Source organism: Lynx canadensis, chromosome B4, assembly GCF_007474595.2.
Source record: "Lynx canadensis isolate LIC74 chromosome B4, mLynCan4.pri.v2, whole genome shotgun sequence".
Classification (NCBI taxonomy): Eukaryota; Metazoa; Chordata; class Mammalia; order Carnivora; family Felidae; genus Lynx; species Lynx canadensis.
Genome location: NC_044309.1, coordinates 16,557,232 through 16,690,265, shown reverse-complemented (window position 1 = coordinate 16,690,265; position 133,034 = coordinate 16,557,232). Strand labels below are relative to the sequence as shown.

At 41.1% G+C, this 133,034-nt stretch overlaps 1 protein-coding gene across 1 annotated transcript; it reads right to left on the bottom strand.

The window, feature by feature from the left end:
• Positions 1–28,212: 28,212 nt before the first annotated feature.
• On the bottom strand, positions 28,213–126,596 carry MRC1 (mannose receptor C-type 1). The gene is made up of 30 exons (XM_030322004.1): positions 126,413–126,596; positions 112,406–112,807; positions 108,747–108,920; positions 104,524–104,688; positions 97,065–97,178; positions 94,495–94,641; positions 90,051–90,236; positions 81,042–81,199; positions 79,122–79,232; positions 71,412–71,527; positions 69,184–69,332; positions 66,846–67,045; positions 64,414–64,541; positions 63,810–63,897; positions 61,368–61,512; positions 59,507–59,548; positions 58,222–58,385; positions 56,496–56,563; positions 54,478–54,578; positions 53,412–53,554; positions 52,917–53,031; positions 48,856–49,022; positions 45,647–45,749; positions 41,623–41,855; positions 38,851–39,016; positions 37,728–37,877; positions 32,473–32,586; positions 31,627–31,791; positions 30,328–30,369; positions 28,213–29,185 (listed from the first exon to the last, which is right to left on the bottom strand). The coding sequence occupies exons 1-30, from the start codon at positions 126,471–126,473 to the stop codon at positions 28,935–28,937; spliced, it is 4,368 nt and encodes a 1,455-aa protein (XP_030177864.1). The 5' UTR covers positions 126,474–126,596; the 3' UTR covers positions 28,213–28,934.
• Positions 126,597–133,034: the final 6,438 nt, after the last annotated feature.

Below are 133,034 nucleotides of genomic sequence, written 5' to 3'. Positions count from 1 at the left end.
GTGCAGAGGTTTAAAAGGTTGAAGGCATTCGAAAATCTGTAAAAAGCTGTCTTTAAACAGGAGGAAAAGTCTTTACTGGAGGCATAAAGTTCTTACCCTGGAAGTAAGTGGATGGGAGTGGGGAACTTTAATTAGGGTGTATATTCTGACCCCAGAGTCTGTGATACAAGCGCCCTGTGAAACAGGCTCTCAGCAAATTCTTACGAAGGAGTGACTGAGAGAACAAAGTGGCAAATTGTATAGGAGGTAAGAAGTTACAACCCACGATTTCAAAATGCACAGAGTGCATGTAAATAGTACATGAAAAACAAAGAGAAGCTGAAGGATGAAGGGAAGGGACGGAGTTCCGAGTTCGGGCCCTGGGGTAGGAGTGGGGAGGGGAGGGGGCTTCTGGAAGGAGGCGGAGGAAATGAACAGAGAAAGCAGTTGGGAGGATTAGCTCCTCCGTCACTAACTGGGTATGAAAACTGGCAGCAGCAGGGTGAGGCCATCCTAAGAGAACGCTGCTAATACTCACAGAAACGTGGAAGGCAAATGCTCCCAGAAATGCCCGGCGTCTCTTTAATTGCACATCACGGAGCCCTTGGATTTGCCTAAACTGCCAAGGGCAGAGACCTGGCCTGTTTCTCCTGAGCTCTCTGGTGAGATGAGCTGCAGTTAGTGTCCAGAACCATCAGGCCAGCAGAGGCGAGAGGAGCTGGTCAGGACCGCCCCCAGTTGTGGCCCCAGTCGGGGCGGAGAAGGGCCTGGGCTCAGGACAGAGGGACGTGGCCAGAGCCCCCTCCATCTCCACAGGGGAGACCATCTCAGCCCCGGGGGTCTCGGGGGTCGTCTGGGAGGTGACTAGAGCAAAGTAGTCCAAAACCTACTGAGCACAGTATCACCTCCTCCCATCACGTGCTTTCAGTCCCTCAGCTTGACCTTGTTTCCGGAATTAAGCCCTGGCTTCCCGGCCCCGCCCCAAACCAGCAGGTGCCGCATCTGTCTTCCCTGCCCAGGTCTCACTGCATAAACTGCCGGGTTACAGCGGAACCGGATCCTGATTCGCTCTAACCGCTGGTGCCAGGACAGTGCCCCCCTTCTCAGACTTGGGGAGCTTTTTCCCGATTCCCCTATGCCGGTGTCCACCCCAGAAGTCCTATTTCCCAGCCTCGGCTTCCCTGTGGCTAAGGGATTCGCTCCCGATAGGACCCCAGCACGTGACCTCCTGCAGGAATTCTCCGCTGCTCCCACGGCCTGCAGCCACCGCACCCACAGCCGCTCGACACCCCACGAGGTCGACTGCCTCCCCCTGTCACGTGCCCGAGCCTGCGCTGTTTGCCCCCAAGGCTGGCTGCGCCCCCACAGTCAGCCACCGACCACGTCCCTGTCCCTGTCCCCGTTGAGATGACGTTCAGGTGGGTCGGGGGGAAGCCCTGGATGTGGCCCCAAGTCCAGCCAAACCGCGGAGGGCCGGCAGGCGGATCGGAAGAAAGTGGGAATAATAAAGGGTAAGGAGACACTTGGCGGAACACGGCTGGTGTCACCTTCTCCTGACTCTGGGTCGCAGCCGTCTGCTTCCCCCACAAGCCTGAAACCAACCTTTCTCAAACATGGTTGTATCTGCAATCGAAGCCAACGTCGAGGGGTAGTACGTTTCAGATGTTAGCTAAACAAATGCATAAAGAAGGAGCTAATTTCCTCCTGACTGGTAGTTGCAAGGCATTTAGCCCCCTTGGGACCACTCACGTCTGCTGCAGTATGTCTTGATGTACAGATACTTTGTGCCATCACAGGAAGATGCAGGGGACCGGAAGTGGGAGGGAAGACAGGGACTCACCAGTCCTTCCTTCAGCGTGGATTCTGTGCCTTTTGGTATATCCTACCTTTCAACTTCTTCGGGTCTTATAACGTATTGACATGGGTTCCCTGCCTTGACCTAGAAAGAATTTAAAGGGGCCCACCAGGAAACGTAAAATACAACACATCAGCAATTTAAGAGACTGAAACGAGGAGAAAGCCATCTTGTGGGTATAGTTCTGGCATGCCCAGTACAGTTTTGCAGGTTGTGCACTGTACAACTTTAGGGATCATCATTCACTTCCATAGTCATCTCAGATTTATATATCCATTTCAACAATTTCCCAGCAAATTTCCTCAGGAAAGGAGGCTTTGAGCTGGTGACAGGGTTTCGTGCGTGCCTCTTCAGCATTCAGCCTTGGGGGGGGGGGGGGCGCGTTTCTCGGGCAGTAATAGGAGGTCCTACAACTCTGAGCTACCTCTGGGCCCAGTTTCTCCCCAGGTGCTCCTTTACGTGGTCTTCTTCCCTCTTTTTCCAAGACACTAACCTCTCTAAATAAAAATGTTTATTATCACTTTTTGAGTGTCTTTTATGCCTAGGCATGGTGCTAAGCAACTTCATGTGTATTTTCTCATGTGATATCGATGGAACCTAATGAACTCATTGTACATCTCAGAAATACTCAGTGTCACACAGATGGTAGGTGCCGCAAGAAATCCAGGCCCATCGGCATTGAAACTGGTGTTTACGCCATGGAGCAACCTTGGGTTGTGACGAGGTCCCTTGATTCTACTTATAAGTGCAAGCTTCTCTTACAGCACAGCATGGGTGGGGGGCGGGGGGGGATACACAGAGGAATCAGAGGAGAGCCCATCATCAAGGAAATGATCTGCTACATTCTGATTTTCGAATTCTTCCCCAAACCTTTCAGCCCAGAAGTTCTCAGAGGAAAAAAAAAAGTAAGCAAAAAATAGAACTTTGAAACCAACAGAATCTCAGGTTCTACTTTTCAATACTACCTAACAGGGCAACCTAGCAGGCGTGTGAGACAAATGCTACCTGTTCACGAAACGATGTCTCAGAGGAAAAGCAGGATATTCTACTGAGAAGACAGCCCCTACAGGGTAGGGACTACCTTACACAACTTCTGAGTCTGCGACACGGAAGTAACAATTAGAAAATGTCAATTTGTTTTGACTGTAGACCTTTCGGCCATCTTCGATTTGGAAGCCGACAGTAAAAATGATTCTTAAAAGAAACACACATTTCATGTGCAGCTTTCAAGCAACATTCTTCTTCTCCTTACGAAAGCCATATATACTCACTAATTAAAAAACCATAGGGGCGCCTGGGTGGCTCAGTTAAGCGTCTGACTTCGGCTCAGGTCATGATCTCACCGATCACGAGTTCCAGCCCCGCATCGGGCTCTGTGCTGACAGCTCAGAGCCTGGATCCTGCTTCGGATTCTTTGTCTCCCCCTGCCGTCTCTCTCTGCCCCTCTCCCACTTGGGCTCTGTCTCTGTCCCTCAAAAAATGAATGAACGTTAAAATTTTTTTTTTTAGTTTTTTAAAATAAAAAATAAAAGAAACTATAGAAAACACCTAAGAGTATAAAAAAAAGCGGCCTCTGTATTATGTGTATCTTTTTTAGTTTATGTCTTTTAGTTTATCTCTACTGATTATTTTAACAAAATTTGAATTATGTTCTATGCATGATTTTGAAGCTCATCGTTGTTATTCATCTCAGGTCAGTCTTGCCGTAAATGGATCCATTTTATAAGTCATTTCAAAAATTCACCTTCCCACTGGGCTTTGATGAATCCTCATTTATAGCTTGCTTTCCATGTCATTGGTGTCTTTCCATGATTCTCTCTGTGGGAACAAAGCTTTGAGGGGCAGACTTTGCTGGGCTCCCACCCTCTATCCATCCGCCTCCCTTTTCCAGGCTCCCGAGAAGTGAGGCACGTGACATAGCTGAAGTCCGCTGGGGACAGCAAAGGGAGTGTCCGGAAGGCAGAAACGACACTGCATGTGGCCCCAGGGACTTAAGGAGCCGGAGGCCAAGGGCTGGAGCCAGAAGACCGAAGAAGGAGCCTAAACAGGAAAGTGATCAGCCGAGTCACGAGTCACGGTGGGAGCCCCCGGTGCCCTGTCCCTGCAGTTTGGATTGAGTGAAACCGCTAAGCCCCTACATCTGGATGTCTGTGAGGTCCCTTTTGCCAAGTCTTCCGTTCGTCTGTGCCAGATGCAAACACGGGTGCCCCTGGAGACAACAATGATCCGCGTTGTCATCTTTTTCTGCTTCGTGAAGTGACTTTTTCAGACATGGAAAAAGCTAACAGAAGCGGAGAGCGGGTTTGAGGAGGTCCAGTGACCACTTCATTTCACAACTCCTTTTCTGACTCACTCTGGGTGAATCACTGTGTCAGTAGGTGTATTAGTCATCTACTTCTGCATAACAGATTGACACAGATTTAGACCATAAACAGGACACATTCGTTACCTCACCATTTCTGTGGGGCAGGAGCCCCGACATGGCTGACGTGCGGTCTCTGTTTTCAAGCCTCGTCAGGCCGCGACGCAGGCGTCGGGCAGGGCTGGGGTTTCTCTTGAAGACTTGCCCGGGAAGGATGGCCTGTCAAACGCGTGTGACTGTTGGCAATCTTACGAATTCTAATCGCAGAGGGACATTTCCTATTTCACTGGTCAGAAGGGAATCACATATCCCACCCACAGGGGGGCAGGGGAGACGGGTACCGTAAGGAGGTGAACACCGAGAAGTGGGGGTCATGGTGGGGCATGAGTTGTCGAAGGGAAGGGCACAGGCAGCTATGTAAGTAATTATGGCCACTTAACATTCCGAAAGGCTGTATTTTTCATCCATGTTCTTTGCTGGGGAAGTGGAGACACTGGAACTTCTTACAACATCTTTCTCGATCTTCTGGCCACACCCCAACTTTACTTGTTTCCAAGCCCTCCCGGGGTTAGCCACAAATATTACGCAGGATATATTCAACATTTAACATTTACTCAGCGTCTTGAGCGCCAGTCTAAAACACGGAATTTTTTCCTTTTTAATTTCTTATTTGCTTGTTCCTAAAACGAAGCTCTAATCCTTTGTAATTTGAGACGAAAGGGTATTAAGGTACACAACCGTCAAATATATTTTTTACTCCACAAACCCAAACCGTTGCGGTTTCTAGAATATTTTTAGAAAAATAGCAGAATCCTTATTTAACATTTTATCCTGCTTTTTTTTAAGGTTTTTTTTTGTTTGTTTGTTTTGTTTTTTAGTTTATTTACTTGAGAGAAAGCATAAGAGAGAGCAGGGGAGGGGCAGAGACAGAATCCCAAGCGTAGAGCCTGACATGGGGCTCAGTCTCACAAACTGTGAGATCATGACCTGAGTGGAGATCAAGAGTCATCTGGGGGCGCCTGGGTGGCTCAGTCGGTTAAGCGTCCGACTTCGGCTCAGGTCATGATCTCGCGGTCCGTGAGTTCGAGCCCCGCCTCGGGCTCTGTGCTGACAGCTCAGAGCCTGGAGCCTGCTTCGGATTCTGTGTCTCCCTCTCTCTCTGCCCCACCCACTCGCATTCTGTCTCCACCTCTCTCAAAAATAAACAAACATTAAAAAATTAAAAAGAGTCATCTGACTGAGCCACCCAGGGGCCCCTTTATCTTGCTCTCAAGATTAAGATGTTGGTGTTAAAGGATAGATATCAGAATTATGTGATGTGCTGAAATTTCTGTCTGTTGAATACCCTTTAAGTTAAAGACAAGTTTAAAAAGTTTTGAACTCAGGGGCGCCTGGGTGGCTCAGTCGGTTAAGCGGCCGACTTCGGCTCAGGTCATGATCTCGTGGTCCGTGAGTTCGAGCCCCGCGTCGGGCTCTGTGCTGACAGCTCGGAGCCTGGAGCCTGTTTCAGATTCTGTGTCTCCCTCTCTCTGACCCTCCCCCGTTCATACTCTGTCTCTCTCTCTGTCTCAAAAAAAAAAAAAAAAAAAAAAAAAAAATCTTAAAAAGTTTTGAACTCAAATATTGCCAGAAAGGATGGTTCGACACTTATGTTGATTTAACTAATGGCATTCACAAGAATTCTACAAAATAAATTGTTCAGTACTTCTTACTTGGTGGATTTCCTTCTCGGTATGGAAAGAGAGCTTTCCAATATTTATCCCATCACTAGGCACATTGTATAACAAGAAAAGCTAGTTTTAAACATTTGTGTATAATGTTACATAGATCATAACTGTGTCATATGTCTATGGTAAGAATATTACTATAAATTAAGTATTAACAGTTCCCCACTGGTGGTAGGAATATATAGGTGATTTTGCCTTCTTTTTTCTAGATTTTCCACATTTTTATAGTAAATATGTGTAATTTTGCACAGGAGGGAAAAAATAGTCATTCCTAAAAGAGGATTGGAATAAATCAATAATTTTCCTTTTCTAAATCATGCATTTGTTTCAGCGTCAAAGCTCTCTTGTAAAAAATTTGGGGGGGGGGGGGCGCCCGGGTGGCTCAATCAGTTGAATGTCTGACTCTCGATTCCGGGTCAGGTCATGATCTCACGTTCGTGAGATCGAGCCCCACGTCAAGCTCTGCAGTGACAGCACAGAGCCTGCTTGGGATTCTCTCCCTCCCTCTCTTTCTGCTGCCCCCCTCCCAAAATAAATCAATAAACTTTTAAAACTTTTCATTTAAAGGAGGGCATCCTAATACATAAATGCAAGAAGAGTAATGATTGTGTTTTGGTAGGATAGTATTTTTTAAATTATTATTATTAAGTAAAACTCTGCTCCTCTAACATGGGGCTGAAACTCGCAACCCCAAGGTCAAGAGTCTCACGCTCTACTGACTGAGCCAGCCAGGCACCCCCTTGTTTGGGAAAGTACTTTTTATTGTTTGTGGAACTCCACAACAGCTGAGGGCTCTTTGCAATACTTTGAAAACTGCAAGCCAGGATGATTTCTAGAGTTAAAGCAGGCTGTGATGGTAACAGGAATCAGAGAGACATGGGGGGGGGGGGAGAATATTGGCCCCAGGTAGGATATTTTATGGATGCTTTGAGCCTTCTCCTAATTTTTTAAGATGGGGGTATCACCTGCTTTTATCGCATTTTGGTACCGGGCACAGCTAGGAGCTCAGTAAATGGACTGTCATCAGTCTGTAATTATTATGCAAGCTCTACAGTACAATTCCGTGAAAAGTTCCCCTCCAGTCCCTCTGTCTTCGGATCCTTTTCCAGGACACTTTCCTTCACTTCTCTTGCCCTGAGCTTCTCTAGGTTCTAGTATTCAAGCTATTTTCTCAGGGCCGTCAGCGCCCTTTCTCCCCTCTACTGCCAAATCTATAATTTGTTTGGTTTGATTTTCCCTAAGACCCAGCTCAGATAACACGTTCTTTTACATTTTTTTTAATGTTTATTTATTTTGGGGAGAGAGAGAGAGAGAGAGAGACAGAGCGTGAGTGGGGGAGGGGCAGAGAGAGAGGGAGACGCAGAATGCGAAGCAGGCCCCAGGCGCTGAGCTGTCAGCACAGAGCCCGATGTGGGGCTCGAACTCAAAAACCGTGAGGTCGGGACCTAAGCGGAAGCTGGACGCTTAACCGACTGAGCCACCCAGGCGCCCCAACTAACACGTTCTTTTAAATAAAGGCCCCACAATTCCCATGCGGTAGTAGTTTTGGCATCCTCTTTGCATTGTGAGACTTTGTTTTTATCCTACTGGTCCCAGGATGTGGTGATATATATGTCTGTCTTATCTCACCCATTACTGGGCCCGGGTCTTCATCATTTTTGTAGCCCTAGCATCAAGAACTGCATGCAATATGTAGCAAGCACCCGGGAATGGAAAATGGCCACCATCAGTGAGCTCTGACGTAGCCAGCAGCCACTTACCTGTGTTGGTTAGACAGAAGACAGCTACCATTTGAAAACAAGGAGGAGGGGAATCAGCTCTGTGAACGGAAGATATCGGGAAGATATGCCAATATCGGGAAGATACCAACTTCAAAAAAAACCTTTTTTTTTTTTAACGTTCATCTATTTTTTGAGAGACAGACCCACAGAGCACAAGTGGGGGAGGGGCAGAGAGCGAGGGAGTCACAGATTCCGAAGCAGGCTCCAGGCTCTGAGCTGTCAGCCCAGGCCCGACACGGGGCTCAAACTCACCAACCGTGAGATCATGACCCGAACCAAAGTCGGATGCCCAAGCGACTGGGCCCCCCCCCCCCAGGCGCCCCAATACCAGCTTTTAAAGTGTTCATGAGTTCTGACGATGGGCACAAGGCACTTCAAACCCATCCAGAAATTTTTCCCACAGGATGTTAAAATGTAAACCATTGAAGAAAGAGAACTTCGTTTCCAGTGTATTTGTTAAACCTGTGTATCCAAGATTGAGGACAAGCATCACTTTTCCAAATGGTTTAAATCCATCCATCAATAATTACCCACAAAGCTGCTGACAGCTGGACAGAGGAGCACGCGTGTGCGTGAGACATACGGCTTCTCTTCATTTTCTCATGTCAACCTCGGTCTGACTCTGAGCCTCCAAGCATGCTGGCTGGAGGGAAATTCCATCCTCAGGTGGGGGAAAGGTCCCAGGTCAAACATCAGGGAACCCTTCCAGTCCTTGGGGTTCTCTGGTCATCGCTAAGAGTCTCCTTATCCCCACTCCCGTGGTCTGCTTCTATTTACTGCCTCTCTTGCTTCCACTCTGCATCCTTGCTGAGACTGGAAACCCCTCTGTCACTTCTAGGTGCTCCCCTGAAGTCGTGTCACCCAGAGCACCACAGCAGGGCAGTGAGCCAGGATCCGGTTCTTGCCGGACCCGATGCACGAGTAGGCGACATTTCCCTTCTTTTTCTCCCTTCTCTCAAGAATGCTTTCTTCTCTTCCCTTATCCTCAGGGAACCCTGGCATACTCTTTTTTTCTTTTTTTCTTTTTAATGTTTATTTATTTCTGAGACAGAGAGAGACAGAGCATGAATGGGGGAGGGCCAGAGAGAGAGGGAGACGCAGAATCCGAAGCAGGCCAGGCTGTGAGCTGTCAGCACAGAGCCCGACTCGGGGCTCGAACTCACAGACCGCGAGATCACGACCTGAGCCGAAGTCGGACGCTCAACCAACTGAGCCACCCAGGTGCCCCCTGGCATACTCTTTTGGATGAAAGTTAGCTCTTATGAAAGATAAGAGGACCCTTTGATATCAAACAGGTCTGCCTTCTCCGTGCAAAACCCCTGAGGCCGAGAAGCACTAAGATCCCAACCTCTGGTTCAGAATAGGGCAGGACACATAAAGGGTTGATGGAGGAAATAATCCCAGAATAGTCAATGTGAGAAAGCAGAAGTTGTCCTTGCCATTTGTTGGAAAAAAAAAAAAAAAAAGGATTCCCTTCCGAGTAAATGTTCCAGAAATAATTTCCAGAAAACCTTTACATCAACACATAATAATGCAGTTCAGCGAGCACCCGTTCAGAACCTGCTCTGTGAGAGTTACTGTTACAGCTTACGCGCAACACGAAGACCTATACCTTCGGATCTTCCAGGCGCTAGTCCTGGTGGGAGACCTCGGCCCACCCCCAAACGTCGATAATCCAAAGTGGTTCGGGATACGTCCTGTGTTGTGTGTGTGGGTGGAGGAAAGTACTTCATTCTTAGTGGACCACCTCCGGTGAGAAAAATAGCCCCATCCAGGGATTTCCTTTTTTTTTTTTTTTTAAGTTTATTTATTTATTTGGAGAGAGAGAGAGAAAGAGAGAGATTGCACACACGAGTGGGAAGGGGCAGAGAGAGGGAGTCAGAATCCCAAGCAGACTCTGCACCATCAGTGTGGAGCCCGATGCGGGGCTCAAACTCACAAACCAGAAGATCAGGCCTGAGCCAAAATCAAGAGCCCGACGCTTAACCGACTGAGCCACCGAGGTGCCCCTAGGGAATTCCTTTTTAATTAAATTTTGGAGAATTGAAAGGAAAATAAAAGAGATCGTCTCAACTAGGGGTTTGTAAAGACTGGGAGCTAAGAAACGGCGCAGGCTCACCCTAAGCAGTGGGCTCCCACCTTGCTTTTTTGCCTCCCTAACTGCTCCCCACACACTCTTTCCCGACCACCCAACCCTCCAATTGGCGATTTCTCTGAGCTTTGACTCATTCCATCCTTTTCAACTTTCTCAAGTCCCCTCTGACCTCAATACGTACCTTCACGTCTTCCTGTAAGTTTCTTCCATCGTGCTTCCTTCAATAACAATTAAAAGTTCTGTGTGAAATCATTTGTCTACTGATTTCTTTTCCTGGGTGCCTGGATGGCCTGCCTGGGATTCTCCCTTTCTCTCTGACCCTCCCCCAGCTTGTGCGCGCGCACACACACACACATTCACACACGCCTTCTCTCTCTCAAAATAAATAAACTTCAAGAAAAAATTCGGTCTTTCCTACAGGCCTCCAAGGTCCACAGGAGGAAGGACTGTGTCTTCCTGTCACTTCTGTATCCCCGTTTCCACACGGTGCCTTGCATATAGTGGATGCTGAATAAATACCTGATGAACGAATAAATGAATACTTGAATGACTGGCCCAGAGGAGGAGAGGTTGATTAGAACTGTGTGATCCCTGTGTGGATAAAAGAGAATGGGTGCGATCAGGACACACTTGCTGCTGGGAAAAAGGGAGGACAGCTTAATAGAAAGTAGCTCAACCACTGAAAAAGAAATAGTCACAGTCAAGATGATAAGGTGCTAAACGGAGAAAATGATATCATGGGGAGCCAGGCTCTGATCTCTTATGCTACTTAGCATCCTCCTCTTCTAAAGATGAAAAGATTAAAAAAAAACCCCAAAACAAAAAACCTCCAGCTAATACACGGGCCTCACTTGCCAAACTGAGCACCTTTGTGCAAATAGTTGCTACGTTCCAGGATTCCTACTCTGAAAGGTACATTGCAAACACCTAGATCGGACCTTCCTTGAACTGGAGGGCATTTCTATATTACAAGGAGAACCCTTGTTGGGTCCCATAACTGCTGGTAAGAGCCCTGGATTCAGGAAAGTTGAAGCCTCAGCTTGACCTGGTATCATTCACATAGTCCATGATGTGAATGGTGCCCCCCAGGGGTGTGCAGTGCAGTGGCCCTATTCGCTACATTTTGGAACTGCCGATTTAATTAATTTCCCAGAGAAACAGAACCAATAGGAGATATATAGATAAAGTTTAGATAGATAGATGATAGATAGATAGACACATACGTAATAGAAAGATAGGCAGACATTGACTGATTGATTCACTGGTTATGAGGACTTGGATCATATGATTATGGAAGTTGAGAAGTCCCAATACATCTAGTCCAAAGGCCTTAGAACCAGGGGACCTGGTGGTATAAGTTCCAGTGCAAGTCCAAAGGCAGGAGAAGACTGATGTCCCAGCTGAGAGATTCTCAAGTAGAGAGAGTGAATTCCTCCTTCACTTTTTTCTATTCAGACCCTCAGCTGACTAGACGAGGCCCACCCACATTTAGAAGGGCCATCTGTTTTACTCTGCCCACTGATTCAAATGCCAATTTCATCCAGAAACACCCCTCACCGACACTTTCAAAAACAATGTGGAACCAATTACCTGGGCAACCCATGGCCCTGTCAAGTTGACACATAATATAAACTATCCTGTCAATATAATATTATTGAAACCCAATTTCCTGTCAAAGTAGAACTTCTGGAAACTCGGCTTCTCTCTGAAACTATATAGCATGTTCCATCTGAATTTCTTTAGATTTTAGAGTTGAAGAGAGTGTGAAAAGATTAAGGCTAAGCTAGGGGAATACCGGAGGTGAGGGTGCTTTGGGATTACGTCAGAAATCACAGATGGGGTGCCTTCATGTAGACCTAAAACTGGCTCTCATCACCCAGTTTCTAAGATAATACTGTTCTTATTTTTCAAATGTCATTTGAAAAGAACAACGGACTCTGGCAAACTTCGCTGAGAATATCTTGTCCTCATTGATATACATGCATTACCCAAACTGAAGTTCGATCCAATCTCCTCATGGTGGTCAGGAATGAGTCAGAAGAGAATATAATGAGTAGCCCTGGGAGTTAAGAAAAAGGTTTCAGGCAGGTGTACATTTAAATTCCAGGCTCGGTCATTCATAAGATTCGTGAGCTTGGTCAGTTTACTGGATATCTCTGAACTCCGAAGTCCTAATCTCTGAAATGCAGACGATGATATAGTACCTATTTTGTGAGGATTAAATGAGAGAGAAAGCACATGTAAAGCACAGCACCTGGCACTGAAAATGTCAGGTGAATATTACTGTTATTATTATAAAAGCCCGGATTTTGTTAGAATCCTTCCTTCTCACTCAACCTCCCATAGATCGTCCGTGACTGCCCAATCCTGGATTGATTTCCAGCTGCTCTCCATCAATACCTTTTGTCAGGCTATCAATATATAACAAGACTTCTGGTTAAACATCGTGTATGTTCATCTCTGAGCTGTCCTCCAATGTAACTGTGATAATGTAATGCAATTATATTGACCGTCGTAATGACAATAGAGGATTTTTTAATAAAAGAAGCACAACCCTTCAAATAAGGAGAACAGAGAAGGGATGAAAGTGTAAAAAAAAAGAAAAGAAAAGAAAAGAAAAACTTTGGAAAGATGAAAATGGATGAATGGATATTCGTGTGTGTGTGTGTATACACAAAAAGTTTTTTGTGTATACACAAAAGTTTCTTGTATATTCTTCCAGAGAAATGCTGTGCGTATATGTGTGTGTATGCGTATGTATACACATTTGTGCGTGTATTTATAGCTTATCTCTAGAAGAATATACAAGAAACGTCCAACAGTACTTGCCAGCGGCTGAGGGATGGGGGTTGGAGCATGGGGGGTGTGGGCGTTCCCCATCCTCTTGAATCTTTTAATTTGTGCACCCTATATATGCATTATCTATTCATTCATGATGGTGACGATAAATGTAACAAATACAGTGAAATACCTCATTTGTTGTTCTCAGTGCTGATATTTGCAATTCAGCTTGAAATCCTGAAGATCACACCCCACCCCAATGCCCCAGGGAATAGTCATCCTGGAGAAGGAGGAGTGGGTAGTGCTGGGAAACAAGCTGTTCTTGCGCCCCACCCCCGCACTATGATCCCCTGCTCTGGGTCGCTGTCTCTGGAAATACTTCATGCTTTGCTGCTGGTGACTCGGAGTCATATTGACTCTCCCTTTGGTTTGAACCAGAATGCTACCTCATGGCCAGTTCCATTCCACCCTGATCTAGTCCACTTTTCATGACCTCTGCTCCCTCTTGCCCAGGGAGGGAGTTCAGACAGATAAAAGTCCTTGTTGTCCCTACTTCCTTTCCTTTTTCATTTCTTTCAAAGTCAGCTTACGGACTCAAGAGCCAGACTGCCCAAGCTTCATTTTCACCTCAGCCACTTGCTAGCTGTGCGACCTTCCACGACTTTCCTAAACTTTCTTTTTTTGTTTGTTTTTAATATAATTTATTGTCAAATTGGCTAACATACAGAGTGTACCCTGTGCTCTTGGTTTGGGGGTAGTTTTGGTGGTTCATCGCTTCCATACAACACCCAGTGCTCATCCCAACAGGTGTCCTCCTCAATGCCCATCACCCATTTTACCCTCTCACCCACCCCCCCACCAACCCTCAATTTGTTCTCTGTATTTAAGAGTCTCTTACGGTTTGCCTCCCTCCCTCTCTGTTTGTAACTATTTTTTCCCCTTTCCTTCCCTCATCGTCTTCTGTTAAGTTTCTCAAGTTCCGCGCGTGAGTGAAAACATAAGATATCTGTCTTTTTCCTAAACTTTCTATCAGTTTTCTGTGATGAGAGGACAAAAATAGAAAACTTGCCTTCATAGAGCTGTTGTGAGAATTTACCCGAATTAAATTAAATAACAATACAATCAATGACTTGTCCATGTCATATTGGAAGTCTCAATGAGCGTTAGGCGTTACATGTATATTTACATAGTATCATACTCAGATATATATTGAGCATGCCTACATCACTATATGCTGCTTATATAGTGGTGAATGGAGCATGATCACTACCCACCATCACAGCTTGTCAGAGAAAAGCAAGCAGTCCAACAGAATGCAGCAGGAACGTCTATGAGAAAGGTGTATACATTGTCTTCTATGGGAATCCCTTACCCCATGGTAGGCCATGAAAGGCAAGTTGACTTGAGCACTATAGTAAAACAGAGAAGTCCGTGTGAAATCAAGTGAAGCAGGGAGGTTAGAAATATCCTTGAACAAAATGATTATCACTGAGCACAAATTGCCATCCAGCTTCCGCTCCCAAGGATGCCTCTGGTGACATACAAATAAGACCTTCAAGGTGATGCCATAAGGAGTCACGGCTTATTCTGGCTCGTTAGCAGCAGACAGAAGCCTTCAAGCACTTCCTTAGTCTAAGGGGGTGGAAAGTTGCTTAATAGGTTAGAGTTTTAGTTTTGCAACATGAACGAGTTTTGGTTATACAACAATGTGAATATACTTACTACTGAACTATACCCATAAAAATGGTTACAATAGTACATTTTATGGTATGTGTTCTCTACCAAATTCTTAAAAATGAATGGAAGCATGGATTTAAAGCAATTCAACTGGATAGAGGTGAAGGTACCCACTAATGTCTTCATATCTTCCTGCTGGCATCTATCCACTGCCCTAACTCAATGTTTGCCCAGCAAGGAAACTCCTCCCACCCGCAAAGTGCTCTTTTGATACACAAAAGAAAGAGAGGGGAAAACATTGAAGAGACTGCACACTGGAGGAACCTGGATGCTTTATAAATATACTTTATCTATCTAGGCCCCATCCCTAGAGATCTGATTGAATTGGATTAGGGAAGGGGCAGGACATTGATGCTTTTAAAAGCACCCTTCCCTCCCCCCCCAAGTGATTTTCACAGTGACTCTAGAAAACTCTTTTTCTTTCACTTGGGCTTTGGGTTCCATAGAAGTGGATCCCAGGGAGGCTGTATTTGGTTGAGTATAGGTGACTCCCTGCTGACTCTTACACTTTCGTTCTCTCCTAGGTCCGTTCATGTACTCAACTGTACTGAAATCTTTCCCTCCGGTAACTTGTGCCTGATCTCTCTTCTCCTTCACCAGTCTTCTTGAAACTGCTCTTACCAAGGTCACAAATGACTCTTAAAGCTAAATCCAGCAGACAGCTTTCCACCCTTGTCTCGGTTGACAAGTGGCAGCATTTGGTAGAGCCTACCCCTCACCCCCCTTCCTTCTTGAAGTGTGTCCTTTGATTGGCTTTCAGAATATTCTAGCAGAGTCCTCCCTCTCCTACTGCTTCTTTTGAGTTTCCTTGTAGGTTTGCATCCTGCTCCCCAATGTTGATATTAACACGCCCCTGGATTCTGCCTGATGCCCTCTTTTATTATTTTAGTATTTAAATTCTTCCATTGATTCAATGGTGTTAACAAACGTTATTGGGCACCATCCTGAGGCAAGGACTACCGAAGATCCCAGAAATTCATCAATGAATCAAACTAGATATTGGTTCCTGCTTTCATCACACTGGGGTAGAAATAAAAGGGAAATATTAAAGAATTAGGAGTGTTTTGGAAACAAGCAGGAGGCTGGGTTGAAGAACAACAGGATGGGAGCCTAGCTTAATGAAAATGACTTGAAGGATCTAATGGGTCTAGCTCTTGAAGCTGGGAAGAAAGCACATTCCAAGTGGAGGGATTAGCAAAGTCCCTGAGGGAAGAGAGTGCTACTTTCTGACATGCTGAGAAAGGATTAGTAGGCTAGTGTGTGGGTGGTGAGCCTGTGGCAAGCCAGCGACAGATCATATGGGTCCTATCGGTCATGGTAAGAAGGTTGAGTAGTCTTCTAAATGAAATTAAAAGCTATTGAAAGGTATTGAGTTGTGGAGTGACATATGACCCACATTTTAATAAAGTCACTTGCTGCACACTGGAGGACAAATGGAGGACAACAGAAGCAGAAATATGGAGATCAGGTAGCAGGCTACTTTTGTATTTCAGGCAAGGGATAATGGTGGTTGGACTGGGGAGCAGCCATAGAAAGAGGGAGACATGGACGAGTCCAAGAGCTTATCTGGGGAGAATTGAATAGACATGGTGACAGATATAGAGCGTGAGTGAAAGAGACGAAGTAAGAATGGCTCCAAGTTGTCTAGACTGAACGACTGGATAGCTCATGTTGCCATTCACAAAATGGAGCACAGAGTGGTAACAGCATGGGGGGAAAGGCTGTGTTCTATTTGGTTAAATCCGAGGTATGTGTGAAATATTCAAGTAGACCAGTCAAGTAGACATGTTAAAAGTCCCAAGCGCAAGTTAAGGCTAAAGATACAAATTTGAGATTTATTAGCATGAACATGGTATTTATTCATTCTCATGCTTACTTCTTTTTCCAGGATCTTATTTTTCTTTTCATTAAATGACTATTTACAAAAACAAAATCAATTACTCACCATACATTTCACAGAAGTCCTAACTAGAATGGGTTATAAATACAACACTATATCAAAAGTCAAGATCCACAAGAATTCTCTCTTTAGAGCTGATCAAGTTGAACAATGACCTAATAAATTAAGTCCATGATCAACTTGGGATCACTTACACCTATGTTGACAGAGTTACTACCTTTTCCTGGCCTATAACATGATGTTTTTTTTATTTCAAAAAGACGAGGAAGTTTTTTTTATTATTAAATTTTTTTAATGTTCATTTATTTTTGAGAGAGAGACAGAGTGTGAGCAGGGCAAGGGCAGAGAGAGGGAGACACAGAATCTGAAGCAGACTCCAGGCTGGGAGCTGTCAGCACAGAGCCTGACGCGGGGCTCGAACTCACAGACCGCGAGATCATGACCTGAACCGAAGTCAGACGCTTAACGGACAGAGCCACCCAGGCACCCCAAAGAGGAATAAGTTTTTAGTAATAAATTAATTTCAAAACAAATGTACTAAGCATCTGGCATTTCTCTCAAATTGCATCAAAATAACGTACAAAATAATACCTTATTTGGACTTAACAGAACAATGAAGAAGGAGAAATGTCCCCCAGATTTCCAATCACACTTAATACAGAAGTAGTTCTTTGTGTAAATGTCCTTCCAATAATGCCTTCTTAATCTGTCTAAAGTCCATTAATTAAGTACTTTGCTGGGTGTAGTGCTACTTGTAGCCTTTAAAGGTAAATATGGTAAGAGAAGTTAAAAGGGTCACAAAGGGTAGGATCTGCTTACCATTTGGAAGCTTTGTGACAACAAGCAAATATTGCCCAGTGGATCTGGGCTATCTTGAGTTTGTTGTTGGTATCTTCCGTATTTTTACCATCTGTCAAGACAGTACTGACTGTGGCCTCAACTCTAGATTTTTCTGTCATCAGTCATCAGTATAATATCTCAACCTCCTTCCTTCAAAATTGTAAGCTCATAACGTGCATGCGATTTGGGGTGTGGCCTTCAGCTGCATGGTCAGCATGGATGGTGCCTTCATTTCTGACTCAGCTCTTCATGCCCTGATGCGATCACTGATGCCAGAGACATGAATCCTTAGGGGTGATGGTGTTGATCATCCCTGTGGCGGTTGTTTTGGCCTCAAAACATAGCTTTGGCTCTTGAGTTCATAGTTTACACAGTTGTCACTTTTCTCTTTGGCTTTTTACAGCATTTTACTACTGGACGCATTACTATCAGATACAATGGAAACTGAAATACCATTAAGTGAAGAGAACAAAGTGAGAGCTAAAAAAAAACACCCCAACAAACCCCCAGCACGATCACGGATGTTGAAGGCTACCCAGGTATCCCTAGCGGTCCTTGAAGCACTACGTTGCCTTAGTCTTTTTGAGTGCCTTAGGGTCGGTGGTGGCCACTAAAGCAGCTTAGGTTGGCCAATCGCGAGAACTCTTGGAGGAAGAGTGACTGTGTTCTTTCCACCAAGAACATAGTCTCATTCTCCTTAGGCATTTTTTAAAACATCTGTTCCTTTTTTGTGTGTGTCTAGGTCCATGTGATATGTATTGGCAGAACTATCCTCTTAGCTAAATCGTTTCTTACGAGAGAGAGAGAGAGAGAGAGAGAGAGAGAGAGTATTTTGTAAGCGTTTCTTTCATATCCTGAGGCTTGGCAACTGTGGAATATGTTCGGTTGAAGACAGTCCAAAAGGACACAGCGGCTTGGATACTCGAAAGGTCAACTTCAGGAGGGGTTACCTGATGCCACCCTGGCCTCCCCAGACCTGTTCTCCTGCCTCCTCTCGGCCCTCATAGAAACCCATGAGTGCTGAGATGTTGCTGTGTGTCGGGAAGGCGTTCTGACTTTTAAACAAAAACAGGGAGGAAGCGAAACAAGCACGATGACTGCACACATCTTGAGGGGGAGCTCAGAGGAAAGCTGTGGCTTCCGAAGTTCCAGTTGGCTGAGGCTCTTCGGAGATGATGCCAGATTCTCTGTTGCTCGGCAGGGGAGTCTCTGTCAGCTGCTCAGGCAGAGCCCCCAACTGGATCTGCTTCCTTCGTTATGCCCTGCAAGCTTGGCCTAGGGGGTCCTCCCGGGGTGAGGAGTGGCCCCGTGGATGGTGGAGGCGGGAGTCCCGCCACCTCTGTGGGACACACGCCGCACGTGCTGGAGCCAGACGGTTGTTTCTGGCAGGGCTGCGGTCCAGCTGGGGAGGCGGCCCACAGCAGAGTCACGGCCCCCGTGGGGTCCACAGGGTATGGAAACTTGACTCTTCTGACGAAAGCAATTCTTGCACAACCCGTGTCTAGTCACAGCCTATTGATACGCGGGAGCAAAGGCCCAGAGAGAAGTCTGGACGCTCCAAGGAAAAAAATCAAGACTTCTTATGGAGACCCAAGATCAACAACACGGAACGCAGAGGGACTGTAGAGATTTTGCTCATCTCTTAATCTAGTATTTCCCGAAAGGAGTCAAATCTTGCCTGATGAGCAAACTGCCATTTTCAGAGAAGTGGATGCCTGGAGACTATCAACCCCACATCCTTCCTTCTTCTCTGTTAGAAACTCCAAGTCTCCTCCTCTCTCCCCATAGCTCAAGAGCCAGGACCTCTGGGTTTTGGAATTAACCCCTAGGGTGGCACATAGCAATCGGCCGAACACACTTCAGGACTATCTGGAATTCATCCGATTACATGCCATTGTGTCCAGCATGACAGGAACTTAACCGGTTTCCCTATCACCTTCTTAGCCAAGAGTTTCTCTGATTTCCAGAAAATTGAGGGGAAAGAAGAGACAGAACCCTCTTTGAAATATTTCTTGCAATTTTTATCAAAGAAACTGATGAGGTTTCTTTTCCCTTTTAGTTCTCAAGGAGCTAAAGGTGAATTACAGAGCTATGATGGTCATAGCATCTGAAGATTTTCATTTACTTCCTTTTCTAACGTGAGCAAGCCCTGACCCACGACAACTGACCTTTCCATGAGCTGGGAGTCTCTATAGGGATAATTTTCAGTTATCACCCATAGCAAAGGTAAATGGTTCTTTTCACAAAGATCTAGGGTTCCGTCTAGGACCCCACAGTAGTTTTTCCCTTCCTTGAGCTTAGACCATAAGACTGGATAAGAGAGACAAATCGTCAACTCATACATATTCATTAAGGGTGATTGTGAAGGGGGTGTAGGAATTGTAAAAGGGGATGCACTGGGGGCATGTCTCAGACCATTCGGGCTGCTCTAAGTTCTGGAGGCTGGGAAGTCCAAGATCAAGTTGCCAGAAGAGTGAGTGTTTGGTGAGAACCTGTTTCCTGGTTCACGGACAGTCGTCTGCTTTCTGTGTCCTCCCATGATGGAAGGGCCAGGGAGCTCTCTGGGGTCTCTCTTATAAGGGCGCTAATTCCATTCACAAGAGCTCCACCTTCATCACCTAATCACCTCCCCGAGGCCCCCCCTCACAATACCATCATATTGGGAATTTGGTCTCAACATCCGAATTTGGGGAGATGGGACGCAGACATTCAGCAGAGAGCAGAGAGTATGAGGGAGCTTATGAAAGGCAGTGCAGAGACGTTTTAGCATGTAGAGTTCCCGGTTAATTAGCAGAGAGAATAGAAAAAAATAGAGAGCTTCGGTGACCTCTCATGCTGTCGGGCTAGCCTGCTTCTGCCTCCCGGATTATGTGAGATTTCTAACAGCTTTGAGGAAATGCCATGTCAATGCAGAATGATTCTGAAATAGAATGCTCCTCAAAATTGTAGCACGAGGGCATCAGAGTCCCTTGGGATTCTTGCTGAAATGCAGATGCCAGGACTCGGATCGAGCTCTATTTAATCAGAATCATAAGCATGGGCCCAAAGGAATCCGTATTTTGAATCAACCCTCTAGGGGGGTTCTTAGGCCCATCAACGTTTGAGAACCCCCTGCCAAAACCCCACATCGGGAGCCAGCCCAGAGAGTCTTGAACTTTCTTGCCCTTAAAGAAGAAAAAGTTAAGTCTCCAGAAAAGGGAGCGTGAGAGCTTTGTGGCATTCTCTAAAACTCCTAGAGAATTGCCTGTATATGCGCTGTAATCAGACCCATGAGGAGAAAGCTGTGATAGGAAAGGTGTTTTCACTCAACCCACAGAGCGAGTTGAATGAGATCAATAATCGTTGCCAAAATCTAATCGTGCGGAGCCGCCATGAATAACGTTAATGTTTAAAAGCCCCCACAGCACAGCCAGGATCTCCGGCCAACTCAGGGGGCCTTTCCAATGTCAATGCCACCTTTTGATTAAAGCAACTGCCTGTCAGGGGGCCTTTCCAAATCCGAAACGTTATTTATAGAATGCTAAAGAAGTTCCAATACCAAAATATGTGTTGCACCAGTTTGCACAAAATCACCAGTGGAAGGAATCTCCTAAAACATTTTTATGATAATGTCTATTCAGGCTTGACCAAAAACAATGTTTTAAGGAAATTTTCTTATTTGACACTTGGACACAACATAAATCCTCTAAGAAAAACCAGAAGTATGAAAGGGCAAATGACAATATTACTATTTTTGGTGATATCTTCTTTTTGGTTAAAAAAAAATTATATTAAGGGCAGCCATTCTCCATCAGGAAATTCACCCACCGCCCTCTGCTAATTTTGAGAAATATGTGTTCATGCTCTCAAGAATTTTGACCTACTAGGGAATCCTGAAGAATAACGAACAGCTTCAGGGGCGCCTGGGTGGCTCTGTTAAGCGGCCGACGTCGGCTCAGGTCATGATCTCACAGTTTGTGAGTTCGAGCCCTGCATCGGGCTCTGTGCTGACAGCTTAGAGCCTGGAGCCTGCTTCGGATTCTGGGTCTCCCTCTCTCTCTGCTCCTCCCCCATTCATGCTCTGTTTCTCTCTCCTTCAAAAATAAATAAAAACATTAAAAAAATTAAAGAATAACGAACAGCTTCAAACGTGAACTATTTAACACGATTGCTTCATTTATCCAGTTCCTGAAGTCAGCTGGGGAGTTTTTGTTTGCCAAGGTCTTGTCAAGCTGCCAAAGCCTGAACACCACGCCCAGATGCTCATCTCATGGGTCTGAGACGAGGCCCAGCTGATTACAATGTGCAGCCAGGGTCGAGACGTCCATTTACAGCCAGCGCAGTAGGTTTTCCCTAAGACACCAGCGGAAAATAAATGCTCGCTAATATAGGTGACTTACATTCCTCACAATTCAAGCGTTTCTAAACTAAGGCAGGATTTTCCACCTCCAGTCTTGTTATGGAAACAAGCCAACTGTTCCAGGCCTCCCCGAGTTATCTGATCTAAGTCTCCACGAGTCTGTAAGCCTAATTCTTCCCGAGTCTACGACAGTAACTCTGAGTAAGAGGGAGTGTCATTTCTGAGGACCTCCTTAAGTTAGGCCACGTTACCTACGCAGCTTTGATTATGTGTGTTTAGGCAATGAAAGAGTAAGACGTGTTGTCCCCCTTGGTTAGGTCACCTGGGCCGAGCCTGACACATCAAGGTGCTGTGAACGCACATGAAGTAAGGTGAGGACCAGCCAGAAGACTGCCTGCTGTGAGTATCTGAGGGCGTGATCCCTAAATTCTAGTTCCTTCTCACATTCATCCCGCTTTACTCCATATCTGCAACCAGTGGTTTCTCATCTCAGTGGTTTTGCTCAAGTTTTCCTCTGTCTGCCATCTGTTCCGACCTTCCCCCTTCCCCGCTGAGATACTTTTTTCTCATCTTTTTGGTTTTTTTTTGAGAGAGAGAGGGAGAGGGCATCCGCATGTGCTTACCCAGGGGAGGGGCGAAGGGAGAGAGAGAGAGTCTTAAGTAGGCTCCACACCCAGCGTGCACCCCAACCCAGGGCTCCATCTGACGACCCCGAGATCATGACTTGAGCTGAAATCAAGAGCTGGATGCTTAACCAAACTGAGCCACCCATGCGTCCCTGCTCTTTTTTCTCGTCTTACCAGATTGCGTTCAGGTCTCCAGTCCAGTGACACCTCTCTCAGAAACTACTCCTGACATTCAGAATGGGTTCTCTAGTGAGGTTTTCAAATGAAGCCTAAGTTTGGGGGCCCTCACTTGCATGGTTCCCTGCCACGCCAGTGGACCAGGCCCTAGCAGCATTTTCACACTGAGGTTGTGTTTCTAAAATAAGATGGGTAGAAGTAAGATATTCTAACCCTAATTATTTCAGACTCTCCACTTCAACTACCCTTCCAATGACCTCTTCTCTTGTGTCCAGTAGCGTGGGAGTGACCATGGGCATTTGGGGGAATCAGGGTAAAGGGACCTTGAGTTTGGGACACATTTGGTTGGTTTAATGGAATAATATATTTATGTGGTTGTCAGTATAGAAATGGTATATCAGTTAGGGTTCAGCCAAAGAAAGACAGCCAGTAGGAAACGTTAAGATGAGAGATAATGGACAGACGGATGGATGGATGGATAGATAGTAGATAGGGAAACATCTACAGAGACAGAAGAATTGGCTCATGTAACTGCAGCAGACTGGATAAGCAAGTGTGAAGGCCACAGGGCAGGCCATCAGTAAGGGAAGGACAGGAGCAAGCTGGAACCCCATGGGCCAAAGCTGTCTTCTAAAAGCAGGAGTTTGCGCCCACCTCGTACCCCGGGGAAAGCCTAAGTCCAATTTTGAGACCATTTAACTGATTAAGTCAGGCCCGCACAACTGCAAGTCACCCGATCAGGGACTTTAACGACTTCTGCAAAATCCCTTCACAGAGCAGCTAGATCCATGTTTGATTAACTGAGTACTGTAACCAGTGAGGCCGCCGCGTCAAACAGCCGCCTCACAGACGGCTTCTAGGAACGTACCTACCATCCACTGTGCCCAGTCACCCTGCCTTGCCTGGAAGGTTGGAAACCAGAACTCATTCAGCAGCGTGAGCATAGCCTGGTGTACCCAGGACCCAATTAAGTGGATTTAGAGAAGAAACAATGTTTGAAATATTTGAAACCAGAAACCAGTCTGCAGAAATTCCTACGATTATCACAGGGCAAAAAATTGAAGTAGAATTTCGTTTCTCATCAAAGCCAGATCAAAACGGAACACTAAAGGGGCGCCTGGGTGGCTCAGTTGGTTAAGCGGCCGACTTCGGCTCAGGTCACGATCTCACACTCCGTGAGTTCGAGCCCCGCGTCGGGCTCTGTGCTGACCGCTCAGAGCCTGGAGCCTGTTTCAGATTCTGTGTCTCCCTCTCTCTCTGACCCTCCCCCGTTATTGCTCTGTCTCTCTCTGTCTCTCTCTGTCTCAAAAATAAATAAACGTTAAAAAAAAAAAAAAACGGAACACTAAAATAATGCAGCATGTACAATATGAAAGAAAGCACTACGCGGCTTTCCTTTTTTCTCCTCTTTTGCCGGGAATGTGGAGCACAGCTCTATCCAGTATACTATGTTACCTGTAACTTGGAAACACACTTTTGGAATATTCTCAAAGCAATTGAGAAATTCTTCCATAGGTACTGGCACATTTGCATGTATAGAAAATATACCTTATCTTGTCGTTTTAAAATTTGTTAAAGGATTAGAATAGAATGAAAGTCAAACGAATGGAAATGTGAAACAAAGCAAAGAATCAACCAATAGAAAATTGAAATCGAGAAGTTTGAAAATTTCAAAATAAAACCAGTAGAAATTATTCTGACTTCAGGATGGAAATACGAGCAAGAACATTTTCTGATTATTCCCAAAGCAATAATTTATTAACCGGAAGAGACTAATGTCAGGTTGAAGTAGTGAAGAGACTCTTAGGTTATATGGTAATTTAGTTAATGAAGAGAATGAAGAGAACTGAATCATATGAGCATATTAGAAAAAGATTTAAATTTTTAGCTGATTTGACACAAAATACCAACCTCCCCAAACCTTCATAATATGCCATTATAAAAAATGTCAACAAACTGATTAGTGATTATCATCAGATTCAAAGGTATTTACGACTACTTGTTGTGCACACACACACACACACACACACACACACAATAAATGCCCTGAAGTATTAGTGCTTGAATATAAATGAAATTCCAGAGGTTTTCCCATATTCGACTATAACCCTGAAGTTTATACTATATTATCAACAAGTTATATAAAGAAACCTCTTAAAACTATCAAAGAATTGTTTTAAATTCTGATCTATCATGCTGAAGACTTATCTTCTATTATCTTTCTATTCCTTACATAAAAAATATCACAAAACCATTGCCATATAAAGGGGTGTGATGGTTAATTTCATGTGTCCATTTGGCTGGGCCATGGTGCCCTGCTCAAGCATTACTCTGGATGTTCCTATGAAGGAGTTTTGAATGACATTAACATTGAAATCAGTGGACTTTAAGTAAAGCAGATTACCCTCCCTAGTGTGGGTGAGGCTTGTCTTATCAGTTGAAGGCCTTAATAGAACAAAGACTGACCTTCCTTGAATGAGAGGAATTCTGCCAGCAGACTGCCTTTGGACTCACACTGCAACTCTTCCCTGGGTCTTCAGCCTGCTGGCCTATCCAGTACATTTTGGACTTATCAGGCCTCCACAATTGCATGAGCCATTTCCTTAAACTTTCTCCATTTAGATAGATGATAGTTAAGTAGATAGATAGGTGATAGATGGATAGACAGATAGATAGACAGACAGGAATATCCTATTGGCTCTGTTTCTCTGGAAAACCCTGAAAAATACAATGGACAATAAAAAAAATGTTATAGGCTAAAATAAGTCCCCACTACCCCCACCAAATTCAAATGTTGAAGGCTTAACCCCTTAGACCTCAAAATATGACTGTATTTGGAGATAGGATCTTTAAGGAGGGTATGAAGTTAAAAATAAGGTCTTTATTGGGGCGCCTGGGTGGCCCAGTCAGTTAAGCATCCAGCTTCAGCTCAGGTCTAGATCCTGTGGTTGGTGGGTTCAAGCCCGGCTTCGGGCTCTGCTGAACAACTCAGAATCTGGAGCCTGCTTTGGATTCTGTGTCTCCCTCTCCCTCTGACCCTCCCTCGCTCACACTCTGTCTCTCTCTCTCTCAAGTAAACATTAAAAACAATTTTTTTTTAAATAAGGTATTTAAGGTGTGACCTAGTCCAATCTAGCTGGTATCTTTATAAGAAGAGGTAGGACACACATAGAAACAGCAGGGACTCCTGCACGTAGAGGGCCAGCCATCTGCAAGCCAGAGAGAGAGGCATCAGAGAAAACCACCCCACCAGGACTGTGAACTTGGACTTCCTGCATCCAGAACTGTAAGCTGTAGGAACTCTGAAAGAAAACAAACTACCAATCTGTAGTACTTTCTCGGGGTAGATCCTAGAAAACAAACACAAAGTAGATCAGCAGTTAATTATTAAAACTAAAGTACAATTATCCTGAATTTATGATGTTCGTTGTACATGCCGACTTTTAAAAATTTGTAATTTCTCATGACTTCTTTTCTCCTTTTGAATGATTTTTCCCTGTTGTACTACTTTTTTGTATTATTTTTCTTCAAAAGTGCCCCTCCCCACCCAAGGTAACTCCTCAGGCCCACGAAACCTGGCTGTCACACTGCTGAAACCACGTCTGCGTCCGTCACTGTTCCATTAATATCTTCCGTGTATTTCAAATTGTCATTATGTGAGGGGTTGGATGTGCTACCTAACCTTGAAGTCATCATTTTACAATATGTACATATATCAAGTTATTATGGTGTACATCTTAAACTTACACAATGTTATATGTCAACTATACCTCAATAAAGCTGAAAAAGTATCTTAGGCGTATTTCTACTAGCGCATTCCCACATCGCTGTAAAATGATCTGTGTCTACACCTCCGTTTGTGAACAGGCACTGGTCCTGACCCAGATCTGAATCCCCAGGAGTTAGCTCAATGCCTAGCACATGTAATAGATGCTCCAGAAATATCTGCCAAATGAACGGGCAGATACTCAGACAGATGCACTAGCGAATACGGAAAAGTGAATTAAAAGTCTCCTGGTGTCTACAAATCTCAGCTTTAGTTTTAGAGTTCAAGTTACAGACTATTCACATGGTATGAGCTCAACTGGGGAAAAACAATATCCTTAAGGATCTTCCACCTGCTGGATGCTGATGCAAACCTGAAGCAAGTGCAAAGCCATCGAGGAGAACACTTAACCATTTACCGCCAGATAGAATTTCTGGTTAAGACGCACAGCTCAACTATAATAATCAAAACCAAAACTCCATACAACTACTCTTCTCCCCCCTATATTTCTCTCCCCCACCCCCAAAATACCCTTGATAGTTTAGTATTGTGTTTGGATACATGCGTAGATACAAATGACCTAACAATTTATGTTTGAGGGGATAATGTGAGTGGGACGTATAAGGCTCAGCACTCTGCCAACTATGGAATGTTTCTTGCAAAGGTAAGACATTTAAGTCTGAGATACATGTTTGAAGCCCAAAATGTTTTCTGTGAAGATGCAGCTCTCAGTTATAATGAAAAGGACTTGTGTCAACAATGTTTAAATCATGCTCACTTAGGTACTCCTCCTTATTCAACATTTCTAATGCTCTCTTGTATCTTGAGAGATACAAATATGTGTATTAGGAAAGGGATATTATAAAGAGAGAATATGTAGTATATATATTAGGAATATATTAGTATATATATTAGAAATATATATAGCATTTCTATATATAACATTATATATAGAGAATATATATTATATGTTAGGGGAATATATATAGCATTCCTAATATATATACTAATATACACACACACTAACATATATAGCTTATATATGTACTATATATATATATATATATATATATATTAGGAAAGGCATTTCTGTAGTACAGTTCACTACACACAGGTGTGACACTACAGCCATCATCTCCATTAGAACTTCTTCAAACTGAATATGGTTCATTCTCACAAGAAAGGAAAAGCAATTTGTTTTCTCGTGTTTCAGGGATGAAAGGGAATTGTTTGTGCTCAGTAACCTTTTCCACAATTGCCTCCCTCTCACTTCCTATTTCTTTCCACCTGTTACTCATCTGAGTTGGGGTATTAGAAAGTCCATCCTGTCCCTACCCAGTGTTCTGCTTCTTAATCTTTTTTGAACTACAGACTTACCTGAAAATCTATTTTCTTCCCAGAAAAAAAAAAAAAAGGCACAAACACAAATTGGTACAATGTTTTGCATGCAATTTTTTGGACATTCATAGACCCCTTAATGGCATCCAAGGAGTCCCATCCAGAGACCCCAGGTAAGGAGCTCCCGCCTGTTGAGCAGTCCCTTGAGAAAGGGAAGGATGGGCTGATAGTGTAGTCCCTACGTGAGATGCAAAACATCCAGGTATTACACCATGTATGTGAAGCTTTATTTAGGGAAAATTTTTCTTTTTTCTTTTCTCTTTTCTTTTCTTTTCTTTTTTCTTTTTTTAGAAAGAGAGAGAGAGACAGAGTGTGTGTGTGTGTGTGTGTGTGTGAGCCAGGAAGGGGCAGATGGGGTGGGGAGGGAGAGAGAGAGATTGAGAATCCCAAGGAGGCTCCATACTCAGCATAGAGCCTGACATGGGGCTCGATCCAATGACCCTGGGATCATGACAGGAGCTGCAATCAAGAGTTGGATGCTCAACCAGCTGAGCCACCCAGGTGACCCTAAGGTAAAATTTTTAAAAGCAAAAAGGAATTATTAAAGTGACAAAAAGATATTTAGAGATCCAATTCTCAGTAACAGTGCCTTTGGTTGTGGACTTCTGAGTGGCATCAATGTTATAGATGAAGATCTGGGGAAATTATGTAAGTCACCATGAGAAAAAATTCATTTTGTACATAATGCTTTAGCAACACGTCTTTTCCAAACAGATGGAGGGTCTAGTTTAAAGAATTTATCTAGTAATAAATTGTTTATTTTCAGAGGAAAGACCAGTATAAAGAAAATAGATAAATAAGTCACACTTAAAAGAAAATTTACATTTACCAAGATCACCAAAACACAAATATATTATAAATAGACCTTGTCTTTGATGTTTATTTCACATTATCTAAGTACACCCAGTTATGCAAATTTACATTTTTATTTCACATCTTTGCATTCCTGATATACATATAACAGGACAAAGAACACATTTGCAATATTCAGCCTTGAAAACCCTGCTAGGGGAAAACAGGTTCTCAGCTGCCTCATTCTTTCTGCACATGTACAAATGCAATTCTAAGTAACTGATGTAAAAGTCAGGATTGGTAAGAGGAAAATGTGACTAAATTTTTATGCTACCTGAAACAACAGAGAACAAGTTACGTGTACTTGATTTTCAAAATGTTTTTCTAATTACCGAATTATTATTCAATAGGTAACATTTCTTTGGGAGCACCTAAAACTATTTTAGGAAGCTTAGGTGTTTGGGGTTCTTCTAATCACTCTGTCACAGGCAGTCGACACTACCGACACACAAGTGAGGCTTAAATGTGTTGGCATTATGGTGTTGTGTGTTCACCTAACATATTTTTAGAAGTGGTCATCAATATCATTACCTCTCTTTCACGAAGATACCTTGCCAGACTAGAAAATGAGCGATTATTTCTTCAATTAGGCAAAGGAAAAGGACAGGCCAGTGCAATACAGTACTAATTGTAAAGGAGACAATCACATTGAATTAAAGAACCTTAACATTTTAGTATAATGTTATGAAATTCAAATATATCGAAATCACATTATGAGACTAGATGCCTGCATGTTCATTCTGTTCGATGTTGCCCACGAGATCTTTTGTATCGCTAGTTCCTGGACTCAACCTACTGTTAAAATAGAGAGTGTTTTCAAAAGTGTTCTCTTGAGGTAAGTGCACACGTCTCTTCTTGTAAAAGAAATATGCAGCGAGGCCAGCACCTGTTACGATCAGGAGGACCACAATGACCACGACTCCTGCCATGTTGGAAGCTGGTTTGGAAGGGTCCATCCTCCTGGGGTCAGCTGGAAATAAACAAACTCATCAGGATAAAGATGGAGGGAGGCCAAAGGTAGAATGCTATGAAGAACAATACAATTTTCTTTTTGGAAAAACTAAACGAAGAATATATATTCTTTCATTTCAAATGTTCTTTGACATTTGTCAGAGAGAAATGCAGGACATGAACACAGGAGTCCAGGTAACATGAAGGATTATTTTAAACGTTAATATTAGTATTCGGTTGCAAGGATATTTCATTTCTTAGTTAATCAATGTTTTAAAATATTTATCGCTGTTTGAAAATAACTGAAGGCTGATGACAAATACATCATACAAAGATACATAGACTAGCAATAATAATGATGATTTTTAAAAAGCAAGAAAAGGGGCACCTGGGTGGCTCAGTCGGTTGAGCATCCGACTTCGGCTCAGGTCATGATCTCACGGTTTGTGAGTTCGAGCCCCGCATCAGGCTCTGTGCTGACTGCTCAGAGCCTGGAGCCTGCTTCGGATTCTGTGTCTCCCTCTCTCTCTGCCCCTCCCCTGCTCATACTCTGTCTGTTTGTCTCTCTCAAAAATAAATAAACATTAAAAAAAATTAATAAACATTTAAAAAGAAAAAATAGGGAAAAGAGAAAATCAGAATAGTGGAAATTTGAAATCATGAGTATAATTAAACAAATAGCACCCGTAAGGCTAATAAGGAGGTGGCAGGCAAACCCTAAATCTCACTTTGAGTTTTTTTTAGCTGCTAACACAATAAGCGAAATAAATCAGTTGTCTATAAAATTGTAAAGAACCTTAACGTTCAGGTTGTCTATAAACTTAAAATTTAAAAGGTTGCTTTAAAAAAAAAATGAAAAAAAAACCCCACAAAGATTCGAGAGAAATTTCCCCCATGGGTTCCAAAAGGTAGCTCTGCAACACAGCAATGTCTTCAATAATATCTATGGTAAAAACCCCGACCTGACTCCAAGGCCTGCTTTTCTAGAGCATCATTCGAGGAAGGCTGATGACATAATGACAAAGGTTAATGTACCCCCAAGCAATTCTACTGCGAGTACAGGGGGGGTGTGGGAAGGGATTATCATGGTTGTTAAAACAAGCAAACTGTATTGATACATTACTAATACAGATCTTAAAATTTCATAATGAATGGTCTTACCTTTTGTGGTAATTAATGCATGAGTAGGTTCAGCATCAACAACTGTTTGTGAAATAAGAAATCAATTAAATACTTATAAAAACCCATAATAATTACATGTAGATAATGAGTATTATTTGGCTCGCAGATACATGGAGTCCTCCATATTTTGTTCATGGTGATATGATATGATGCGATATGATAGGATACGATATAGATGTATCGCATAGATACATGTATGTATAGATAGGATACAATATATATACGATATACGATATAGGATAGATGATAGAGGCTACAAGACTTATACGATATAGGATAGATGATAGAGGCTACAAGACTTATACGATATAGGATAGATGATAGAGGCTACAAGACTTATGCGTATGAATGTATGTAGGTATGTATGTATGTATGTATGTATCTATCTATCTATATATATACATACTATATCAGCATCCTACAGTTGTAGGGAGAGTTTGAATACAATGGAAATCCTGAAAATAAGATCCAGTGAGTTGCATTTGAGCCACTGATACTGACGCTCAAAATCTATCCAATCTATCCAATAATCATGTATTCTTGGCTAGATCTTTTGAAATTGGCCCACTGAAGCCTAAGGTACCACAGCGTGTTGGAATGAAAAGTAAACTAAGATTTCAACACTGCACCAAAGAGTGTGGTGTCTCAGAACAGAGTTTTAACAGACTGAGGAACTACCTAATTCCAAAATAACAAGATGTATTAGGGAGAGAGTGTTAATTTACCTAATTCATTTATTTAAATAGATTCCCTAATTAATTTTATCTCTTCGGAAGGATGTTATATAAAGTGGACTGGCGTGAAAATATTAAAGTTTAGGTAGTACCGTGTCGTGGGCATATCACACTATTAATTCCCCCAAACTGTGTCTTCACAGGGTCTGCCACTTAATCTCAGAAGGAGATTTCATTGGTCTTCCACGATTTATTCTATAACAAATTCTGAGAACTCTCTGGAACTTTGACCCCATCCCCTTGGTGGGGATGACTTTGTCAACTGGCTCTCCAAACCGCTTACAACTTGACAGTCCCTATGTGTGGGTATCCCATTAGAAATGCACTGATATACCAATATCATTATGTCAGCTGAGCAGGCAACTCTCTGCTCACTCAGAGCTGCAGATAGCTGAGCACCAGGGCAGAGTGGGTTTTTCACTTACACTGGGGTAGGGCTTGCAAGGGACGTAAAATCACATTATAATCCCACACATGACGTCTTGATATTTAAAAGAAATGATGGCCTGTGAACATATGGGCCACAAGGAACATTCTTACTTACTTTTTGGTCTTTTACAAATATACCCCTTGTAGGAAGAACAGTGAATATTATTCCAAAATCCAGAAGCTGCGGATAAAGCTACACAATCATTTCGTTCACCAGAAGGATCTCCTGTGTTCCAGTTGACAAAGGAAACTGGATTGTTGTTTATCCACATCCACATTCCTGGTTGTCAAATTAAGTCAATAAAAACAGAAGTTAAAAATCACCTTTGGGTTTTTTTGTTGTTTTTTTTTTCGAATAGGCTTCAATGCAGGGAGTGCAACCCCGGGCTTGAACTCACAACCCTGAGATCAAGACCTGAGCTGAGATCAAAAGTCAGATGCTTAACCAACTGGGTCACTTATGCAGCCCTCCAAATCACCCATCTTAAAATAAATTCTACCTATTCGTGCAAAATTTCTATACATATTAAACTATAATCAATAGTTGTTTACAACCAGACTTTTAGTTTGCAAGATTATAATGACCAATTATTATAGGGAAAAAAAACCTGAAAAGAATATGTCTCTTATACAGCTTTCGTTGAACATTTATTCCTAATTAGTACAAATACGTATACTTATCCTCCCCTAATTCTTTTCTGAAGATAGAAAACACTTTTTAAAGTTTCTTAAATTAACTTAGCTACAGAAAACACTCTTTAAATTGGCAGCTTCCAAGATAGCATACATAATACATGAGTCATTTAAAATTTCAGTTCTTATCGTAAGTGAAAATATGAGTTTGAATTTTCAAATTCTTCACCAATTAATCATTATTTAAGGCAAGACTTTCTGGAGCTGAAAACTTGTTTTGCAAACACCACTGTGAAATATCTGTGATTATCATGCCGCAAAAAATTACCTTCGACATTTCTGAACAATCCTATCCAAAAATTGGTTTTGCTTTGAAGTGGCTCAACTCGGTATGACAGAAAACTTGACTCAGCAGCACTTTCAATGGAAACCAAAGAAGAGCCTGCAATGTAGAAACACACACACACACACACAATGATGGAACTATAGTTAAGCAGCTAAAAATATTTTTGTAATGACAGTATTGATCTTAGAACTAATAAAAATCACCCCGACTTCTCCACTTAAGGGACAGAATTTCAAAGAACAGACACATTTGACTTCTAAGAATTTCAGTTTCCATTCTGCAAATATGATGGTTTAAGCATCATGTGCGTTACAAACACCAAATGAGTTGCTGAAGGACATGAGAAGATGAGTAAGACAATGCGTCTTTTCTCTTTTTTTGAAAACTCTGCTTTAATGTTTCAGGGGCACATCAAGCTCAACATGTGCAAAACAAAACTCATAAAATCCTTTCCTAGAAATCTTATTCCTCCTTAACTGTTTCCATGTTGGTACGTAGCGTCATCATCTTCCCATTTGCTCGAGCCTGAACCTGAGAATCACTCTTGGCTTCCACCCTTTCTAACACCAATGCCTAATCTTATTGATTTTACTCTTTGTCAGTCACGTCTGTCTGCTGTTAGTCCATAACTGGAGGCCTGTATCTCTCTCTCTCTCTCTCTCTCTCTCTCTCTCCTTCGCCCATTTTGCCCAACCTTCTACCTCCCTCCCCTCTGGCAGCCATCAGTTTGTTCTCTGTATTTATAATTCTGATTCTGCTATTTATTCTTTTTTTTTTTTTGATCCCATTTCTGCATAGGATAATATGGTATTTATCTTTCTTTAAATTATTTCACTTGGCAAAATGCCCTCTAGGTCCATCCATGTTGTCTCAAAAAAAGCACAATCTCATCCTTCTTATGGCTGTGAAATATTCCACTGTGTGTGTGTGTATGTGTGTGTGTGTGTGTACCACATTCTCCTTATCCACTCATCTACTGGACACTTCCACATCTTGATTATTATAAATAATGCTGCAAACAACATAAGGGTACATATATCTTTTTGAGGTAGTGTTTTTGTTTTCCCTGGGTAAATACCCAATAGTGGAATTATTGGCTGATATGGCACTTCTATTTTTAATTTTTTAAGGAATTTCCATACTGTTTTCCATAGTGGCTGTAGCTATTTGCATTCCCACCAACAGCACGTGTGGGTTCCTTTTCCTCTACATCTTTGCCAACACTTGTTATTTCTTTTCTTTTTGATTTTGGTCATTCTGACAGGTTTTGGCCATTTGCCATGTCATTATGGTTTTGATTTTTATTTCCACAATGATGAGTGATGTTGAGCATCTTTTCATGTGTTGCTGGCCATCTGCATGTCTTCTTTGGAAAAAATGTCTATTCAGGTTTTCATAGAGTTTGTCTCAACAAGGTTATGGTTCAGGAGACATTATAGACAGATAGACGGATGCATTAGAAGAGAAAATAAGTACGATATGTAACTGACATGTCAAACCGAAGATTTGTTTTAGGTGAAACAACTAAAGGGGAACATGGAAAAATAGAATTCAAGCTGTAAGAACCATAGGATTTCAAGTAGAAAGAATAGAAAACCATTCCAAGAAGAGAAGGAATAAGAGAAAAGACAGAGAGGGAAGCATAGTGCTTACTCAGGAACATGGCGCACAGATACATGGACTCTCCCATGTTTGGTTTGTGGTGAGAGGAGTTAGACAAAGGATAGATGGATAGATAGATTTATCTACTGGGAGGAGCCTAGAGTGCTAATAGATGGCTCCGTCTGGCCTGACTAATCTGACCAACAGGTGAAAAAAGACTTGGGTTGGGCCTCACTGCAGATGGCAAGAGATTGGTATTTAGGGTGGTGATAAAGAACACTTGGGTTTTTTTTCAGGCAGCAGAATGATGCAGTGCCCTAGAGGAGTATTGATCCTCTAGGTATGGGATTATAGAAAGTAAAATGAGATAGGAAACTGACAGACTGGTTAGATTACTATGGCACCAACACCTTACACTACATTAGGGTTGATTCAGCGTCAGCATTAGAGTTTATAGTAAAATACTATAGCTTTCTAATAATAACCACTAATATATTTTAAGTACTCCATGCCAGACATTTGCCTTGTGCTTTACCAGTATGATCTCCCTAAACTTTTACAACAACCGTATCAAATGAGCACTACCCCCTCTTTATAGATAAGGAACCAAAAGTACAGAAGGTAAGTAATTTGTCAAGATCCTGAAGATAGGAGAGGGTAGGGTCATGGCATGATCCAGGCCTTCTGGATCTCAAAAACCTACACTTAGCCGTGTGCCTCCATCCCAGGTTACTGGGTCCTGGATTATCCCCTTGATTAGTGTTTTTATTTCACAGTCACATATTCCATGGTTTAATATATTTCAGGGATGATAACCATTTCGAAATATTTATGACATATTTTGGTAAGTGAAAGTCATTCATTTTCTTTACAGGAAAACGCAGTCCTCTAAAATTGGAAACAAAGTTTCTCCATCTTCATTGCAATTTTAAAATTTCATTATTTATGTATTTATATATGTATGTATTTATTTTTAAATACTTACTTATTTTTGAGAGTGAGAGAGAGAGAGAGAGAGAGAGAGTAAGTATCCACGGCAATCCTCTACAAAAGCAGTAAGAACACCGACAAATTTTGGAACCCTAAAGATTAATAAGCAGCGTGTAACAATCCAGCGATACTTATCTTAAAAAATTCAGTTTTTGTGTTAAGAGTGAGCTTCATGATGTTTTAACTTGCTCTAATTTCACTGCATTACCCTCAGCTCTCTGTTTACCTTAAAAACGAACAGCTCCCAAATCACAGTGAAAACTAGCAGCCTAGAAACCACTAGAATAATCAGAATGGCGGTGGAGCTCTTGCAAAGTCCCACTTCAAAGAATTTCCATTATTTTATCTCTCTGACAGTTCCCTGGAAAGTCTGACTTGCAAAGCTTTGGCTTTATTTGCCCCAATTCAGAGCTCTTCCAAATGTAAAGGGTCTTGTCTCTGAAGGTGTTCATGCAATTATCTAACATCACAGGTGCCTGAGGCAGGGATAACAGTTGAAGAAAAAAGAATAACAAAACAGCAGCAACAACAACAACAACAAAAGCTTAAAAGGAAAAATGGGAATAAGATGTCCCTAGTGAGCTCCAAAAAGCTTTGATCCATTCTTGAGAATCTAGAAGGCCACAGACATGCACTGGGGCGTGTACATGTGCATATTTACAAAAAATCTGAGAGATTTCTAAGCTCTCACTCTGGCTAACCTTGAGGATCTGCAAGAAGGAAGTGAGCACTAAGGCAGAGTTGTTGGGGGTTTTTGTTTATTTCAGAGACAGAGTGTGCTGAGTTGGGGAGAGGGGCGGAGGGAGAGAAAATCCTTAGCAGGTTTCATGCTGAGTGACACAGGAGTCCATCCCACAACCCTGGGATCATGACTCAAGCCAAAATCAAGAGTCGGATGCTCAACCAAATAAGCCACCCAGGCGCCCCACTAAGGCAGAGTTGTCAACTATTGTATGAGTGTGGAAGCTGTCATTAGCTGACCCCCTGAACTAACTAAGCAGTAACTACCATGATGACACATGAAAAAGAATATAAACTTTACAAAAATAGTTAAGGAAAATCACTGAACAAGAAAAAAAAACAGCAAAAACAACACACTCTGTGGAATGGAAAGAATCTTATTTCCAGAGTTGTGCATCATATTATTTAAAATGTCTAATTTTCAACAAAAAACACCACAGGAAATGCAAAAAACAAAACAAAACAAAAAAAACCCCAGGAAAGTATGGCCCATACGCAAGACAAGGAGTAAATACCAACTGTTCCTGAGAAAGTCACACCTTCGACTTACCAAAGACCAAATCATCTATGTTAAAGAACTAAAGGAAAACATGGCTAAAGTATGAGAAAAGAGTATGAGATATGTCTCACTAAATAGAGGATATCGAGAGAGAGATACAAATTATTTCTTAAAATTCTGGAGTTGAAAATGATAATGATTGAAAGGAAAAATTCACTAGAGTAGCTTAACAGCAGATTTGATTAAGCAAAAGAAGTAACCACAAAAACATGAAAATAGGTAAGTTGAAATTATCGCATCTGAATAATGGAGGAAAAATAAGAAAAATTTACAGAGCCTCAGAGATTTGTGGGACGTCACCAATTAGATCAAAATATACATAATGGATGTCCAAGAAGGAAAAGAAAGAGAAATGGGCAAAAAGAATACTTGAAGGAATAATGGCCCCCAAAATCCTGAAATTTGATGAAAAACATTAATGTATGCATCTAGCAAGCTCCACATCTATCCGAGCTCCAAGTAAGATAACCGCAAGGAAATCTACATCCCCGAGAAACTGTCAAAAGATAGAGATTCTTAAAATCAGCAAGAGAGAAGTGACTCATCATGTACAAGAGATCCTCCCGAGAATCGACAGTGATTTCTCAACAGAAACCATGGAGGTCAGAAGGCAATGTATGACACTCTAGATAACTCAGAATGACAATCCTAACAATTCAGAATATTAGAGCAGGACGCCTGGGTAGCTCGGTCAGTTAAGTGTCTGATGCTTGATTTCAGCTCAGGTCACCATCTCCTGGTTGTGGGATCAAGCCCCACATTGGCCTCCATGCTAAGCTGTCTGCCCCTCCCCTCTCTTTCTCAAAATAAATAAATATACATTTAAAAAAACCTACAGAACAAAAGAATACTAGGGCAGAAAGTGAGAAAGACTTATTCGGCAAATGATTATTTTTCTACTGTAATTCTTTAAAATTTTGAGGCTGTAATGTTATAAATTACATTGGGGAGGCATGATGTGGACCATCCTGTCACAATAGAAATTAACAAGAAGATGGGGCGCCTGGGTGGCGCAGTCGGTTAAGCGTCCGACTTCAGCCAGGTCACGATCTCGCGGTCCGTGAGTTCGAGCCCTGCGTCGGGCTCTGGGCTGATGGCTCGGAGCCTGGAGCCTGTTTCCGATTCTGTGTCTCCCTCTCTCTCTGCCCCTCCCCCGTTCAAGCTCTCTCTGTGTCCCAAAAATAAATAAACGTTGAAAAAAAAATTTTTTTTTAAAAGAAATTAACAAGAAGAATAAGCTGGTGTGTTTACATTCCACAGGATTTTAATGTACAGTGTTTTTAAGTACCATGGTAATCGGACTAGGTGATTATGAGATTTTTCTTACAGTAAACGTGGCACCTACCCATTCGGAGACATTCCAGAGAAGCCTGGCCCCAGTTTCTTGTGTATGAAGATTCGATATAGTAGCAGTGACCATGGAAGGGAATCCATGCTGTGTGCTCAGACTCTGGGCACCTGCCAGGCAGTTGTGGAGGTTCGGTGGCAGGGATTTCTGTTAATAAAAAGACATTTAAAACAAAGCGAAGCATGAAGTTTCTCTACTATGTAGAATAAAAGATTAGCAGCTCAGGAAAATTTCATCACCCATCACCATTTTTTAAAAAAGTTCTAACGGTAATCATTTGGATCTACCATTTTTGTTATTGGGTGTTCTTTTTAGTGATCTTTTTCTTTTCTTCATTTTAAATGTATTTCAGTAGACGCTACTCTGGTAGAATAGAAATCAATTGCCATCATAATGAAGAATGCAGATCTATAAATATTTACGAAGGTGTTAAGTTCCTAAAAAAAGTTACCAAAAAATAATTTGCAAAGGGAGTCCCCCTTCACTGTATTCTAGGAAAATTATCACCTTCATATCACTGACTCTCATTAATCGATATGTAGTCTGATAAAATTATATTGATACAGATGTGCTGTCAACATAAAAACCAGTCATAATTGCCTGACAAATCTGACATCACATAATCTCAAAAATAAAAATTCAAAAGTTTATAAAGTGCAAATAAACTCTAGCCATGAAGAAAATTTTCTGTCCCCATTATTTGGATCTATGTATATTTGCTTATTATCAAGTTAGTCTTCTGTTATGTGAAGGAAGATGTTTTATTATCTTGTTCTTTAAAGCTATTTTTTTAAGGTTTATTTCTTTACTTTGAGAGAGTCAGACACAGCGAGAGTCAGGGAGGGGCACAAAGAGAGAGAGAGAGAGGGAGAGAGAATCCCAAGCAGGCTCCACACGGCCAGCACAGAGCCCGATGCGGGGCTTGAACCCATGAAGCCTTGGGATCATGACCTGAGCCACATCCAAGAGCCAATGCTTAGCCAACTGAGCCAGCCAGGTGCTCCTTATTATTTTATTAAGTTAACCAGGAGAAGTTACTGTTTAATAATGTCAAAAGTCATGTGTATTCACTTATTGAGGAAATTTCAAATCCCTCGATTGTTTTTGTGTATTCAATTACCATCCGATCTTTTGCAGAGAAAATAAAAACTTTCATTGCAATATGCTGTCTTCCAGGAGCCATCAAGATCCATGTAAACACATGCTGATTTCAGTCTGGGCTCATCAGCAGCCCAGTTAGTGTACCTCATCCTCCATTTATCAGTCCAAGCGTACTCATTATTGGTCTGCAAAGACGAAAACAACAATTAACGTGCAGTCTTGCTTCATTTAGAAAACACCGAAAGAACCAAGTGAGAAGTAAAAATATATTTTAGACTGTGATTTGACAAACAATCTTCAACATTTGGGAATAAATCGTTCCTACCAACTGAAATTCAGTAGAGAGAGCCCTTTCTTTTAGAGAGACTCTTGGAGTTCCCCATAAATACATCCTTGAAAGCTAATTTGAAAAACACTGACTTAAAAACCTATGTCTTAATTCTATGAAACGTTTTATTTGCAGGTTTTCAGGGTGAAATACAAATTTTGTCTTCAGGACCAATAAAATATTTATTATATCAACACTAAAATGACAATAAAATTAAGTAATTTTCATTGAATTTGTAGACCTTGGAGAGAAACACTAATCTCTTCTAATCGCCTCATTGTTCAGCTGTTGAAAAAGCACACGTGACAAATGACTTAGGCAAGATCGGACAGATAACAGAGGAGCCTAGGTGCCACGCTTTCCAGGAAGATGGTCTTTCAACTATAACAAATACTTCTAGGTATTTTTTAAAAAGCACATTGGGGGTGCCTGGGTGGCACAGTCGGTTAAGCGTCCGACTTCAGCCAGGTCACGATCTCGCGGTCCGTGAGTTCGAGCCCCGCGTCAGGCTCTGGGCTGATGGCTCAGATCCTGGAGCCTGTTTCCGATTCTGTGTCTCTCTCTCTCTCTGCCCCTCCCCGGTTCATGCTCTGTCTCTCTCTGTCCCAAAAATAAATAAACGTTGAAAAAAAAAATTTAAAAAGCAGATTGTTCTTTTCAACTTGCACACTTAACTTCTTACTGAATTTAGTGGAACAAAATTTATGATCGCATGTAAATTAATTAACCACATCAAAAACAGTACTTATCAATAATATCCTTTGACCAGTCTAAAAGATTTGACAGGCAATGTCTAACAACAGATGATATATAATATTAATGAAATAAATGCATTCTGAAACTGAACCATGGGTCCCATTTGAACTGCATTATTTAATTTCCCAAGCCAATTACCAAAGATTTAACGACAAAATCAAAACCATGTATTACCTCAAGTTGGAATTTTGTAGTATTCTACCACATTTAATCAAATAATGCTTACGTTGTCCTTAATTCTATAGATGTAAGGAAGATAATAGTACTGTTTTCGTTATAAATGTCGGTATAGTGGAAAAGCTACTTAATCTTTCTAAAAATAATAAAACCTTATGTTAAACTCATGAAAGAATTGTGACCCTGTGCGTAAGAAGGGAATGAGTGAACTAACAAGCAAATTAATTACTAAAAAATAGAGTCAACACAGACATAAAAATGTCTTGCCTAAGTTTACTCACAGAAATCAGCATGGAACTACTTACTTTTAAGTATTCACTTCCTTACTTAGGAAATACTCTTCGCATGAAGTGTGTATTTTGATCTCTGTAGCACAGCATCAGGAAATCTACAAAATCTGACGCCAACCTACTTTCCAGTTTTATCTCTTTCCGTCCATTTCTCTCTTCCTGGTACTCCCTTCCTTATGTTCCACCGTCCCAGGCCACATCAATAAAGTCCACTTTCTCAGAAAAACCTGCTTGGCCCTCTCCCCTGACTCGACTGATCCCTTTTCTCTCTTGCAGCACTCTTAGATACCTCTCTTTAACATTTCTGGCTTTGTCTCCTAGTAACGTGTTGACATTTCTATTTCTTCTACTAGGAAGTTTGCTGGTTGACTAGCTAAATGGATGAAGACAGACGGATCACAGGGGCGCCTGGGTGGCTCAGTCGGGTGAGCGTCCGACTTTGGCTCAGGTCATGATCTCATAGTTCGTGGGTTCGAGCTCCGCATCGGGCTCTGTGCTGATGGCTCAGAGCCTGGAGCCTGCTTCGGATTCTATGTCTCCCTCTCTCTCTGCCCCTCCCCCACTTGTGCTCCGTATCTCTCTCTCTCTCTCTCAAAAATAAACATTAAAAAAAAAAAGACAGATGCATCACAGGGCATCAGGGAAGACTCATTTTAGGAATATTTTAGCAACTCCATCACCACTCTTAGTTCTGTGTCCCCCACCCCAATTCTCTGCCACTGGCAACCTGCCTTTTTCTATTATGGAATAAAAGAAACGACTGCAGTGACGTTCTTCGCACAGGGACAGAAGCTTCACAACTTCAGGACTCACAATTCTAGAATGACTGGCCACAAAAAATAAAATAAAATAAAAAGTATCCTCATTACCCAGGAACCATGCCCCTGATCAGCTTTCTTGATTCCCATAGTATAGCTGTAAGCGTGACACTCTAGAGAGAAATAAGTTAATTCATGAGAGTGTTGAGCTTCAGAATCTAATTTTAATATTCAAAAGCAGTGTGAAAGTTAATCTAAGTTACGTAAATTTAATTTGATCTCTGACATATATCACTAGCTTGCTAGATCCTTGAAGGCACTGGATCCTTGAAAGATGAGGTCTAGTTTATGTTAGTATCGTTCACATTGCCCAGCACAGTGTCTTCCATTTAATGAGTGCTCAGCAGAATGAACAGAAAGAGAATCCTGTTTCATCACAATTTATAAATCGTGTCGAGTTGCGCACGTTTCCAGCATCTTACCAAGTTACTGTTCAGGGCGATCCACACGGGTTCATTAACTTTTTGTGTTTGCATAAATGCAAATGCATTACTATAGGGGTCCAGAATGCTAGCAATAAGGGAAGTGTGGAGCTTGCAATAATTTTCCGCCTCTTGCCACTGTAACTTTAATTTCATGAGTGAATAGTTACTTTCACCATATTTAATAAAGCCATCTGTTGGAATTGTTGTTGGAGAACCAGGCAAGGAAGAGTCTGGAAGGAAAATATTATCTTTCATTAGCATTATCAATAAGCATTACTTAGAGTGTCAATGATACACTATATCTATTACCATATCTCATTCCATTATAAAAACAATCAGAATAGCATAAATCCAAACCATCAGGTGTTAAAAATATTTCCTAAGCCATTTCACACCAAAAACCAAAGCTCTGATTTTTAATCAGTATGCCTGGTTAACTTAAATAATTTCCAAACAGCAACCAGATCATTAATATAGATATGTAATCAAGTTTCTAAATTAAAAAAAAAAAAGGCTCGTAAATTCAACGGTATGTAGAATCTGAGCAGAAGAAATGACACAGTTTACTCCCATAAATTAAAGAGTATACATCGTCCTGTCATTACGAATTTTTACTTTACCAGCTTGGTCAAATTTCAAGGTCACCAACAATCTTCCTTCCCCTCCTCCATCTGTCCCACCCTATCCGTGAATTTGCATCTATTTGTGTCTATTTGGCTCCACCCGTTAGTAAGGCACCTTCAAGAGACCGATTTAAGTTCTGGCACGAAGCCAGATACTAGTCCCCGGTTCATTTAACCCCCTATCACACCATCATGCTTTATCCCCACTGATGATTGCCTACGCCCTTCACCCAGGCACCCCCACGCCTTGACCAAACTGACTCAGTGGCCGGAGTTCTTCTAAGCCACAGTCACTCTGGCTTTCTGAAGCTTTTTCCTCAGTCTTCCAGCATGGATTTCTAAATGTTGTTGTTGTTTTTAATGTTTATTTATTTTTGAGAGAGAAGGAGAGAGCAGGAGAGAGGCAGAGAGAGGGAGACAGAGAATCTCAAGCAGGCTCTGAGCTGTAAGCACAGAGCCGGACAGAGGGCTCAACCCTATGAACCATGAGATAACGACCTGAGCCAAAATCAAGAGTCAGACGCTTAACTGACTGAGCCACCCAGGGGCCCTTCCCAGCATGGATTTCTAATCGCTGTTTTAGGCCAACCTAGCCTTTGTGCCACTTACTGTATAGACCCCCCCCCCAAGAGCTTCTTTCTGTGTCCCTTAACAGATGCCCTAGAGTTAGAGGTTAGCAAATGTCAGCCTGTTGTCTGTTTCTGTAGCCCATGAGCTAAGAATGGTTTTTAAATGGTTGACAAATTAAAAAAAAAAAAAAATCAAAGAATAATATTTTGTGACATGTAAACATTATATGAAATTCAGATTTGTATCCACAAATAAAGTTTTATTGGAACACAGTTATGTTCATTTGTTTACATGTTGTCTATGATCGCCCAATATCACGGCAGAATGCTAGCAACAGAGAATGGATGTTTACAGCCTAAAATATTTACAATCTGTCTCTTTACAGAAAGCAAAAATTTGTCAACCCCTGGCTAGGGTTCTAGATGTCCTTGCCTACCAATTTTGTCTTGGCTAAATCTCAGATGTGTTCCACCGTATACCAACCTAATCCACCATCTGTCTTGTCCCGTCGCTATACAAATGCCGAACGTTCTTTTGATTACGCCTGGTATGGTGACAACTTTGTATCAGCAAGGGCAGTTTTCCCTTTCTTCTGCTGTTGCTGCCACCTTGTGTTGGTAAAAGAATATCCTTAAACCAAGCGACCCAGGCCAGCACCCTCCAATGGTACAGCCAGTAGGGACTGAACAATCTTACTGTTTCCCAACTTGGGGAGGTCTGGGTTTGTCTTTACAGCACCAGAAAATCGTAGGACCACTAAAAGTGGCAAATGAGGCTCGAGGGCAAGCTGAAAAAAACAGTTTCGTGGCGGAATGTATGCAGCTAGGAAACAGCTCATCTGTCCAACTTGCTTGTTTATGAAAACATTCATGAAACAATTATAAGGGAAAACTAAAATATTGAGAGGTTATTTTTAGGTGGTTGGATTGTGGGGAATTTTTTTCCCTTCTTTACGCCTTTCTGCATTTTCTAAATGTCAACAAAGAACAGGTGTTATGTGTTTTTTAAAACAGTGGGTTTTTGTTCATATATATGAATATACATATGCATAAAAACATGAATGTATATGTGAATAGGATTATAAATATTTTCTATTTTTTTAATAAGTTTTTATCGGGGGCAAATAGTCTATCACTTATGCTTATAAGAAGAAGAAAAAGATTGTTAAAAAGCTTGTAAACCGTCATTCACTCCCGGAAGGACAGTCCCTCCTTTCCTCGACACACAGACACAGATGGCATGTTTGGCATTTCTCGTGGCCCAAGATTCTGGTGCCATAAGGACACAGCGGAGAGAGAAAAGCTCCTGAATTAGTGAACGCTTAGGATTCCCGCGGTACTTTCCAGTCATCTGAAAATATCTTAAGTGATTTTCACTCATTGCCATGAGCTGGTCGGAGGTCCCTGATCCCCCAGAAAGTGTGGAAAAACCCATCTGATGTAGGAGAACAAACACCTTCTGATTCAAACTCTAAGAATTGTTCTTAGGATGATAGCAGCCCACGCTATCCCCTCCCTCATCTCTAAACCACCTTTCATCGTTGGTCCTCTTTCTGTGGAGCTAGATAATTGTATTCTTGTTTCACTGGAAACAGCCATAAAGTGCATACAACCATCATCCTGATTCTCAGTACATATGTACATTTTCTGTTTTGTTTTCACTAAATGATAGCAGGGCTTCCTAGGATAAACAATGACACGCAAAGCAGATATCTACATTTTTAGGGGCTCCTGGATGGCTCAGTTCGTAATGAATTCACTCTTGATCTTGGGGGTGTGAGTTTGAGCCCCACGTTCGGTGTAGAGATTCCTTAAAAATTACAGCTTTAAAAAGAGAGAGATCTGTTTCTTTTAAAGTTTCTTTTATTTGAGAATGAGAGAGAGCGCGCGCGAGAGAGTGAGCAAGCATGAGCAGCGGGGGGACGGAAAGAAAAAGAGAGAGAGAATCCCAAGCAGACTGTGTGCTTTCAGTGCAGAGCCTGACATGGGGCTTGATCTCATGAACCATGAAATCATGATCTGAGCCAAGCCAAGAGTCAGACACTTAACCAAGTAAGCCACCCAGGCACCTCGAGATCTACATTTAAAAAAAAATTTTTTTTAACGTTTATTTATTTTTGAGATAGAGAGAGACAGAGCATGAACGGGGGAGGGTCAGAGAGAGAGGGAGACACAGAATCTGAAACAGGCTCCAGGCTCTGAGCCGTCAGCACAGAGCCTGACGCGGGGCTCGAACTCACGGACCGCGAGATCATGACCTGAGCCGAAGACAGACGCTTAACCGACTGAGCCACCCAGGCGCCCCGAGATCTACATTTTTAAAGGCAGAGAATATAGAACCAAGGAGGCATATATGATATTCTATGTCAATGCTTCTCAAATTATGCAAGCACGACTGAGGTATTCTTACCGTGACATTTTTAAAAAGGTACAGGGAGGCAAATACCCTAAAGTTCTAACCAAGTTTAAAAAAGTTCCAGCTCCAAGTGTAATCTGCATAAAACTTTTCGGATGGATGAAGGGGCACGCTCATGAATAGTTTATAGAAAATGCCACCCTTTTCATCTGTCATGGGCATCCATGGATTGAGGTGAGAAACAAACCTGTCAAGGTGCCATTCTTTAAATAAATTTTAAATAAATTTATTTATTTATTTATTATAAATGTATTTATTCTTTAAATAAAATTTTATGTTTTTAGAGCAGTCTAGTGTTCACTGTAAAATTGAGAAGAAGGTTCTCAATTTTAATATTTTCAGGGTTTAATATTTTATAAGAAATATTAAATAACCCCAGCTCTCGTGGGCAGGCGAGGTTTGGTAGAACTTACCAGGAAGTGTTTGGCATATGTAGCCCCGCCTACTGTCACACGTGTCATCCATCCATTTTCCTGCATCCCTTGATTTCCCACCAATAATAACAACACAGTCAGCCTGTACATTTATGGAGAAAGGGGGGGGAAAAGGAGTGTGAAGCAGTAATTGTTAAATCAATTCATTAATGAGCCAGAAAAATCCATCATTCCTAACCTCCAAATTTAATCATCCTATTTTTTTATATATTTTTTGATGTTTCATTATTTATTTGGGGGGGGGAGGGGCAGAGAGAGGGGAGACACAGAATCCGAAGCAGCTCCAGGCTCTGAGCCATCAGCACAGAGCCCGATGCAGGGTTCGAACCCACAAGCCGTGAGATCATGACCTGAGCTGAAGTCAGACGCTTAACCAACTGAGCCACCCAGGCGCCCCTTCATCACCCTATTTCATTTACAGTATGTTCAATTGCTCCTTACTTTCCATGCACCTGCTCGCACTTTCCATGTGGATCTCTCACAGTGAACTCTTGCTATTTTTAATTAACAACCTGGTAGATTTGGGTAAGTTTAGAGACAGGTCTGAGAAATTTTGCTATCAGAAATTCTATTAATCTCTATCAAAATTTAGCAACCAAATGTTAGGAGAATACAATATCTTCTCCACATAAATTCCCCTGATTCAACCCCCAGAATAGGTGTCCTGCTGTTAAAGGGAAATAAGTATAATCTATATTTTTCATTGCTAATTTAATTTATAAAAGCATCATTATGGATTCAGAACAAATTGCCGGGGTAGAGCTAGAAAGTTCCACATCTTATTTGCGATCTTACAGGGAAGTACGCCAGGCTGGAAAGAGTTCTCTATTCTGTGTTGTGGATATGTTTGCACTATCTAGCTTCCATAGGATGGTCTATGAGCCAAAGCAAGTCATAAAGTCATGAAATCTGCACCTGCCAAAGTTTTCATCCCATGTCAGATGAAGATTTTGACTTATCACATGTTGGGCTTCTTGAATCTGTCAGTTCGAATAATGAGCTTCAACTCCCAGGAACTCCCCGTCTGACACGTAGATGGGCCATCATTATCATCCCCATCTTCCTCCTTAGCTCTTCTCATCTTTGTTACCCTGGCTTACAGCCTGTGCTCTGCTCCAGAAAGCCTGGACACAGCAAGCATGTTTCCGCCACAAAATGCGCACGAAGAGTTCTCTCCCACCCTCTCGATCACACTGTATTTAATCCTCTCAAGTTCCTGAAATTGTAACAACACAGTCTGTGTGTTTTGATTCCATTTCCGTGCAATCGACTTTATATTTTGCGCTCAGAAAACGTCTAGAAACAAATTCGACGAAAGATGAACAGTGTTTTTTCCTGGGTGGTGAGATTACAAATTTTGTTTTTGTTGTTTCTGCTTGTCTTTAGGTTCCCAAGACAAAAAAAGAAACTTGGGCCGTAATGATTTGTGTGTGTGTGTGTGCTTTACACAAAATGCACCTCTCATCCAGAAATTGTTCCCCGCAAATCCCCTATCACTCCATTCTGCTTCATCTTCTTCAGTAAGTTTTTAGCCCTCATGTATGTAAATGAAGATTCAAGGAATTTCTCCACAGAAAATCACTAGGTACCCTACGCAGAGCTACCAAATTAATAATCACAAACACACCATTTTGATCAGATCATTTTTCTCCTCTAACCTTTTCTTGCTGCCTGTCTGACAAAGCCAAACTCACTCCTGGGGCATTTAAATTTCTCTAAATTCTGCTTTCAACATTTCAAAGTTTTCTCCTACTTTTTTTTCTGTATAAAAGCCCTGCTCTACCAGAGCTATTTACTCCTGCCCAAACCCACGTGGTGCCTTTTTCTTGAAGAGTTAACTTGCTTCACTCACTTAGCATGGCCTTCCCCAACCCTCACCTAACTTCTGGATCATTGTCTCAAACCTCTTAAGGAAAAGAGCCCTCATTGATTCTTTCTCATGCTCCTTCTCTGCATCAAATGAAAGTCTCCCTATGGAAGTGTTTACTGATTAGATCACTCCATCCCATAGTAAGTTCTTTCCTGCTAACTACACAGGCTTTATAAGGGATCCTGACATTATACACTTGCATTCCTTACTATCTTCTTTCCCATATAAGACTTGTGGTCTAGGGGCGCCTGGGTGGCGCAGTCGGTTAAGCGTCCGACTTCAACCAGGTCACGATCTCGCGGGCCGTGAGCTCGAGCCCCGCATCGGGCTCTGGGCTGATGGCTCAGAACCTGGAGCCTGTTTCCGATTCTGTGTCTCCCTCTCTCTCTGCCCCTCCCCCGTTCATGCTCTGTCTCTCTCTGTCCCAAAAATAAATAAACGTTGAAAAAAAAAATTAAAAAAAAAAAGACTTGTGGTCTAAGGGGCACCTGGGTGGCTCAGTCGGTTAAGCATCTGACTTCGGCTCAGGTCATGATCTCACGGTTCGTGGGTTGGAGCCCCGCGTCCGGCTCTGTGCTGACAGCTCAGAGCCTGGAGCCTGCTTCGGATTCTGTGTCTCCCGCGCTTTCTGCCCCTCCCCCACTCGCGATCTGTCTCTGTCCCTCAAAAATGAAATGTTAAAAAAAATTAAAAAAAAAAAAGACTTGAGGTCTAACATAAGTGTAAGCTTCTTTAAGGTAAGAACACAGTCTTTTGCTCATGTTTTTCTCAATGCCTAGTGTGCTGTTTAATATTGACCAGTTGACTATTCAGTGATACAAGATTAAAAGCACTAAAATAAAGAAACAATCATCTGTCTCTTAGGTTAACGTACAAGAGGGCCTAGGGCACTGTTTGGCACATAGCAAGCAGTCTACAAATGGCAGCTCAGTCATGATAATGATGAGGATGGGATCTTTAGTCGTAGTAGGTACTGGGCATAAACCCTCAACACTACAAGCATCAAGAATTTACAAGCAGCTGGTACAAATAAAGTTGATAACTCTGGGCTCAAGTGCACATCATGACTACAACAGAGACCCAGAGTGGAGCCGGCCTGGCCATCCCTTGGGGTCCCCACCAGCTGCCCCACGAGCTGAAGAGTTCTGAATTGAATTTATACTCCTTCTCTCAAGGCTGGCTCAGTCTGAAACACTTAAAAACTGCAAGAATGAACCAGATCAGGGAGAACTCTGGTAGACTGTCAAAGAAGACTCATCACTAATATGATGAAGCAGGCTGACAGTATACGGAGAGGTGACCTGAAACGGATATTTACATCTTCGTAGGACAGACTGCTCCTTCTCCCACCAGGGTAGCCTTTCCCCCAGTTTGTATAATGAACTCCTCGACCATCCGTCCACAGGAACGTGTGCTCTGAATTCACATCATTCAGCCCAGTCCAGGCATTAAACTTGGAGTCCTTCATGTGATAGGTGAGAAATGCTGAAAGAAAAGTTGCACAAGATACTTTTAAAGAAAAGTTGCACAAGATACTTTTAAAACCTGGGGGGAAAATACTCAACATATGGAAAGTATTCAAAATACAGAATTTTAAAATACTGAATCCATGATTAACATCTTTATTATTTAAAAGTACTTACCATGAAAACAAACACAGTCTAACCTTAAAATCACTTTATCATTTCAGTTTTGTACTTTGGCAAGTTTTGCGTCATACGGGTCTAGGTTCTTCTCCGGGCCAGGGCAGATAGCTGTCCGGGCTGTGTCCTGCCCAATGGCAGTGAGGAAAGTGTGGCTCAAGCCCATCCCATGCACGGCTCTCCGTTCCATACACCCCGATCTGGGGGTGACTGCCTGCCTTCTGCAGGAAGAGGTATTGTTTCTAATTCATACACAGTCATCTTATGAGTTGTCGGGTGTCATGATTTTTTTAAATAAGATGATCTAATTATAATAACTAGGGGGCAAAGAGAGCTCTTAATCCAAAAATTTCTGAAAATGAAAACTACTTGTCAAAACGAGAAGCGTGAGGCTGTCAAATTCTCGCTACTTTGAGTTTCCGAGCCCAAAGAACTACCCGATTGAAACTCCTTCTGGGCAGCAACTGCTAGGGGTCAAGGGCCATCCGCTAAGTGTGCTTGGACCCAGGGGGGTAACTGGATGCTAAGCCCTCACGTCATTAGGAGAGAAGATCTAGAACAATTCAGAGAATGAAGAACAAATGTGGCCTTTTGCTTCTTTGCCAATTCTGTGGCAGTGAGAGAGGATGGGGGCAAATATTCAGAAGCTGGGAAAGGCTGAAAGGCACAGGTGCCCCAACCCCTGTCCACTTGCCCTTCCTCACGCCTCCCACACCGCGCGGCCACCTTCCACAGCTAGCAACCTCCCAGCCAGGAGTCATGGTTGCCCAGGTGGATGAACACCGACTCTCCAGAACAATTTCCACACCCTTACGCTTGAACACGACTGCTGAATGCAAAGAGGATACTGACTGACTGTGCACTGGGGTTTTACTAAAAAATGCAAAATAGAGAGAAGCCCAAAGAGACACAACGATCTGTTTATTCATGAACAAGTAATTCCATGGAAGGGCTACTATTCCATGGTTATTCTGCCGAGTAGCAGAGGCAGTGAGTACTCAGCTCAGAGATTTTTGCTTATTTCTCAACTAAAGGTAAAAAAAAAAATTTTTTTTTTCTTCCAACATTTTTCAGAGAGAGAAGAGAGCATGGCAAGGTATTTACTTTGGTTTTATTTTATTTCCTAAACAAGATCATAACCTTTCCCAACCCCAACTTGAAATAATGTGGAAAAGAACTAACTACCTGCCAGTGTTTTAGCCCTGACTTCTTTTTCTGCCAACAACCACAAATAAGAATTCAACAACGTGTGCTTGCTTTGCCAGGAATAATGTTATTTTATCTGAAAATTGTTTCCTTCTGCACGTCTCTATTACCCAGGTTCTAATTCTGTTATGCCAGGAATCAGCACTTTGTGGTTAAGAGAAGAAGTCAATTATTGTGTTTCTCCGCCGGGTAGCTAAGCCCAAAATGTGGTAGGCCAGTTAGAGAAATATGAATATTATATTCTTAAAATGTTTTTATTGTGTGCTATGGTTTGACCCTTTTCTTTCCGTGTCTGGAAAGTTGCTGCACTTGACAAAGGTTCTCAGCGAAACCCTGGTTGATTTATCATATAATATGATAATATGTTCCAAGAGAGCACACGGCAGCCTTTATGGAATAAAGTAAACATTTGAGAGAGTGCCATTTGGGTTCCTGTGTCTTTCTTCTTTCTTATATTTTCTGAGATGTACCATGATTTTGGAAGTCAAAGGATTTCAGAACCAAGAGGGAACTTAGAAATTATCTAGTGCCTCATCTCCCCTTTAACAACCCACATAAATTCATTCATACAAACATTTATTAAACACCTTTCATGCTATGTACCAATCAATATGTAGACTATATGCTAGAGTCTATAGCATCCAAATAAGAACTTTCCAATGTAAGCATTTTCACAGTCTTTTAGAGAATTCGCAAAGCAGCCCATTTAATTAGTTCCTTTTTTTTTTTAATGTTCATTTATTTTTGAGAGACAGAGCGATCAGGGGAGGGACAGAGGATCCGAAGCAGTGTGCCCAATGTGGGGCTCGAACCCACGAACCTTGAGATCATGACCCAAGCCAAAGTCTGACACTCAACCAACTAAGCCACCCAGACGCCCCTAATCCGTTCTAATTCTTAGAACGGCCTCCCAATTTTGAACCTAGGCCTATTTCTTTATAATTGCCGTTCATTGGTGTTAAATCTTCCTTCCAGAACCACACGGGTCCATATCCTGCCTTTTTCAGGCTGTGAAAGATGAAGGTCTTTCAAACATGCCTCACTTGCTGCCTGCGGTGCCTTCCAAATCCTCCAGCAATTTGGTTTCTTCATCTGGCTGGCCTGTCAGTGGCCAGCATCCTCCTTAAAGTGGTGGCTCACTTATTTAACTTAGTATCTATTTCAGGTAAGGTGGCCATAAAGAGACCATGAGAAAGCAGTCAAGCGTCTTTCTCTTGCCAACAGTATAAGTTTTAACAATCCGCTCCAAGGATATGACGCGTTTTTCCCTTCATTGTTCTTCAAAGCAGTTGTTCACCCTTATGTTTTATTAAAAATTTTTTCTCAATTTGTTCAAAGTTCATATCTAAAAATTAGTTTTAGTGCATTTTAAAATGTTTTTTATTGATGTTTATTTACCTATTTATTTGTTAAAAAAATGTTTTTAAGGTTTATTCATTTTTCAGAGACAGAGAGAGCGTGAGCAGGGGAGGAGCAGAGAGAGAGAGACAGAATCCGAATTCAGACAGGCCTGGAGCCTGCTTCAGACTCTGTGTCTCCCTCTCTCTGCCCCTCCCCTGCCCGCACTCTGTCTCTCTCTGTCTCAAAAATAAATAAACGTCGGGGCGCCTGGGTGGCTCAGTCGGTTAGGCGTCCTACTTCAGCTCAGGTCATGATCTCACTGTCTGTGGGTTCAGGCCCCACATCGGGCTCTGTGCTGACAGCTCAGAGCCTGGAGCCTGTTTTGGATTCTGTCTCCCTCTCTCTCTGCTCCTCCTGTGCTCACGCTCTCTCTGTCCCTGAAAAATGAATAAACCTTAAAAAAAATTTTTTAAATAAATAAGTAAGTAAATAAACATCAATAAAAAAACATTATAATTTCCATTTACTGCTCTAGGGGTAGTTCTAGGAGTGAAAGTAGAGAGTAGTTCTAGGAGTGAACTCTCTAGGAGTTAATTTTAACAATTTTCCATTTCACTCCTAGAACTACTCTCTACTTTGGCTCTTTGGGGAACAAACTGGCTTGGTGGAAAAAGAATAGCGTCTAAGTGGGAATAGCCAGTTTGACTCCCAACCCTCCTGCTTACCAGCAGACTGCCTGAACACAAATCACAAACGGGCTGATGATAACCTACTTCACAGAGTTGCCATTAACACTGAAAAGGGACTTTTTTTGTTTTTAATTTGAGAGAGAGAGAGAGCATGCATGAGAGCAGGGGAGAGGGGCAGAGGAAGAGAGAAGGAAAGGGGATCTTAAGCAGGCTCCATGGTTAGTGTGCAGCCTGACCCGGGTCTCAACCCCACAACCCTGGGATCACGACCTGAGCTAAAATCGAGAGTCAGAGGCTCAACCGACTGAGCCACCCAGGTGCCCCAAAAGGGACTTTCTATGTTAAATGCCCAGCAGGCTCCCTACAGCTGAAAAATAGTTCTCCATATGTGTTTGGGTTTTCTCCCCTGCCTCGTCAAAAACCAAAATATCATTTACTATCATCAGCGGGAAAATGTTACATATTGAAGCGCATCACTGATTGTACAATGGTCTGCATACCTTGTTCTTTGTCATTGCGGATCGATACCAAATTTCCCCCAAATCCTATGCAAGCTTTTCGTGCCTCTTGCCAATTTTTTCTTTCTTCTTCAACAAATCCAAAGATTTTGAAACACTTGGAGGGAAGAAAAAAATAGGGACTAAGTCAAGATAATAGTGTTTGCCCTAAAGAAATTTAAATTATTCATGCAGATCGACGCTAAATATACATTTTCTCATCACCCAACAGAGATCCAGAAGGTTAAGTTAGTTTCATCACCCACAGACTTCCTTTGCAAAGTGTGTTTTCTTCCTTGTAACAAAGGGCACATCTATCTGGATCCTTCAAGTATACTCTCAATTTCCACAGGGAATTTGACACAGGAACCTTCATCTATTCTTGCCTAAAATTTTCTCAAGGGACTAGGTAAGCGGAAGTTAACTTTCAGCTGAAAAGTTTGCACTGTCACTCTCCACATCGATGGATGCCAAGACTACCGCTAATTGTGTTCGTACCTTGTTACTGTAAAAATTCCAGCCTTCCTTACAACCTCCTGGGACTGCAGGCACGGTAGGAATGACCGTGGCATTGATGCTGCTATTGTGCCGCTGGCAAATGAAGGCATTTGGATAACCACAATTAATGTCATTCCAAAACCCTGGCAGAGGACAAAATAGCTAAATTAGATTTGCATATTTGCATTTAAAAACACTCTTTTTTAAATAAAATGCCTTATGTTTTGTAAGGATTCTCAGAAATGGCTGAGATTACAACACCATTTTTACACAAGTAACTAGAAAGATCTATGCCGTACCCTTTTGTTCTTTCACTTAAACTAACAATAGTTCAGCTTTATTTTATTTTATTTTGTTGTTTTATTTTAGAGAGAGAGAGCACAAGCGGGAGGGAGGGGCCGAGGGAGAAAGAGAGACAAAGAATCTTAAGCAGGCTACCCGCTCAGCACGGAGCCTGATGTGGGGGCTTGATCCCACAACCCTGGGATCATGACCTGTGCCAAAATCAAGAGTCACACACTTAAATGACTGAGCCACTCAGGCGTCCCGATAATAGTTCAACTTTATGGAGAGCTTCCTACGAGCCCAGAATAAACTTGATGTTGCAGATATATTACCTAAACAGCCATTAACAGCTAAAGATAATAATCTAATCGTATCTAAACTTATAGATACCAAGCATTCGTTTAGTGGTTTAGAAATAGCATATCTTTAATTATCTCAACAACACACAAGTTCTGGTCACTATTCTCATTTTACAGACAAAGATGTGGACAGAGATAATGGAGACAGATAAACCCTCTGGATATTCTGCTCAAATCAAAACATAAAAAAAAAATGTTTCCTAAAATAAGTGACAAGATAGTGTTCTTTATTAGAACACATGTGAAGCACACATTCTCCTCGCCAACTAAGCCAACTAACAGTTACGTCGCCGAGACTTAAAGTATTTCTTCTGCTTTTCTTGCCCGATGTAAGGGCACAACTTGCTACTCTTAGGCTAGGGATGTAGCAAAAGACACATCGCACCATGAGGCAGATTCAAGACGATGGTTATGTTGTCTACCTGAATTTGAATACATGGTCACACAATTTTCATCGTCGTTTGCAAAATTCGGTTCACCTGTGGCCCAAGACACATAATCCACTTTGCTTCCGTCCATCCAACTGAAAGAGAAAATTCAGGCCCTTAGCAATAATAATCCAAACATCGGGATAATTGGGTACAGCCTAGCGTGAGGGAACACCTGAGTCAGTGAAGATGCACAGAGCACAGGATTGGAAGCAAACAGAAGAGAGGATTCTAGAAAGACTAGCAGGAAAACTCTGAGGAGCCGGTGATTCCCAAGCCATTGTGCTCCTCTGCGGCAACCCAGGGCTTTGGACAGTCTGTCTTCTTTTCCCTCCCTGGAAGAAGCTACCTTTAGTCTTGAAGCGAGAGAGGAAATGGAGGTCCCAGTTGCTCTGGAAGTAGCCAGAAGCAAACATATCTCGCAGTGCTGATTAGACGGGATTCCCACAAAAGAAAACCACCCATAGAGAGAGACGGAGCATTGAGACTTTCTCGTTAAGGCCCATTCTGTGATTTTCGTGTTTATTCTAGGTTTCTCCCAGGGTATGCAGGCCAATGCTTATTTTATACAAATCACAGAAATTCAGATACTGTTAGCTGGGAAGAGAGCAAGAGATCATCGAATCCGACCCTCTCATTTTAGAGATGATTAAAATGGATGCTTGTCCAGGGGCACCTGGGTGGCTCAGTCGGTTAAGCGTCCGACCTCAGCTCAGGTCATGATCTCACGGTTTGTGAGTTCGAGCCCTGCATCGGGCTCTGTGCTGACAGCCTGGAGCCTGCTTCGGATTCTGTGTCTCCTTCTCTCTCTGCCCCTCTCCCACTTGTGCTCTATGTCTCTCAAAATATAAATAAATGTAAAAAAAATAAATAAAACAAAAACGGGGGCTTGTCCAAAGAAGCATCAAACATTTCAGATCTTTAAAATTAAGGAGTGAGGGGCGCCTGGGTGGCGCAGTCGGTTAAGCGTCCGACTTCAGCCAGGTCACGATCTCGCGGTCCGTGAGTTCGAGCCCCGCGTCGGGCTCTGGGCTGATGGCTCAGAGCCTGGAGCCTGTTTCCGATTCTGTGTCTCCCTCTCTCTCTGCCCCTCCCCCGTTCATGCTCTGTCTCTCTCTGTCCCAAAAATAAATAAACGTTGAAAAAAAAATTTTTTTAAAAAAATAAAATTAAGGAGTGTGAGTTTGGGTCTCTGTTTACTCAAAAATGGCAATAAGGGTCAAGCGGAACATATGTGGCTAACACGTCTGCACACGAGCCAGGAAGACATATCTGTTCTTCAAACTTAGAACATGTGTATTCATGAACAAGGAAAGAAACCCCAAAAATGTGCTAATTTCCTCCCTCTCGTAGCTTTTCCTGGCCCCTGTATCTAATGGAAAACAGTACAGTCATTCCTTTGAAAGGAAAGCATTTCATGCAGTTGAAAGGGTATTTCAAAGTAGGGCTGTTAAAGCAGTGAGTGGGGCGACATAGAAGGGCGGTTTAATTCTGTGCACCAAGGATGGTCCAAGTGGGAATCGTAATTTTAACGGTAAAGTCGGTATTCATATACGCAGCACGTATCTCCTTAGCAGGTGACTTACTAACATGTGATGACATCCTAAAACAAAAATAGGCGGAGTTTTGCACGATTAAATCAGACTTTGAATTGTTTACTTGAGAATTATGATGTTCAAAATATTTAACTGGATTTTAAGAAATTCTTTGCTTTCTTTTTAAGACGCTTTTTAGATTGAGAGCTCAGCAGGATTTTTTATATATATATATATATATATATATATATATATACATCTTTATTTTTTATTTTTTTTAATATATGAAATTTATTGTCAACTTGGTTTCCATACAACACCCGGTGCTCATCCCAAAATAAGCCCTCTTCAATGCCCATCACCTACTCAGCAGGATTTTTAAAAATGCGTTCAGCAAAGCCGAAGTCTCAAAATAACTGTGAGATATTTATCAGATCCTCCTCTGAAGCAAAGTTGCCTTTATTTTGATGTACTTACATAAACTTTTTATCCAAGCTGATCAATAAGCCAATAAAATATGCTGGTTGTGCATCATTCCTGTTTACCTAAAAGATGGAAGTTGACATATAGTTCAATCCATACTTATGTAGTAAGAAAATTCTTAAACAAAACATACTTAGTAATGAGGCAACCCATTTGGGTTGTTTTCTAAGGAGGGATTCATGCAGAAATTTTGTGGTATATTCAAAGTTACGTTTTTCATAGAAATAGAAAGAAAAATATTGGGGCACTTGGCTGCCTCAGTCAGAAGAGCATGTGACTGACTCTTGATCTTGGGGTCCTGAGGTTGCACCCCAAACTGGGGGTAAAGATTACTTAAATAAACTTTTCTAGTTTTTTTTTTTACTTAAAATTTTTTTAATGTTTATTTCTTTTTAAGAGACAGAGAGACAGAGCATGAGCAGGGGAGGGAGGGGCAGAGAAAGAGGGAGACACAGAATCCAAAGCAGGCTCCAGGCTCTGAGCTGTCAGCACAGAGCCCAGCATGGGGCTCGAACCCATGAACTGTGAGATCATGACACTAGTCAAAGTTGGACACCGAATGAGCCACCCAGGCGTTCCTTAAATTAACTTTTTTTAAAAAAAAGAAAAAAGAAAGGGGCGCCTGGGTGGCTCAGTCAGTTGAGCGTCCAACTTTGGCTCAGGTCATGATCTCGCAGTTCATGGGTTTGAGCCCCACATCGGGCTCTGTGCTGACAGCTCAGAGCCTAGAGCCTGCTTCAGATTCTGTGTCCCCCACCCCTCTCTGCCCCACCCCTGCTTGTGCTCTGTGTCTCTCTGTCATTCAAACATGAATAAACATTAAAAATTTTTCTAAAAAAGAAAAAGAAAAATATGCATACTATATATGAACCTGAATTTATAAAGCAAATACCTTCAGTCATTTTCTGCAATAGCAAATGCCTATAGTATTAGGTTGTTGGAGATATTCTTTAAAACAAAGTAACCATTTGGTATTTTGCATCTAAGGAAAGACTTTGTCCACATATATATTTGTGCAATATTAGGAAATATCCTAAAAAGTTCAAACCAAAATATATCCACAAAGATAAAGATAGGTCAGGCTACACTGGAATACCTTTGTAAGCAAATGATTTTTTATTCTTTCATTATATTCAACTTATTTTTTTCTGCTTTCCCTCTTACCTCCTTTCTGGCAAGCAACAAGGATGCCATGATGATTTGTAAAGAGAAATATTAAGCCAATACCTTTGGAAAACAATAAGCTATAGCTTCACTGTTATGTGATAATTTTGGAAGAACCAAGATTTTTATATGAATAATCAAGCTTTACGTTTAACAACAATTTGGTCCAACTAAGATAGATTTGCAAATTAGCTATCAACCTAAACTAAATCAGAGGGTCCAGAATTGATACATAACAACTAGTTAAGAATTCTAATCTCTGAAAATCCAGTTGGTGAACTCAAAGTCATCACATATGGGTCCTTACCAAGCCGAGACTAAAAACTGCTTCTGGATGCTATGATTCTGCATTGAATATCTAAGCAATGAGGTCATTCATTTCTGTTAAGGCCACCACCCACCTCTCCTCTGGCATTCATGTCTTCCCCTGACCTTAGAAACTTGAAATTTAGCCCCTCATTTGAAATTGCACCACAGGGTACAATCCACAGGTAGTGGATATTATCTTTGCTTATCACGTGTCACTGTTTCATTCTTAAATTAATCATATTCTTACATATTTCCATAGAAACTTCTTTTTACTTTCATTCTGAATAGAAACAAGATCACCAAAGTTCCTCCTGCAAAATGCTCGGGCGTTGTCCATGGTCTCCTTTTCTTTGCTAAAGTAATATTGGTAGTCTTTGTAGATAACCCACCCATCTTCGGTGACTGGCGGATCTGAAAAATGAATGGAAAAGGGTGATGAATTTTCCTGCGATAAATTCAAGAATCTGGTACGTGTGATGCACCAAAGTAAAAAGGGCAGAGTAGCTTTGTCAGAGGTATCAGCAAGTCTGAGAGCCCAGAATAAGCAGGATATTTATGCCCAACACAGACTGAATTACCTAAGGGCAGAGATCCACTCTGCACCAGATCTGGAACTCTATCTTCTCCATTAAGTCCTATGTATCATCATTGGGTAAAAGAACTCCCAGTGCTACTTTCATCAAAGGGATCACATAGCAAACACAACTTACATACCTGGACCTATGACGTTCGGAGTTCAAGAAGTGAAAGCTGTGAGAAATCAGTTGCATTCTTATACACCAATAATGAAGCAACAGAAAGAGAAATCAAGGAATCGATCCCATTTACAGTTGCACCAAAACCCATAAAATACCTAGAAACAAATCTACCCAAAGAAGTGAAACATCTTGATTAAAATCGTGGTTGATCATGATTAAATTCAGGGTCTTGAGATGGAGCCATTATCCTAGATTATCTGGGTGGGCCCTAATGTAATCGCAAGTATCCTTAAAGAGGGAGATCTGACTGCAGAAGAAGAAAGCCACGTGACAAAAGAAGCAAGATTGTTACATTGCTGGTTTTTCAGGGGGCAGGAGGGGGGGACACAAGCTAACTTTAAGGGATGCAGTTCTAGAAGGTGGTAAAGAAAAGGAATCAGATTCTCCCCTAGAACCACGGGAGGAAGCATGGCCTTGCCAATTTTGGCCCAGTGAAACTGAGCTCCTGTTTCTGACCTCCAGACCTGTAAGGGGGAATAAGTGTGCTTTGCTTGAAGCCACCAACTTTGTGGTAATTTGTTACAGCAGCCATGGGGAACTAATAGAGTACTAAAGAGAAAACCTGGGCCCTTGGGTTTGATTCAAGAGCCCTTGACACAGTGTATTAAAATGCTTTGCTTTTGTGCCTATGAGCATTTGTCTGGAGGAAAGGATCCATACTCCCACAAGGTTCTCAGAGATATTAAGAACTCTGTTCTTCCTGGGTGAAGGAAAGGAAAGGAAAGAGCAAAAAAGGCTATCAGCGTGGAGATCACGAAATAAGGAAACACCTACTGTCTTGAGGAGCTGGTGTTGGCTCAGGTTTTGGTGTTTGTCCTGGAAAACAAAAGAAAACCAGATTATAAAGTGTGCATGAACTTCCGCAATCATATCTCCTTCTAATTTTCCTATTTTCGTGGGTCAAAACAGCTTAAAATGTAGCTCTTCCTTCTCTCCCTCTCTTCTACTCCTCAATTGCCCTAGCATGTTGTAGAGGAGAAGAATGAAGGCTAAGAGAATTAGTACAGTAATAGCCACTAGAAATTGGAAGACACTTTTTTTTAAAAAAATATTTTTTTTCAACGTTTTTTATTTATTTTTGGGACAGAGAGAGACAGAGCATGAACGGGGGAGGGGCAGAGAGAGAGGGAGACACAGAATCGGAAACAGGCTCCAGGCTCTGAGCCATCAGCCCAGAGCCTGACGCGGGGCTCAAACTCACGGACCGTGAGATCGTGACCTGGCTGAAGTCGGACGCTTAACCGACTGCGCCACCCAGGCGCCCCTGGAAGACACTTTTCAGACCCAACAAATAGTGTCATCAAAAGGGAAGAAAGGAACATGAGTTTTAGAATCAGAAAGCCTAGTTTCAAATCAAACTGGGGTTTAAATTGCCTACCTTCAACTCTGTCAACTGCTAAAAGGAGTTAGTAGTATGTGTAAAGAGGTAGGATAAATTATGTGCATTATTGGTATGTAGAAGATATTTAATAAATGTCAGGGTGACAATTACACATCTTATAATGAGCTGTGGACTTACTTAAAATTTCATTATTTGAAACCATTAAAGATACACTATTTACTTATAAAATGTTTTTTTTTTTCCAAAGAATATTATGTTTATTAAATGTATCTTATCCTAAAAGTTAAATGAAATATTTTTCTTTCCAAGGAGTTAATGATATATCTGGACTTCATTGGAATCTGATAAAAGGAATCAGGTTACCCAGCTTTTGGCTTAATGTAGTTAACATCTGGAAGAACAGAGTTACTAATAACATGTAAGGAAACTTACGTAGTCATTGGTAGCTAGGAGACTTCTAAAGAAAAACTGGCCACTCTTTATTCCTCTACTCTGAAAACTTTGAAAGCACTCATCTATGCAGGAGTGAGGAAAACAAGCAGACAGCACGAGAGCAACCCAGGGTCTCTAGCAGTGGAGTTGGGACAGTAGCCAAGGTTCTCCAACAGCAGAGGGCAATGTGGTTCCACAAACTGTTTTAAAATGAGGAAGATTATGTATATTGTGGTTCAAGGGAAGGTCTGTTTGTTCCTTTATCTTAACAGAAGAACCTGGATCCTCTGACCTCAATGCCTCACTTGGATATGTGGAACTTTCTGAGTCCCAGATCATGAGTTAAAGTATACACTGATACTTTTTGACAATCATAAACATAGTGGCTATAATAGCATCAGGGCCCCAAAACGGTGTTTGTTCTTTGTGTTGAGTATTTATTTAAGAAATCAACATTTAGAATATTTGGATGTTGGGAAACTTTTACCTACTGGATGGCTAACATAGGTCAGAGGGTGAATATACCAAAGAAGAAACAGCATGCGTATTACTCTACTTACAGAGTAGAACACCCACCAACTCCCACCCCTGTAGAACCTGAGCCAGAATCACAGCTTGTGGGAACTATTTTAGAGGACGTGACTGTCATCCAGGATTCCCGGGTGGCCTTTTGATCTTCTGTTCCTTTGGAACATTTATCTGTGCTCAGTGACTTCATTCTTATCCTGTGAAATGATGGCCCCTGCCAGTTCCCTTATTTGGTTACTTTGTCTGTTTGGTTCTGCTAATAAAAGGAAAACACTGGGATATCAGGAGGTTAGTTCTCCAATGTGAGATAGAATAGAGGACAGGTTACCATACCTTTTTGTATCTGGCAAATCCAGTTGTTAAGATGTTCACAGTTAATATCATTCCAGGACATACCAGAGTCACCTTTCAACTCGCCACAGTATTCAACATTTTGATAATTATTAGGTTCTCCATAAGCCCAATTTTCATATGAAACCTATGTCAGAAATATTACATTGCAATCATTAATTACGTACGTCATTTAAATCGGGCCATTGACAATCATTTATCTAAACAAAAGAAAGAAAGGGAAGGTATATTAACATTTTTTAATCCATCCACTTTTTTTGCAATAGCTTTGTTTTGAAAGCAAGGTTTATGAAAATGGATTGGAAAGAAATAGCTTTCACTACACGGAAACTTTCAAAGATGAATAGAATATGCTATTATTATAACATTTTCTTTGGTCTTATTGATAGAATGGATCCAGGGCCTTGAAAGTGGGATTTCTATATAGGAAAAACCCAGGAAAAAAGCTCCACTTGTCAGTATTGGGTGTTCCTAAATCTCTAACCCATTCTTAAGTGGTAATATTTCAGTGTGACGTTGGAAACTTTCTCTTTATAGGTAGGATAGGGAAATATAATTAGTTTTTATAATAAAAGAAAAAGACTTACGAAATGCCATTAACAAAGCTACATAACTCCGCCTAAAAGAACAGTGGAAATAAATGGAGGGCTGGGTGTAGAACCCCTTGCAGGTTTCAGTGTAGAATCATACCCAACAGAGTTTTAGGCTAAGCATTTTCCAGAAATATCAATATGAAATCCAAGCGTCAGTGGAGCTATCAAAGAAATCACCTTACTCAAGTGCCTTGAAAAGTTGCTGATGGGTTATAAGAGGAGGTAGAACTGAAATTACACAAAATCACTTCCTTGGATGACCAGACCACTAAATACTGCCAACACGTGTCACAGCCTCACACTTCCCCATTCTTAGGAATGGGGAAGGCTGACAAGGCCCAATGGTTATTAATGGATTCTCAAAAATTGTTTCCAGATCTCTTGCTCTATAAGAAGCTATAAAACACTCAACTTTTTATATTAAGTTTTAAATTTTAATTCCAGTATAGTTAACATACAGTGTTATATTTGTTTCGGGTATACAATATAGTGACTCAACAGTTCTATACATCATTCAGTGCTCATCATGGTAAGTGTACTCTTAATCCCCTTCACCTATCTCACCCACCTCCCTCCCCTCTAGAAACCATCAGTTTGTTCTCTATAGTTAAGAGTCCATTTCTTGATTTGCCTCTCTCTTTTTTCCTTTGCTCATTTGTTTTGTTTCTTGAATTCCACATATGAGTGAAATCATAAGATATTTGTCTTTCTCTGACTTATTTCAGCCAGAATTATATTCTCTAGCTCCATTCATGTTGTTACAGATGGCAAGATTTCATTCGTTTTTATGGCTGAATAATATTCTGGAATTTTATGGCTGAATAAACATAAATGTTGATGGGCACTTGGGCTGCTTCCATAGTTTAGCTATTGTAAATAATGCTGCAAAAAACACAGGGGTACAGGCACACTTATGAATTAGTGTTTTTGTGTTTTGGGGTTAAATACCCAGTAGTGCAATTACTGAATTATATGGTAGTTCTATTTTTAAGTTTCTTAAAAAGTATTTATTTTTTGGGAGAGCACAAGCCATGGTGGGGCAGAGAGAGGGGGACAGAGAATCCAAAGCAGGCTCTGTGCTGACGGGAGGGAACCTGATGTGGGGCTCAAACTCAAAAAAATGCAAGATCATGACCTGAGCCAAAGTCTGACACTCAACTGACTGAGCCACCCAGGTACCCCTATGTTTAGCTTTTTGAGGATCGTCCATACTGTTTTCCACAGTGGCTGTATCAGTTTGCATTCCTACCAACAGTGCACAAGGGTTCCTTTTTCTCTGCATCCTCACCAACACTTGTTTAAAACTCAATTTCTCGGGCACTTGGGTGGCTCAGTTGGTTGAGTGTCTGACTTTTGACTCTGGCTCAGGTCATAATCCCAGGGTCGTGAGATCAGACCCCATATCAGGCTCCATGCTCAGCTTGTTAAGATTCTCTTTCTTTCTCCCCCTGCCCCTCTCCCCCACCCACGCTCTCACTAAGAAATAAAAATAAAATAAAAATTTTTAAATACCAAACTTTTAAGAAGTTTAACTACTTGCACACCAATTTTGCATGATAGAATGAAAGCATTATTTTATTCAAGCTACCTAAATGAGTTTTCTAAAATTTTTTTTAAATCCAGCCAGTTATGCTTATACCTTGGGCGAACAGAACTAAATTAGGGCAGGGGCAGAATAATGATCCTAGAATTGGATTTATTTTTGCATAGAAAAATGTTACTAGCTATCATAAAAACACGTTTCACCAAAGACTTGGATTAAGCCAAAGGGTAACATCGAAATAAATACATGATAAAGTGAGAAAACAATGTATTAAATCATATTACTCACAGGAGAACCATCACTCCAAACAAAGCCCTCTGAAGGACTTCCATACGTAAGTCCCAACCAAAACAGTTCATGGTACGTCCCGGTAGCCCTGCAATTTACAAGACATAAAGAGAGCTCATACTATTGGATGAAACAAGTCTGGTTACTTAACGAGATTTCTATGGTTACCTAATGAGACAAATAGGAGAGCTAATCAAATTTGAAAGTTGTCTTTGAAACCTAAATTAGTACACAGGTAAAAAGACTCAATGACTATAAGCAGTATGCAACTGTGTGTTTTGGTACAGCCCATGAATATCCTCAAAAGGAGCCACCACTTGAGAATATATCATTATAAAGCACTGCAAGAAAGTAATTCATTTATTCACTTAATAACATGTATTGAGTGTCTTGTACTTTCATAGAGTAATTCATCACAGGATTTATATCGATAAAATTAAAGCATTTGTAAGTGAAACTAGATTAAAAAAGGTCCTATGGATTTGGGATGTAATACAGCCACTCAAGGTCACATTATGAGTCAACAATTTCAGAAATGTAAGACTTTTCTCAACATCAGAGCATCAAATAGGTAAAAGGAATATTATATACAAAAGACACTTACGCTATTAATCGCCATATTGCTTGCTGTTCCTCTTTATTATTGATACTAGCTAGATCACCACCCAGAGCTTTACAAAAATCTCGAGATTCAAACCATGTTTTCTTCTCGTGTTTTCCTTTTGCAAACAGCTAAAGATGATATAGTTTCAGAAGTTATTTTATACTTCATAGCTTATCAAATCAAGAGAAATAACTATTTACTTTTGATGAGATTTCATTTTATAGAAAGACACTGCTATGGTGTAAAACAATGTAATTCTCTTGGTTGAAAATCAATGTAGGAGTACGTATTTGGGTAACAAAACATGTGGGGTGGTTTGGTTGAGAAAACCTTAGAAAATAAAAATACTTCATAGCACAGAAGAAATTAGATTAAAGTCTTAGAAGTTTGATGCATTTGGCAGAATTAATTTGGTTAGATGGGAAAAGTAGCATTGAAATGAGAAAGAAAAAAACACTTTTGATACAGGAAAAGTAAGGAAGGAAAACTTCAAAAAACAAAAATTGTGGCATAGTTTGTTATCCTGCCTAGCTTGAACAAACACCTGACAGTCTCAATATTTCATTGCTGGTGTCTTTTACGATGGCCTTGTCTTTTTTTCCTTACAGCTGCATTAAATTTTAATAGATTATATAAGTTAGGGAATATCTTGTATTATCCAGAGGGCTACAGTGAAATGGAATTTCAGACTAAGAAATACCTATCAGTATGCAAATACTATAGGAGTCCGTTGTATCCATCAACTTTTATAATTTTCATTCACTATTTCTCATGAGTCATGCTCCCCACCATTACAGGCTTGTGGGAAATGGGGTTGGCTTCCAATGGACTAGGGCTGCCCAGCCATCACCAAGCAACCCAAGGCAATCTTCACCTTGACCCTAACTTGAGCTATCTGGACAAAAGTGCCTTGAGCAAGCTTCCACATCATTAACTTCCAAGACTGTGGGCACTGCAACCTGCTAGACTATGATATAAGACTTCGTTTTCTTAAATAAATTTACTGTCACCTGAATTTTATTAATAGCTCCCACATCTTAATATGTACAAAGACGGTCTATATATTTCCGAACAAACCTACGTAAGCACCTCTAAAACTATATAATTTTCTAATGAAGCACATATTTCAATGTGTTGAATATCCACCAGGATAGCATCTCTACCAGAACCCTCATTCACTTCCCAGCTCTGGAGAATTCTGCCACTTCTCGCAAAATCCTGCTACAAATCTCCATAGCCTACCGCCCCCAGGTGAATGGCTGTGTATAGGACGAGCCTGGCCTTTGTGTAGTAAACCAAAAGTTTCCAGATGCAACAATGAACACCTGATTTGCTTTGTATTAGTCCTCAATTAACCCATTTCCAAAATCCTCTCTTGTCTTGGCCCAATGCATCCCCTTCTAGGTAAATTATGCATTTAGCCCTGACCTGCTAATCAGGATTGAACAAGTATTTAGCAATCTCCACTGCCAGTAGTGGGAATGACTAACCCAACTACCCACACCCCTTGAGTTACAGAAGACTAAACAGCCTCATTCTGATACACATTAGTAACTCAAGTTTTCCGTCAGCCTTACCTAACTGTCTTACAAGGCACACCATGGCCACATGCGACCAAAGGGTCTGAATAAAAGAGGTCCTGGGAGTGGGACGCTAAAGAACAATATCATTAAGGGGTAGAAAAGCACATTTCTGTATGTGACCAAATCTAACTTTCTCAAGAAAGGATATGACTTACAAGAGTGAAAAAAAAAAAAAAAAAAAAGACCCAAATGCATAATTCACTGAGGTTTTTGTCTGTTTGTTTTGGTCAACTTGAGCGCATAACGAGAAAATGGACGGTGTGAACTTGGAAGGTATAAAATGAGAGCAGGATATCAACTCGTCATTTAAAGGACACGGAACAGCCACGTGCCCCTACTTAGTAACGCTCTCATCGCCCATCGGGCATAACAACCTGGGGGGGGAGGCGCTACATCACAACGATGGAGCATCACCTCCTAGATGACCATTTGGCATTAATGTAGACTCATTTATCAGTGCAATTACCTAAAAGCTTGGGCTCTGAGACCAGGGCAAAATGGGACGTGATGGGATAGCATGAGGGGAAACAGACATTTTCATGAAAAGTGCAAGCTCAGAGGAGGGCAAGGCAGCCTGGGGGGGACAGTGGGAGGGTGACGAAGCAGAGCACGTGAAGAAAGCTGCTGTGAGTCGTGTTTGCAGCTCTAAATGCAACCGGTCATTAGCATGTACCCGAGGAGAGCTTTTGAAAACACAGAAGCCCAGCTCCCCTTCCAGATTCAGAGAATTAGACTTTCTACAGGTAGAGCCTGAGCACTGCGGTTTGGGGTTCCGTTTTAATTCCTCGCGTGACTTTTGAGGCTGAAACACAGTCCACGTTCTTTCTTAGCTTAGCAGATGACAGTCACCTTGAAACACAAGCTCGTTTTACTGCTGGCGCCCCATTCTTCCGGACATTTGGGTTCGGGAGTTGTTGTGGGCTCTGGTGGGCGAGTTACTCCCTCGGCCCAGTGTTTGCACACAAATTTTGCTTTCTCTTCGCATCTCAAAACATCCCACAAGCCCCCTGCAACTCCAGTTCTCATGGCGACACATCCTGCTTTTCGCCCTGTATTCAATACATAAAGGAAAATTCACTTAGCAGGAGCTACTGACGGCCGGCCCCGCTCGCAGGTAAAACCCAAGGGTCACCCAGGGCCACACACTCCTCAGGTGAAGAGAAAATATAGAGGAGAAATTACGGCCGCATTTGGCAACTCCTTTCTACTATTTTGAACTGTTGGTGACCTTTCATTTGTGTGGTCAAAATCCCTAACAGAATTATGAGCTCAGACATCAGGGTTTTGATAGTATTTCGTGTTTCTAACATCGGGCAGGGTGCCCCCCACGTAGATACTTAATGATACAATAATTTTAGTAGAACAAAATTTACCATAATGGCAAAAACAGGGGGTTCGTGGGTTTTTTTTTTCTTTTTTTAAGAAAACGTTTCTAAGAGTCCCCTCCTCCGCCCCACAGGCCTTGGAGGTCTCTCGGGACAGAAATTCATCACACACTTCAAAGGGAGACACAAGTGAGCTAGAGATTTTCGTTATTCGTTGAATACTCAACTACCCTTGAACTTGCTTCCTTATCTCACAAGGCAAATATCACCACCTACTTTACAGAGTAGTGATGAGTGCCAGCTTTCAAGGATAAAAAAAAGCATAGACAATGGGGACTATAATCAGCTTAATACTTTATAAATCTGTTTTACAGGTGTGATTATTTCCAAATAGTAATTCATTCAGAAAGAACTTTGAACATAGTAGGAGTCTTTGCTGGAGTGAGATGTTCTCTTACTGTTCTTTTAACGGACATTAAGCGTCTAGAGAGAAATCTCAAAGTTCTGGGGAGGCGCATCTTTTTCAAAACATTTTCTCTAAGATCTCTGATTCCCTATGGCTCTGATTTCATCCATTTTTATTCCCTAGGGACATTCCAGGATTAAGCTTTCAGAGTCCCACTGCTGAAGGAGCAACATGAGGAAAATTAAAGAGTAGGGCCTAGAAGTAAAAATTACCATTACCACTCCGACCGATACTTAACAACAACAACAACAACAACAACAAAAGTGTATAGTCAGCTCTTATTCTCCTGCCCAGTTAATTTAAAAATAAACTGAAATCGTTGGGGCTCCTGGGTAGCTCAGTCAGTTAAGCATCTGAGTTCAGCTCAGGTCATGATCTCCCATTCGTGAGCTTGAGCCCCGTATCAGGCTTTGTGCTGACAGCTCGGAGCCTGGAGCCTGCTTCGGATTCTGTGTCTCCCTCTCTCCGCTCCTTCCCCCACTTGCACTCTCTCTCTCAAAAATAAATGAAGATTACAAAAAAAAAAAAATTTTTTTTAATAAAAATAAACTGAAATCGTATTGTTTTCAGAACATTCAAGAACTCACCAAGAATCACACTATCCAAATTACTGTCCTATTTTCCTTATTTGTCAATAATTTGAGAATACAAATTAAAAGAACTTCTGGAAATCAGGACTTATGAAGCCACGTAGTAAATCCAGGCGCTTGAGCGAACAGTCTTGCTTTAGCATTTAGCCCAGACACAACAAAACATTTGCTCTGGAGGATGTGGCATTTCTGCGCAGTGTCATGCCCCTGAAACATACTAATATTTCCACTCATCTCTGCAAGGCCAAATTTTAAATCTCTTTAATATAGTTTTAAGTTTACAAACATAAGTTAACTGTCTGGAACATCTGTGGTTATTTAGGATTTCATAAATATTTTTCAAACAGACCAATACCAGACAACTACTAGTTTTACTTCCCTGTTTTCTTAGACGACTGTGAACTAATTAGAAAATTTTAGGGGCGCCTGGGTGGCTCGGTCAGTTAAGCGTCTGACTTCAGCTCAGGTCATGATCTCACCACGGTCAGTGAGTTCGAGCCCTGTGTCAGGCTCTGCGCCGACAACTCAGAGCCTGGAGCCTGTTTCAGATTCTGTGTCTCCCTCTCTCTCTGGTCCTCCCCAGTTCATGCTGTCTCTCTTGGTCTCAAAAATAAATAAACGTTAAAAAAAATTTTTTTTAAGAAAATTTTAAGAAAGAAAGAAAAAGCAAAGAGAATGAAATACAAAATGCCGCAAGCACAACTAATCTACGTAGTATATTTGGAAAACTACATGGAGGGCTAAGAGGCTTTGCCCAATGGACTTGTAGGGTGAATGAAAACCTCACCTCCAAGCAATGCTCATACCTGGCATATCTGAATTCCAGTGGGTGAACTGAACCTTTTCCTCAATGGTCCATTGAAAGGTGCCTTTGTTTTGTACATCTGAAAGTCCTGTCCAAAAATATCTTTCAGGCCTCAATCCAACCAAACTAGTCAGAAACGCTTGTTCATATCTTAAAAGAAAAAAATTAACTAAAATTTAGAAATGTGAATTTTTCCAAACAGCAACACGAAAAGCATGTCAATTACATGTGTGAGCTATGATTTAGTTGGTACTTCAAACATATTGTGTTTTAAGTTATATGCCATTTAAATTATGCAAATTTCTACTAAGGAAATGAGGGGGGACTATCACGGAGCTGAGTGAATAAAATCAAATATACTCAAATCATTTCTGTCCACTCCTCACCAGCCCCTCGGCCCCTCCTCAAAATTTAAGAGAATTCTGCAAAGGCAAAGGAGAAAACTATAGCATTCTCAGATACACTGTTTAAAAAACTAGTCCACTTTCCAACTATTTCAAACGCCCGACACAGTTTCTTGGGTAAGTAAATCTCGAGGTCGTAACGTTATCAAAGATGATACAGACAGAAAAATCGTGTGGATTACCCCTCAAATTTTATTCTCTTCCCTCAGGTCTGAAACAGAAGAGAAAATTATTGAGGAATACGGAGAAGCAGAGATTCGATCTGTAGAAAGAAGTAGGAGAAGAATCACAATTTCCAAATGTTTTCTTTGGATCTCATCTCTTTGGCATCATCTAATGACCCAATTTGGTTCGTAAAGCAACCAAAGTTGATCTTAACAGATAAAACATTAAATAATGAGGCAGCAATGTAGGCAAAAATTTTTCTTCGGAGCAAAAGAGAAGTGAAAAAAGTGGTGTTCACAGTTTCCAGGATAACGGAATGTTTACTTCTCACAATTGAATAATTTCATTCTCACAACTGTACAAAGAAAAGATGTTTAAAGTCCTCAACCCAATTTCTCCCAAAAGTCTAGACACAAAATTTAAGCACAGAGTTACTGAGCTCCCGAATAGAAATGTAGACAATACAAAGGAAAACAAACCTAAAATATAGGAAAATTTCTGCTCCAATAAACCAAAAGATCAATAAACCAACTCATCAATTGATCAGTCAGGATCAATGTGCACTCAGTGAAGATCAGAACAGTAGCATTCTTTCAACTTTTTTTTTTTTTTTTTTTTTTTTTGGGACAGAGAGAGACAGAGCATGAACGGGGGAGGGGCAGAGAGAGAGAACAGTAGCATTCTTTACCTTTTATCAGGTGTGCCTTAAGAAGCAATGAATAAAACTTACTGTATTAAAACTATGTCTTGACCTTTTTATAACAAATCAAATGCACATTTTTAAATTTCGTGGGGCGCCTGAGTGGCTCAGTCGGTTGAGCGTCCCACTTCGGCTCAGGTCATGACCTTACAGTTTGTGAGTTCGAGCCCCGCGTCGGGCTCTGTGCTGACAGCTCGGAGCCTGGAGCCTGCTTTGGATTCTGTGTCTCCCCCTCTCTCTACCCCTCCTCCTCTCATGCTCTGTTTCTCTCTCTTTCCCTCTCAAAAATAAGTAAACATTAAAAGAAAATTCTTTAAGTTTCTTCTGTGTCTAATCCAGTGCTTTGTGAAGATTAAGGGAAAAAATAAATAAAAACTAAAACCTCAAAGATGTTTGGTACTCTAGAGGTCAAAAGTTATATAAAATCCTCTACATTCATGTGATTTTTCTGGACCTATCGGTCTAGCAAAACTAGCAAAGAAAAGAAAAGAAAATGAACAGAAAAATGTAAAGGAATAATAAAATATTCAGTAAATCTCTCTACCCTTTTTTTGGTGGAGACAGTGGTAAAGATAGAAAGTGGCATTTTTGAACCAATAAATTTTACTTTTTCTGCTTTAAAAAGTTTGGTATATACTAGATCAGAAAAAATGTTAGGCCCATAAACTATGTTCGCTAGAACATTACTTTTCTGAAATGAAATTATATGATTCATATAATAACATAATGAACGTTTGTTACTGAATATTGCTTTCAAGTTCTAAAAGGAGCAAAATATTTTATAGCACTTACAATGAAGAATCCAAATTAGGACATGATTTTCAATGCTACTCCTTCTGCAAATCATACCTCAAGATCATATGTAATTTACAGAAATTTAGAGCATGGTGATACTTAGGCTTCTGTGAAACCATTTCATTATTTGACATGCATTAAAATAGAATTAAAATAGTTGCATACCTGTCTTCAACAGTTGTTAAGTAAGCCTTCTCATTTACGCAGGTTTGGTTTGCTTCTGCAAATGTTGAAAGTGTGTGTCCAATCAAATAGCAGTAGAAGCCGTGTCTTTTCCAGCCCTATTAATGTTATCAAGCAGATTATCGTGGATATTTATTCAATAATATTATTTTAATAATTCCTCTATCATGAAATGTAAATTGCTAAATAACAGAGGTATCTGAAGAACACAAATCTGAAAAGTTTGAAATGCAAGGACAATTACTCATGTGAATAAGAAAACAGTAGAATGTTGTTCGTCATACGACAAATCAGGACACAAAACTGGGGACAGGGCAGTTTTGTCCCCAAAACTCTCCGTTTCTGATACCTCTTCTAACAACAGCGATGTGTGAAGTGCTCACTGGGGAAACGGAACAGAATGCGTAAGATCTCAGTATTAGAATGAGTAACCACAGGAAATAATTGGCAGAGTAGCAAGCTCATTTGCCCACTGACGTCAAAAGTATATGATGACCATGAAACTGTATCATCTGGTCCTGGGAGAATACTTATCAAACTTCTGGCAGCACCATTTGGCATGGTTCCTCTCCCATCCTTAAAACACCCAGAAATGCTACATAAAAGCATTACAATAGGGGCACCCGGGTGGCTCAGCAGGTTAAGCGTCCCAACTCTTGATTTGGGCTCAGGTCGCAATCTCACGGTTTGTGAGACTGAGCCCCGCTTCCAGCTCTGTGCTGACAGCACGGAGCCTGCGTGGGATTCTCTCTCTCTCTCTCTCTCTCTCTCTCGCTCTCTCCCCCACCCTGTGCCTCTCTCAAAAATAAATAAATAAACTTAAAAGATAACAATAAAGAAAAAAATTCCATACTTGAGCTCAAGAGAAAGAAGAGGTTGTCTCCAGTTACCGAAAATACATCGAAAACTAAAACCTAGAATGGGAAATACTCAAGCTGAGACTGTAGTTGCCCCATGGTGCACGAACCTCAGATTATGGTACTAGGGCAGGGGTACTAATCTCCATACAAATGAGCATATCAGCTCACTTGAGGCAGGGGAATGGAACTGAAGTCCTTACACGAAGATGGTACCCACTAATGGGAGCCCCTCCGAAAAAGGAGAGCGAAAAACTCTACTCACAGAACCGAGAAGTGACAGTTTCTTATCATCTGCCTGGGGTTCTAGGTGCAGGGAGAAAAGTTCTTCCGTTAAAAATAAATACGAATTCTGTGCCAGGGATGGGTGCTGGTCCCGACTTGATGCCATTCGCATTGTATTAGCACCCGCAGCCAAAAACATAAAATAAATCTCAGTCTACGAAAGGAGAGACTCTTAGATACTCAGAGAAGTCAAATGCAGAAACACACAATAGAAATATTTCTACAACACAGGTAATGTGAGACTAAGACATTTGAGGCTTAGGTTGGGGATGGGACGGGGACTGGTTGAATCAAAAATTGCAAACCACGTGAGGCTCACATTCAAGGAAAGTCAGTAATCGCCTTTCTGGGAAAAAAACATAAAAATAAGCATGCTTCAGATGATTTAACAAAACAAGACAAAAGAAGACAAAGGAAGAAGCAGAATCAATAATTAAAGAACAAAATGTTATCAACAAAGAACAAGAGGATGTGAACACACAACAGAATTTGTAGAAAAGAAAACCATGAAGTTAAAAACTCAATGGCCAAATAAAATATACAAATGCAGTTTTGGAAAGATTAGTCAACTGAATGAATGTAGCAGAGTAAGGAGCACATGAAAAGACATTTAAAGAACACGGACAGAAAACACAAAATAGAATGAGAAGGTTGAAAATCAAAGTAAGAAATGTTTCAGAATCACCAAATAAAATTAATGACTGAGAATCTTCAAGATTTTAATTTTTTTTAATGTTTTTACTTATTTGTGAAGGAGAGACAGAGACAGAGCATGAGCGGGGGAGGAGCAGAGCGAGAGGGAGACACAGAATCTGAAACAGGCTCCAGGCTCTAAGCTTACAGCACAGAGCCCAATGCAGGGCTCCAACCCACAAACCGCGAGATCATGACCGGAGCCAAAGTCGGACGCTCAACCGACTGAGCCACCCAGGTGCCCCAATAATTTTCAAGATTTAAAAAGAAAGATACATTCTGAAAATGAAGAAGCACACTGAGTACCAAAGAGAAGAAAATTAATCCAAAGCTCAACATATTGTACTAAAAGCCTGCAGAATGGCAAAGACAATGAATAGATCTTAAACTCAATCAGAGAGAAAATACAAGTAGCCACTTTTTAAAAAGAAGAGTTAGGGACGTGTGGGTGGCTGAGTCGGTTAAGCATCCCAGCTCTTGGGGCGCATGGATAGCTCAGTTGGTTAAGTGTCTGACTTTCAGTTTCCGCTCAGGTCATAATCTCACTGTTCTGTGAGTTCAATCCCCAATCAGGCTCCTCACTGACAGTGCAGAGCCTGCTTGAGATTCTCTGTCTCTCTCCCTCTCTCTCTGCCCCACCTCCTTCACTCTGTCTCTCTCTAAAATAAATAAGTAAACTTTTTTTTAAAGTACGGGTGCCTGGGTGGCTCAGTCGGTTAAGGGTCCGACTTCAGTTCAGGTCATGATCTTGCAGTTCGTGGGTTCGAACCCCTCACTGGGCTTTGTGCTGACAGATGGGATCCTGGAGCCTGCTTCAAATTCTATGTCTCCCTCTCTCTCTGCTCCTCCCCCACTTGTGTTCTGTCTGTCTGTCTCTCTCAAAACTGAATAAACATTAACAATTTTTTTTAAAAGAAGGATAAAAAGAAGAATTAGTCTAATAACAGGGGAATTCCAATGGCAAAAATAAAGGCCAGGAGAAAACGAAACAATATGTACACAGCACTGAGGCGCCTGAGCGGTTCAGTCAGTTAAGCATCTGACTCTTGATCTCAGTTCAGGTCACGAGTTCCAACCCTATGTTGGGCTCCATGCCAGGTGTGAAGCCTACTTTAAAATATATCATATCACACACACACACACACACACACACACACACACACACGCACATATATACAGACAGCATTTTAAAACAACCTACCTAAATTATTAGGCAAGGTAAGGGTGGATCAAGACATTTTCAGATAAAGACAGAGTTTTCCACTCCGAAATCACCAGTGAAGGAATCACTAAAAGTTTTACTTTGTCAAGGAAGAATTTTAAATCAGGAGGAATAAGAGAGCTGAAAGTCTACAGTGAGCAAAGGAACCAATAAATGTGTGTGTGAATCCAAGTCTAAATGCCGGTGCAAACAGCAAAGATAACTAATTGCAGGTGGGAAGTTAAAGAATGGGAAATTAACGAGATGTGTGGTTTAAGCAAAATAAGTCAGTGGAAGAAAGATCAGTATCCTATGACTTCACTCATATGTGGAACTTAAGAAACAAAACAGATGAACATAGGGCAAAGGAAGGGAAAATAAGATCAAAACGGGGAGGGAGGCAAACCATAAGAGACTCTTAAATACAGAGAACAAACTGAGGCTTGCTGGAGGGGAGGTGGGGGGAGGGGCTACATGGATGATGGGCATTAAGGAATGCACTTGTTGGGATGAGCACTGGGTGTTATATGTAGGGGATGAATCACTAAATTCTACTCCTGAAACCATTATTGCACTGTATGTTAACTGACTTGGATTGAAATAAAATTTTTTAAAAAATACTCTAAAAAAATAATCATAAAATAAAATTAGAGATAGACTTTAAAAATAGAGGTTTATCAGTATTACATATTTAATTCTTACAAGAATCCTGTGAGATAAATAAACCTTAATGTCCCTATTTGAAACAAAACAAAACAAAAAAATGGAAGATGTGCAGTTTAGTTAATATATTGTATCCATGTAATTACCTAGCTGTGATACTATAGGCCTCGCATGAGAAGTTCTCACCAAAGGTGGGGGAGTGGATGGCACAGGGGAATTCTCTGTACTCTCTTTCTCAATTTTTTGACAGTCTAACATGATTTCCAAGTTAAAAAAAAATGTTTTAATGTTTAGGTGGAATAATAAACTTCATTTTGTTCAGGAAGCAGAGAGATGTTGATTAACTTCAAGTCAGACATGCATGTTAAAAACATAAGGTTAACTACTGAAAAAAAAAAAAAAAAAAGAAATAGAATCATTCCCAAACCTGTAGAGGAGGAAAATGGGATAAAAATATTCCAGAGAACTAGTGGAATGCAGGAAAAGACAAACAAGATAGAAAGAAAACAGAACAGTAAATGAAATAAAGCTCAAAATGGTAAAACAAATACAAATATATAAATGTGCAAAAAAAATGTACACTCACATTTGCCAGTAAAAAGCCAAGAGTTCCTCAAATGAGATAAAAAATAAAAATGCAGATATATTTTTTACAAGAGCCATTCAATGACATAGAACTATTAAAAAGCTAACAGGCATTTCTAGGGAAATGCCAAGCAAAAGATAGCTTCTGTGGCAATTAATTTAAAATTGACTTTCTGGTCAAAAAAGGATTAGTATGAATAAGGAAAATAATTACACTATCAAGGACTGACGCATCAGGAAGATATAATGCAGTTCAAAGCACATAAAACAAACATTGACAGAACTGTAAAGAGAATATTTCGTCAAGGAGACAAAATACTAGGAATGCAGAACATCCGAATTATACAAATTGTTAAAGTTTATCTAGTCACCATATATAAAGATCCCTGAACCGAACAATCAAAGATCATTCTGTTCAAGCACACACTGAATATTTACAAAATCTGACTATTAACTAGACCATAAAGAAAGTCTCGGCAAGTAACAACAACCAAAACTGTATATAATCACAATGCAGTGAAATTAAAATCAGTTTCTAATTATTGAGAAACTAAAAATCAAACAAAATCCCCATCACAACCACCAAAACCACTCTCTCTCTCTCTCTCTCTCTCTCTCTCTCTCTCTCTCTCTCCCCTCTCTCTCTCTCTTCTAAATAATTCGAGGATAAAATAAATCTTAGTGGAAATAAAAAATATTTGGAAGTGAATCATAATGAAAGCACTAGATAACAAAACTTGGTTTGGTTGGTCCACAGTTTTAAATTCACCTTTTATTTCTGCAAATATTTAAACACACATTCATAGTCGGTTAAGCACCTGACTCTTGATTTTGGCTCAGGTTATGATCTCATGGTTCATGGGAGGAAGTCCTGCGTCAGGCTCTGTGCTGACAGCACGGAGCCTGCTTGGGATTCTCTCTCCTTCTCTCTGCCCCTGCCCCCACCCCTGTCTGTCTGTCTGTCTCTCTCTCTCGCTCTCAAAATAAATAAATACACATTAAAAGAAAAACACATTCACTGGAATGTCATGTCCATTAATTCCACCATCTAAAGCACCCAGTAGTAGATTTTATAATTTTGGGTTTCAAACTCATCTGAGAGATTCCTCATCAGCCTGGAAAAGGGAAATTCTGTGTACAGAGTCTTCACATTTGCCTCTGTCTGACATCCAGGCATATCAGCGACTCAGGACCACTTTGTACTAGATTTCCCACAAAGGTAACAACAAAGTGAAAAATGAACCTGAAATCAGGCCTGTGGTTTTGAATTCTCCAAAAGATCACGTCATCGTGTGCCCAGGCCCAGACCAAAAAAGAAATAAAAAAAATTTTTAAGTCTTGTTATCTTTCTTTACCAGTAAGTGGATTTTTTTCCTAGTCTTCCTAGCTCTCTGAAGAAGTCACGCCTACAGCAGGTATTTTTAAACTGGCCAAATTATTTAACGTCTCTGGGCTTTCGTTTTCCCTTCTAATTAGGAACATAGCATTTATCCTTGAAGGTCATTGGTGGCATAATAACCACACTCAACAAACACTTGTGGATATTTTTTTTAATATTTCATATTACTACCCTAATGATTAAATTGGATTTTATCACATGTTGTAGATATGACAATGACTGGGCTATGTATATGTATACATATATAAACTATATATATATGTTACACATATATATACATATATACATATATATACATATATACATATATATACATACATATATGGATACATATATAAACTTTGATTAATTGTATAGAAGTCATAAAATTTAAGGACTATTTATTATTTCTAGAAAATTACAATAATACACACATAAACACATATGCATATGATTAGGCAAAGGATACATAAGTGCATTGGTAGAAAAACCAGTGGTCTAAGTGTAGAGACCTGGGGTTAGGATGCTGGGGTTCTAGCCTTGCTTCGGTACCCTAAGAAAGTCCAAGCTTCTCTGGGCTGAATTTCCAGAACGTAAAAATTAAAGGGAGGATTTTGATCATCACAAAAATCCTTGATGTCTCTAACAGTCTCTGATTTTCTGTATCTGCTCAATGTTTCTTTTTTCTTAAATTTGTTAATGTTTATTTACTTTTGAGAGCAGAGAGGAAAGACACAGAATCTGATGTAGGTTCCAGGCTCTGAGCTGTCAGCACAGAGCCCAACACGGGGCTCGAACTCACCAATGATGAGATCGTGACTCGAGCCCAAATCAGACGATTTACTGACTGAGCCACCCAGGCGCTCCTGCTCAATGTCTCCTTCTAGTTTATTTGGACAGTACTGAATTGTGTTTCATGAACTCTCAGCTTTCTGGTGTTTGTTATAAGATGATCTGATCACAACATGACATGCTTGGAAAGAAAATTGGTTTCTACTTTATTTTTATCCAAGAGAAGTGAGAAAGGAAGAAAAGAGGAAGACGAGCAATTCAGCAGTTAAACAGGAAAATGAGAACCCAACACCCTGTCTTCTGTAGTTTCTTTATGCGTTTAGAAACTGCTTCACTGGGGCGCCTGGGTGGCGCAGTCGGTTAAGCGTCCGACTTCAGCCAGGTCACCATCTCGCGGTCCGTGAGTTCGAGCCCCGCGTCAGGCTCTGGGCTGATGGCTCAGAGCCTGGAGCCTGTTTCCGATTCTGTGTCTCCCTCTCTCTCTGCCCCTCCCCCTTTCATGCTCTGTCTCTCTCTGTCTCAAAAATAAATAAACGTTGAAAAAAAAAATTAAAAAAAAAAAAGAAACTGCTTCACAGAGGCCATTTGCTTCAACCTCAAAGAACTAGAAGAATTACAGGGAGGTAGAATGCCAAGTGTGATACAGGTGAGGGGGATGGGCAGTAAGATGGCGAAGCTTTATCCACTTTAACTGATGGCTGCCGGCTACTACCAGCTCGTGGGATCTCTCCCCTCCCAATGCAGCGATCTACTGAGAAGTATCCCTGTCAGACGTAGCCTTCTCAAAAATATTATAAATGGAGAAAAATGACAGGAGAGTTGGCTATCTGAAATTCATGGTTATCTTCTGGAAATGTTCCTACCACCTATGGGATCATCGACCACCAATAATACCTCAGTGACCCTTCTTTCCAGGACCATAACCCATCTGACTCTCATTACCCTCACGAGGTTCCACGGGTGTGTGGTTTTATTCTCTGTTCTAGCTCCCCCATTTGGGGTGGGAGAATTCCCCCGACGTTCTGAATCACATGCACCCATATTAGCTGTAGAGGGCACCTGAAGAAGACTTCAGGGAGAACAAATACCAAATACTACCAACAAACAGTTGAACATTTAAAAAGTTAGAACATCTGACTACCTATGACAATGATACAACACTTTCCCAGGCAAAAGTAAAGCCAAGATATCACAGAATATTTGCTGGTCTGAAATGATTGTGTATGTTCTATACTCACTTTCCGGCAGCCGCTTTCTACTTCTACTGTTCCTGAAGGTTGGGTTTGAGATTTCATCTTACAGATGTAGTCAAGAGGCCGCTCACAAGCCCTATCCGCCCAGTACCCGTCCTACGGAAAGCAAAGAGAAAAAAAATGAATGATTATCAGCTGTTTCACTCTGAGGCCATTTTCTTGTAATGGTGTCTCAGGAAAGGAAAACGAAGATTCGAGGTTCTTAAGAGAAAAATGGCATCTGTGAAAAGGAAAGGTGAATTGACATTTCATAAGTAAACAGCAAATTTGACTCCGGCTGCAAAGACGTGAAAAGCTATTGGGGCCCCAATATGTTTTGATACTATGGCTATCCATGCCACTGTGTAGAAGGATCTAGAGAGAAACTAAAAATGCTTGTAAACCCCTAAGTGATTATACCAACAGAAGGTCTACATGCAGCCTCTCCCATCAGCTGTTTTCAAGTTGACCAAGTACAGAGAAAGCCTTCCAGAAAAACTCCCTCACCCCACACACCAAACTTGAAAACACACCTTGAAACCAGTCATCTCTCCTCCCTTTTCCAATTTGTACTGAGGAGTGTCCTCCTGGGTCTACGACTCTGCCTCCCAGCCTTCTTCAGATTCCACCTTCTCTCCCTTCCTCAACGACTGCACATCAAAATGACCTCTCCTCTCCTTCAGTCTCCTACAGACTCCTTCTGTATTGTCTGCCTCTGGTTCCTCGTTTCTCACTCAGTTGCAACCCACTGCCATCTGGTCCTCAATCTTCAGCCAGGGTGACAGCTATACATTGAAAAGTTGGTTTAGCCACCCCTCAGCTAAGGCATGTTTTCTCAACACTCGCCAGCTTTCCCACCTGTCCGTCCACCTCTAACTCCGTGCTTTCAGCCATATTGTCCTTCAGTTCTTTATAAGAAGGATGTTTTCTGGTTTCTTCTTCCCAGGACACACTTCTGCCTACCCTTTCAATAGTTTATACCTGCTCTTTTCTTAAGCTTTCAATTAATCACAATGAGGGGCACCTGGGTGGTTCAGTTGGTTGAGCATCTGACTGCGGCTCAGGTCATGATCTCATAGTTCGTGAATTTGAGCCCCGCATGGGGCTCTATGTGACAGGTCACAGCCTGAAGCCTGCTTCCGATTCTCTGTCTCCCTCTCTGTCTGCCCCTCCCCTGCTCAGACTCTGTCTGTCTCTCTCTCTCAAAAGTAAATAAACATTAAAAAAAAAAACAATTAATCACAACAAAAACAACCACAATGATGAAACAGCAGCTAATACTTATTGAACAACTGGTTTGGGGCAGTCACAGTACTTGTTATACACATTAACCCATTCAATCCTTACACTCACTGTTAAGCTGGGTACAATTAGTATGCCCTTTTCATAAATGAGAAAATAAGCCAGGCATCCAGACCCAGCCTCTTAACCACCGCGTTCGTCGTCCATTAATAAAAGATAACCTGATGATACTCCTCTGTCACTAAACTCCTATTTAGGCCGTGGAAGCAATCTTTTCATATTTGACATCTCCACGTAACCTACAAGAGCAAACGTAGCTCTCCAGGGACAGATGGCAGACAGTGAAACCCAGAAGAGATCTAAGTGCATCTGCTCAGAGCAACCAGTCAAAAGTTGAACCAAAGCTCTAATGTGATCAGTCAAGTTGTACGTATTGCCATTTAGAACCCAGCACAGGAACAAGACGAATATGTTGGTTACTGGTTAATTTCATCCCTGCACCAAATGTTTCTGTTTCTGCTGCTTTTCTCTTCCCCTTGAAAATTTGACTTCGCCAAACAATAGAAACACAGATAGATCACCTAGACTAGAAGGAACCTAAACAATAATAATATGTAATAAGTGAGGCAGAACGGAACATACCCTGTGGCTTTTGCTAGGCATCAGCAAATAAAGTTGCCTTACCTTGCCTTTCATTACAACGCAATCTTCCTGCCTGTTGTTTTCATGGCTTGGTTCCCCCCGCAGCCATTTAGTAAATGTTACTGGGGTGCCATCGCTCCACTCAAAATACATTTGGATCTTGATGTCATTTAAGCCAATCCATAACTCATCATCTGGCTCTAAAGAGGAAGAAAAACACAAAATCAATGTACACATGTTTTCTTTCCTAAAATCAGGAGGTTATCGGGAAAGGAAGGCTCCCTGCTTTATTAACAAAAGTTCGACTCCCTTAAGATTATAACAGACAAAAGACCATTCTCTTGAGTGTTAATCTGACGTGTCAACTACACTTTATGTTGTCAATATTAGTTTCATTGAGCAACATATTCTTTACATTGTGAAGGCAACTGTATTCTTTAATTGTACAAGTGTAACTTGTATCTCCTGGGAGTTGCTAAAATGAGGCTGAGGTTGGTCCATCATTACCCCCTGTTTTGTGAAGCTACTCTTTTGTTATAAATAACTTTCCATACAAACTGTACTCATTGTGTTGGAAATATAACAGCTTACTTATACATTAATCTATTTGACTATCATTAAATCTCATGAATGTTTTAAAGTACTATTAAAAACCACTTCTAGTTTACTTCCTATGTTATTGTTAAGAACATTCCAGATATTAAAGCTTAATAACTGTACTAGGAGTGAGAAGATACATAAACAAAGAAGTTGAGCTGTCTCTCCCGACATTTAGGACTTATTTATTGGTCTATAAATATAAATGAATCTGTAATCATGTTCACCATAAAATACCAGACAAACTCAACTAAGTAACAAATAAACATTAAAACAAAAATAACCAGGTACAGATACAAAATGTCATCATTTTGTTTTAAAGTTCTATGAAGAACATTATTGACCTTATCTGTAGTTATAATTCCAAAAATATTACAACTAAAATGGAACAAAATGTAAGGCCTACGTCTTCATGCCTAGAAACATACATTTGCAAATTAAAAAAAAATTAATGAATATCTAATTTATTCTCTTGGAAATTTCATCATGAATGCTTGACTTCTGTCCTTTAAATGGCAAAAATAGGGGCGTCTGGGTGGCTCAGTCGGTTAAGCGGCCGACTTCGGCTCGGGTCATGATCTCGCGGTCCGTGAGTTCGAGCCCCGCGTCGGGCTCTGTGCTGACAGCTCAGAGCTTGGAGCCTGTTTCAGATTCTGTGTCTCCCTCTCTCTGACCCTCCCCTGTTCATGCTCTGTCTCTCCCTGTCTCAAAAATAAATAAAACGTTAAAAAAAAATTAAATGGCAAAAATAAAATTACTTGCCAAAGGACTATAAAGATGGTGTTGTAGTAGAAAATGAGAAAAATGCCACACTAAATAGGAATCTCCCTAAATGGTTTAATCTGTTCCTCCTAAACGTTGTCTCCCAACTTGCTTTTGGAGAAGTCACTGATTGGCCCATTGCCAGCCCCAGCAGATGTTTCCAGCACCATGAGGCATGAATGAGGGTGCCAGGATGAAACCCTTTTCCTTTCACTTAATTTGGCAGCTCATGATCTTTTGGGCAGCAAATGTAGGCTTCAAAATGACCTCATATGCCCTTTCAGGATTTAGGTTCAAAGCTAATAAAAACCTAAACTCTCCCCTCGCCCCCGCAATAAGTAAATAAAATAAAAATAAAACCCGAAACTCCCAAGGCCCACAGTTAAAATAAAGTGTTAAGAGTTCCCTATAACATTTTTTCTTACTACATTGTGCACCCCCATCTAGCTTTTGTAATTCCTAAACACAGCCTACACTCTATAAAAATATATAATACACAAGTGGAAAAAGCCGTTAAACCAATTGTTACGAGTCTGTTAGGGAAGCTGTCTTAGTTGATGTAGTCATAACCTAGGTGTGCAAGTCCCAATTTCTCCACTCTATTTCCACAATCAATATAAAAAATATCCAAAAAAAAAAAAAAAAGATAATTATCTCAACTAGCTAGAAAAATTTTTCTAGGCTTTTGATCCAGAAACAATAATTTTACAACTTTTCTTTACCTTTATCCATATTATTTTCACTGTTTTAAATAAAGAAGTCTTATCCATGACAAAAAAGGAAAGGTTTCCCTAGTAAAAATTTATTAATCCCTCTTCTGAATTGAAAAGCAACCTCTGGGGCGCCTGGGTGGCTCAGTCGGTTGAGCTTCCGACTTCGGCTCAGGTCATGGTCTTACTGTTTGTGAGTTTGAGCCCCGCGTCGGGCTCTGCGCTGACAGCTCAGAACACAGAGCCTGCTTCAGAGTCTGTGTCTCCCTCTCTGTCTCTGACCCTCCCCCGTTCATGCTCTGTCTCTCTCTGTCTCAAAAATAAACAAACATTAAAAAAAAACAAATTTTAAGAAAAGCAACCTTTGCCAGAGGCAGTTCAAGATGGCAGCATGGAAGGATCCTGAACTAACGTCCTCCCATGCAGACAACAAATCTATAGCTACATATGGAACAATTCCCTCTGAAAGGAGCCTGAGAACCAGCTGAACAACTACAGTACAACAAAAACTGAAATACGGGTAGGAGAAACAGAGACCTCGTCTTGCCAAAAACTCCACCAGGGTGTAGCCACCCACCAACCATCAGGAGAGTCTCACAAATATGGAACTTCTCCTCAGGGAGTAATGGGTTTGTGTCTCACACCAGGCACCCCCCACTCTCAGGATGTGTACTGGAGAGATAATGCCCCCAAATGTCTGGCTTTGAAAACCAACGGGGCTTAAATCCAAGAGAACCATAGGGCTGTAGGGAACAGAGAATCCACTCGTGAAGATCTCACATGTGGACTTACTCACCCCAGGGCCTGGGGAAAAAGTAGAGCCTAGACCACATGCAAAGGAGATTCACTTGAGAATCTTAAAACTTCTGCCAGAGGGGCAAAAGCCTGTTGGAACTCTCTCCAGAGAAAGATGTTGACAGGCACCATTTTACCTTCCTCCTCTACCTTGCTTGTGCTGGCACTGGTTGCCACCATTTTTGCCCTATCAATCTGATCCACTATTGCCCACCCCACCACACTGATGCTGCAGTCCTTCCAGAGGCAGGGGCAAGGGCCCCATGCCCCATGCCACTACTGCAGCCCCAGAAACAGCAGGTACCATTCTGCTTCCTCACAGCGTTTCCATGCACAGCCAGCACAAAGGATGCCCATCGAATCTTGGGCTCCGGTAGCCAGGAGGGACTGTACGTCTGGGCCCCATAAGTCTGAAACAATTGCAAGAACAGTTCAAGAAACAAGCAATGAGCAGAGCAAAGTTAAATGGTAAGATGATGCTCACACAGGGCCACCACTTTAAGACTGAGAGAGATTACTGTTTCACATAGAGAGGAAACAAAATGAAGAAACAGAGGGGACACCTGGGTGGCTCAGTCAGTTGAGCATCCAACTTGGGGCTCAGGTCATGATCTCGCAGTCCGTGAGTTCGAGTCCTGCATCAGGCTCTGTGCTGACGGCTTGGAGCCTGGAACCTGCTTCAGATTCTGTGTCCCCCTTCTTTCTCTCCCCGTCCCCCACTTATGCTCTGTCTCACTTTGTCTCTCAAAAATAAATAAATTAAAAAAAAATTTTAAACCAGAAGAATATATTCCAAATAATTAAAAAAAGAAAAAAGAAACAAGATAAAACCCAAGAAAAAAACTTAAAGAAATGGAGATAAGTAATTTACACATCCACAACATTCCATCCAAAAACAGCAGAATATGCATTCTCTTCAAGTACACAAGGAACACTCTCCAAGACAGACCACATGCTAGACCACAAAATAAGTGTCAATAAATATACGAAGATGGTATGAAACCAGAGATCAACTACAAAAAGAAAACTAAACATCTAACTTTATACCTAACGGAACTAGAAAAAGAACAAATAAAACCCAAAGTTAGTAGAAGGAATGAAATAAAAAAGATCAAAACAGAAATAAATGAAAGAGAGACTAAAAAGATAACAAAAAAGATCAATGAAACTAATAGCTGGTTCTTTGAAAAGATAAACAAAACTGACAAACCTTTAGCTAGACTCAATCATATAAAAGGAGAGAAGGTGCAAATAAATAAAAATGGAAATGAAAGAGAAGAAATTACAACTGATACCAAAGAAATACAAAGTAACATAAGATACTACTATGTGCAATTATATTCCCACAAATTGGACAAACTAGAGGAACTTGATAAACTCCTAGATATATACAATCTTCCAAGACTGGATCATAAAGAAATATAAAATCTGAACAGACCAATTAATAGTAAGGAGACGTAATGAGTAATCAACTCCCCCCCCAAAAAAGTTTAGGGTCAGATGACTTCACCAATGAATTCTACCAAACATTCAAAGAAAACTTAAAACCTACTTTTCTCAACTTTTCCAAAAAATTGGACAGGAAGGAAAGCTCCAAAAGTCATTTTATGAGTGTAATATTGCCTCAATACCAAAAGCAGACAAAGATAACACACACACACACACACACACACACACACACACACACACACACACAAAATTATAGGCCAATATCCCTCACGAACATAGATGAAAAAATCCTCAATAAAATGTAGCAAACAGAATTCAACAATGCAGTAAAAGGATCATGACCTTTGGGATTTATTCCAGGGATGCAGGGATGGTTCAATATCTGAGAATCAATTAATGCGATGCACTACACTAACAAAATGAAAATACAAATCATATCATCATCTCAAGGGAGGCAGAAAAAGCAGTTGACAAAATTCAGCATCCATTTATGATAAAATCTCTCAGCCAATTGGGAATAGACAGAATGTACAGTAACATAATAAAGGCATATATTGTGAGCCCACAGCTAACATACTGAATGTGAAAAGCTGAAAGTTTTTCCCTTAAGAACAGGAAAAAGACAAGGATGGCACTTTTGCCACTTTTATTCAACATACTATTGGAAGTCCTAGCCAAAGCAATTAGGTAAGAATAAAAAATAAAGGGCATCTAAATTAGAAAGGAATAAGTAAAACTATCAGGATTTGTGATGACATGATTTTACAGACAACCCCAAAGACTCCACCAAAAGAAAAAAAATGTCAAAACGAACAAATTGAATAAAGTTGCAGGATACAAATAAATTTAATAAAAAATCTGTTGCCTTTTTATACACTAACAATGAACTATAAGAAAGAGAAATTAAGAAAACAATCGCATTTTTAATTGCATCAAAAAGAATAAAATACCAAGGAATAATTTAACCAAGAAGGTAAAAGAAAATTCTAAGACACAAATGAGAGAAATTGAAGAAGACACAAATAAAAAGATAGTCCATGCTCATGGATTGGAGAAAGGACAGTCTCTTCAGTAAATGTTGTTAGGAAAACTGGAAGCCACTTACAAAAGAATGAAACAGGGCCACTATCTTATACCATACACAAAAATTAATTCAAAATAAAGACTTACATATAAGTCTGGAAACCATAAAACTCCTAGAAGAAAATGTTAGCAGTAAGCTCTTTGACAATGCTCTTTGTAATACTTTTTTGGCTCTGACTCCAAAGGCAATGGCAACAAAAGCAAAAATAAACAAATGGGACATCAAACTAAAAAGCTTCTGCACAGCAAAGGAAATTATCAACAAAATGAAAAAGCAACTATACTGAATGGAAAAAGACATTTGAAAATCACATATTCATTAATGGTTTACATATAAACTATATAAAGAATTCATATAGTTCAATAACAAAAAACAATCTGATTTTAAAATAGGCAGAGGATCTGAATAGAAATTTTTCCAAAAAATACATATAGATGGCCAACAGACACGTAATAAAAGATGCTCAAAATCACCAACCATCAGGGAAATGCAAATTAAAGCCATATGAGATATTACCCGACACCTATCACAATGACTGTTCTCACAAGGACAAGAATAACGAGTGTCTGCGAGGATGTGGAGAGAAGGGAACCCTCATGCATTCTTAGTGGGAAAGTAAATTGTTGCAGCCACTGTGGAAAACAGTATGGAGGTTCTTCAACAAATTAAAAGTAGGACTACCAGATGATACAGCAGTTTCACTTCTGGGTATTTTTCAAAAAAAAATCACAAACACTAACTCAAAAAGATATATGCACCCCCATGTTCATTGCAGCACTATCTACAATAGCCACGATATAGAAATGCCTAGGTGTCTATCAATGGATGAATAAAGAAGATATGGTATGTATATATATATATGTTCCATTGCATGTACACACACACACACACACACACACACACACACACACACACTGGAATACTATTAAAGCCATAAAAAAAGAATAAAAACTTTCTAGGGGCACCTGGGTGGCTCAGTCGGTTAAACATCTGACTCTTGATTTCGGCTCAGGTCATGATCTCACAGTTCATGAGATCGAGCGCTCCTTCGGGCTCTGCGTTGACAGGGCAGAGCCTACTTGAAATTCTTACTCTCCATCTCTCTCTGCACCCTCTTCCTCTCTCTCAAAAGTAAATAAAATAAACATTCAAAAATTTGTTTCAAAAAAAGAATAAAATCTTCCCATTTACGACAACAGACAACACGGGTGGACCTTGAGGGCATTATGCTAAGTGAAATAAATCACAGACAAATACCATTTGCTCTCACGTATATGTAAATTTAAGAAGCAAAACAAATGAGGGGCGCCTGGGTGGCTCAGTCGGTTAAGCCGCTGACTTTGGCTCAGATCACGATCTCTCAGTCTGTGAGTTCCAGCCCCACATTGTGCTCTGTGCTGGCAGCTCAGAGCCTGGAACCTGCTTCCGATTCTGTGTCTCCTTCTCTCTGCCCCTCCCCCTCTTGCGCTCTGCCACTCTTTCTCTCCAAAGTAAATAAGCATTTTAAAAAGCCTTGTTTTTTAAAATAAAAAGCAAAACAAATGTACGGAAAAAACAAAGCTCAGATACAGAGAATAGATTTGTGGTTGCCAGAAGTAAAGGCAGGGGGTTGGGGGGAGATGGGTGAGGGCACCAAGAGGTTCAAACTTCCAGTTATGAAATTCAAAAATCAGGAAGTGTAATGCACAGCACGGCGACCAGAGTCAATGCAGGTAACCAGGTTTAGTGCAGTGATCATGATGCAATGAACACACATGTGCAATCAAGGTTGTACACCTGAAACTGATAAAAAGTATGTCAATTATACTTCAATAAGAAACTAATAAATAAGTAAATAAATAGAAGCAACCTTTGCCACCAGATTCGCTACATAACTATAGCAATAAACATATCAGCTTCTGCTATTACTGCATCATGTTATAGAAAGTAGAGCAAAATTTGCTCTTTGGGCCTACGGCCTCTTAACGAATCCGTTTTTCACGGATTCATTTGTAACACTTTATCACCTGCTATACGTATCGTGACTTGTAGGTCGTGATATTATTCAGACCTATCAGTCTTGATCCCATTATTACCGTCTAGTCTGATTTCTCCAGAATGAGTAAACATAAAATCGAGAAATTGCGCCCCGGCGGCAGCAGGCTACCATCAGGGCCTAGTGAGCGCAGGAACATAGGCGCAGGGGAAAGAATCCCATCTGGCACCGGTGTAGGAGTCCTAGTGCTTTGGGGTCTTTGCAATCTCTCTCTGGGACGACTTTACCAATTCCTGTCTATTTGTCAACTGTTTGGTCTTTTCCCCTCGCCACGGACTCCTATCAACGTTCAGGCTCTACGTGTCAGGAAGCAGCCCTCACCATCATCACCAGCCATTTCCTCTTGTTTTGCTGGCTGGAAATGGACAGCTGCAGCTATTTAGAAGTCCCACGGGTGGAAGCAGAAAATGACAAACATTTAATCAGCAGGTATCGCCGAACGCCTGTTACCGTGAGGTTCCTCCCCGCCCACCTCCCCTTCACGGTGAGTGTCCCCAGCTCCTTCTCCCCAGTGTTTTGTTTGTTGGTTTGTTGACAGAACCAGTTTTTGAAAGCTTTGCAATATTTTGTTTAGTACATGTTCTAAATAATCTTTAAATTACATCCCTAACAATGGAGGCATAAATTTCTTTAAAAGATTTAGGCCAACACCCAACCACCCCAATAAAATATCCTGGTTGTTTTGTTTTGTTTTTTTGCTGCTCAACACTGTGACAGCACTAGCTAGGTTAACAAAGAAAATAAAGGCACCTGGGTGGCTCAGTGGGTTGAGAGTTCGACTGTTGATTTCAACTCAGTTCATGATCTCACAGTTGGTGGGTTCCAGCCCTGCATCGGGCTCCGCACTGGTGGTGCAGAGCCTGCTTGGAATTCTTTCTCTCTCCCCTCTCTCCCTCTGCCTCTCCCCTGCTTGCTCTCTCTTTCCCTCAAAATAAATACACAGACTTAAAAAAGAAAGGAAAATCCAGACTATGAGATTTAGAGATGTTTCTGCTGAGAGAAAACATGGGCACAAAGAAAGAAAATACAGGGGCGCCTGGGTGGCTCAGTCGGTTAAAGCATCCAGTTTCGGCTCAGGTCACGATCTCACCGTTTCTGAGTTCAAGCCCCATGTCACGCTCTGTGCCAACAGCTCAGAGCTTGGAGCCTGCTTCCGATTCTGTGTCTCCTCTCTCTCTGCCCCCCCCCCCACCACTCATGCTCTGTCTCTGTCTCTCTCTCTCTCTCTCCCCAAAATAAACATCTAAAAAAGAGAGATAAGGATCTTTTAAAAAAGAAAGAAAATACATATACACAAATACTTCCAATAAATGAAATATTATTGACAAATTTAAGGTAGGCTGCTCTGAATCTGGATTATACAGGGAAAAACAGTATTTTTTAAACTACCTATTAATTGATTACATATCAAAAGAAAAGTAAGTCAAATTCTCTCTTTGTGATACAAACTCTTTAAATTTCTAAACAATGTTTTACTTTCATGCATGATTAATATTTATTGTATAAAATAATCTAACTATTAATTTTAAATCACCAAGTTTAACATTTATGATTAAATTTTCTAGTGATGGGAGGAGAGCGGGAGGAGCAAAACATATTACAGATTTAAAGGTTCTCACCATATCCCAGCTGGGAGAAGATAAAGTCAAATTCCTCAATGCTGTGGATACTGGCTAGATCACCACCTTCCTTCCTACATGCAGTCAAGGCATCTCTTTGGATTTTCTTCTCCTCTCTGTAAATCTTGTAACAGTGGCCTGCATATGGCCACCACTGGCTTGGACAGTTAGTGGGCACATCACTTTCTAGAGAAAAAAGAGTTTGGAAAACATTTAAGAGGGAAGGTTGTTCTCGTTATAACAAAATTTTCCATCATTCTATATAAAAAAACAGTTCATAGTTATAAGCAACTAAAGGTAATATTTGTTTTTCATCTTTGGCATACATATTCACAAAAGATAAACCAGGTTGGGTTTGCTTTTCAACTAAAAACTATACGAATCCATCTTTCATTTTAAAATAAAACTACAGGTACCTGAGTGGCTCAGTCGGTTAATTGTATGACCTCGGCGCAAGGATCTCATGATTCGCGGGATCGAGCCCCACACCAGGCTTTGCGCTGACAGCTCAGAGCCTGCTTCAGATTCTCTGTCTCCTCCTCTCTCTGACTCTCCCCTACTCACACTGTCTCACTCTCTCTCAAAAATAAACATTTAAAAAATAATAATAAAATAAAATAAAGCTACATGTGAAACCTTTTTAAAAAAAATTATACCTACAAAGCCACACTAAGATGCAACAGATCGTCTCATTTTATCGTCAGCAAACCTGTACTAAGCATGTTATGTAAATGTTGGAGGCACAAAAGATTTGACATACAATACGTTCCTTAAAAGATTTCAATTTACTTTAATTTTGTGGACACTAGGGAGCCAATCATTCCTCAGAAGAAGGGCAATACTCAGAAAACAAGCACAAAAACTGGGTTAAAATGGGGAATAGAATGGGTGGGGGCAGAAGGGCCAACAATGAGCCACAGAGACCAACCACAGCAGCGTGAGCTGGCCACCTGTGCCTCTGCCCCAGCCCATTGCCTCTGGCTTGCTCCCACAAGATGGCATGTGATCCTGTGGTGGTCACAGGGAATTAGATTCAGAAGTCTTTCAGGCAACACCTGAGTTTGCCACAAGTTGTGTGACCTTGGGCAAGTCACATCACATGAACCAAAGTAACCATATATAATATAACCATATTAACCATACTAATATTAAACTACCCATCCTCACTGTGTTCTTCTGAACTACAGAGCATCTGAGATAATGTTCCTATAAACTGCAAATACCACACAATTATTATTTAAGTCAATAGGTCATAGTGGCCAACATCCTAATTATTACTACTAACAGTTACGGCCAAATTTCATAAATCTTGATTTCGCATTGCAAAAAAATGTACTGTAATAGTCATGAGCTGGGGAAAGTGAAGGGAAAGATGTGTGGGGGCAGAGACTCATATTATTCATCCTTGTATGCCCTAGAACCGGCATGGGCCTGCCATATGGCAGGGGTGATGAATGTTGGTCAAGAAAAAGAACGGAAGATATATGTGCTACACGGCAGCTTCGCATTACCATTTACAGAAACGATTTCAAACTGCAGTTTAGCAATGCACCTTGCTTACAGAGGGACCGTATTACCAAATGAACGTTAATTAGTATATGTGTTTGGTAGTACATGTTCTCAGATGTGCTGCCTTAGTAAATGTTCAATACAGTGAATGTTTGTTATTCATTTCATGAATCCCTTAAAGCCATTTTTCCTTAAGACTGGGACTGTCTGCCACATCTTTGTTTGAGTCCAAGATTCAGTTTACAGTAGTCATTTAAGTAAACGGTCACCCACGATGACTGCATCACTGTAACAGTAAAAAATGCACATACTTAAAAATTCTAGCCCCTCAATACAATTGAGATATTGCACACTGTCACGTTACAAAAAAAAAGAAAGAAAAGAAAAGGAAAGGAAGGGAAAGGAAAGGAAAGGAAGAAAGGAAGAGAAAGAGAAAGAAAGAAAGAAAGAAAGAAAGAGAAAGAAAGAAAGAAAGAAAGAAAGAAAGAAAGAAAGAAAGAAAGAAGGAAGGAAGGAAGGAAGGAAGGAAAGAAAGAAAAAACTTAGTATAACTCTGGAGCCCTCTGGTGGGATATTTTGATTTTGCTACCTAGGAAGCTGAAAATGCAGCAAATGCTGAGGACCGCAAAAACTGAACGGATAACCTTAAAAAACATCTTAAAACATGAAGATAACCAATGAAAAGGAGTTCCATGGGACAGCCACAAAAGATCACCCGTTCCTGTAGAGCAACACCGCCCAACAGAGATATAATGTAAGCCACAAATGAGAGCCACATACATAGTTTTAGATTTGCTAGTAGCCACGTTAAATAAAAGTAAATAGAAATGGGTAAATTTAATGTTAATAATATATTTTATTTAACACAAAATATTTTCATTTCAACGTGTAACCGATAAAAAATAAATTATGAGATATTTTATGTTTTCGCATGCTAAGTCTTGGAAATGCAGTATGTATTTTACACTTAGGGCACATCTCAATTCAAACTAGCCAGGCTTCATGCTCTCAACGGCCACTTGTGGTTAAGTGGCTACCGAACGGGGCAGTTCAGGTTTAGAGACCCAGGATTTGTGAACAAACAGGGTAGCATTGGAAGGACCAACAAGGTACAAGGTAGAACTCTTGCCCAAGAGGGTCACCAATCATGGGTACTGTGTCATTTTCACTCTCATATGCTTTTCCAAGCTCTGGTTTATTTGAATTTATAGATAAGACAGAACGGTTAACCCAGGAAATACAGAGAAATTCAAAAACCAATGTCAAAGTGAACGTTAGCAGGTGAAACAAGGCAGGTATTGTAGAGAGATAAGAATAACTTACTGAAGTCTTGACAGTATGAATGAATTTTCACAGAAAGAACAGGTATTAATATTTCCCCTTACAGATGAGGAACCTACAACTGGGGAGTTAAGAACAAGGCTAAATTCCAGAATTCTGCATCCTGTACCAGGGAAGCATAAAACAACTATTCTCCTCTTCCCCAAAGTGGCAATTCCAAATCTTCTGAAGAACCGTATGAGCTTTTCCAAGAAGAAAGAATCATACTATTTCTCCTATGGGAGGAAGAGACGATATGAAGTACAAAGGCGACTGAGGTCTCCTGGACAATGCCTGCAGTCAAAATGGTGCCTCTGTAAATATCAAACCCAAGAACCATGACCCTTATCTGGAGATCTCGACCATATCTCTATCTATTAAAATTGCAAACACACCCACTCTCTGATCCAGCAACTCCACTGTGAGGAACGATCACATGCGTGAAATGGCACGTGTAAAAAGTCAGTCAGTCTAAGATTGTTTGTAATAATAAAAAGTTGGAAGTAAATTGAAGGTCCATTAATAGGTGACTGGTGAAAAAGTCTACATGGTCTCTCTCTGCAATGGCTATGGTGCAGCCATAGAAACAAAGAGGCTATTTATGTATCATATGGAAAGATGTCCAAAATTTTTAAGTGGAAAAAAGTCGAGAATATACGTACAGGACGCTTCCTTTTGCATAAAACAGAAAAAAATAATTATCAGCGTATTTTTTTATATATTTATTGAGTAACCAGGTGAGGATAAACACCCAGGAACAGTTGTTTACCAGGGAGGAGAAATGGGTGTTAGAGGTAAGAGGTGGAAGGAAAATACTATTATTTTCTATCACTTTGTGCCTTTTGACTTTACAGCCAGGCAATGAAATTGACTTTAAAAGTCCAGGAGAAAAGTCAAGAATGCCACACTGTCCAGTTTCTCCAGCAGAATCCATCCAGCCATACATCCAGCCATACAGCCCTTTAGAGCATTAAGTGTCTCTCCAAAAACAGCTTATAGTGAAAAAAGTGTAGATTGTTTGCTTTTCGTCAAGGCAAAAATGCCTTAGTAATTTAATTCTTCTATAAAAGTATAAGAGAGAGCATAATTGGATTCTTTTCCCAGAGTCTATCCTAAATGTAAAAGTAAGTTAGTACTTTTGGGATGTTTTATCCCATTTCTGTGAAGACTTCCATCTGAGATGCTAAACTTACAGCATTAGAGCCTATATGGTGCCTTAAACAGTGAGAATATAATAAAAACATCCCTTTCAGATATTTATTTCCTCGCTCGGATTCCAGTTTTGTCACATGTGCAAGTTTTATATATCCTCTTAATATCCTTTTCCTCATCTAGAATGTGTGAATAATCAGGCCTACCTCACAGGGCTGCTGTGAGGACAGAATTCTGATTTCTGTTCTTTCAAAGGCTTTGTGCATACCCGAACACCACAGCACACCCCGGAAATGTTACTGCCCATCACCAGTAACCAACAAAAAGAAATTCTGTAGGAACATCATTATATTTACTCCATAAGTTATCAACAAAACCTCTCATTTCACGCAGTTATGTAAGCTATGATTTTCTTCTTTCAGTGATAATATTTTATATACTTCAGATCAAATGGATCACTCACCAGAGGGAATCACAAAAGAATTCAAAGTTGTGTTGCCTTTTTTGCAAATATAGCCTAGCTTCTGAACACATTCCAGATTTTCCCATTTAGCATTTTTCCCAGGATTTAATGACACACAGCTTTTTCCAGGTTCTGTTGATGGACTTCCTTTGGGGAAAAGGAAAAATCACAGTGGGATTATCATAGGTACTACAAGTAAATAGCCCCCCAAAACCTCACGTCTTCATCCTTGGGATTTAATGGGTCTCCATTCTGTCATCTGCTGCAAATTCACCAAGAAAGCTTTTACTGACTGACTGCAGAGCAAAAGACATGTTGCGTGTCTATTTCTTTACTTGTTGTTGGACCATTTCAATGTCTAAAATGTTGATTATACACCCTTGCTTCTCTGAAATAACTTTTTCCCCCCAGAATTTCAACAAGAAAAGCTAGGGCTTATAATCCTGAACAGCCTTCACACTGGGTTTGGTTATGTATAACAGAGAGGTACCGAACAAAATACAAGAGACGTGATGCTCTAAAGCAGCCATATTTTAAAAAGGTGGACACCTACCTACCAAACAGCTAAGTAAGGCTAACTGTGAAGAGCAAACGAAAGAATTTCTGAACATGGGAAAACTTTCTCCAACTATGGAGAGGAGACAGAGAGGACGACAGTGAAGAGGAGAAAGACAAGAGGAGGAAAGCTTGGGAAGCAACATGACACAGGAAACGCCAATCAAGTAAACGCGAAACTAAGATTGTTTCTCAAGATTTTCAACCCAGTCTACCGAAGAGTTTTAACTGCTAACCCCTCATCCCCTATCTTACTGAAAACTGATAAAAGAACCAGATAAAGTCAACGTCGGGAAGGCAACGGACACAGGCAATGATACCCACATCTCTCGTGCATTTTTGCTCGTTCACGTAGGATTTTAAAACCAGTACTCTGAAAACTAGTTCTGTCTCACACCTGAAGCCAAGGTGATGAGCCACAATTTATTAATGACTCTGCTTTGTGACCTGTGACATGTATATAACCCGGACCTGGACCTCACTTTCCTTTCCTGCAAGATGAGAATCACATCACCTGCTCCGTAAAGCTTTTGTCAGAAATTTTTAGAAGTAGTGAAATAGCACACAAAGTGAACCACTGTTAGTGATAAGGACTTTAATACAGCAATTAATTGTCTGTAAATGGCTACCATGGTTATGTGTCGCTTGATCAAAATTTTATGCAATGACCATTGCTGATATTCCACAAGGTTTCTAATTTTAGTTGGAAGAAACTCTCCTATTATTTCAGAAGGTGATTTGATCTTGTGCCTACTACTTCTCAGGAATTTGGTGTAATTTCTTTTCCTTTCTCATTAATATTCCAGTTTCATCCCTCACTTTCACTGAAGTTATACCCCCTCTTTTCTCACTGAACTCTGGGAATGCAAGTGCAATGCAAATTAAATATTACAGTCATCACTCCAAAACTTTAAGGTAAATAAAGTGACTTGCCCAACATACAATAACTAAGCAACAAAGAGTAAACTCTATTTCCTGGAAAAAAAAAATGATCGTTATTGATTGATCTGATTGAGCCCAACTGCCATTCTCCCATTTAATTGGACTTTAATCCTCACCCACAAAACTGACATCTGATATTGCCTTACAATGTTGATTTCCCATGTTGTAGAGGCAAATAGAGATGACTCTAGTGACAGTCCCATAACTATGCATGGAAGGAATGCACTGGAAATGGAATTTCAGAGTTAAAAGCAAATCAATTTAAACCAATGATTAGTTGGTTAGTTCCGAGCATTTTCTGTCCTCCAAAAAATTAGAATGCTGTTAAAGTCTTGATCATCACCCAAGTGTGTTTGTGTGTGTGTGTGTGCGCACACGTGTGTGTGTGTTTAACAATTAAACTAAAAATTGCCAACAAAAGTGCTAATAAATTATTGTGCTAGTATAGAATATCATCATCTGTGGCTGAAATATTGTTTTAATCCAACTCTATTAGATTAACAACAGGAGAAAATGATGTTAATGTAGACCTTAAGATCATTATGACAATGACAGATATGTTGCAAATATCTCAAGGCTCACAGTGAGAAATTGTCCAGCCCCAAATAATTTATATTTGCTTAATTTCATACTTTTTGTGTGTATAAATATAAATACATATAAAATCTTTGAATACACTATATAGCATTACATAGTATATATATCTCATAAGTATACATTTTATACATATGCACTTTCAATTGGAACACTGTAAAATTCAAAAATTTGATTTTGAATATAATACCTAGCAAATCAAGGATACTCAGAAAATATATACTTTCACAGAATCCTGTATTGGTTTGTGTGATTATCCTCTCAGACAAATCCCTATCCTGGGAAGCAGGTATAACCGTAAGGTTTTAGTATCCACAAATCACATTGGCAGATTTCAAAGCAACATGAGAAATGGTCTAAATTTGGTAAAGTTTCCCAATTCCTTTCTTTGAGCTCTATATGTGAGATGATGAAGATCTCCATGGTATCCAGATAAACTGAATTTAGATGAGTTTATCCACAGGCAAGCTGAACTCTACCTGGTAACCAGTTCAAATACCGGAATGGACTCCCACCACTCCACTGCCAGCCACTGTTGAAACTCAGGCTGTTAAGTCCAATCCAGAGGCCGGAAGTCAAGGAACTGGTTAATCCTATAGAATAAAAGCAAAAACAAAAACCAGACTGACATTTGGAAAAGACAATGAAATCAAATGCACAATTAAGCACTTGACTCAAAATGTATTTGAAGGAAGTCATAAAAAACCATGCCTAACATTTCTCCTTTGATTCTCCTAACAACCTGAGGTAAGCACAGCTACTGTCTCCATTGGCAGATACAGAAATGGAGGTGAGAGTGTAAGATTCTTAGTAAGATCTATTAAGATTCCTGCTGAACTTCTAGCCCAGATCTGACCAGGCTTCAATCCACCGCCTTGAATACGCCTATATGCCAGTATGAACGTGCTTTTCATTTCTCTATCATCAAACATTAACGTTTTTACTTCATTTTAGAGCACAAGGTTTATTTTGGATAAAATTCAGAGTTTTCTACTATAAAAATGTTTTTTTAATGATTGCTTCAAACTCTGTGCCAGGCCTGATCTGGGATTAAAAAAACAAGCCACAAGGACCTCAGCCCTCCAGGGTCAAATACTCTCATCTGTTACTACCTGAACGTTTTTAAAAACCACAGTTCTCTGTTCTGTCTATATTCCTTTTAGTTCGTTGAAGAGTTCATCAAACACAAAACTGTCCTTTGTCTTTAATAAAATACCAAACTCAGGTGGGTATTCTTGTCAATGGTGAGAATTACCACTTACTCTATTTAGAGCGCTGTACTTGTTCATTCAGTCCTCACAAACCATGATAGTGTCTCATGACACCAAAGCCCAGACTCTCCAGTTCTGATGTAACCAGCTGAACTCTCTGAAAGTCGCTACCATTTTCCCCAATTTTTCATTAGCTTAATATAGGCACACATTCGTGTGACCAATTCAAGTGAATGGAAGTTACAGCGACTCAGTGGCAAATAATCATATCTCACATTTATTACACCCACTTCCATAAGAGTGCAAATGGCTGTCTTAGAGGTCATGTGACCTGAACATTGCACTCAGTTGACTTAGCATCTGGCGGAGAGGTACTTGCAAAGGGAGGTGAAAATACCCACTTGAGGACATTGATTAGGTTGTGATTAGGTGGACTGAGGCTTAACAAACCAAACTGAATTCAATACTGGAGTTACTTACTGAAAAGTAAACCCTATTGTGTGATTTCTTTAAATAAGAAAATAACAGCGGGATGAAATTAAACTCTGGAATGTAAAAATCAGTGAAGATTAATGCAGATTCACTCATTTATATCAAGCGTTCTGGAAACAAAGTTTGAGTTAGCACAGCTCTTGTATGCTGGTACTTTATGTACCTTGGGAGGTATCTAGCCCAATTCCTTCATTTTACAGAGGAAGAACGTAGAGACAGAAAGATGAAGACACTCGGGGAGGATTAGTGGATCAGGATTGGAACCTAGGGTTCAGTGTGGTTTCTCCAGTGGATTCAATTCCTGTTTAAATTAAACTTACCTGTGAGTTACTACCCCTTCTAGATATATTACCCTTTCTAGATAACTCTAAATGTTAGGACACCTTTAAATACACAATAATGACCTAGACAGATATTTCTGATACGTGTCCTTCCTTCCCAAACAACAGCCCATGCCAGAACTCACTCTCGTCACCTGCGAGGACTCAACTTTTGGTTCTCCAAAGTTGAAATCTTACCAAAAACTAGAAATGTTTCCTGTAAACTATACCAAGGAGACGACATTATCAAAAGGGGAAGTCTTTATATTTCTTTAGTCTTAAATCTCTGGGATGAGTGGCACCAAATATGACTGCTTTCACTTAAAACATAATAATAAAGCGAGAAAAATTTACTCATATTAAATCAATTTTATAATTAGTCATCTTATCAATGGCTTCCTTTTAGTTTAGTAATTATGTTTTGTGTATAGTAAAAATACAGTTATTAAAACTATTTTGAGTACCATATGATTGCTTAGATCACTTTAGGGTAAGTTAAAGAAGAAACCAACTAAAAAATAGTGTCCTACCTCATTTACATAACAGGTAACTTATAATGTGTCAAGAGGAAATACTCGTCTACCAGACTGTGCCTTAGAAATGTCCTTCTAGGGGCGCCTGGGTGGCTCGGTCGGTTAAGCATCCGACTTCAGCTCAGGTCATGATCTCGCGGTCCGTGAGTTCGAGCCCCGCATCGGGCTCTGTGCTGACAGCTCAGAGCCTGGAGCCTGTTTCAGATTCTGTGTCTCTCTCTCTCTCTAAACCTCCCCGTTCATGCTCTGTCTCTCTGTGTCTCAAAAATAAATAAATGTTAAAAAAAAAAATTAAAAAAAAAAAAAGAAATGTCCTTCTAGGGTTGGATACTACATTATATGTTAATGATCACTCCATGAAATACTATTGAACCCTGAATGGCTTTTTTCATAAATGATTTACAATTGCAGTGACTTGAATAATAATTCTCTCTGTACCTACAGAGGCGTATGCTAGAGGAAATGATGCCAAAAGCAGCATTTCACAAATGTTAAAGACAGCTATTTCCCGAAGTCAAATCCCCTGGCATTGTAAACAATTTATTAGTTAAGAATATAAGCATATGTAACTTTTCAAAACTGTAAAGAATTCACTGCCTATAGGAAAAAGTAAAGTAGATTTTCATCTGACATTGCTGTGTTTGGCATACTGAGAAAAGGTGATAGCTTCTTCAGGGAATTATCTATCCTCTGACGTCCCGCACCTGCTCTAGGTACTGGTAGGCTTATTTTCAAGAGCGAAATTCATAAATACCTCTCAAACCAGGGCCTAACATGTAACAAGTGCCCAATAACTGTAAGCTGTCTGACTATTATTTTAACTCCTTATTGAATCAGGATCGGCAAGAAGTGTGTTCAGAAACAAAATTCAAATTTTGTGTTAAGTAGGTCACTTAAAGAAGATGGTCGTCATCCACAGATTTCGTTCTCGAATGTGCTTTTGTAATTTCATAGAGAGACCAAGGCTTCGCTAGCGTTACTACACAGAGGATCACTTCCGCACGCTGAACGTTTCAATTCTTGATTTTTCTGCACACTAGTCTGAAACGGTTATACGCCTGCTTTTGCGCTTAGGTATAATAGATGATGTGTTCGTGTCCAGTGTTACACTTTGTTTTCATCTTTTCTGTATCATGGTCCAGTTCTTTTTCCAGCCAGCCCCCAAAACAATCAGGGTAATGAGCCAGCTTTCAGTTCCTACATCTTATTTCGGTTCTGCAAATCTTAACCCTGCACATATGTGGTTAGAACTCTGGTTCGGGCATTGAGGATTACATAGCGTCCCAGCATTTTGGGGGTAGAGACGGAAGTGAGGATATAATGCAACGTGTGTGGGTGATGTAAGAAGGTGCCACCGGGCGGAGCGGTAAACCCTGCAGGCAAAGGGAAATCAGACTGTTAGTTTAGGTTAAGTTCACTGAAACAGGGAGCTGTTCACACCTAAATTAGGGTTCTCTGTAGTGCTTTGGGGACCACCAGATCCTTGCTCACTTTGTGAGAAGGACGCGGGCAGAGTGAAATGGAAAGACAGTACCTGGTTCCAGTGCGACTATTTTCTGAACAGGAGGCACTGGGCAAGTTTCAACCTTCTCCCCCCTAGTCTGTTATTTCATCTATAAAGCGGAGACAATAATATTCATTTAGGAGGTAGGCGTGAGGTTTAGAAACAAAGCCCAGCGTCTGGCACACAGGAGCCGATCAATACATGACAGCTAATTGGATCTGAGCGTCATAAAAATGACTTGGACTGTTTTGTTTTGTTTTGAATGTTTATTTACTTTTGAGAGAGACAGAGACAGAATGCAAGTGGGTTAGGGGCAGAGAGAGAGAGCGAGACACAGACTTGGAGGCAGGTTCCAGGCTCTGGGCCGTCAGCACAGAGCCCGACGCGGGGCTCGAACCTACAAACCATGAGATCATGACCTGAGCTGAAGTTGGCCTCTCAACGGACTGAGCCACCCAGGCGCCCCTACTTAGACTGTTTTTTTTTTTTTTTTAAATTATCTTTACTGCTCACAATCCTCACACAGAATAAGCCTTAAGAGTGTAACTATTTGTGGGTATTTTTGTTTTGTTTTGTTTAGTTTTTAGTGACCTGTTGCCCCAAATAGATCACAGTCCTTCACTCACACCATTGTTTTCCAGATTCTTCCCCCAATACATCCCAGTAAATCCTGAATGTCGTGAATATCTTCCCTCCAGAAAACAAAATGCTGTTTATTTCATGAACTCCCTTTCAGACTTTTTCCCCCCAATCCATGATATTTTTGACTTAAAGAAAAGCAGGAAATACTCCAAATTTCATTGGAGAAGTCATTCTTATCCAGATTTCAGTTAAAATTTGCTGACTAAAATTCCGGAGGCTTGGATAAGATTCAAACAAGTATCTGAGGTGAACTGAGCCTCTGAATCTCTTCAGGCTTGTTGGCTCTCCTGAGGGACACAATAATAGCTCTGGCTGATTAGGAAAGCATTTCCTGCCGCAGCTGTTGTCCCTCCCGCCAGCATTACCCCTTTCCTCTAGGCAGCTGGGGAAGGCAGTGAAAACGTAACCTGTGTTCAGTCCCTTGGCTTCCAGAAAGCCAAAAATCCAGTAAAACTCAGATGAGTCAAGATAATACAACCCACAGATTCCCCTAAAAAAAAAAAAAAAAAGCCAATTGAAACCATTTCAACTTCTTTGTAAAGTTGTTATTTTAATTCCAGAATACCTCACCCAATTTTCCTCACAAGTGCCTTCCTTAATCCCATCACCTATTTCACCCATCCCCCACCCGCCTCCCCTCGGGTAACCATCATCATTGTGTTCTCCATGGTTAAGAGTCTCTTTCTTTGGTTTCTCTCTCTCTCTCTCTTTTCCCCTTTGCTCTTTTGTTTTGTTTCTTAAATTCCACATACAAGTTCAATCATACGGTATTTGTCTTTCACTGACTCAGAAACCATTTCAACTCTCAGAGAGTTCTTCTCTCACCCACGCCAGTGTGCACAGATAACACCAGGGTTGTCTTAAATCATCCCTTCTCTCCCTGGATCATCTACGTGAAATTAGTTGTGTCTCTTTCTGGGCTTTCTGCCCTTAATTTTATGCATGGGTGTAAGTATTAATCACCCTGATACTATGTCTCAACACTGGGAAGGCCGAATAACTGAGCAGACCGAGGCACGATTCCTTCTCTGAGCTTCTGAATACACAGCGAGGTCAGATTGCTTTTCTCTTGTCAGTCTCGTGAATATGCCCCAGAATCAGCTGGATGGTTGATAATATGCCGATTCCTGGGCCCCACCTACTGATCTAGCATCTCTGGAGTTTGTGCCCACACGTCTTTGTTTTATCAAAGTTCCCCGGTGATTTAAGCAACTTCACATTTAAGAACCACCGAACTTACTGTCTCCTTGCCGTAAGCTGACCGCCCATCCAAGCACGAGGCTGGATTTCTAGATAATTATTTTTTTTGTGTGCTGCACCATCATTTGTCAGTCACCAGACATTCATTGAGACTCTCTTCCTTGGAAGGTTCTGTGTGAATCTCTTTGGGGTTTGGGGGGCATAAATATTCATGAGACATTCCTCATATCAGCCATTTGCTCGTATAATCCATTCTCCACATAGCATTCAGTTTGCTTTCTTCGCGGCACTTCTGTGGCACGTGTATTTATCTGTTGTTTATGTCTGTTTTCCCCACTGGACTTTAAGCTCCATGTAGAGAGGACATGACTGGCTTTGATCACCATTGTGTCCCTATGACCTAGCATAATACCTCACACACAGATACCAGCCCCCTTGTTGAATAAATGAATGAAAAATAACAAATAAATGTATTTCTAATCTTGTAGGGGAAGTGGGACATATAGGTAAGTAGCTATTATAAAAGCAGTAAACAGGGGCACCTGGGTGGCTCAGTTGGTTAAGCGTCCAACTCTTGGTATGGGCTCAGGTCATGATCTCACAGTTTGTGGGTATGAGCCCCGAGTTGGGCTCTGAGGTGACAACACGGAGCCTGCTGGGATTCTCTCTCTCCCTCTCTCTCTTTCTCTGCACCTCCCCGATGCGTGTGCACATGCTCACTCTCTCACTCCCTCAAAATAAATGAATAAACTTTAAAAAATAAATAAAAGCACTAAACAAATAAAGGAAATGCAGATGGAAATGGATAAGATTGCATTTCAGCTGTATAAAATTTTGGCAATTCCAGGTACGAGAAATGGCATGAGATTTAAAGATGTGGTGGTGAGAAAGTACGAGATAAAGATGAGAAACTCAGAGGCTCTTGGGTGGCTAAGTCGGTTAAAGCATCCCACTTCGGCTCAGGTCAGGATCTCACGGTTCATGAGTTCGAGCCCCGTGTCAGGCTCTGTGCTGACAGCTCAGAGCCTGGAGCCTGCTTCAGATTCTGTGTTTCCCTCTCTGTCTGCCCCTCCCTGCTCCCACTCTGTCTCTCTCTCAAAAATAAATAAACAATAAAAAAAAAAAAAAAGATGAGAAACCCAAACCCTTCTGTCGAGACTGCAAAATGCATCTGTCGGGGGCAGATGACAGCCTTTGAATGCCAGGCAAAGGTGTGTTGTTAATTACTTGGTAGAAAATAAGAAGTCACTAAGGGCTTTTCGAACACAGGAGTCATAGGCTCAGGGATATATTAATCCGGTAGCAGAGAAAGGGGGACCTGGAGGGAGGGGATTCTGGAACAGGGGATTGAGGATGCTTATTCTCCCCATTCCTTTCCACTCCTAATCTCTCTCTGTTCCCCAAGTGTGGGTCTCAGAAGCTAGAACAAATACTTTCATCTCAAGCAAACATTGGCTCTTTTCATCTTCATAATCCTACAAGAACAAATGCTTCAAAAGCAAACACCTTGAGGACAGAATGCCAATAAAGCCTGAAAACCAGTACGGTCAGGGAGTTTGAGAGACAGGAAGCAAAAAGGACGCAGGGTTTCAGAGCCGCTCTTGACTGGTCCCTGCTTGTGGCGGGAGCGTTTACTTCATTTTATCCTTTTGAATGCCATGATGCTGACAGAAAACCTTGGGCTTCAGGTTGGACCTGGAACGTTTGACCAGCATAGCAGCCCTACTGTGTCCAAGAACATCCCCTAGCGACGGAGACGTCTTCTACTCTGAACCCAGATTAACTCTCGGAATCCTTCTCAACGCAGGTTCTAGAGAGACTGTCGCAACGGATGGAAGAGGGTTGGCTGAGGAGACAAAAGCCATTTGCCATCCCAGGGGCCAGTGGGTCATACCCTGGGATGGCACCTGTTCAGGACTGACTCCATCATGGTGTCCGTCTATAATCCCCTATGCTGGCTGCTCTTAGGCTCCAGCGGATAGAAGTGGAACCATCATGAACTTACTTACAACTTCCTTTCCTTTTCCTGCCATTACCTGTCAGGTACGTTTGCTCGTGGATTTCCGTGATACTCAAGAGCTCGGCACTTTGTTGTTGGCAGCTCCTCCTTGCCTGATGCCAAGTTAAAGCCGATTTGGAGTTTATCTGGTAGGAAATGCCAGTCAACGGGTCTTTGTTCCATAAGCTTTCACTGCCCTCAACTGTAAAAGAAGTCAAATGGAATTGGCTGCATTAGGCGGAGGAAAGACTTTCAGGGAACCATGTTTTGTACACAATTCTAATAGTAGCATTATTTCCTGCAGCTTATTTCTTTTCCTTTCTTTCCTTTTCCTTAAAGTGCCTATGAGATTTTCTTCAGTCCCTTAATGAAGAGGGGAGTTTTCAAAAGATGAGCCACATCCAATTTTTGTCATATGCCTAAGCAAGGAAAGAGGGGCATCATCTCCCTACTTGTCCGTCAGGAGGTTTGGGATCAGGTGAGTTGGGGAGTGGGGCAATTGCAAATACTAGGCAAGAATAGAGATGCCGATCCGAGCTCCTTAATCTAGAAAAAAAACATATAAGGAAAAAAGAAAATATATGTCTTTTCTCAGCAAGTGGATATTCTGCCTGCACGTCCTAGTTGGGTCTTTTTAGACCAAAGTCACAGGCATTAGAAGGCAAAGTCATGGATGCCACCGCCAGGCTGACCTGCACGTGCATTCAGGCAATGTCACCTCACTAGTGGTTTGTCCTTAAATTGCAAACCTCTCAAGTCTCATTTTCCTATCTCTAGGATATATTAAATCGAGGCAGCTCCAGGCAATAATAGATGCAGATTGTTAATTTTTCTTCCTTCAGGGCAAAAAATAATACTTGTAGTTTATTTTTTCCTTTGTTATTTTATGATTCCCAATATACTCTATAAACTTAGTTATACCTTATGAAAGGTCAATAGTAGAGATAAATATTGTTTACAGTGTGTTACATATAAGATGTTGGGGAAATTAGTCAACAAAGGAAATATTTCTGTGTGCTTCATGTTATGAAACTTTCCCTCTTGTCTTTTTAATAATACAAATTTCTACCTACAAATCATAGGCAGTAATAATTTCTTCACTTGTTTGTAAGAAAGAGAAGGAATTATGTAACTTCTCAAATTTTCTAAGAGGTGTTCAACCTGCCACGACGTCGGCCAGTTTCCAATAAGCATGTAGCCCTATGCTGCCATGAATCTTTGTATGTGACAAGGAAGTGACCTTTTTCATATGCATACCACAGAGTATGACATGAAACTTGGGGTTCCTTTGCACACCAAAGAGGAAGAAAAGTATATCAAAATTCCATTCGGGCAACAACACAGAAATTTCTAAGAAGCTTTCATTATAAAATTATTATATATTTAGATAAAAATAAATTGGAGGGGTGCCTGATTGGCTCAGTTGGTTGAGTGTCCGACTCTTGATTTTGACTCAGGTCATGATCTTGGAGTTTATAGGCTTGAGCCCCGCACTGGGCTCTGCATTGACCGTGTAGAGCCTGCTTGGGATTCTCTCTCTCTCTCTCTCTCTCTCTCTCTCTCTCTCTCTCTCTTTCTCTCTCTCAAAAATAAGTAAGGAAGGAAGTAAATAAATACACTTCAAAAAGATACATAAAATAAAATAAATTTGAATTGGTGACGTTAAATTTAAATGATCACGTAGTTCCATATCCAAATGGAGTCTTGTCCACGTAAGCGAGACCATTCGTATCAGACTGGTTTGGAGTTCATCTGAAGATGGAGATGTTTTAAACCCCTATTTTTAGAAATTTGAGGCCTGTAGAAAATGTGAGACATCCAAAGAAAGTGGGGGGGGGTGTTATTTTCATGTCTGGGGATATACATAACCAAAGAAGGGAATGCAGTATGACTCTTCATTTAAAAGAAAGTATGTTTGGCTCTTGAGGTCAAGGAATTGAAATCTATTTCTCACTGCTTGCATAGGTTTGCTGACACTACATCCCCCCTCACGTTCAAATTCCCGCAGTGAACCAGCACAAGCGATGAAGCAAGCTCAAGTTGCAAGCTACGGAGGATCGAGAGAAAGGGTCTTTTCCTTTTCCGGTTCTCACGATGCTTTAAAATAGATGTCTAAACAGAAGGGAAACACTGTAATAAACAATGCGATGGACAAAGAAGAAGAGCACATATGAAAGTGTCACGAGGTCAAAAGCCAGTACCTCATCTTCCTGTATTAAACCTTAACCTTAAGGTTTAAATTAAGGCTAATGTAAAATCAAATGTTCTTTTGAAAGGAACGCAAAGCAAGGAAAATGAAGTAGACTGGGAAATTGCAAAGCCCTTTAAGAAAGGCATGGGATGCCTAAAATGTGCTTTATGGGTTGAATGCGTGTTGAAATCAGACACTTTCATTTCCTAGAGTTATCTTATTTTTACACTGAACAAGAAAAAAGATGTATGCATAGGTTTTGAAGGCATAAATTACAAGGACGCGAGAGAATACTCAGGACGCCCATCCAACACACATCTATCCCAAGGTTGTGAGGTTTTTGTGGGTTTTTTTTCATGTGTGTGTGATTAGTGATTAACCATCTGTCTTCCATTTAACGATTGATTAAATCATACATACATCTAACAACTCCTTCATCAATACCACTTAAGTCCAAGATGCTGTAGTCAGACCTGGGAAATCTACATCCCCAAGAGACTCCATGATAACAGATTTAGAAAATACCATTCCTACTAAGTAAAGGTGAGAGACGCTCCTTACCTTTGGAAAACAAGTCTTGCTTTATCTTAGGGGAAAAAATAGCTCGATTCAGACGAAAACACTTCTAATACAGAGATCAGACATCTGTAAACCTTTCATGGGAATCAAACCTCTAAAGTGGTTCTAAGAGACGTGAATACAGTTACTTCCCCCCAAGAACGGGAGAGCAGAGTCACTCTGAATGGGAAGCCTGTGAGTTTTTGTCGATATTCACCCAGGACACAGGGACTGCACCGAGTATAGGATTATGATAATATGCAAGGCTGAGAAATCACATTCATTTTAAGTGGGATTGTGTATCGAGAGAGATAAACAAGTATTTTTCTTAGAATTCTGGCTTTAACTTGAGAGACTACAATATTTTTTTTGTGAATTACTTCCCCATATTGCTCAGAATAATGCGATCATTGGGTGGGTGCATGGTCCCCAAACTTCAGCTGTAAGCAATGCTCTTGCAGCTGACGTGGGCTTATGGCCATGCCAGGCTGCTAGTGTACCCAGATTCTACCCCGGATCCCACCCCTTTGCAGGCCAGCAGGAGGAAGGGTTCTGGGTAACAGCATAGAATGGGAGCTACTGCGACCCAGAAAGCCTGAAGGAGCAAGGGGGGCAGGGAGTAAGACATTTAGGGAGTAAAAAGGAAGGGGGTAGCTAGCAGGAGACAGAGGAGGTGGGGTAAAAGGGAAAGTGGAGCAAAGAACCCCTCGCTCACTGGCTCCGTCAGCCCCAGCCCCGCCTCCCCACTTGAGGCCCCTCCCCCATCCCACCTAAACCTGCTCCCCTGTTTCTTTACAGATTCTTGAGTATGGAAAGACTACCCAGGACTCATGTTCTGGCTGCTTCCCATCAATATCATGCAAAGCCACTTGTTCTTGTATTCTTGCGATAATACTTACGTTTTCATTTTAAAAAATCCTTCGAGCATGAAAATAATCCTCTTCCATTTGATTCATAGCTATGTTGAATTAAATGATACTCTTTTTAAATGAAATTAAAGTTACTGTCATTACTATTCATTACTATCATTTTCACAGAACGGAGACACAAAAGTGAGGAGCCCCTCACATGTCTCTGTCTCCACCAGACGACATGCTCATGGCATTAAGTTTTATTTTGGGGCTATCGTTTAATAAAGGCAAATCCCTGGGAGGGCAGTTTTAAGTAGACATGGCAACGTGTACAGTATAATTTGCCCTAAAGTCTTAGCAAATAACCTACACGAACAGGAGAAGGTGAAGGAAAGAAGCAGTTGGTGGAAATAGAGCGATCATGTGATGCAGCCCAGGGCTGAGAGTCAGAAGATCTGTGTTCTGGTCTTCAGCCAATATGGATCACTTTCTCCATTGTAAACGGGGACAATGACACCCGTACAGGGGTGTGGTGGAGGGTGACGAGATAATAAGTGGGAAAGAACTTTGGAAGGGAAAACGTTCTCAACAAACGCAACATGTGCTTGTTACGCTGACGTGGGAAATGTGTCAAATTTTCTTGGTGGGAACGTTACTTACATTTCAATGGACAATATCCAAATAGCTTGTCTGTGTCATAATCTGGGGTGGTTCCACACCAGAGCCATCCATCCGATCGCCCAGCGCTCGTGCAATCTGCATACCACTTGTTTTCAAACTTGAATGGAAATGCACAGGTTGCCCCATTGGCATTGCCCAGCAGCGTGTACATGTCTAGAAGAGACATATCGACGTGCACTTAGAATGTCAGTCAATCTTCTCAAGGTTGACTTTCCGATAAGAAGGATGTCGAAAGAGGATCACACCTGAGGTCCCCACCCAGGGAATCCCTTTTTCTTTCCCTTCTGTCTCTACCCCAGTCTTTTTCTGAGTACACACAGCAGTCTCTATCAGGAACAATTCTAGGACCACTTCATTTCCACTGTCTTTTAGGACAGATTTGCCTCCTGCCTCACGTGAGGCAAAAGTAGTCAGCTATACTGACACCTGCTTGGAATTCTGCATTTCCTCCAAAACAGGGAAGAGCCCATCCTTCCTCTTGCTTGGAATCACAGAATTATTGAATCTCTAGATTAAAAAATAACCTTATAGCTGTATAACTCAAACGCACAGTCAAAACTTAAATCCCCGCCTACTTAAATCCTGTCAAGCCAGCCTCCACTGGAGTCCCTCAACAACTCTGAGAAAGAGTCAGAAGTTGGGCATAACTCTCTAATCCACATCACGGAAAGAAAGCACCGAAAACCATTTACGATTAATATCTGCTTTCTTAAAACTGAATTCAAACACAAGAGACAGAGGAAATAACAATTTGGGGAAATAACAACCTTCTATAGCAACGTACTTAGCCTCTCGCCACCAGCTGATATTCAGAATTTGTCCTAGATTAAAATACTCTTTTCCTAATTAAGTTTTGCAGATCCTATGCCTTTAAACAGTTCTTAAAAGATATCTCAGGGCACCTGGGTGGCTCAGTCGGTTAAGCATCTGACTCTTGATCAGGTCATGATCTCACAGTTTGTGGGTTCAAGCCCAACTTCAGTCTCCACACTGACGGCACGGAACCTGCTTGGGATTCTCTCTCTCTCCCTCTCTGTCTGCCCCTCCCCTGCTTGTTCTCTCTCTCTCTCTCTCTCTCTCTCTCTCTCTCTCAATAAATAAACTTTAAAAAAAGACATCTCAAAATTCATTTAGACAATATAAATCTTGTAAAACATGTAGCACAATACCCAACATATCTTAAAATCAAAACGCATGTTAAGCTCCTTACCCTCCTTCCTTCCCCCTTAATGCACTTATCCCGTCCTCCTGACAAAGCCAGCCTTATTTTCATTTACCTCAAAATTACTTTTTTGCCAATTAGCTAGTAGTTAGTCACTTCAAAACGCAATTCTGGCTTCTGTGCCACTAAGTTACAGGACTAGTTTTCCAAATCATATCTCAGATAGGGGACAGGCTAGATTTAGATATGATTATGCCACTCGTAACCGCTGGGGTTCCTGTTCCTTCGTATGAGGAAAATCTGTTAAGACCACTTCAGGGCTAGTTGTACTGTTCATTAAATTAGCCAAGAAATTGTCGACACTGGATTTATAGATACCAATCAGAAATGGGCTTTTCAGGACTAACCTGATGGTTTTTTTTTTTTTTATTTTTTTTAACGTTTATTTATTATTGAGAGAGAGGCACAGAGGGTGAGCAGGGGAGGGGTAGAGAGAGGGGGAGACATAGAATCCGAGGTAGGCTCCAGGCTCTGAGCCGTCAGCCCAGAGCCCGACGCGGGGCTCGAACTCACAAACTGCGAGATCGTGACCGGAGCCGAAGTCGGCCGCTTAACCGACTGCGCCACCCAGGCGCCCCTACGTGATGTATTTAACAACGCTGACGAAGCCACAAGAACGACATTCTAGTCCAGCCACTTTCACTGGCAAGCCATGCAATCGCAGTCAGTTTCTCTTCCACTGTGGTCCAAACTCCCAGACAACACTTAGATTCTTCTAAGTCTGTAATTCTGATTCTGTTATTCTAAAATAGTCCCTGACCTCGGCCAGTTGTCTCCCCCAGGTTTTCTTTAGAGAGACAGGCTCTACATATACCCTCTCTGTATTGTCTTCAGATAAATGTGTACTCTACAGTGAGCAGATACCAAGATCACTCTGAAAGCCTAGATCTTCCAGCAGGAATATCTTAAGTACTGAGAAAGACTTGGAGAGCAGCAAGTGTGGTCAATGGACCATCTTCATCCAAGCACCCAGGTGTTCATAAAAATAATTCAATAGATTCTTGGACTTTCCCCTCATGTGCTGATTTAGAGTCCGGGTAGGAGGGGAACCTTGGTATCTTCACTTGTAACAAGCTTTCCTGGTGATTCTTAAGCATATTTAAAGTTTGAGAACCACTATGCTAAACCCTCTGCATACTTGTCTCAAAGAATCCAAAGCAGGCTCCAGGCTCTGAGCTATCAGCACAGAGCCTGATGCGGAGCTCGAGCCCAGGAACCATGAGATCATGACCCGAGCCAAAGTCCGGTGTCCAACCAACTAAGCCACCCAGGCACCCCTCCAGTGATGTATTTTTAAATGAAATAAGAAGCCCCATGTCTTAGCACCAATCTTCGTGTTTTGAATCCCTCGGGACTATTTTACGATCTGTGGAATTTAACTCATTCAACTTTGGTTCACTCTTGCCCGGCTATAGTTTTCAACCAAGTTTCTCTTGAAATGTTATCTCTCCTATAACTTCTAAACCTTCATTATGTTCAATAAATGCTCCCGAATAGTCTCTTTCTGAACACTTTCTCTCTCTTTCTCTTTCTGCTCTCCCTATTCTTTATAAAGAAGGAAAATGGATGGGGCACCGGGGTGGTTCAGTTAAGCGTCTGACTTCAGCTCAGGTCATGATCTCACAGTTCCTGAGTTTGAGCCCCACATCGAGCTCTGTGTTGACAGCTCAGAGCCTGGAGCCTGTTTCAGATTCCATGTCTCCCTGTCCCTCTTTCCCTCGCCCCCCACCTCTCTCTCTTAAAAATAAATAAACACTTTAAAATTTCAAAAAAGAAGAAGGAAAATGGAAAGTTGACATGTTACGGCCTCACAAAGACTGAACTCTGGTGCTCTGATTAGCTATGATAACCAGGTTCAAGCAATCTTTGCAGCCCCAGTAACATAGTAATTTTGGAAACAGGTAATCTCTTATCCCAAAAGGCAGGCTCTTCCTCTGACCTTGAGGGTGTTGTAGATAACACTCCCAAATAATCAAGTGTCCAAACGTGGAATGTGGTGATAACATCATCTGACTCAAGAAAGCTTTGTAAAAGGCTTCAAGTTCTGCTTTATCTTTGTTTTTTTGTTTCTGTGCACAGCCACCAGAGGAATGAAATTTGGCCAAGATCAGAGAAAACGAAATACTCTGATTTTATTTAACCTTCAAGAGCTTAGGGAACCAACCTCACATAAAAGCCTTTTCTTAAAAAAAACCAGTCTTTCCATTAATTATAAATTGCTAACGCATCATTCAGGACTTTTTACCATGTATTCACTGTCAGGTTTTCATAGAAGATAGTTCAAAATGCAAACATCATCAGTTACTAATTCTACCACAGATTAAATAAGAATATGCCTATTTTCTCCAATTAGGTTCCAACTAAGAAGATGAGAAAAATGTGACAGAAGGAAGGCAAGACGGTCCATGCTTCCTACCTTCATAACCCCTGGCGCATAAGTCATCTGTGGTTCCATAGATTTTCCACCTGCTCCATAAGCCGGAGCCCTTGTAAAGCATAACATTCTTTTCTTGTTTATTGCCATAGTTAAAAAATAAATCTTCTCCCTTGATCCCCAAAAGCGTGTCATTTTTGCACTCCCATTTCTGAAATTCGCTCTTCGGATCACAGGCATACAGAGTGACAGCGACCCAATCCGTCTTTGATGGTACCCCCAGACATAATTTAAACGCCACACTCATAATCCGCGAGTCAGACACCCATCGGAACTTCTGTGCTTCGTTGTCTTGATTACAAACGGCTGTTTGGACCGCGCTGGGACTTAATGCTTCCACGCAGCGCTTGTGATCTTCATTATATATTAAAAATTGCCTCGTGTCTGTTTAAAAAAAAAGAAAGAAAGAAAGAAAAGATGTTAAAGGGGATACATGTGACAAAGAATAGTTTAGGTCAAAATTCCTAATATCTCCTCCGTAAAACTGATCTGGGAGAAGGGGTGATATGAATTCTGCCTGAGACAGCTCATTTCCCTTGAAGGGGGTAGGGGGTCCATGAAGCTAAAGAGAGAGAGAGACAGGGGGGAAGGGCCAGTCGCATGGCCCCCAGCAATCAGCTGGAAATCCTCAAGACCTGCGAGTTCACTCCTATAGCGTTAGGAAAAGGCCTGCCTTAAATGCACACAAAGGGTAGTGGAGTAAACATAAAAATTAAATAACCGAGAAAGAAATCATATCCATCTGAGAAAAGAAAAGTTAGATATGAATATAATAAGCTATAAAATTAGGTGCATGTGTTCCCCGGAATAGAATTTTGAAGACTGATTCACCTCTACTCTCTTTGAGATAGAGGAAACTCTATTCGAATTCTAACATTAGGGAGGTTTTTGAAAATAACTGATTTTATTTTAGGAAGTGTTTGCCTTTATATCCAGCACATTTTTGAACAAAGTGCTTTCTGGATAGCCCTACTAGAGAAGACTTTTGTTTTGTTTTGTTTTGTTTTCCCTTACAACAATAGGTAACTTAGAGATCTACCATCTAGAGGTAAGTTAGTATCTATTATATAGTTTAACTTTCATTTTATTGGCATACTCAAGATAGCCTTTGCATAACAAAAAGATGCAAAAATGTACCTGTAAGTGTAACAATGTGTCAAGTTTGCAGTAAAGGTTAAATAAATGCAAGTTCTTATACCATTTGAGGGGATATTTATGAGAATACATAAACGGTGTTGTTTTATTCTCGTAATTTGAGGCTGATGATTTAAATTAGTATGTGGAGATGGCTTATACTTATAGTACAGAGCTGCTAGCTGGCAAAAGTGAACTTCCTCTTGCCAAAAAGAAGAAGAAGGAGGAGAAGGAGGAGGAGAAGGAGGAGGAGGAGGAGGAGGAGGAAAAGAAGAAGAAGAAGAAGAAGAAGAAGAAGAAGAAGAAGAAGAAGAAGAAGAAGAAGAAGGAGAAAAAGAAGGAGGAGGAGAAAAAAAGGATCTGGTAAGCATATTTTTTCCCCTTACATCAAAACTGAATTCATGTAAAGGGTTTTCTTTTTTGTTTCTCTTTTTAAGAATAGACTAATGAAAAGAACTGACTTTTCATTTTATGACCTAAATATCAAACACTACTTCTGGAGTGTTACTAAATTCCTCCTACTTAAGTGGTCTTTCGAAATGAGCCAGTAGTATTGCAGATGTTTGAGGGTCTGACTAAATTAGCTCATTATTTTTAATCAAACCATCAGTGAAATACAGCAAAGGAATAAAAGTGCCACTAGCAGAGTCCTTTCACAGTTTACAAAACATTTTCACAAGCCATATTCTGTTTACTGTCCTCAACACCCCTGTGGGGTTAGCACCACTTACATTCTGAGGTCAGTTCTTGGACCATCAATTTAGGGCTTACAATGGACGTTTGCCTTGAAAGATTATTTTCCCCTGCCTCGCTCCCATCTCCGTTCTCATCCCACACTTGCGAGAGACCTCCTGCCTCTAATCCGTCTGGGCTCCTAATTTGGTGCCACTTTGAACCTTAGCCGGGTTCCTCGGCTGGGTTTCTCGTTTCTGCTGGTTTGATTTCTTGGAATTGGGACTCAATAGAGTCTCAATTCAGAACACCTGCTCCTTTTGGCTTCTCCGGAGTTGACATCTGTCAACGGAACATGCGATGCCCAAGCCGCAGCTCCTCCCAAGTAGCTGAACTCCTTCCCAGACTTGATCTCATCTTATTACTGCCTATGTCCTCATGTGACAAGATGAGGAATTTTCTGCGTTGGCAATAAAATGAAAATACTCATGATATGGTGTTTTGTTCATGATAAAACACAGGAGATAGGAAAACAAAAAGTTTAGAAGTCAATTACTATGATAATTTGCCACACACAAATGTAAATCTAGGCTCCTCTAATAGAATATGATAATGAAGTCTGGGGGCGCCCGGGTGGCCCAGTCAGTTGAGCGTCCAACTTTGGCTCAGGTCATGATCTCGCGGTTGATGAGTTCGAGCCCCGCATCGGGCTCTGTGCTGATGGCTCACAGCCTGGAGCCTGTCTCAGATTCTGTGTCTCCCTGTCTCTCTGCCCCTCCCCTGCTTGCACTCTGTCTCTCTCTCTCTCTCTCTCTCTCTCTCTCTCTTTCTCTCAAAAATAAATAAACATTAACAATTTTTCAATAAAAAAATTAAATGGTAATGAAGTCTAGAAATTTTGTCATATAGATCTTTGAATTCATCTCTAAGCCCTTTACCTTTAGTTTGTGTTTTCTATCCCAACTGTTGTTTTTCTATCTTCACATACCTTCCACTTTTCAGATAGTTTTGCTGAGTAACATCTATCTCATCAACAATAATATCTTCCATCTCATACTTTGGCATCACTGCAAGGCCAGCATTTATAAACCACTCAGATTCAGTCACGCAACCAGCTCATAGCCAGCTGTTTAAGGTAAGGTGCTTGAATGTCTTTGGGAACAGTTAGTGTTCTTCCTTCAGAGGTTTTTATACTTATTTGACTTGTAATTTATGTAACTAATTTTCATCTGTGGCTCCATCTTAATTTTTCTCCGCATATGATGGCACTTAATGACCAAATATCCAATCTTCTGTTTTTCATTAATGGCACCATCATCCATTCATATCCATAAGCCAAAAACCTAGGACTCATCATGGATTCTCAGCTTTCCTTCACTTTCTAGAACAAAAGCAGAATCTATTGGCTCTACCCAAAAATACACCGTGATAGGTAATTTTATGTATCAGCTTGGCTAGGTCACAGTACCTAGAAATTTGGTCAAACCCCAGTCTGGATGTTGCTGGAAGGTTTGTTTGTTTGATTGATAAGATTAACATTTGAATCGGTAGACTTTGGGTAAAGCAGATTACCCTCCAGACTGTGGGTGGGCCTCATCCAGTCAGCTGAAAAGCTTTAGAGATAACAGACTGAGGTCCCCGAAAAAGAAAAAATTCTCCAGACTGCCTTTGGACTTGACCTGCAATGTCAACTCTTTGTTGAGTTTCCCGTCTGCCAGGCTACCCGTGTAGATTTTGGACTTGTCAGCCTTCACAACTGCATGAGCTAATTCCTTAAATATTTCTCAAAAGATAGGTAGAAGATGATGATGATAGATAGATAGATGATAGATAGATAGACAGACAGATAGTAGATGATAGGTGGGTAGGTAGATAGATATATGATAGGTAGATAGATAGATAGATAGATACATAGACAGATAGAGAGAGAGAGAGAGAAAGAGAGAGAGGAGATACACACACATCCTATTGGTTCTGTTTCTCCAGAGAACCCTGACTAATACATACACTCTAATCCATTCTTTTCTGTCTGTCTCCATGGCCACTGCCCTAGACCATGCCACCATAGTCTTAACTCTGGTCGTCTTCTCTTTGAAATGCAATTATCAAAGAAGATAACACCTGCACCCAGAACCATAATAAAAGCAGAACTCCGTGTTGACCAGTTGGTGAGAAGAATCACATATGACTGTGAAATCATGAAGTGATAATTTTAAGTTTCCTTATATTGCCTAGCAATATAAGGAGTTTCCTGGGTGAGATGGGCCTAATTTGCCACCTGACTCCGAATTTCAAATCCTACCTAATGTAATGGGTTGTTCCCACTTAACGGTATAATACAGTCAGATTTCTGTCTGTCTTTGCAGTCTCTCTAGCAGATTGCCCGTGCTGTGCATTGCATTCCGGTTGAATGCTCATTCAATAATCAGATTGTTTTCTTTTTCTTCTACCTTTGTGAGAGGAGATTTTGTTTTTAACGGTATTTTCCCAACAGTGTCAACCCTTCGAGAGTGCACGGCTGCACAAAGGAGAAAAATATCCAGCTTCCACATCGTAGCTCACTAGGAGAGGCATGATCCAGCCGGCCGTCCCTGCTGTCACCCACCACCTTCCAGCCACAGGCCTTTCTGTTCCTCAAACGCTTCGCTTCTACTTTGGAAACTTCGTATTTTGAGTTCCCTATTCTTGGGATGCTCGTGAAGGTCCCAGGTCAAGTGTCAACTCCTTAGTGAGTAGACTATCCTAATTGTGCTCTTTTATTTTCTATATAATATTCATAACCATCTTAAAATATGTTCTTTTTTAAAAATCCCTTCAGTTATCAGGGTGCCTCGGTGGCTCAGTCGGTTAAGCGTCTAGCTCTTGTTTTGGGCTCAAGTCATGATCTCACAGTTGACGAGTTCAAGCCCCACATCAGCAGGCTCTGTGCTGAAGCCTGCTTGGGCTTCTCTCTCTCCCCCCCTCTCTCTGCCCTGCCCACACATGCTCTCTTTCTCAAAATAAATAAATAAACTTTAAAAAATCCATTTAATTATATTTTGTCTGTGTCCTTCTACTGAAATGCAAATTCTACAAGTAGAAAGAGCTAGCCTTTCTGGCTCAGTACTCTCTCCTCTCTTTTTGGAGCATACTAGCCTCTCAACAAATATTAGTTGAATGCATGAAAGAATATTAATTAAGTCTGAAGCATTTTGACTAGTAACCCAGATACATTATTTTATTTAGTAATTGACTGAGGGTGATGAATATATTTAATGTTACTTTTCCCCCTGAACATTTATTTTTACTGAGGAGCAATTTATAAACTTTTATAAAAGGTGTATTTGGAGGGGTGTCTGGGTAGCTCAGTTGGTTAAGTGTCTGACTTTGGCTCAGGTCATGATTTCACAGTTCATGGGTTTGAGCCCCGCGTCAGGCTCTGTGCTGACAGCTCAGAGCCTGGAGCCTGCTTCGGATTCTGTGTCTCCCTCTCTGGCTGCCCCTCCCCTGCTCTCTCTCTCTCTCTCTCTCTCAAAAATAAATAAGCATTAAAAAAATATTTTTAAGGAGTACTTGCAAATGAAAAGCTGCTATTTCGATTCAAACGTATCTACTCTGATTTCCTTTATTTATCTTTGACAGTAAGGAGCAGTGTAAGTTTGATATTGTCATTGTTAAACAATATAAGGAAATGTAAAATTATCACTTTATGATTTCACAGTCATACATTATTCCTCTCCCCAGCTATCAACATGGAGTTCTGCTTTTATCATGGTTCTATGCGCAATGTCTCTGATTTAAAAGGTCACATTTCTTCTGCTGAAAGTGATTCAAGGCCTTGACCAAAAGGCATTTTGTGCCATTCTTGCCACTATCAACCCCACCAATGTTTTATATGTACAAACATTCTATTTTTTTTTTTTTTTGTCTAGAGTAATCCTGATATCGTAAGCACTGCAAAGCTAACACATGAAGACAGCTGAATCAATGGATTCATTTCTTTGCCATCTCAATTATGGGATCGAATGAGTATTTTTCTTTCTTTTTGCTTTTTATTTTTTTTAATGTTGATTCATTTTTGAGAGCGAGAGAGAGAGAGAGAGAGAGAGAGAGAAACGAGCCGGGAAGGGGCAGACAGAGAGACACGGAATCCGAGGCAGGCTCCAGGCTCTGAGCTGTCAGCCCAGAGCCTGACGCAGGGCTCAAATCCACGGACTGCAAGATGATGACCTGAGCTGAAGTTGGATGCTCAACCGACTGAGCCACCCAGACGCCCCTCTTTTTGCTTTTCAAATACTTACACATCAGAAATTTCTTTGCAGAATTGAAGAGACCCTCCTTCCATCTTAACTCGATCTGCCTAATCTCATATTAATTCTTCAACACATATGTGCCAGGCACTGTGCTGGTGACATTGTAAAGGACAAACCAGAGACAAGTTCCCTGCCACTAAGCTCACACTGCCTGATGTTAATTCAAAGGCAGAAACCTCAAAGGTCAAAATACACTTAGGAAAGAAGCGGTAAGTTTCAATTCAATATCTCAAGTCAACATAACCGAAGAGGAGATATCCAGTAACATGAGTGTGAGTATTCTTTCAAGCATGTTTTAACAGTTTTAAAATTTTCCATAACATTGAGCAAATAAATTAGATTTCTGAATTTACAAGCAAAGAAAGTTAGGTTATTAAATGGGACTATCTAGAGATATGACTATTATATGCTATGTTTCCTTAGACATTTGCAGACTTTCCCCAGTATCAAGAAATAAGACGCTGACATGCAAACACGAAAAGCAATCTTTTGCAAGATAGAGAAGCTGGCAAAGAAGAAAATAAGTGGAATCCACTTATTTCTTTTTGCCTTTTGCCATTTCGGTGCATGGCAGCCCCACTCCCCAACGCCAGCACAACATCTGTGAGCCTGGGGGACGTTTTCTGGTCATCAGAGCTCCCTGCCCCACTGTGCCTACACACTGCAAAGACAAAGGTCAGAGAACTAAGGCCCCCCAGGAGGACCCCTTCATCAGTGACTGATAGCAATCGATGAATAAACGCCCCAAATCCCTGGCATGGTGGGAGGGATGATGCTAAGGCACATACTCTACACTGTCCCCCAGAGCGCCCCAGCAGGGCTGAACCCCAGTTGTCCACAGTGGTCACTGGCGCCTTCCCTTCTGGTCTCAGCTCCCCACTCCTCTGCTGGTGTTTCCTGGGACTGTCTCCCAAGTAAACTAGTTCACTCAAATCACCATCAGAGACAGCGTCTTGAGCAACCCAAAGAAATCTGTTCATAAGCCTCAGTAAATGAACGTAAAACCTACATATGCGTCCTCCCAGAACTGAAGTTAGGCGAAAAGCAAATACTTATCATGCACGTAGTATATGCAAAAAAACTCTATGCCAAGTGCTGGGGGCAGGGAGAAGACTAAGGATTAAAGTGTTAGGTTTAGGAATATTGAACAAAAGAATAAAGGAGGGATGCCTGGGTGGCTCTGTCAGTCAGAAGTCTGACTCCTGATCTCGGCTCAGGTCATGGTACCCCCGTGTTGGGCTCTGTGCTGACAGCACAGAGCCTACTTGGGATTTTCTCTCTCCCTTTCTCTCTGCCCCTCCCCCTCTCATATGCATGCATGTGTGCACTCTGTCTTGCTAAATAAATGAATAAACATTAAAAATTTGTTTAACTTTTTTTAATGTTTATTTTTGAGAGGGAGACAGAGACAGAGACAGAGCACAAGTCAGGGAGAGGCAGAGAGAGAGGGAACACAGAATCTGAAGCAGGCTCCAGGCTCCGAGCTGTCAGCACAGAGCCCGACGCGGGGCTCGAACTCAGGAACCCCGAGATCATGACCTGAGCCAAAGTCAGACGCTCAACCGACTGAGCCACCCAGGCGCCCCCCAAATTTGTTTTAAATAAATAAATAATAAATAAAAAAAGATAGAGGAAAAATTGAGAATTATTTTATTTTTCATTTTCCTCCTTCATTTATTCACCGAATATTCAGAGAACCCAATAATTTAAGTCACTGCGTTCGGCTATTTGGGGAGGTACAGCTATGAATCCAATATGGGTTATGACCTCGAGGAGAAAGGAGAGGTCAGGAGCTAGACATTCCTCCAACTTCCTGTCTCCTTTCCTAAAGATATGAATATCTCTACCCTTCCTGGGCTAGTTCATTCTTGTCTCAGCAGGTCTCCCTCGGTCTGCTGATCTCTCTACCCGTATCCTGGATTCTATCCCCTTCTGTCTCTCCACACGTTCTCCTTTCCTTTCTCTCCTGGATCTTCAACCCCAGGATGCCAGCCTCTCCCCCAATTCTCAGACAGACAAGCAAAATCTGTAGGTAAGGTGTTGACACTATGCCACTCTATCTTCTTCCCCTCGCAGCCGTGCTAATTAATCCTTAGGTATCTCGGCGCTCTGATCATGACACGATCAGAGCTCTGATGCTCACTGGCTGTATGTGACTTTGGTCAAGTTCCTAAGCTGTGCTTCCTTTTCCCCATCTGAAAAATGAGGGGAGAATAACAAGATCTGCTGGTTGTTGCAAGAATTCAGTGAGATCATCTAAATGAAGCACCGAAAACAGTTCCTGACACAGAAATTGCTAGAAACGTGGCAACTGTTCTCATTGACTTGGGGGAAATCAGTCTTGAAGACAGCATGAAGTGGTTCAGAACAGGATGCGACTAGAGCAGATAGAGATGTTGCAGCGGCCCAGAGACAGGGACAGAAGAACAGAAATGGTGGAGACTCCAGAGTTTCCAAACTCAAGAGATACGTGATGTGGGGAAGAAAGGTATATTCTTTGGGGTCAGTAAACTTGTTATCAAATTCTGGCTCCACCATTCCCTCGTTGTGTTGCCTCAGTTAAATTAATCATTCCAGCCTCGATTTCCTCATCTGTAAAATAGGGATAATAATGTTCCCTGAGAGAGTTGCTATGAACTTCTAAATGAGATAATTGAGGTAAGACACCCAGCTTGTCCTTTTGCATGTAGAAAACACTCCAGTGTTAATGCCCTCCTTCCCCTCCCCAAGTGAAAAGTCTAAACAATTGGTACAAACAGAAGGACTAAGCCCTTCTTTGACATACTGTTGTTTTGAGCACATGTACGTCTTTCCTGGTCAACACACTCTGGCTGGTAACTTCTGTCTACTTCTTAGCCTCAGAGTCAGAAGACACTGGCAGAGAGTCGGCTCTGGTCCCTCCTGGCTAGCTGACTTCTGAGCCCGTTTTCTCCTGTAGTAAAAGCCGGCTACTACCCCTTACCCGTCTTACCGCACGGGCTGTTGTAAGGATCTGATTAAAGACCTGAAAGTGATTAATTAATGTGATAAAGGATCTGAAAGTGCTCTTAGCTTGAATGACCTTAACTTGGTTTGTAACTGGGCAAATTTGTCTTAGAATGCATTATTTTTTCCATGTCAGTTTCAATTCTTTTTGAAAGGGCACTTGCTTTCTTACCTTCTTTACTCTCGCTTTTGGTCGGTCTGATTTCCACTACACTCTTCTAGATCAAACTAACCACACGACTTTTCCATCCAACAATGCTTGACGGTGGCCAAGAGGAAAGAGGACACAACTGTTCTCATTTCCACATCAGTTTGACTCCCTCTTTGCTATGTAGAGACACATAGGAAGTAGAAACTACTTTCCTTTCGTTCAACTCCTTTTGTGGCCTCTGTGACTTCCTAGTTCTCCCTTAGCTGCTTGGGATTCAGTCTCAGAGACCAGATGTGAGTGTCAAAGGATGCCTGTGATCTCTAGTTCCTTTTTTTTTTTTTTTTTAATGTTTATTTATTTCTGAGAGAGTGCAGGCAGTGGAGGGGCAGAGAGAGGCAGACAGAGGACCTAAAGCAGGCTCTGAGCTGACGGGCTGACAGCAGCGAGCCCGATGTGGGGCTTGAACTCACGAACCACGAGATCATGATCTGAGCCGAAGTCAGATGCTCAACTGACTGAGCCACCCAGGTGCCCCTGTAGTTCCTTTCTGAAGACAGGTGTCTTTTGTCTTTAACTGAGATTGAGCACATTTGACTCTGTGAAGTTCACATCTAGCCAATGATGACTCTTCCTACCTAGAAATTTGGTTCAACACCCTCCTCAGGCACTGAATTGTCATGTAACAAGGCAATTGCCATCTTACCTATATCTGCAATATCTTACACACCCAGGTCTCCATCTCTCAATTTCAGAAAAATCAGAGGAAGTTTGGAACACTAGCAGGAAAAATAGACAAATACAACAAGAACGGAAAAATGAAAGATGCTAAGGACTTGGTTTTGCCCAGTAACTTTAGAAAGTATGTCTTAAATCTGGCATCTAAAAGAAGTCACAAGTAAAGGAAGAAACGACGGGGCTAGAAATCAAGAAAAGTAGAAATATTATAAAGAAAATTTTATGAAAATTAAAATGACCAAGGGAACAGCAGTGGGGAATAGTTTCTTGAAGAAATCCTAGATTGGTATTAAACCAATCATTCATTCAGGAAAAAAAAAAAATTGCTTCTGTTTAATAGAAAGAATGTTCCATTAGGAGTCAGGAGTCTTAAGCACTAAACAGGTTGTGCCAGTAACTAGTTGTGAGACTCTGGAAAGATCACCTAACATGTCAGGACTTCAGTTTTCTTACCTATAAAACAAGGAGGTTGGACGCAGCACAAGACCACCGGAGATCAAATTCACTGTATTTTTTCACACTCATTGGCTAGTGAGATCTATTATTGGCATCTTTTCCAGCTCGGCCTCCAGGGCCATCACATCGGTAGTTTGAAATCAACCATGGCAGGAATGTTCCACCATGGCAATTAGTTAAGTGCCCCACATCAGTGCTTTTCTTCTGAGAACCAATTGTTAAGTTTACCAACACACCATTGCTTATGAGTCAGACCATCCCATTTTGAGCTAAGCCTCTCTGCTGAGGTCCAACCATCGTGTCTGAGCATCTCTCACTGTGTCTGACTGTGACGACATCCCCACTGAGATCTAAACGTTGGTGCCGAATGCGATTCCTCCTGCTGAATGGGTAGCAGGGCAAGAAGGGTAAGAACTTGCCCCCCCTCAAGCTTCGTCTCCTGGCCCCTCAAGGTATAGTGTGGATGTTCATGGTGCTGATGATGTGGGATGCTCTCAGGAAGGCGGGACAAAGGGTTCTGGGTTGAAAAAAAGAATACACCACAGACAGTAGGGAGACCTTTCCATGGATTTTCTTAATGGGTAGGGAGCCAGGGAAGAGGCTGCAGGGGGTGCAGGGAATTGATACAACCTTTGGTCTATTGCTAACGCAGCAGCAACTAACCTCTGTTCACGTGCTGCCTGAGCCAAAAAAAGGTAAAATCAGAATTATAGGTTCTCAAGTTGAAAAAAACAAATTGGGGAAGGAGCTCCCTTACCCATGTTTTTGTTTGCTTTTTATTCTCTGAGTAATCACCCTCAGCACCTCCCTGCTTCCCCTGTATTTGTGCCTCTGAAGAGGAAGACATTCATCAGAGTAAGGCATCCTGCTGTCTCAAGGAGGGGAAAATTCCTAAGCAAGTTGAGAAACATTTCTTGCCCCAAAGCACTAAGAGTCAGTATAAAGAAAATTAGTAGCCAGACTGCCCAATATGGTAGCCCTTGGCCCCAAGGGTCTATTGTACAGTTGAATGAGGCCAGTCTGAACTGATGCATGGCTGTAAGTATAAAATACTGTGTTTTGAAAATGTAACTTTTAAAAAATGAGTGTGAAACTATTCCAATGTTTTATTGTCATTCATGCTCACTGACAATATTTTGGATATATTGGGTTAAATTAAATATCTTTGTAAAATCAAGGTCACCTGTTTCTCTTTTACTTTTTTTTTTTTTTTTTTTTTTTGAGTGTGGCTCCATAATGTGGCCAATGATGTTTCTGTTGGACTTCCCTGGGTTAGAAATTCAGGTCACACACAGAACCCTAGAATTGTTCGTTCAGGTTCCAACTGAAGACCTTCAGAGACAGGGAACTTACTCCTAAGCAGACTATTCTATTTGAGACAGGGCAACTCTTAAAAGCTTTTCACTGGCTTTAGTTTTAACCTTTGGGGCCCATGAAGAATATATTAACTCCCTTCCATGAGACAGATTTGCAACACGAATACTGTGATGATGTCTAAACCTCTAAACCCACCCCATGGCGTTCTTTCGCTTACGTTAAGCATCTCCTCTCCAGCCCCCCTTACACACTGAGAGATAAGCTTTGTAGCCAGGAATAAGGCCAAATATCTTCTTAAGCTCCAAGAATCTTTCTCAGCATTGGTTTCTTGGGAAATCTCTCGCTTAAATGTTTAATATACTGCTTTTATTGGATAGTTAATGATTACTGTGGGAACCAGAAATCCCTGCTTTTAATAGCTAGCACTTGCCAAGCAATTCCTATGGGCCATCCTATGTTCTACACATTTTAGGGGTGCCTGGGTGGCTCAGTTGGTTGAGCATCCAACTTTTGATTTTGGCTCAGGTCATGATCCCAGGGTTGTGGGACTGAGCCCTGCATCAGCTCCATGCGTAGAGCTTGCTTGAGATTCTCTCTCTCTCTCTCTCTCTCTCTCTCTCTCTCTCTTCCTCCTGCTTCCCCCCACTTTCTCTCTCAAAAATAAATAAATAAATAAATAAACAAACAAACAAATTACATTTTGCAACTCACAGAATCCTTGCAAAAACAAGGGGTATACAGGGGCTCCCGGCTAGCTCAGTCAACAAAGCATAGGACTCTTGATCTTGGGGTCATGGTTTTGAGCCCCACATTGGGTGTACAGATTACTTAAACAAATAAATAAATTTAAAAACAACAACAACAGGCGCTTGGGTGGCTCAGTCATGCGAGCGTCCAACTCTTGATTTCAGCTCAGGGCATGATCTCAGAGTCGTGGGACTGATCCCTACATCAGGCTCCATGCTGAGCACGACGACCACTTAAGATTCTCTCCCTCTGTCTTTCTGTCTCTCCCTCTCCCTTTGCCCCTTTCCCCCACTTGTGTACGCATTCTCTCTAAAGTAAAAAATCAATTAATATTAAAAAAATGTTGAATGAATTAAAAAAGAAAACAAAACACAGGGCCAAATAACATCATGCTCCCCATTTTATAAACAAGGAAATGAAAACACAGAGTAATTAAGTCGTTTCCCGGCAGGGGCAGGGTGCCTTGGCTTGTGTTTTTATAATCACTGCAACTTAATGCTCGTCATGATTTCACATTTTCTGTGGTCAGCACTCTCCCCGGGCAGTCTCCTGGTGGTTGGGGTTTCTGTGTTATCTGTGTGGTCCCAGTTGTGCCCCCACAGTTACATGGAAAACACAAAGTGCCGTTGGCACAGAAGGGGCACAGACGGCGTGTGCTGATTTGGGAGAAAACGGGGGGGATCAGGAACCAGAATTTCAAAGGTGAAGCCCTTTCGGTCTCATTTCCAAAGGGAACTGAGGATGCAAATTCGAACTGGCACCCTCTTTCTGAAGTTTAAGCAGGTTGAGTCTAGAGAGACAGAAAAGAGAGACTTGATAATGTCTTTGAGGATTTGAAAAGCTGTGAATCTGTTCCTCCTAAGTAATCGCCAGTCTCCAGAAAAAAAAAAAAAAAAAAAAAGAGGAAGAAAACAAGTATAAATCAGTTTGAACAACTTAGAAAACTGATAAGGGTGAAATTTGTAGCTATAAAAACTATGGACGATTAAAAGGTTTGCTCACAGGCAAAAAGCAGCATGGTGAAAATCTCATGGAATCCCTCCTTGGAGGATGATCTACGATCCTGTCCTTAAACCCACCACGAGGAAAGACACCAGGACCCGCCCTCCTTGTGGCCCAAAACACTCACAAGATTATTTCTTGCAGGTTAGACAGAAATACTGTGAACTGAAAGCGAGAATGCACAAACCGCAGAGGAAATCCCTCGGAGAACAGACCAGGGAAGGAACAATGGGAACTGGGGGGTGTCAGGAGGAGACAGGGGTTCTGCGGGACCAGGTGGCACATCTGGCCTGAGAAGCAGCCTCTGGGCTCAAGGTCCCCAGCTTCCAGGCCCGGCAGCCAGGAGGAGGCGACCAGGTTCCCCCAGAGCTGGTGGCGCAGAGGACTTTTGCTTTCCTCCTCACCGCAAGCGTTGAAAGGACCCCGCTAACCTTGACCCAAAGAGGAAGGTGCGCCTTCAGGCCCCAAGTCAGAAAGCCGTCACCTCGGTCAACTTACCCAACAGCTGCACAGCCACCGGAATGAGACAGACGAAAACCAGGAGCAGGGACAGCCTCATGGCCCAGAGTTTATCCTTTCCTTCCACTGATGGAGAGGAGGGGGTAAGCAGGAAGCCAGACAACGCAGGCACCCAGTCACCCCTTCCCCTACTGTGTCCTCAGAGCTGCCCTGCTGAAAAGAAGTGTGGAGGAAGCTCTCACTTTTAAAGGGCTTCTGAAATTAGGGAAAACCTCCAATAAGGAGATATCCTGTCACATGAGGGTAGTTGGAAAAACAGGAATTCAAAGTTACAACTTTGCTTTGTAAGCTAACTTCTGAGAAGAGCAGACACAGAGGAAGGGAAGAAAGAGACACATGGGGGAGAGGGGTGAGGAAGGGGGGGCGGTGAAAGGGTGATGGTGAGAAACGCGGAGCCAGGCTGGGCGAGCTGGGAAGGGGAGAAGTGAAACAGCTCTGTGCCTCAGGGCCGGCTCAGATGGGGCTGGTGAAGAGCCAGCTGGAGGCCATTACCTGGGCCGGAGAGCCGGGGTTCCCTCTGAGAAGCAGCTGAACCAGCGGTGCCTCAGCAGCCCTGAAGGGACAGAAATGACAGGCACTGAAAAGGACAGTTTGACGCTGGAGACATTGTCTTAAGGGCTGAAACAGATACCCCTCATTCTCTATATTCACTGCTTAGAGTCCCCTTTTTTCTTAGCTTCAAAAGACACAGTTCTCACAGAGCTTTGGTGCTTCGGCCAGAGGAAAAGTGAGAGGTTAAACCTAAGAGGGAATCTCAGCAGGGCTAGGAGGGGGAAAGTTCTAGAAGGCTTGCTCTAGAAAAACAGAGAAAACAGTGACACAAGGTTTGTGATAAAGCCTTGATGCCCTGTCTCAATCATGCTGGTTCTTCAACTTTGGAAGGGACCTCTTGGCACGAGAAACTCTGCTCATTTGGTCAAAAGAATGTATATTCATTACATGATGGGTGGAATTCTTTCTTGAAGAACAAAAATGTTCATTAGACACAATATTAATCCCTAAGCATCTATCTTTGTTACTTTTCACAAGTAAAACATGAATTAAGAATATCTTGATGCAGGGGCGCCTGGGTGGCTCAGTTGGTTAAGCTTCCGACTTCAGCTCAGGTCATGATCTCGCAGTTCATAAGTTCGAGCCCCGTGTCGGGCTCTGTGCTGACAGCTCAGAGCCTGGGGCCTGTTTCAGATTCTGTGTCTCTCCCTCTCTCTCTGCCCCTCCCCTGCTCATGTTCTGTCTTGTTCTGTCTGTCTCTCAAAAATAAATAAATGTTAAAAAAATTAAAAATAAATAAAAAAGAATATCTTGATGCAGATATCAGTAATTAGAGAGCCAACCCACACCTGGAGTGTGTTAAAGATTAGCAATTCGAAAACGAAGGCTGCTGGAAACATTGCATTTTTTCTTTAATTTTAAACGAATAGTTCATCTTCAAGTGGAAAGCCCCAAGATTGATCATCTTTGTGATAAAGTTATAAACTGCTTCCTAATAAGAAATGCGATATAGTCCTGTTAGTGATTATTTTAAAAACATTCTAAATTTAAGATTATTCTAACAGAATGCAAAAGGTGCTAAGAATGCAGGACACAGGACAAGGTTTCCCCCCCCCCCCCATTAGGCTAAGACCTGACTGACAAAAAAAGTTTGTTATGAAACAGTACAGATGAAACAAAAATGTTTCTTTCTAAAACATTGTTTCATTAACTTATCATGAAAAAAAGATATTCTAAACGAGTCCTTCATGGCTTTTAAATGTAAACAATTTCTATAAATTTAAAAAATTTGGCCTAATTTGGATTTATATCAATTTGAGAAGCAAAGAAAACGTAATTGAATGCTCTCTACACTCACCCTTCAGGTTTTTTGATTTACATAAAAGTGCCACAGAGCCAACCAAGATCAGTGATAAGGCTGTGACTTTGAAACAAAAGGAAACCAACTGTCCCACAAAGAATTTACCCCAAGACCTTGACCTTATTGAAACAAAGATTTATCAGGCTAGAAGGAGTGCACAGGCAAGAAAAAGAAATCCAACTTTTGGGAGAGCGACATCACCGAGGATAGCAAAACAGGAAGCTCTAGGACTCCATCATTTCACTTCAACGTCTGTTGAACTGGCAGGAACGGTCTGCGGTAACTATTTTGGAACCCCAGACTCTAGTAGGAACCTTCCCTGGTGGCACTGGCTACCACGTTCATCCCCACTCTTTGCGGCTGGCAGCATGAGGGCGCAGACTGAGTTTCTGGTGCGACGTGCTAGAGCCTGGGCCTTGTCCTCCAGAATATCCGAATTGTGGGTTCTGAAGGCTGACTGCCGCTTTTATTTGCTTTCACCACTTTTACTCAACATAGTAGTAGACATTCTAGCTGGAGCAATTAGGTGAGGAAAAAAAAAAGAAACAAAAACAATTAAAAGTACCAAACCGGAAAAGAAGTAATACTATCTCTCAAGAAGAGGTAAAACTATCTCTTTTCACAGATGGCATGATTTTATATGTAGAAAACCATAAAGCTTATACACACACACACACACACACACACACACACACACACAGACACACATCCTGTTAGAGCTAATAAACAAATGCAACAAAGTTGAAAGATACAAAATCAGAACACAAAAACCAGTTGCAACTCTATATACTATTAATGAAAACTTTGAAAAAAATTCAGAAAACATTTCCATTTCCGGTAGCCTCAAAAAGAATAAAATACTTAGGAATCAACTTAATTAAGGAGACAAAAGACTTGTACAATGAAAGCCACATAATATTGCTAAAAGAAACTAAAGAAGAGCTAAATAAATGGGAACCTATCCCATGTTCACAGAATGGAAGACTTAATATCATTAAGATGACAACACTATCCAAAGAGTTCTATAGATTCAATGCAATTTCTATAAAAATCCCAATGACATTTTTGTATAAATTAAAAAAAAAGAAACTTCATAAAATCACGTGAAATCCAAAGAGATCCTATATAGGCAAAACAATCTTGAAAAAGAATAAAGTTGGAGAACTCAATTCATACTTTCTGATTTCAGAATTTACCATAAAGCTGTAGTAATCAAAATAATGTGGTGCTGGCAGAGGGGAGACATAAAGACCAATAGAATGGAATAGAAAGCCCAGAAATAAACTCTTACACATGCGATCAACTGACTTTTTACAAGGGTGCCAAGACTATTCAATGGAGAAAGAACAGTGTTTTCAAGAAATGGTGCTGGGAAAACTGGGTATCCGCATTACAAAAGAATGAAATTGGACTTTTACCTTATACCATATGCAAAAAGTAACTCAAAATGAATCAAAACCCTAAACTTAAGAGCTAAAACTATAAAACTTTTAGAAGAAAACATCAGGAAACATCTTCACGCCATTGGATTTGGCAATGGTTTGTGGGGGGTAGGGTGGGGTGGATAAGACACTAAAAGCATAGACAATGAGAGAAAATATACACAAATTGGGCTTCCCCCAAATTTAAAAATTTTGTACATCAAAGGGCACAGACAAAAGAGTGAAAAGACAATCCACAAAATGGGAGAAAATATTTGTAAATAATATATCCAATAAGGGATTAACATCCATAAAATATAAAGTACGACTCAACAGCAACAAAAGACAATCAATTTAAAAAATGGGCAATGAACATGAGCAGACAGTTCTCCAAAAAAGATACACAAATAGCCAATAAGCACATGAGAAGACGTTCAGCATCACTAGTCATTAGGGAAGTGCAAACAAAACCACAATGCTGTATCACTTCACACCCATTAGGAAGGCTACGATCAGGAAACAAAAACAGAAGATAACAAATATTGGCGAGGTTGTGGAGAAACTGGAACCCTTGTGCACCGTTGGAGGGAATGTCAAATGATATAGCCACTGTGGAAAATAGTTTGGCTGTTCCTCAAAAAGTTAAACATATAGTTGCCATATGATCCAGCAATTCTACTTCTAGGTATATACCCAAAAGAACGGAAAGCAGACACTCAAACAAATATTTGTACTCCAATGTTCATAGCAACATTATTCATAGTAGTCAAAAGGTAAAGGCAAGCCCAGTGTCTATCAGCAGATGAATGGAAAAGCAAAATATAGTGAGTGTCACACACACACACACACACACACACACACACACACAGGAATATTATTCAGTCATAAAAAGGAATCTGATTCCTGCTACATATATAAACTTGCAAACATGCTAAGTGAAATACTCCGGACACAAAAGGGCATATATTGTATGATTCCACTTACATGATGTACATATTCATAGAGACTGAAAGAATAGAAGTTACAAAGGGCTGGTGAGGAGGGGACGCCGATGTTATTATTTAGTGGGTACAGAGTCTCTGTTTGAGATGATGAAAAGTTCTAAAAATAGATAGTGGTGATAGTTCCACAATATCATGAACATACTTGAAGCTAGTGAATTGTACACATGAGAATGGTTAAAGTGGGAAATTTTTATGTTACGTATATAGTACCACATTAAAATGAAATCCAACTGCTAACCATATACTAGTAAGTTTTGGTTCTGGTTTTTGCTTAGCTGTTGATGATGGTGTAACTTTTAACTAGCAGTTCCTTCAGGCTAAAACTAAGGAAACCTTTACTTTTTAATTGGAAAGATAATCACTGAACTATTTCATTTCCTCCCAGACATTGTCTTTCTCAAGCATCACACACTTCACACCCACTCAATTCCATGAAACATGAACTTGGTGACTCTTCTGCTCTGAAGCAATTCCAAGAAAATCAGCTCAACACATTTTTTTTGTAGCCTGTTCTATCATTTCTCATGGTTAAAACCGGCGACCAGTTCAGAAGCCTGTTCTGCTTAATCAAGCGTATCCCTTGATGGGCAAGTTTGTTCAAGGGAATCAGAATAGTTTCGGCCCAGAAGAAAAAAGACGAGGATGCCATTGAATACAAACTTAAAAACCTAAAAGGATGAAACACTGTTTCTTCACATTCTTATTCTTCACATTTTCCAATCTTTACCAAAATATGTCAAAACACCAGTAATGCATTTGCAGTTTAATAGAAAACAATTGACTTATGGAAATAAAACAATCTTTGTATTGGGTTATTTACCAAAAAAGTCTGCTTGGGATTCTCTTTCTCTCTGCCCGTCCCCTGCTCACGCTGTCTCTATCTCTTTCAAAATAAATAAATAAACCTAAAACAAACTTTTTTTTTTTTATGAAATTTATTGACAAATTGGTTTCCATACAACACCCAGTGCTCATCCCAAAAGGTGCCCTCCTCAATACCCATCACCCACCCTCCCCTCCCTCCCACCCCCCATCAACCCTCAGTTTGTTCTCAGTTTTTAACAGTCTCTTATGCTTTGGCTCTCTCCCACTCTAACCTCTTTTTTTTTTTTTTCCTTCCCCTCCCCCATGGGTTCCTGTTAAGTTTCTCAGGATCCACATAAGAGTGAAACCATATGGTATCTGTCTTTCTCTGTATGGCTTATTTCACTTAGCATTACACTCTCCAGTTCCATCCACGTTGCTACAAAGGGCCATATTTCATTTTTTCTCATTGCCACATAGTACTCCATTGTGTATATATACCACAATTTCTTTATCCATTCATCAGTTGATGGACATTTAGGCTCTTTCCATAATTTGGCTATTGTTGACAGTGCTGCTATGAACATTGGGGTACAAGTGCCCCTATGCATCAGTACTCCTGTATCCCTTGGATAAATTCCTAGCAGTGCTATTGCTGGGTCATAGGGTAGGTCTATTTTTAATTTTCTGAGGAACCTCCACACTGCTTTCCAGAGCGGCTGCACCAATTTGCATTCCCACCAACAGTGCAAGAGGGTTCCCGTTTCTCCACATCCTCTCCAGCATGTATAGTCTCCTGATTTGTTCATTTTGGCCACTCTGACTGGCGTGAGGTGATACCTGAGTGTGGTTTTGATTTGTATTTCCCTGATAAGGAGCGACGCTGAACATCTTTTCATGTGCCTGTTGGCCATCTGGATGTCTTCTTTAGAGAAGTGTCTATTCATGTTTTCTGCCCATTTCTTCACTGGGTTATTTGTTTTTCGGGTGTGGAGTTTGGTGAGCTCTTTATAGATTTTAGATACTAGCCCTTTGTCCGATATGTCATTTGCAAATATCTTTTCCCATTCCGTTGGTTGCCTTTTAGTTTTGTTGGTTGTTTCCTTTGCTGTGCAGAAGCTTTTTATCTTCATAAGGTCCCAGTAATTCACTTTTGCTTTTAATTCCCTTGCCTTTGGGGATGTGTCGAGTAAGAGATTGCTACGGCTGAGGTCAGAGAGATCTTTTCCTGCTTTCTCCTCTAAGGTTTTGATGGTTTCCTGTCTCACATTTAGGTCTTTTATCCATTTTGAGTTTATTTTTGTAAATGGTGTGAGAAAGTGGTCTAGTTTCAACCTTCTGCATGTTGCTGTCCAGTTCTCCCAGCACCATTTGTTAAAGAGGCTGTCTTTTTTCCATTGGATGTTCTTTCCTGCTTTGTCAAAGATGAGTTGGCCGTACGTTTGTGGGTCTAGTTCTGGGGTTTCTATTCTATTCCATTGGTCTGTGTGTCTGTTTTTGTGCCAATACCATGCTGTCTT

What these genes read in the sequence shown, in the direction of transcription:
- MRC1 (XM_030322004.1), bottom strand. Translation starts at nt 126,473, where the DNA reads ATGAGGCTGTCCCTGCTCCTGGTTTTCGTCTGTCTCATTCCGGTGGCT. An exon ending in GGTGGCTGTGCAGCTGTTGG is followed by an intron (nt 112,808 to 126,412) that starts GTAAGTTGACCG and finishes TTTTTTAAACAG; the next exon opens with ACACGAGGCAATTTTTAATA. An exon ending in CTTCTCCCAGCTGGGATATG is followed by an intron (nt 81,200 to 90,050) that starts GTGAGAACCTTT and finishes CTTCCTCTTTAG; the next exon opens with AGCCAGATGATGAGTTATGG.